The sequence below is a fragment of the Muntiacus reevesi genome, chromosome 2 (assembly GCF_963930625.1).
Source record: "Muntiacus reevesi chromosome 2, mMunRee1.1, whole genome shotgun sequence".
NCBI classification, from domain to species: Eukaryota; Metazoa; Chordata; class Mammalia; order Artiodactyla; family Cervidae; genus Muntiacus; species Muntiacus reevesi.
This window is the reverse complement of record NC_089250.1, coordinates 239425430-239569608: the sequence shown is the minus strand read 5'-3', so window position 1 is coordinate 239569608 and position 144179 is coordinate 239425430. Positions and strand designations below refer to the sequence as shown.

Here is a 144179-nt window from a genome sequence, read left to right as displayed (position 1 = left end):
TGAGGACAGCTCTGGAAGAACCCCGTGGGGGGCATTAGGGGGCTGCAGTGACCCAGAATGACATGAGGACTGGGAATTGCAGCATTCGAGGAGGCAGGAAACATTCTGCCTGCATTGCCCCATCACCTTCACTGGTGCGTCACCATGAAGCATCCCATCGGCCACGAGTTCCTCCCATGGGGTAAAGAACAGCGGGATATCTCAGCAGCCTTGGCCACTGTTGATCACAGCAGCCCTAGCTACTACCACAGAGCACCCCCTGAGTCATCACACAGACCCAGCTGCCAGACCTGCCTGGAACCAGAGGTTCTGTGTCCCTTGAAACTGGAGCTATCAAGAGCCACCCATTCCCCACTGGAGTCAGAAGTGCTGTTCCCCCGACTTGAGTCCTGGTGAGGCCACAGCCCCCATGCCTGGGAACTGAGACCCACCAAGAAGCATGTGCCAGTGCACTGATCCCAGCGCCCACTAGCACCACCACACATGCAGCCACACGCATGCTGGACCAGGCACCTATCTCAGCTGCAAAGGTACACCCATGAGACTAGCTGCCTGCCACAGCTACATATGCATCCACACACCCACCAGACCCAACCTGCATGCTCCATGGAAACCACACCACTGCGTACTCCCAGAACTGGCATCCTCATACATCTTCCTGCATGGATCCATTGCTCACCTCACCCAGCTAATATCCTTGCAACCACCCATGAGAGGAGGTCTTTGCCTGCCTCAGCCAGTCCTTCATATTTTGAAGGGAACACTACTTCTTCAAATATGAAGACAACAGTCCAGGACTGCAAGGAAACATAACAATCCAAGGAAACATGACACTGCTAAAGAAATGCAATAACTAGCCATAACCAACTCCAAAGAAATAGAGATCTACACTTTGCCAAAGAATTCAAGATAATTTTTTAAAGATCAGTGAGTTAGAAGAGAACACAGGTAAACAGCTCAATGACATCAAGAAAATAACACTTAAACAAAACAAGAAGCTCAACAAAGATGTAGATATCATAAAAAAGTATTAAACAGAAATTGAGGAGCTGAAGAACACAATGGCTGAAATGAAAAACATAGCACAGAACTTCAACAGCTGACTCAACCAAACAAAAAAGAGAGACCTCAAAGGTAGGTCATTGAAAATTAAGGATTTTAAATCCATTCAGACACTCTCAGCCTTTGGATTGGGGACTTAAATTCATTCATTCAAAGAAATCATCAATAGGCAATGACTTGGTATTGCCATCTTAATAGTTTTCTGTCTCTTTTGCTATTGTTTTGCTCCCCTCTTCTTCTCCTGCTATCTTCCTTTGTTATTTGATGGATTTGTAATGATTTCTTTGATTCTTTTCATCTTTTGAGTATATATATGATAGGCTTTTCTTGGTGGTTACTGTGAGGTTTGCACAAAATATAGGTATAATCATCTATTTCAAGCTGGTATCTACTTCACTTTAATTGCATTCAAAAACTGCACTTTAACCACTCCCAATTTATACTTTGTTTTTTTAGTCCAAGTTTACTTCTTTTTATATTATATACCCATCAATAAACTTTTGTGATTCTAATTATTCTTAATATTTTTGTCTTTTAACTTTTACATAAGTTATTTACACACTATCATTACACTATTACATTATCTGCCTTTGACTATATATTTAACTTTAACCATGTATGTGTGTGTGTGTATATATATATATATACACACACACACACACATACATACAACATAACATTATTCAGCCTTTAAAAAGAAGAAAATTCTGCCATTTTCAACAAGATGGATGAACCTGGAAGATATTATGCTAAGTGAAATAAGCCAAAGACAGAAAGAAAACTATTGCATTATTTCACTCATATGTGAAATCTAAAAAAAATTAAATTCATACAAAGCAGAGAGTAGAATGGTGGTTGCTGGGGACTAAGGAACTGGAGTAATGGGGAGATGTTGGTCAAAGAGTACAAAATAGCAGTTATATGCAATGAGTAAGTGTAGAAATGAGTATGGTGACCATAGTTAATAATACTGCATACTATACTCAAAATAGGCTAAGAGAGTAGATTGTTAAGTACTCTCACCTCAAAATAAACAAACATGTGAGGTGGTAGATATCTTAATTAGCCTGACTGTCATAATAATTTCACAATGTATATGTATACTAAAACACCACACTGTACACTTTAAAATATATATAATTTTGTATTAAAAAGTAACTAGTAAAAGTGAAGAGCTATTTCTAAAGCAAATAATTAAAGGAAGATTAAAGCCTTGAAAGTAAAAGTCACTCAGTTGTGTCAGACTCTTTTCGATCCCATGGACTACACGATCCATGGAATCTCCAGGCCAGAAGAGTAGAGGGGGCAGCCATTCTCTTCTCCAGATCTTCCCAACCCAGGTCTCCCCCATTGCAGGCAGATTCTTTACCAGCTGAGCCAGCTGGGAAGCCCAATTAAAGCCTTAAGTGGATACAATAGAAAAGAAAGATTTAAAATGAATAAGTACTTGAATAAAGATGTGAGTTTAAAATAAAAAGCAGAATAAACATAGGAGAAATTAATAGAGGGACACAAGAGCAGAAATTAACAAAATAAAAAATAAAGAAATTATAGAGAATAAGATCCCCACTGTGGGGACTTCCCTGGTGGTCTATTTGTTAAGACTCTGCACTCCCAATGCAGGGGGACCAGGTTCGATCCCCAGTCAGGGAATTAGATCCCACATGCCACTACTAAGAGTTCACATGCTGCAACTAAAAATCCAACATGCCACAACTAAGACCCAGAGCGGCCAAAAAAAAAGAATACCATTGTTACTTAATTAGCATCTTTAAAATGCACTGTATTCAAGAAAATAATCTGCACACAGAATTTTTAATAAATGTATAGTTTCCCTAAGAATAATAATAGTATACAAATACAAAATGGAAATTAATAATTAAGTTTCTCAATTCATGCTAAATATCTAAATGCTACTATCAACTCAATTTATCTGAGACCCAGGTCACTTTGGTCACAAGTTTTACTACCATGTGGAAATTCCTAGCATTTTGATGAATGAGTTATTTGAGAGGTAATTATATACTCATTTTTTATATCTTTTTTAGGAATTAAGCCTTTAAATATCTATATCTAATCAGTAGAACGTTCAAAGCCAATCAGAGTAAAAGGCTGATTTTTAAATATGTTTATCCTGAGGCAGGTGTTCTCATTGACATACTATACCCTGATTCACAATTACAAGGTCAATATAAAATTGCAGGTCTTGAGATAAGGGAGAATTTTAGAGTAGCAATGTACATGATAAATTGAAATACAATAGTCACATATTAAAGCTTAGCATTACCATGCCTTTCTTCACATGATACCCCCAATTCTAGTTTCTGGGGATTCATGAATTTTCCTAAGTGACTATATACATTGGCACATGATATGTACATATTATATAATTTACCCATGGAAATGTCCTAGAAAGTAGTCATTCCAATGGCTAAATTATCTTCTGGGATAAGGTTCTAATGCCTGCCTGCCAATATCCATGGTCTTTGATGGATCAACTAAACTAAACCCATACATCTAGGTGAAGCCACCAACAATGACATGTACTGGTGAATAGAATACATACTAAAGGGATATATGCCACCTCCACCCCTTAAATAAGGATGTGCTAGGAAAGATTTAACAACCAGCTATTGAGGAAGATGAGGGGAGAATCTTGGTTTGCAGCATTTGCTGATTTCCATGGTAAACTTCTCCCACCATGCCTAATTTCAAAGTAACATAATGTTACTGAACATGGAGTTGGGGGGAAAATGTATTACATAATATTTTTATCATACAGGAATAGTAGATGGAAATAACCTCAAGAGCACATAAAAAATGTAGTAATATTAGGAAATGATGTTTATTTTTAATATAATTTAGTTAATTGTAAGTTTATGTAATTTAATTGTTCATAGTGGTCATATTTTTAAAACAACTCACAAAATTCCTACAAATTTAACAGTTGCTTGTCACAACCCAGTTTGAGCCAGCTCCTGCACACCACTGCTAAGATCTACCGTGTGATACTCCATGCTCTCCTTTCTTTGTTTCCTAGCTAAAAGCCTAGGGTTCAGTTGAAGTTTCAGTGTCTATAGAACCACTGGAGGAAGTGTGAGTCCCTGATTGAATGAAGCAGAGACTCCTGTCCCTCCCTGCACACCACTGCTAAGATCTACCATGTGATACTCCATACTCCCCTTCTTTCTTTGTTTCCTAGCTAAAAGCCTAGGGTTCAGTTGAAGTTTCCATGTCTATAGAACCACTGGAGGAAGTTTGAGTCCTGATTGAATGAAGCAGAGACTCCTGATGCTGCTGACCCACAAGGGATTGAAAGTAAGAAATAAACCCTTAGTGTGTTAAACTCCTTGATTGTTCGGTTATGTGCTGCAGCAGCTGATATTGACTATCCTGATTAAAACACCATCTGAAGAGCAAATGAAGTCTCTCATTCACTGATTCCCATGTTTGGTGAATCGCCAAACCCACCTGAAAACATTTAATAAAATACAGATTCCAAAGCCCTAGAGATGAAGAATTTTCAGGTGTATGGTCCAAGACTTAACAGGTTGGAAAGTCTTTCTTATAATTATCCATGTCTGGAAACCACTGATCAAGTTCATCCCATTTCTCCCCAATTGTTTTTACTAAAGCACCCCTACAGTTCTGCAGAAGGAACGCATTACCTGTTAGCAGTAAACGGACTTCCCTGGCAGCCCAGGAGTTAGGACTCTGGACTTTGCACTTCCACTGCAGGAACTGATTCAATCCCTGGTCAGGGAACTAAGGTCTCCCATGCCGTACAGCCCATCAACAACAAAATATAAAATAAAATAAATGCAATTCTTTTAAAAGTAAGAGTAAAATTAGAAGTGACAGAAGGTAGAAGATGAAAGGTGGATACAGATACAAAGACAAGGGGAATAGAAAGGGTGCAGTAACTTACCACACACAAAGCAGAGACGAATGTTGACTAGAGGTGACGGAATGTGAAACAAGGAAGTAACAGTAAAACTAAAATTAATATCAAACTATTAAACATTGGAAGGAAGAAAGGTGGGGTAAAGAGGTGACATTACAAATTTTTCATATTTCATAAAAGGGAGTAAATAGATAATGCCTTAAGTTGATTTTTTAAAAAAGGAAAAGAGTTACAAGTCTAAAGCTTAAAGCTAAAGAGTAATAACCAGGAAATCTAAAATCAAAATGGCCCATCCTACAGACTCTGGGACTGGAGGTAATGGAGATTAAGAAAAAAATTCCAGGCCCCATCCCAGATTTACTGAATCTGAATATGCATTTTAACAAGATGTCATGTGATTAGCACGCACATTATAATCTGAGACGCACAGACATAACAAGCTACAGAGAGACCTGGCATATGCTGTAGCACTCAGGAGAGGAAAGAAAGAAAAAAAATTGTTATTACAGATGCAAACCAAATCCACAAGAAGTGACCATGGGAAAACTCAGAATACTATGAAAAATCATAGTATTGTTTTCACCTTTTATTACATATGAAGTATATACTACAATATTTTCAGTGCTTACAGTCTCTAAAGGTTTTAGCCTAGCTCTTTTGTTATGTCTAAGACTCTGAACTTTATCTTGCAGGGAATGGGGTATCATTGAGCTAGTGATTAGAGCAGTTAAATCTGAATTATAGGACCCTCCCTCAGGTACTTGAACGGAAAGTCTGAGCGGAAAGAATGGCACTTGCCGATGATAATTTCCCATAGTTTTGTTTGTTCTCCAGTTGCTTAAAAATGCAGCATGGTGTATAAATGCTTCTTCACACTTCTGTTATCAAAAACATATTCCTTCTTTAAACAATCTAAACCATCTCTTCTTGTATTATGAATGTGGTCTCCTTTTCTTATGGCATTAAAGTTTTTTTTTTTTTTTTTGTCTCTCTGACTGTATCCAGGGTTACAATGCTGATCCTCATTTCAAATTCAAACAGGTCTTTTTTTCAAGTGCAAAGAAGTCACTGAATCTGTTGGTCTTTGGGCCAGCATGATCCACTCAAATTATGAGAAAGCCCTTTAGTTAGATGAGAACTCTGGGTTGGAAGAGCATGTTTTTTGTTCTCTGATGTCCCAGACCGCAGAGTATTAGCACAAATCTACTTATTTCAGAGTAACAACAGATTCATGCCCACGTCTACCAATTAAGGGGAAAAGATAACAGAGGTAAAGAGGTCAGAGAAGACACAGTGACAGATCCGCTTCTACTCCAGATTGTCCCAGGTGTCTGTGGGGACTATGCCTTTCCATCTTCAGACCCTGTGGTCTAAGAGGAGCGCCCCCAACCCCGTCATTCCAGTAGGGGACAGTTGAGGTTGGCCTGGCCAAGGAAGACACAGCATCAACCCCACCAGTGACAGTTTCAGGGTGGGCGTGGACCAAGCCTAACCTGTGAGAATCACACCTGAGACTTTTGGATTGGGTTGGCTAAAAAGTTCGTTTGGTTTTTTCTCTACCACATCATCTCATGGAAAAACCCAAATGAACTTTTGGCCAACCCAACAGAAATTATCAGGGGGGGGAAATGTCTTCCTACTTTACACTGGAATTTCTAAACTCCAAACATATATTCAGAGAGCTGAGTAGCTACTGACCAACTTTTCTCCAATGTACCCAGAGCCCACCTGACAGTGAATCACCACAGAAGACAGCAGAACTTAAAGGTGGAAAAAAACATTGCTGATGACACTGTGAAGCCCTGCTTACTTCTGTCATGAATGAGAGCCATCCTAGACCTAAATTTCACTGTTTATGAGCCAACAAGTTCCCTTTTAACTTAAGCAAGATAGAATTTGGTGCATGACGTTTGCCTTTAAAAAAATATCTTTAGGAGACTTTAACACCCCACTCACACCAATGGACAGATCATCAAAACAAAAAATTAATAAGGAAACATAAGTCTCAAATGATACATTAGATGAGATGGATCTCATTGATATCTTCAGGACATTCCATCCAAATGCAGAAGAATACACCTTCTTCTCAAGTGCACATAGAACATTCTCCAGGATAGACCACATCTTGGGTCACAAATCAAACCTCAGTAAATTTAAGAAAGCTGAAATTGTATCAAGCATCTTCTCTGACTACATCACTATGAGACTAGATATCAATTTCAAGAAAAAAACTAAGAAACACAAACACATGGAGATTAAACAATACATTTTGAAATAACCAACAGGTTATTGAAGAAATCAAAAGGGAAATAAAAAAATTCCTAGAAACAAATGACAATGAAAACACAACTCAAAACCTATGGGATGCAGCAAAAGCAGTTCTAAGAGGGAAGGTTATAGCAATACAATCCCACCTCAAGAAACAAGAAAAACATTGAATAGACAACCTAACTTTATACCTAAAACAACTGAAAAAGAAGAACAAAAAACCCCAAAGTTAGTAGAAGGAAAGAAATCATAAAGACACAAGCAGAAATAAATGAAAAAGAAATGAAGGAAACAATAGTAAAGATTAATAAAACTAAAAGTTTGTTCTTTGAGAAGATAAATAAAATTGACAAGCTGTTAGCCAGACTCATCAAGAAAAAAGAGGGAAGAATCAAATCAACAAAATTAGAAATGAAAAAGGAGAGGTTACAACAGACAATGCAGAAATACAAAGGATTACAAGACACTATTATGAACAACTATATGGCAATAAAATGGATAACCTGGAAGAAATGGACAGGTTCTTAGAAAAGTTCAATCTTCCAAGACTGAACCAGGAAGAAATGGAAATTATGAACAACCCAATTACAAGCACTGAAATTGAAGCTGTGGTCAAAAATCTCCTAAAAAAAAAAAAGCTCAGGACCAGATGGCATCACAGGAGAAGTCTATCAAATATTTAGAGAAGAGCTAATGCCTATCCTTCTAAAACTCTTTCCAAAAATTGCAGAGGAAGGAATACTTCCAAACTCATTCTATGAGGCATCATCACTCTGATACCAAAACCAGACAAAAACAATACAAAAAATGAAAACTACAGGCCAGTATCACTGATGAACATAGATGCAAAAATCCTCAACAAAATTTTAGCAAACAGAATTCAGCCACACATCAAAAAGTTCATACACCACGATCAACTTGGGTTTATTCCAGGAATGTAAGGATTCTTCAATATACACAAATCAATCAATGTGATATACCATATTAACAAATAGAAAGATAAAAACCATATGATAATCTCAATAGATGCAGAAAAAGCCTTTGACAAAATTCAGCACCCACTTATGATTAAAATTCTTCAAAAAATGGGCATAGAAGGAACTTACCTCAACATAGTAATGGCCATATATGATAAGCCTACAGCAAACATTATCCTCAATGGCGAAAACTGAAAGCATTCCTCCTAAGATCAGGAACAAGACAAGGGTATTTACTTTCCCCACTATTATTCAACATAGTTCTGGAAGTCCCAACTACAGCAATCAGAGAAGAGAAAGAAAGAAAAGGAATCCAGATCGGAAAAGAAGTAAAGCTTTCACTGTTTGAAGATGACATGATACTATACATAGAAAACCCTAAAGATAGTATCAGAAAATTACTAGAGCTCATCAGTGAATTTAGCAAAGTTGCAGGATACAAAATCAATACACAGAAATCACTTGCATTTCTATATACTAACAACAAAAAGTCGGAAAGAGAAATTAAGGAGTCAATCCCATTCACCACTGCAACAAAAAGAATTAAATATCTAGAAATAAATTTACCTCAGGAGACAAAAGAACTGTACACAGAAAATTATAAGACACTAATGAAAGAAATCAAAAATGACATAAACAGATGGAGAGATAGCCCAAATTTCTGGGTAGGAAGAATCAATATTGTGAAAATGATTATACTACCAAATGCAATCTACAGATTCAATGTGATCCCTACCAAATTACCAATGGCATTTTTCACAGAACTAGAACAAAAAAATTTCACAATTCATATGGAAACACAAAAGACCCTGAATAGCCAAAGTAGTCTTGAGAAACAAGAATGGAGCTGGAGGAATCAACCTTCCTGACTTCAGATTATACTACAAAGCTGCAGTCATCAAGACAGTATGGTCCTGGCACAAAAACAGAAATATAGACCAATGAAACAAGACAGAAAGCCCAGAAATAAATCCATGCACCCAGGGGACCTTATTTTTGACAAAGGAGGCAAGAATATACAATGGGGCAAAGACAGCCTCTTCAATAAATGGTGCTGGGAAAACTGGACAGCTACATGTAAAAGAATGAAATTAGAACACTTCCTAACACCATACACAAAGATAAACTCAAAATGGATTAAAGGCCTAAATGTAAGACCAGAAATTATAAAACTCTTAAGAGGAAAATATAGGCAGAACACTTGATGACATAAATCAAAGCAAGATCCTCTATGACCCACCTCCTAGAGTAACAGAAATAAAAACAAAAGTAAACAAGTGGGACGCAATTAAACTTAAAAGCTTTTGCACAACAAAGGAAACTACAAGCAAGTTGAAAAGACAACCCTCAGAATGGAAGAAAAGAATAGCAAATGAAACAATTGACAAAGGATTAATCTCTAAAATATACAAGCACCTCATACAACTCAATGCTAGAAAAACAAACAATCCAATCAAAAATTGGGGGAAAAACCTATACAGACATTTCTCCAAAGAAGACATACAGATGGCTAAAAACACATGGAAGGATGCTCAACATCACTCATTATCAGAGATATGCAAATCAAAACTACAATGAGATATGACCTCATACCCATTAGAATGGCCATCATCAAAAAGTTTACAAACAATAAATGCTGGAGAGGGTGTGGAGAAAAGGGAATGCTCTTGCACTGTTGGTGGGAATGTAAATTGATACAGCCACTATGGGAGATGGTATGGAGATATCTTTAAAAAAAAACTAGGAATTAAACCACCATATGAACCAGGAATCCCACTCCTAGGCATATACCCTGAGGAAACCAAAATTGACAAAGACACATGTACCCTATTGTTCGTTGCAGCACTATTTACAATAGCTAGAACATGGAGGCAACCTAGATGTCCATCAACAGATGAATGGATAAAGAAGTTGTGGTACATATTCACAAGGGAATATTACTCAGCCATAAAAAGAAACACATTTGAGTCAGTTCTGATGAGGTGCATGAACCTATAACCTGTTATACAGAGTGAAGTGAGTCAGAAAGAGAAAGATAAATATCGTATTCTATATATATGGATTATATATTCTAAATATCATATTGCATATATAAGGAATCTAGAAAAATGGCATTGAAAAATTTATTTACAGGGCAGCAGTGGAGAAACAGACATAAAAAATAGACTTATGGACATGGGGAGAGGGGAGGAGAGGGTGAGATGGGGAGAGAAGGGAGAGGGAACCAGTAACATGGAAACTTACACTACATGTAAAATAGATAGCCAACAGGAATTTTATGTATGGCTCAGGAAAGTCAAACAGAAGCTCTGCATCAATCTAGAGGGGTGGGATGGGGAGGGAGATGGGAGGGAGATTCAAAAGGGAGTGGATATATGTATACCTATGGCTGATTCATGTTGAGGTTTGACAGAAAACAACAAAATTCTGTAAAGCAATTGTCCTTCAATAAAAAAATCAATTAAAAAGAAAAAAATATCTTTACTAATATAAGGAGATAAAAAGGGGAAAAGTCTCTATGGACAAAGACATGGATTGAGCTTGACACTGTTCCTTCCCAGTGTCACAGAGGCAACAACACACACACTTTCAGGCAGAGCACAAAGACAAAACGGGCAACACGGGGGCTGATTGAAGACTGGCAACTAGAGCCAGTACTTTGACCATCTGACACAATGAGTCGACTCATTGGAAAAGACCTTGATGCTGGGAAAGATTAAAGACAGAAGGAGAAGAGGGCAGCAAAGGATGAGATGGCTAGATAGCATCACCAACTCAACGGACATGAATTTGAGCAAACTCCAGAAGATAGTGAAGGACAGGGGAGTCTAGCACGGTGCAGTGCAGCAGTCCATGGGGTCTTAGGAAGTCAAACTCATGGGGTCTCATGGGGCCTCAGGGGTCTTAGCAACTGAACAACAACAACAAACTAGAGCCAGGCTGCCTAGGTTTGTAGCCTGGCTCATTAGCAAACTGAGTGATGCTGGGCAAGCCATGTGATCCTTGCTTGTTATTTGTTTCCTCATCTATAACTTGCAGTGAATGGTAGAACCTACTTAAGTAGGGCTGATAGATGAATTATGTGAGGTAATAACATGAACCACTGAGAAAAGTTACTGGCACTGAAAAGAAATATATTTTTGATGGCTATCTTTTTTTAATCTTCCCTCCCTTCCTCCTTCCTCCTTTTCTGAGTCCATTATCTCCTCTTCTAAGTCAGAGATTGCACAGTGCTTAGGGAACAGATATGGACACACTTTAGTCTGGTGGGGAAGACCCTGTGCCCACTGTGAGCTTGCATTTATGTGCCACACGTGCAAAGATCAGGGTAAAGAAACTCTGAACTTACAGAGAAGGGATTCCCCCTCCATCACTGGGGTGGTCAGGGAAGGTCTACAGAAAGGGATCACACCTGCAATCACCGCAGGGCACAGTGGCGATGCCATGAGGAAAGGCCTCCTTGCGGAGATTTATAGGAACATCCCACATTGATTCCTTCCTAAGGCAGGAAGTATTCAGCGTGGGCAGTGTTAGCAGAACAGATGATCAAATTAACAGGGCATATTATTCCTGATAAAATACATTTACACTGGGTTGGGGTTTTTAAAAAAAGATCTCTGATTGCTGCCAACTCTATAGCTCTCCTAAGGAATTATGAAAGTTGGGGTTTATGAGTCAGTACAAAAGCTGAAGTGGGATCCTGGTGGTTCTATTCTCAGGGTGTGAAAAAAAAAATCAATTCGAAAGGCAGAATTAGGGCTGTGATTAACATGGAACAGTAAGATCTCAGGGGTGTTTCAATCCACGGAGGTGAGTCATCTAACATGCCTCCAGATAGTTCTGGGGAATCTCCCCAAAGCCCCACCTCTAGAAATAGACACCCTGAGAGGGAATGTGTTGCCAATTGCAATGCAGCTGAACCACAGAAGCCAAATGCTTCTATTTATGAGAACTATTCTGATCTATAACTCTATAGCTTTTGAGCAATGCAGCTGAAAAATACAAAACTAACATTAAAAGACAGGTGAAGACACACACATACATATTCACACGCACAGTCCCACATGTCTATCACAAATAAATACATATGGCAGACACCCACCCAATGCACAGAGTGTATACCCCATGAATACTGATACTCACAATATTACATTCATGCACACACACCCTCCACACATTCATACAAAACAAAACACATGTGCCTCTTGCATATTCCTCTCCTACACTCACATACCCAAGACATGTCCACAATATAAGCCAGACCAGATAAGTCACACCAATTGTATATATCAGCCCCACACCCCAAACATTCATCCAAAATATGCATCACACACAAACACACACACACTCCAAATTTAATAAGACTATATTTTTTTTCTTTTAAGAGATGTAAACCTTCATTTTTTAATGATGAAAAACAACAGAAAGGGATAAAAAGAGGAAACAGCTTCCATTTAAAAATCAAGAAGTCCCAGGCAATCAAGATTCAACAGTTTTTGCATGACCAGGCTGAAGTTGCCCCAGGAGATGTATAACACATTTTATCCATTCTGTGCTCAGGTATGAAGATGGAAAGTGTCTGATGAAGCAACCTCCACTGAGCCCTTCAAAGGCAGGGGCTCTGATGTGGAACTGGTGTGATGGTAACAGCTATCTTATGTCTTCCCTTGGCTCTATCTTTATGCCTTTTCCAGGAGTCTATAGCCCTGTGGTGGCACCTACACGGCTCAGCTCCCTAAGGTGAAGAAAGGCCTAATAAGAGGTAAAAGCATTTAGTTCATTCCCCAACAGTGAAAGAAGCAATACCCCAGGATAAAGACCACAGCAATTTACCATTTTTTTTTTTTTTTGGCCATACCACACAGCATGTGGGATCTTAGTTCACAACAAGGGATGGAACCATGCTTCCTGCAGTGGAAGCATGGAGTCCTAACAATTGGACTGCCAGGGAAGTCCCTACAACAATTTTAAATAAATCTCCTGCCACGGCTGTCAGAGCAGTTTGTTGTCAAAGAGGAAGAAGAGGAGAGCCTAGGCGGGAGATTGAACCAAATCATTTCAATTGATAGAAGTTTTGACGCATGACATGATGATGGTACATGCAAGGTGCTCTAAATGCAAGGAAGAGGGACCCAAGAATGTTAGGCAAAAGAAGAGATGCTATACTGTATTTTGAAAACTCAACAGAAGTCATTGAAGTGAGGCAATAAAACTGAGGAGAAAAAAAAAAGGAACTAAAAAAAATTTAGATATCAGTAGACATGCAAAGAAGTAGGAGCCAATTTCCACGTTCTGACACTACTTCCTAACCCTATTGCTTGTTTGCAGTCAGGACGGGGCATCAGCTGAGTCTACCCACAAGCCTCTACCTGGCAGTGAGCAGGTGCTCTCTGCTTATAGAGAACTTAAGCCATTTGGGGAAGTCACCTGTTATGGCCACTGGCTCCCTGTGGCCTCCAGCTAGGCCAATTTCCTTGTGACCTGAAAGAATAAACTATAACAGGAGAAAGATTTAAACAAAAGTTAGAGCCAGGAATGTCCCACTTTGCCACTTGAGCAAATGTTCCATGTGTCATTTTTATTAATGCTATCAAGAAAAAAAGGATTTTACTGGCCATGAGTGGGGAGCTTAAGTGTCCTTTCTGGAGGTGCTGTTTGTGCTGTGAGAAATTGCATTAGGACTCTGGGCTTCCTGAGTTGATGGAATGCATTCACTTCCTCCTGAAACAAAAGTAAATAATTCTGGAGGGAAACCAGTAAGTTCAGGCTTCCAGGACCACTCTTGCATATTCTCTAGATGTACAAAGAATCCATCCAGTTGGAAATTGGCCAGCTGTGAGAGGTACACGTGATTTATTAAAATTGTTGTTGTTGCCGTTTAGTCGCTAAGTCCTGTCCAATTCTTTCGCGACCCCATGGACTGCAGCCCACCAGGCTCCTCTGTCCATGGGGTTTCCCAGGCAAGAATACTGAAGTGGGTTGCCATTTCCTTCTTCAGGGGATCTTCCTGACCCAGGGATCAAACCCACATCTCCTGCATTGGCAGCTGGATTTTTCACCACTGAGCCACCAGGGAAGCCCGATTTTTTTTAAATATTGATAGTCTATGCAGTCTTGGCCCACGATGGTTATCACATAATGCATACAGTTGTCAAGACTTCCCTGTGGTGTAACACAAGAGGATGCTGCAACCTGGAGCTATATAATCTCACTCCACTGGAGATAAATGTCTCCTGTCTCCCAAAGTCAACAAATATGTGTGTGTGTGTGTGTGTGTGTGTGTATTCATGTTTAAATGACTTAGTTGATAGTTTTCATTGAATTACTCTGGGCTCACATATCCTGCCTCCCCTGCTTTCTCAAGATGAATCCAATCTTAAAAGATACAACTGTTTTATGCGCTATTTATGTGGAAAATCTGACCTGTAGGCCATTCGTGCCAGTTAATTAATTTTCCTTTGCTCGCCAGGCAGCTGTCACAGGGGTGGAGGATGCTCTCATTTTATGCCTAAAATAGTGCAGGGAAGGTTCTTCCAATTAGAATGCAAGAAGACGCTCAGAGATAGCCCCTAAGGGGAGAGAAAAACATGGAGCTGGAAAGACCCCTCAGCTCGGTCTCCTTTCCTTCCCATTTGCTTATATGCCTGCTTCCTCTCACAGACCTTGGATTATAAATTTCATATCATAAAAGTCTCCTCTACCCACCTATCAAAAAGGGCTTCTTTCCATTTATGCATTCATGCATTCTCTCAGTCAGACAGTCATTCGTTCATCTGCCCATTCTGTCATTTCATTTATTCATTCAGCCATTCAGCCATTAAACTCAATTTTCTAGCTTTCTGTGCAAAGTACCATTCTGAGCTGCTGCTTCTGGCCCACATAGCGCCTGCGTGTACGTTACCCACAATTGCTTCCAGAAACAGACAGTTTAGACGCAGTGCCATGTCTGTCTTCCAAGCTCTGTCCCTGCCCTCCCTGAGCCCGCGCTTGTACCTTGCCTAGAACACCCTTTTCCTGACTCTGGTCTATCTCCTCCTTTCCTTTAGGACTCAGCTTAATTGCCACCTCCTCAGAGGTCTAAATACCTCTCATTATACTCCCCCTCAATACCCTGACTTCTTTTATTTCTTCACAATATTCATCACTACATGCAATTATTTTTTTACATTTCTTCATTTGCTTTATCTTTGTTCCCACTCGCCCACTAGCTCCACAAAAGCAGGCACCAAAGTGGCTTTCACTTTTGAATGCTGAGAATCTATAGTACATTGCACAAAATTGTTACTCAGTAAATACTGCTAGTGATCAAATGGATAAACATTTTTATCTTTGCATCTCCAGCTAATAATTCAGGATTCTGTATGTAACAGGTGCTTGGTAAGTGCTGGCTGCTCAGAAATGAATGGATTCTATCAAATACGGACCGTGAATTGAAAATACCTGGAGATGAGTCCATTTCTATTTTCCATTTTCTTTTTCCTTCAACACTAATAACATCTCTGGCCCCCTCTGTCTCTCTGTATCTCTATGTCTCTCTCTAACTTTGTTACCTAGAATCCTTTAGAGTCATCTGGGGTTCTAAACGCTATTCTGAAGCCATCCTCGGAGAGATGGATAAAGCTGTCTCAGCAAAGCACAAACCATGAAAATACAACCAGTTGAGCTCTTAACACTTCTCATGATAGCTTCACATTTATATTAAAAATGTGGGTGAGAATGGACAGAATGTATAATTTTAAGCTAGGAGTCACTCAGCCACTTACTTTTGATATATTGCTTCAATTGGGCTGAGAAGGAAATTTTGACAGAAAGAAAATTTTACAAACTGTGAGTGGAGAATTTGCCCTGAAAGCTTAATTCTCCAATGTACAACACGGAACATTTAGCAGTTCCCCTTCCTCACTGTCCATTAAAATAATCTGTGGTTCTTGAGTTATGGACCTAAACTAGGCTCCAAAACTGCAGAAAGTGTTGTTCATCTTCTGAGGCAGAATATTAAGCAGAATTGAACAAAGAAAGCTGAGGATGACAGAAGCCTCAGGAGTCATTGGTGGTAATGGGTGATGCCTTTCTGCTTCATTCCAAAATTCCCCATGTTGTTTGGGATCAGGAGAGAAGAACCTACAAGCACCAAATTGTTAACACATTCATCTCATAAAAATAAGATGATATTCTAATACACAGTATATCGAATATAGACAGTAATATTGGGCTATAAGTATATGATGTGACATTGCTCCGACAGAAACCATATTATAATATATAAATATATCAAAGTAGCACACTATATACCTTAAATTTTCAGAATGTTACATGTCAAATTTATCCAATGTGAAAAAAAATAAGATTACATTACAATAGGTAAAAGCTGAAAGCCACCTAAATGTACATCACCTGGTAAATGAATAGACAAAATGAAGTCTCTTTCTGCAGTGAAATATTAGTCAGCAATAAAAAGGAATGAACTATTGACACATGCTTCAGCATGAATGAAGCTCAAAAATGTTGTGCTGTGTGAGAGAAGCCATACAGTAGAGACCAAATATTGTGTAATTCCACTTATATGAAATTTCCAGAAATGGCGAATTTATAGAAACAGAAAGTAAATTAGTGGTTGCCAGGAGCTAGAGGTAAGAATGGGGATTAACTTATAAATAGATATGAAGACTCTTTTTGGAGAAGTAAAACTCTAAAACTGATTTGAGTTAATGGCAACGGTAAGCTAATTTTTAAAGAAATCACTAAACGGTATTCCTGAAATGGTGAATTTTATGATACATACAATATACCTTGATAAAGCTGTTTTTAAAATTTAAGACTATATTTTTCTTAATGATAGCGCTGCATGCTTAGCTTAAATTAGTGCTCCTTTGACAATTATACAATTAATTTTTACCTACATCTCTTTTTTTACTTATTTTTAAAGGTAAACTTGTCTCTGAAAAATAAAGTTGGGCAAGTTGTTTTTCAGAATATTAATTGCCAAATGGAAACAAAGGGGCTGAAAAACACTCTTTCCTTACCAAAGTTTTTTCTGGGAAGATTTTAAATTATAAAATGTAGAGTTTTTTTCCCCTCCAAAGTGAAATATTCATCCTTTAATTTAGTTCATTTCACTTGATTTCAGAGATTCTAATTTCTTCTGGGCTAATGGGAGTGGTCAGGTTTTTGTACACCTTCTCAAAGGGAATCAAATTTGCAATTATTCCTAGCATACCACAGACTCTTGCAAACCCATGTTTCATGCAATCTTCAGATCCCTCTTGCAATTAGCATATTTTCAAGGTGAAGAGAGGATGTCAAATTAATGTGGAAGGCATCAGGATTGCCGAAGGGCCCGAGTCAATTGGTATTGGTCTAATTGGAGGACATGAGTCTTTCCTATGAAAAGAGTCCGGGGACTGACATCAGAAACAGGAAAGGTCCTTCACGTGTGAGCAGGGACGGGGGAAGAAGAAGAAACTGGAAAGACAAAAGAAGACTTGCTTTTCCTGAGAAAGTTAGGATACAGAAAAGAGAGAGAAGTCACAAGGAGAATCTTATGATGACATCTAGTTACCATTAGTTATGTGCCAGGCATTTGATATGCATTATGCCATGGAAGTCTGACCAAAATGCTCTTGGTATTAATAAATTATTGTTCATATTGTCCAGAAGAGAAAAGTGAAGCCCAGAAGGATGAAAATATTTGCAGTAAGTGATTATTGAGCACTTACTATCTGCCATGAACATAAATGTTTTGTTTATTATTACAATAACCTATGAGGTAGATGTTATTACTTGTTAAGTTGTAGATGAGAGAACTGAGGCAAAAGGAATCTAAGAGACATGCCCAGGTGACACAGTTAGTGAACTTCACAGGCACTGATTCCAAAGCTGGTCCAGCCGCAGGTGGAACATCAAACTCCTCAAGAGCTAATGAAAGGCTGTGGGCTCTCAGACCACCGAGCTTGGAAAAGGCTGTGGACTCAGACCTCCAAGCCTGTGAAAGGCTGTGGACTCTCAGACCACCGAGCTTGGAAAAGGCTGTGGACTCAGACCTCCAAGGCTGTGAAAGGCTGTGGACTGTCAGACCACCAAGCCCTTGTTTCAGCTGTTCTCGGTGACTCCAAATCTAGATCTTTCCTTCAGGTCTGTTTAATTTTTTCTCCCAAGTTGGGCTACATGCCACTCTTGAGGGAAGAGGAATGGAGAGAGTCTTACAGGCTTGAGTTTTTAAATAGAGCATTCTGTTTACTGTTGTATATATTAGGGGTTTGAGATTTCATTTGAATGGAAGAAGCTCTGAAGTTTTAAAGAAACCACAATGTTAAAGCTAATATAGCAATTACATCTTTTTGAGGATGGTTTGGATATCACTAGACAGAAATGAAAGGAAATGTACTCAGGGAGTTAGATCTGGGACTGAGTCCTGACTGTGACCCATACAAGTTCTGTATGACTTGATAAACCCATCTCTTCAATCTTCAGTTTCCTCATCAATTAAAAGGGAATGATAGGAACTTTCCTGGTGGTCCAGCAGTTAAAACTCTGAGCTCCCAATGCAGGATCCCAGGTTTGATTCCTGGTTAGGGAACTAGATCCCTCATGTCACAACTAAGAGGCCACATGCTCCAACTTTAAAAAAAAAACACAAAACCTTCTGTATGCTGCAACTAAGACCCAGCACAGACAAATAAATAAATAAATGGGAATTATAGTTGTTTATCTTGCCAATATTACCAGAAGGTTATGAGGATCAAATGAGATAATCTATAACAACAAGCTTTGTATCCTATAAAATAGTCTTGAAATAATAATAATAAATACAAGTGATTCACTGAATCAGTTCCTTGGCATTGTGCCAGGTAAGCTCCTTTATATGGACTACCTTCTGTAAACCCCAAAGTAACTCTGAGCAATAGGTACCACATTACCCCTATTTAATAGATAAGAAAGCTAAGGTTTACAGAGGTTAAACAATTCACCCTGGTGTCAGAACCAGGAACATGGTGGCACTTCTAGAATCTAGAATCAGAAACAGCTTTAGATTCACTTTTTAAATCACACTTTTTTAAAGATGCATATTAATATCACCTCATTTTAATAGTTCAAAGGGAAATTGATCACTCCTACTTCTGTTCTCTGTAACACATTTGCACCTCTTTTAGAGACTCTATAATCAGGGCTTCCCAGGTGGGACGGTGGTAAAAATTCACCTATTTATTTATTGCCAATGCAGGATACATAAGAGATGGGGGTTCAGTTCCTGAGTGGGGAAGATCCTCTGCAGAAGAAGACAGCAACCCACTCCAGTATCCTTGCCTGAGAAATCCCATGGCGAGAGGAGCCCGGAGGGCCACGGTCCATGGAGTCGCAAGGAGTCAGATATGACTAAGCAACTGAGCACAAACAGACTCTAATCACAGTCTTTCTTGCATTCAGGATGATGCAGGTTCTTGCCTGACCAAGCAAGTGCCAAAAGGCAGGACTGCATCTGTGCCCTCCAAAGCTCCCAGCATCTAGAGAAGTGAGTGTCTAGTAAGAGGGCATTCCTTTCTCCATAATTCCCCTGCCAGGCAGAACCTACCTCTTCACACTGAAATCCACAGCTGCTCCTTGTCTTTCCATGGTGAGATCTGCCTGCATTCTCTAGACACGCACCACTGCAAAAAACTTTGTGCTGTGCTTACTCACTCAGTGGTGTCTGACTCTTGGCAACCCCATGGACTAGAGCCCGCCAGCCTCCTGTGTACATGGAATTCTCCAGCCTAGAATACTGGAGTGGGTTACATTTAGTTAAAATTGGAAAATAATCACAGTAGCTGGCATTGTATTTATTTATCGAGCACTTACTGGATCTGATTCTATGCAGAGTCCCTTATGCGTGTCTCCTCATTTAATCTTTGCAACCAGCCTGGCCTCCACCAGCCCCTCCTATATTGCACAGACAAGGATACTGAGACTCACAGGTCAGATAAGAATGTGGCGGAGTCCCCTGAGAACTAAAGGCTGCTGACCCGCAGCCTTACCTCTTCACCCATAAGCTTCACTGCTGTCCTTTTCTGGAACTGCCCTTGCAAAATTCTCTTCATTCCTTTAGACACACACACGCCAGCTCCTTGCTGAAATCACCACTGCCCACCCCCACCCCATTCTCACAGCTGTTCCAATTCATTCTCAACCTCCTCTCTTTCATCTACCCCTACACATACTTCCTTCTCTTCTAGTCATTGTCTTATCTATCTGCTTGACTGTAACATTCCGTTCCATGATTGCACTTATCACAGTACACAGCATCGAGACATACAGTGTCCAGCATAGAGCTGACATTGGTATTAAGCTCTGAATTCTCCCTCTGCCATTCATTCATTCATTTATAATTCAGTAGATTTGCTCTATAAGAGGCCAGCTATACCATCTTTTCCCTAGCTCCCAGAGCAATGTTTCTTGGTTATGTCAAATAGAGCTGTCTTAATTACTTGACTCGACGTTCAACTGTTAGTTATTGAAAATCCTGTGGAGGGAAAGCCTCCACAGGATTTCTGACATATTTTGACAGAGGGAAGGACAGGGCTTGGATCCATGCCAGGGCCCTAGAACAAGGTGACTGTAACCAACTTTGTACAATTGTGTTTTCAACAGATCATGGAAGTAGTTGGAATTTTAAAAGACTGAACAATTTTCCAAATTTGTCTGCTCAACATTTACTTGTTTATCTTAGGGACACATTCCAAAAGCACACTCTGTAAGGAGAAAGAGGCAGCAGGCAGGAGAACTGTAGCTACTGGGGCTCACTGCTGGACACCTTCCATCTAGCAACCCTACTTCTGATGCTCAGCTTATGTTATTACCATATATGCAGCCCACAGAAACCCGAGGAAACACCTGTTCAAATTTCTCAGAGTCTTTTCATGTGTTTGTTAGTCATTTGTATATCTTCTTTGGAGAAATGTCTGTTTAGTTCTTTGCCCCGTTTTTTGATTGGGTCACTTATTTTTCTGGAATTGAGCTGCAGGAGCTGCTTGTATATTTTTGAGATTAATCCTTGGTTAGTTGCTTCGTTTGCTATTACTTTCTCCCATTCTGAAAGCTGTCTTTTCACCTTGCTTATAGTTTCCTTCACTGTGCAAAAGCTTTTAAGTTTAATTAGGTCTCATTTGTTTATTTGTGCTTTTATTTCCATTACTCTGGGAGGTGGGTCATAGAGGATCCTGCTGTGATTTATGTCAGAGAGTGTTTTGCCTATGTTTTCCTGTAGGAGTTTTATGGTTTCTGGTCTTACATTTAGATCTTTAATCCATTTTGAGTTTATTTTTGCGTATGGTGTTAGAAAATGTTCTAGTTTCATTCTGTTACAAGTGGTTGACCAGTTTTCCCAGCACCACTTTTCTCCACTGTATATTCTTGCCTCCTTTGTCAAAGATAAGGTGTCCATAGCTGCGTGGATTTATCTCTGGGCTTTCTATTTTGTTCCATTGATCTATGTTTCTGTCTCATCACTCATTATAGAGAAATGCAAATCAAAACCACAATGAGGTACCATCTCATGCTGGTCAAAATGGCAGCTATCAAAAAGTTTACAAACAATAAACGCTGGAGAGGGTGCAGAGAAAAAGGAACCCTCTTACACTGCTGGTGGGAATGCAAACTAGTACAGCCACTATGGAGAACAGTGTGGAGATTCCTTAAAAAGCTGGAAATAGAACCGCCATACGACCCAGCAACTCCACTGTTGGGCATACACACCAAGAAAACCAGAATTGAAAGAGACACGTGTACCCCAGTGTTCATCGCAGCACTGTTTATAATAGCCAGGACACAGAAGCAACCTAGATGTCCATCGGCAGACGAATGGATAAGAAAGCTGTCGTACATATACACAATGGAATATTACTCAGCTATTAAAACGAAAGCATTTGAATCAGTTCTAATGAGGTAGATGAAACTGGAGCCTATTATACAGAGTGAAGTAAGTCAGAAAGAAAAACACCAATACAGTATATTAATGCATATATATGGAATTTAGAAAGATGACCCTATATGCGAGACAGCAAAAGAGACACAGATGTAAAGAACAGAGTGTTGGACTCTATGGGAGAAGGCGAGGGTGGGATGACTTGAGAGAATAGCATTGAAATATGTCCATTATCATATGTGAAATAGATTGCCAGTCCAGGTTCAATGCATGAGGCAGGATGCTCAGGGCTGATGCACTGGGATGACCCTGAGAGATGGGATGGGGAGGGAGGTGTGAGGGAGGGTCTGGATGGGGAACACATGTACACCCATGGCTGATTCATGTGATGTATGGCAAAAACCACCACAATATTATAAAGTAATTAGCCTCCAATTAAAATTTTAAAAAATAAATAAATAAAGACTCTAAGAGGAGGACGCATGGAGTCATGCTACACTCAGAATTATGACCTACACAACTGTGAAATAATAAGTAGGTGTTACTCTTTTTCTTCCCGTTTTTCTTTAGCATTTACTTATTTATGGACTATCACTATACTAGTCCATAAGCACCCTGAGGTCAGGGACTGTGCCCATAATTGCTCCTAAACATATCCCTGGCACCCAGCACAGTACCTGGTACATAGTGGGTACACAATGAATAATGTGCCTTGGGCAGCAGGGAGATCCAACCAGTCCATCCTAAAGGAAATCAGTCCTGAATTTTCATTGGAAGGACTGATGATGAAGCTGAAACTCCAATACTTCGGCCACCTGATGCGAAGAACTAACTCCTTGGAAAAGACCCTTATGATGGGAAAGATCGAAGGCGGGAGGAGAAGGGTCAATGACAGAGGATGAGATCGTTGGATGGCATCATCGACTCAATGGACATGAGTTTGAGTTAACTCCTGGAGTTGGTGATGGACAGGGAGGCCTGGCACGCTGTAGTCCATGGGGTCGCAAAGAGTCGGACACAACTGAGCAACTTAACTGAACCTTGCAATTGCTTACTTCAATGCTATCATAGAAATACATGCTCTTGTAAGCCAGCAATGTGTGGCAAGGTGTGTTGGCAGTGAGAAAATCAATACAGGGATATAGGGTATGAGTTGAAACTGATACCCACAGACCCAAAGCACCATAGTGGTTCCTATCTGAGAGTGTTTGCATACTTCGGCAATATTGAGAGTTCACTTTCAGAACACTGCAGTAAAATGAGTATCACAATTAAAAAAAAAAGAGCTATCACACCTATTTAGGGATTAAATCAAACCCTCAAAAGAGTATCTAAAAAGTTCATTTAATTACTACTTTTTCTATCTTTTGGGATTGGAGGAAGAACAATATGAACTTTTAAAGACAATTATACAGAGTGAAGTAAGCCAGAAAGGTAAAGAACATTACAGCATACTAACACATATATATGGAATTTAGAAAGATGGTAACGATAACCCTATATGCAAAACAGAAAAAGAGACACAGAAGTACAGAATAGACTTTTGAACTCTGTGGGAGAAGGTGGGATGTTTCGAAAGAACAGCATGTATATAATCTATGGTGAAACAGATCACCAGCCCAGGTGGGATGCATGAGACAGGTGCTCCGGCCTGGTGCACTGGGAAGACCCAGAGGAATCGGGTGGAGAGGAAGGTGGGCGGGGGGATCGGGATGGGGAATACGTGTAACTCCATGGCTGATTCATATCAATGTGTGACAAAACCCACTGAAATGTTGTGAAGTAATTAGCCTCCAACTAATAAAGAAAAAAAAATTTTGTATAGAGAAGGAAAAAAAAAAGTAATAAATTCCAAGAGCACAAAAAAATAAATAAATAAATAAAGACAATGTGTTTTCAATGTCTAAAATCAAGACTGGCTACAGCATACTAATACATATATGTGGAATTTAGAAAGATGGTAACGATAACCCTATATGCAAAACAGAAAAAGAGACCCAGAAGTACAGAACAGACTTTTGAACTCTGTGGGAGAAGGTGAGGGTGGGATGTTTCGAAAGAACAGCATGTATATTACCTATGGTGAAACAGATCACCAGCCCAGGTGGGATGCATGAGACAAGGGCTCGGGCCTGGTGCACTGGGAGGACACAGAGGAATCGGGTGGAGAGGGAGGTGGGAGGGGGGATCGGAATGGGGAATACGTGTAACTCTATGGCTGATTCATGTCAATGTATGACAAAACCCACTGAAATGTTGTGAAGTAATTGGCCTCCAACTAATAAAATAAAATTTAAAAAAATAAAATAAAATAAAAAATAAATAAAATAAAATAAAGACTGGCTCAATCCATACTTATTATATACTATTTGTGAAAAGAAAAAAAATAAATGGTCATAGGCAGACATCCAAAAAAAAAAACCCAAATTTCTTAGAGTCTGTGTTTCTATAACCCATCTCTTCCCATTAGAGCATTGCTTTTCAGTATTTTAAAGTGTATGGATACAGTTGGGGAAAAAAGCAAATGACAATAAATGTACTGTAACTTTTTGTGTTACTCATTTGTTATATTTTTTGAGATCTCATCAGTTACTAATAACTGAACAAGACCCATGACATACGGAGCCTTTGTTATAAAACGAAAATAGGTGTTTATTTGGCGATCAGATTGAGGGTGGAGGCTGAAAATAGACCAAGATATTCGACACCGAGCCAGAGATTTTTCTCTGTAGAATTAATATTTCCACATCAATTATAATATCCTTGAGTATATTATCTACATATAATAAAGACCATTTAAATATAATCTATATACATATATAATTTTCTGTAAGTATGTTTACACAATGTGTACATATATATCATATATATAATGTTTATGCATTAACATATACAGAGAGAAAAAGAACACTTTGATAACTTTTTGTCAATGTTATGGACTGAATATTTGTGCCCCACAACCAAATTCATCTACTGAAGCCCTAACTCCAATGTGACACTGTGGCTTTCACTAGTTATGGTTATTCAGGCTTTTCATTATCATTATACAGAATAATAATTGTCATCACTTATTAAGTGCCCACACTCTAGGAGCTTAGTTAAAAGGAAAAAAAGCTTAATTACAGGGTGAGGATATTTGTGTAAATTGACTCACTTCAGGCATGTATTAAGGTAGTAATGCATTAGAAAACCAGAAAGGTTAGGTTTCTCTTGATTTGCACCTATCTTTTATTTACATTTAATATAGTTAAATTTTTTTGATGGAATAATCCTATTCCCTTTGCTTAGCCTCCTGGCTGGCCACCTCAGACACTGGGAAACTTGTTTAGGGATAACTTTTCCTGACATAATCATGCAGTTTTGGAGGATGGCTGACCTGTGTCTAAACTCTGGTTCTGCAATTCACTTACTTTGTGCTCTAAAATAAGCTTCCCACTTTCTCTTAACTTTGTAAGTGTTATTTAAATGGGAATAATAAAAGTCAAACTGGAAAAAAGAAATGCCAATCTGTAAGGAACCTTTTGAAAGATAATAAAATAAATTTGTAAAGCACTTGGCATATACATACACTGGTTTGCTTCCTTCTCTCTTTTCTATCTTTATGGCCTCAGAGAATTCCACAGAGAGAACACAGAAAAGAAATGTTGCGTGGGGAAAGTTCTCCATTCTTGAAAAGGAGAAGTGACTTCAGAATCCCTCTTTATACCTTGCTTTCACCCACTTTTAAGAAACCCAAAAGCCCCATTTCCCATACTAATACTTCTCCACAAAAATTTGCTTAATTATAAACCCAGCAGAAAATAACATTTTTTTCCAGAGCACAAACTTGCTGAAATGTGTGTGTGTGCATGGAAACATCCATTCCTATTCTCTTCAAAACAAAGGCAACAAGCTATTGCCCAGTGTGTTGGAAAACAGCCCAAAGATGTGTTTCCTTTCTTTTATGACACTTTTTTTCATTTATATTCTTATACTTAACATACTATTACACATGAAATTCTGAATTTCTGCTTTATTCTAAAGCTTCAAAAGATCTGGTAAGTGAATAAGCCCTTACATATATGACCAAATGATTTTCGACAAAGATGCCAAGACCGTTCAATGTGGAAAGGACAGTCTTTTCAGAAATGGTGTTGGAAAAACTAGGTAATACATGTAAAAGAATGAATTTGATCCTTACCTTATACTACATACAAAATTAACTCAAGATGGATTGAAGACCTAAACATAAGAATTAAAAATTTAAAACTGTTAGAAGAAAACATGTGGGGAAAGCTTCTTGACACGGAATTTTGCAATGATTTATTGGACATGACGCTAAAGGCACAGAAAGCAAAGTAAAAAATAGTCAGATTGGACTACCTCAAAATTGCAACTTCTGTGCTGCAAAGGACACAAACAAGAGTGAGTTCTCCCAATGGAATGGGAGAACTCGTTCCTGCTAAGGAGTTAACATCCAGAATACATAAAGAAATCCCACCACTCAACAAAAAATAACCCAGAGTAAAATGGGCAAATAACTTCAGCAGACATTTTTCCAAAGAAGACATACCCAACAAGCACACCAAAAGATGCTCAATGCCATTAATCATTAGTGAAACACAGATTAAAACCACAGTGGAATATCACCTCACACCCATTAGTATTAAAAAAAAAAAAAAAAAGACAGAAAGAAAGTAACAAATACTGGCCAGGATTTGAGGAAATTGAAACCCTTGTGCTATTAGTGGGAATGTAAAATGGTGCAGTCACTATGGAAAACAGTCTGGAGGCTACTCAAAAAAATTAAAAAATTAGAATTACCATATGATCCAGCAATTCCGCTTCTGGGTCTATACCCCCAAATAATTAAAAACAGAGTTTCAAAGAGATAGGTATACATCCATATGCATAGCAGCATTACTCATCATAGCCCAAAGTTGGAAGCAACCTAAGTTTCCGTCAACATATGAATGGATGAACAAATGTGATATATACATACAGTGAACTATCTGGCCTTAAAAAGGACAGAAATTCTGGCACATGCTACAACATATACTTTGAGAATACTATTATTAAAAAGCAGAGACATTACTTTGCTGACAAAGGTCCATATGGTCAAAGCTATGGTTTTTCCAGTAGTCACATACGGATGTGAGAGTTGGACCATAAAGAAGGTTGAACGCTAAAGAACTTATGCCTTTGAACTGTGGTGTTGGAGAAGACTCCTGAGAGTTCCTTGGACGGGAAGGAGATCCAACCAGTCAATCCTAAAGGAAATCACTCCTGAATATTCACTAAAAGGACTGATGCTAAAGCTAAAGTTCCAATACTTCGGCCACCTGATGTGAAGAAACAATTCATTAGAAAAGCCCCTGATGCTGGGAAAGATTGAAGGCAAGAGGAGAAGGGGATGACAGAGGACAAGATGGTTGGATGGCATCATTGACTCAATGAACCTGAGTTTGAGCAAGCTCCAGGAGATGGTGAAGGACATGGAAGCCCAGCATGCTGCAGTCCGTGGGGTCACAAAGAGCTGGACATGACTGAACAACAACAACAACTGCTTGCTGAAATAAGTTAGTATCACAAAGACAAATACTGTATGATTCCACTTACATGAAGTACCAAGAGCAAATTCAAATTCATAGAGACAGGTGATTGCTAGAGACTTGAAGGAAGGAGAAATGTGAGTTGTTTGATGAGTACAGAGTTTCAGTTTTGCAAGATGAAAGCGTTCTGGCTATTAGTTGCACAAAAGGTAAATGTACTTAACTGACTAAACTGTACACTTAAAAATAGTTGATGGTACATTCTATGTATGTGCATTTTATCAAATTTTTTCTTTGATTTTTCTTAAATTAAAAAAAAATTCAACAGTAGTTAGTCTTCACTGGCATTCATTCCATGGTTCACCAAAGTCATAGCTAGTCATTCTTTCTTATATCTAGCCTGCCTCATTCTTTCTCCCTATATGCCTAACTGCATCCCATGCATAAGAACAGAAGCCTCATACTTACTGTATGGCCTGACCACTTGATCTTTCCATAGCCTCTGCTATAATCCTCTCCCTGAGGTAACAAGGACTGCTCCTAAACAATTGTCTTGCCTTGCCTCAAATGTCACCATCTTGAGAGGCCTGCCTTAACCACCCTATTTCAAATTGCAAACTTCTACCCCTTCCTGCCACTACTCCTTTTCCTAATCTTCTACTTCATTTTCCTTCATAGCAGATATCAAACTTTGACCTATGATTATCTTAGTTAATTTAATGCTTGTTTCTCTTTCTCCTCGCACCACTCACCCATTATAACATAATATCCAAAGGGGAAATAGTTGTCTCTTTTGTTCCCTACTGCATTACCAGTAGTAGAGCAGTATCTGAGGCATAGGAGGTGCTGAGTAAAATTTTATTGAGCTAATGTATCAATCAATCAACCAACAGTTGATAGACAATGGCATTCTATAAGTGTGCCTATTTGTGTGCACATATACATAACATAGGACTTCCCAGATGGTGCTAGTGGTAAAGAACCCGTATGCCAACGCAGGAGACATAAGAGATGTGGGTTCCATCCCTGGGTCAGGAAGATCCCCTGGAGGAGGGCATGGCAACCCACTCCAGTATTCTTGCCTGGAGAATCCCATGGACAGAGGCGTCTGGGTGGGCTACAGCCCATAGGGTCACACAGATTAGGACATAGACTGAAAAGATTTAGCACACACACATACATAACATATGCATATGTGTATGCATTCTGGAATCACAGGTCATGAGATACCATCCCAGCGCACACGCTGGCAGGTAAATGTGTCATAATCCAGAGGAAATACTCTTGATGCACTTCTCAAGAGTGTCTCAGGTTCACGTATGCACTCTACAATAAACACTTTTTTGCCATGGCCTTCAGGAAAACTCAGAACCACTTCAAGGCCCTGTCTGTGTTCAGACTAGGCACACTCCTGCTGCATAGGAGAAGGCCCAGGGCTGAGTGACAAAGACAAAGAAGGGACCGTGGCAGTATGAGGACAGGTAGAATGGCCCACTAGACCTCTAGCTGAAATCAAATGCAGGCCAGGGGTGTAACTCAGGGGTAGCTTTGTTGTTTATCCCCTGGAGCAGTAACCAAACACCTTCTACATGATTTATTTGAATCAGACTTCAAACTAGACTTCCTCAACTAACAAAAGGCTGGAAGTGTAAAATGCTTTAAAGATAATGTCATCTGTCCCCCTCCCTGGGAGGAAAAGAAACTAAAGATAGGCAAGTTAAGTGATTATCTAACACACACCCCTATCAGAGCCATCAATCACTCTCTGTCCAACCAAAAATTCACTCTCTGACACTGTTCCTGGACTCTCAATCAGGAAAGGGGTTTTCCTTTTATGCCTTATTGATGATGGTTTGTTTGTGATAGGCTGGTTGTTCAAACTGGACTCCAGCAGGCATCTTTAAAGAAACTACGTTCAAATAGTTTCAAGTTCCCTGAAATTATAGGTCACTACTACTCATTATAGATATTTAAAGAAATTCATCAATCCCTGGAAGAATCCACAGACAACTTAGCTTGGGCAAATCATTTGACTTATACATGTAAAAATGGGCGTTTCGGAAGCAGCCCAGCATAATCAAAGCTGAAAGATGGTGAGCGGTAGCTGTCATGTTCTTTGATGTTTGCAAAAACTTCTGGAGAATTACATGCATTATGCCCTTCATGAATGCTTTTATATACATCTACAAGATAAACGTTCTTTCACAAGAGAGGCATCCAATCCCCAAAGTAATTTATGTGCATAAAACTATGTTTTAAGGCAACAAAAACAGATATAAAATTTCCCTTTTCCTAATTCAATTTTGCAATAAAGAATTATTTAGGGGCTGGAAAATTAGGCAAGTCTTTTCCTTTGGCACTAACAATACAGCAGGAATGGATAAATAAGTAACGGGTAACTGAATCCCCCACACACAAAAGGTACCAAAGAAACCATCTACACTTAACAAGACTCTTTGTCTGATTTTCCTTGGCTTTTTCCCCTTATTAGAATGTCACCATGCTAACCTATCCTCACTCTAGAGGCCACCTGTTCTATTCTTCTCTCCAGCTCAGGAGTTCCATCAAAGCTAATATCAAATCATCACTTTGTACATCTTGCATATATACTATTTATTTTATCAATTCTACTTCAATAAAGCTGCAGAGTGAACAGTCAATAAATCAGAGTATCTCTCAGTAAAACTGTTCCATAGCAGGTTTTTCTTTAATTGTAAATGCTAAAGCTTTCAACTTCATCATTAAGTAAAAGCTGATTATAATCGATACCTTCTAAGGAACACTAAGAAAACATGCACTTGATAAGTGTAGAGAAAACATAATTGGATCCAAAAATTGAGTCAGAACAACCAACTGGAAACAAAGCCTTCGCTATGCAACACATTTTCTGGGAACCTCTCAGAATATTTTTTAAAAATTCACTTCCCTCAACTCAGAGGAAAATGCCCATATACACAAAATGCTGAATATAATTTCAAAGTGATATGGATGCCCTTTCATCATCCATGTAGCTCCTTGAATTCTAGATTAAGAAAGTCTGCTGTTCCACTTTTTTTGCAAATCAAAAAATCTGCAAATAGTCACATATATCATTTTTAAAAGCTCCTTTTAATATGTTAAACTTTATTTTAAAGCATTAAATTGTAAGCAACCAGCACCTCCCCTTCACCAAAAGTGTTCTTTAAAACAAAACTTTTAAAAATTTTTTTATCCTGATATGCACATCTGATTAACATTACCTTCACATGCAATACAGGTTGGGGTGTAAACTCCATCTTAACATGAGTACTTAAGCTAAGTTAATTATTGGATGATAATAAAAGACCATCTTCCAGCCAAATTACCAGATGATTCGATTTTATGTTACCAAATCATGCCAAGTTATAACAATGCTAAGCATACAGTATGAGAGATACTTCGTCTTACCCTTTCTTGAAGCATGAACTGAGCATCGAAAACATACTCTGTATTTGAGCAGTTTGCAGGAATGCAAACATTCCCTCTTTCCCTTCTGCATTCTCCACTAGACTATACATTTTATGAGGGCTCGGTCCTGCCTATCTTGCTGACAGTGCTTGACACAAAGCAAGTGTTTGATTTTAATGATGCATTTGGATGTCACAGTACAGCAGTTACTGTTTAGTCTCCTGCAAAACACCATGTGGGTAATGTCAATAGGTTAGAAACTGGTTTTCTCAGAGCCCTGGGCTTCAGGCAGAGGTGGAAAAGGAAACAGAATTGCTAAGAAGTCGGCCATGTGGGTGAATTTCACCCTCACTCCCCATTCCTTCTTCAATCAGATCATCTCTGCTTTAATCTGGGCTTCTACAGAAAATTTGTCAGAATGAAGAATTCCAGGTTCGAACAAACAAACAGAAGTTGAAAAGGTCCTAGAACACTTCAGACTCCATAGCTGAATTTTGATGAAGTTAAATGTAATATTTCCCAAAACTTTTTTCTCTTCTATGGATGAGCCAATAACTTGACAACTGAAAAGTATAACTACTTTGTATTCAGTTCCTTCAGATTCAAGAAATATGTCCCCCAGCTATAGGTAAATCAATTAAGTTAGAACACACCCTCACACCATACACAAAAATAAACTCAAAATCTCTTAAAGACTGAAACATAAGACATGACACCATAAAACTCCTAGACGAAAACATATACAAAACATTCTCTGACATAAATCCTACCAAGGTTTTCTTAGGTCAGTCTCCCAAGGCAAGAGAAATAAAAAATCCCTGGACAGAGGAGCCTAGCAGGGGGGTCCCAAAGGGTCCAACACTACTAAGCACACATAACTTTTTTGACTTCTTCATTTCTTGTTAGAAACTGACAAATTTCTTGACATGTTGATGGTCTTAGTAATTTTCTTTAAACACATTAAATGAAGACATTTTCAGGGAAAAAAACTTTTGTACAAGTGTAAACATGCACAGTCTTGATACTAATCCACGTTTCCTCATGCTTCCTTGTCAATAACAAGATGTATTTTTTAAATATTTATTAGACAAACAAATGCTCATATTCTATTTTCACAGTCTGTGCCAACCTTCTCTAATCTAAGTCCACAACCACATAATAGAGAATATTTTTGGAAATATTCTCATATCCCTGACCCTAACCCTAACCCTAATTTTGCTTACGGAACACTGAAGCAAAGGATTCCCTCCTTCTTGAGGAATTATCAGAAAGTATTTGTTGTTGCTTGGTTGCTCAGCTGTGTCCGACTCTGCAACCCAGGCACTGCAGCCCACCAAGGCTCTTCTGTCCATGGTGTTCTCCAGGCAAGAACACTGGAGTGGGCAGCCATTTCCTTCTCCAATCAGAAAGTATGTCCCTTCATGATTGTACACATTAAGGACATTAATAATCTCTCCATTATTCTTTCTCTCTTTAGTCTGGGTCCATAGTGTGTATGATGTGAGCAGCCACAAAAATGCTGAGAACTAATTTTAAGCAACTTACAGTGTTTGTTTTGTTTTGTCTCTTTTCTTATGGAGATCTAGAAGCATTTATTAAACACATACACACAGCATTATGATACTGACTAAATTTGTTAACAATAATAAAGTATTTTACAAATTTAGTTTCAATTCAAAATGAGTTAAAGCAATTAGAAAAAATGATGGTATCACCGATACTCCAACTCAAATATTCAACTTCCAAGAGTTTCTTAACCTACCCTACCCTTCACCAGCACCAGTTGTAAATACCAGTTCACGGTGCATTTGGATCTCTTACTTGGAAAACTAAAAAAATTCTCACCATAGTCTTAGTCTTAAAGAAGTAAGAGAGAACAGGAATGAAAACTCACCTCCAAATCAATCGTCCTTTGACTTCAGAAAAATCCCATGGTCTTAAAATCTTTAAGTCAGAATCAGTTCCATTCACACTCTTAAAGAGACTGGTTTGGCCTCTGAGAGAGAGAAATTGAGGGCTATTTGATTACTGAATTCTCTCTAACTCAAATATATACATAAAGTATCTGTTTTTTAATCAGGCCCTGTTTTATATACTGCAGCAGTGAAGGAACAGAGAAAGAAAAAGAATCAAGGCCCTGCCCTCACAAAGTTTACATTCCACATTGATGCCAATATTGAAGTTCAGTTCAGTTCAGTTTAGTCGCTCAGTCGTGTCCGACTTTTTGCGACCCCATGAGTCGCAGCACGCCAGGCCACTTCATTCAAATATCATACTAAATTTTTCAAGAGTTTCTTTTTGATTTTTCACAGTCTCTCGCAAGGAACTGTGAACATCTATTTTTCTGGGGGGAACAAAAAAAGCTATGCTTTCTGCCACCTGGCTAGCACAAATGGCTCAAGATTATAGAAAGAAACATAATGCTTATTTATAACCATAATCACAAACACTTAAATATAGATATAAATATATGTATATAGGGCTTCCCTGGTGGTCTAGTGGTTAAGACCACTTTGCAATGCAAGAGACACAGATTCAATCCCTGGTCCAGGAAGATCCCACATGCCACTGAGCAACTAAGCCCATGCTCGAAAGCCCTCACGCCACACTGTGAGCCCATGGCCACAACTACTGAAGCTGGTGTGCCTAGCGCCTGTGCTTCGGAACGAGAGAAGCCACCACAATAAGAAGCCTGCACACTGCCAGTAGGGAGGAGCTCCTGCTGCCAAAACTAGAGAAAAAGCCCACGCACAGCAACAAAGACCCAATGCGGAAAAAAATAAAAATAAATAAATATATAAGCATGTTTAAAAGTTGCACAACAGAGAATAACATATATATATACACACACATATATATGGTGATACACATACACATACACACACACAGAGTAAGAGTCTAATGGAGCAATTAAAAGTCAGAATTTGAATTTCAAAAACACATGTTCCAATATGTATGGCTAAGTCCCCTTGATGTTCACCTGAAATTACCACAATATTGATAATCTGTGATACTACAAAATAAAATAAAAATGTTAAAAAAAAATAAAACAAAACACATGTTCCAGTCTTAATGCTATCACTTAACTAAATCACTAAATCTTGGGTAAGTTTATTGATCTCTTTAAATCTCAGTTCCTCACCTGTAAAGCTGGACTAATAATATATACATACATAACAGGACTAATGCAATGATTAAATGTGAGGATGTATACCAAAGCACCTATTCCAGTGGCTGGCACCAAGTTCATATCTAAAACTCACTATTGTTATAATATTCCTATTATCCTGTGTATCATAAATGGAAATTAAGAATCCTGTCAGCAAAAGCTCAATCATGTTTTCCAATCATCCAAAAGTATCATTCATAGTCACTGGGGAATTCTCCTGTAAGTTTCTGTAGAAACTCAGTTTCTAAAATTTGGTATCAAAAACTGGCAGAAATTCAGCTGAGTGTCCCACTACAGGCCTCCAAAACACATCTACATCGGAATCTGTCTCACTTGATTTTCCAAAGTAGATCACTGGCATTGATACCCTTAACTGTTGTATAAAGAAAAGGAGCAAAACTGCCAATGCTTTTGCATAAATAGCTTTTCTTCTTCTCTTTTAGCATTTTTCTTCACTTTCTTTAGATCTACACCTTAACAGAATTCATTTAGGAAGGTTTTTTTCCCCAAAAAATGTAATAAGGCAAGTGAAACATTGCTACCAGATGACCCTGAACATAATTTAAACTTTTTAAATTATTTTGGACCATCCTGTACAAGCCAGTTTTTGTCTTTATGATAATATGGAGCTATTTTTTCAGGAATTTAGACAGTGCTATTCATCCTAAATGATGGTAGTTTCAAATGTCTTGAATGTAGAGTTTCTATGGCTTATACTGCTTCACAATAGATCACATCTCTGTTCCCTAGTTTCACCTCCTGCCTTATCTTTCACCAGCCCAGACTGTCCCATATTACATTCCACTTTCAGCTAGAAAAAAAGAAAAGTAAGGGAAAACAAATAAATACTCCTGCGAAATACAAAAGTTTATTAAGTAAAAACAAAAGGGCTCATGGTTGCGTTTTTCTCCCAGTTTAAAATGCATGGACTTCATGACATATTGCCCCTAATGGAATACAGTCATCTTTTACTATTCTTAATTCTTGGAACTCTTCACTAAGTGTGCTTACTGGGAAAATATGCTATCATTTTATTACATAATAAAAATGCTGAGTTTTCACAATATTGACTGAGCCATGAATAGAAATCCTCCATTTCTAATTTGCATGTGAAAGAACTCACTCCCGCTGGATCATTTAACTATGGGTTAAAGTTCAAATTGTGGATTAGACACATGTGCATCAAAAGCTCACGGCCTAGGAAGGTCACCAACCACAGATGTTCTAATCCTCTAGCTCCGGGGTCAAACCTGAAATCTCTTTTTTTTATTTTTTGGCTGCTCTGGGTCTTCACTGCGAGTAGCGGGGGCTACTATTTTGGAGGGTACAGGTTCCTCACAGTGCTGGCTTCTCTTGCTAAGGAGCAAGGGCTCTAGGCACGTGGGCTTCAGTAGTTGTCGCTCCTGGACTCTGGAGCACAGGCTCAATAGTTGGGGCACGCAGACTTAGTTGCTCCGAGGCACGTGGAATCTTCCTGGACTAGGGATCTAACCTGTGTCCCCTGAACCGGCAGGCAGATTCTTAACCGCTGGACCACTGGGGGAATCCCCGAACCTGACATCTTGAAATTGAACATTTCTCGAGGGGTTAAAGGATTTGGTGAAAAGGTCACTTTTCCATATGTTCAAACTCAACTTCCTACATTCCACCTGTACATACACGTTTCTAAATTCACTTTCCTTTTATCTAAAATAAGAATTGGGTTAGATTTTTCAAAGAAAGCCAATTACTCCTCTGCCAAGTGAAGGTAGTATCAGTTTCACTGTAGCAATGTTTTATAAGCTGATAAAGTCTAAGAAAATGTGCATATGATCAATCCTTTGAAGGTGGCTTCATGAGAAAAAGGGACTCACAAGATTTTTCACTTTCAAGATAGAACACAGATGAAATCCTCCAGGACATCATCCTATTAATGTAATTACACAGATATAGGCACTGAAAGGAGTACTAGGCTGATTAGAAATGACAGTGAGAAAGCCGGCAAGCACAAGTAGAGATTTTCAAGCTGACAAAATAGTATCACCCGCTACTCACAGTGAAGACCCAGAACAGCCAGCATACATTTTGGTTAGAATAAATCTTGCTGAAGAATGTCACCCTCCTTAAAGAGACTCCTAAAAAGTAAATGAGACTGTATTTGCCAGTGTAAAAATTGCATCTAGTTAGCAGTCTATGTATCGATATCTCAAAATATGCTACTGTAATACTTACAAAGATTCAGAAAGACATCAGAACTCAAAGGAAGCCTAGAAACTGAGAGAACGAAGCCATTACCAGCATCTGTAGGAAACCGCAGCAATCCAAGAGAGCTGAGATGACACACCCTGCAAATGATCTCTCAAAGCAAACACACCACCCAGAAGGAGTCTGGATCTCCATTTATTTCTCTCTGATTCAGACTCAGAAACCAGGCTCGGGTATAAAATAGGGCAGCTGTCCCTATCCTGGGAGACTCACTTTCTCCTGTTTATGCCTCGGTCCCTTCCAAGTGTCTCCCACTCAAAATATACTGGAGGATTTTAAAGCTAAGAAGAAAAACAAGGCTAAAAAGAGGGAGGACTGATGATGACACAACACATTCAAGATGGTGTAAAAGACAGAAAGAGAAATGCTAATAAGCAAGGGACAAATCAAAAAGAAACTTAAAAGTACTGTGCACGGGAGACGATAGTCTTTCAGAAACTTTCATGAGCCCAAATATTCAGGTATGGTGCAATGAGAGTAAAAGCTCGCCTGAGTTCCACAAAGCTGCAGTACACAGATGAATGGTCAAGGGGCAAAGGAACCAGCCAAGTGCTGTCACATTAGCCCTTCCTCCTGCCCTCAATCTGTGATAAAGACAAATGAGAAGACAGTTGGCATTAGTGGCCAACATTCTGAGTAGACTGTCCTACAGTATAGAGTGGACTGACTCATGTTTAAGAGCAGTATTTTTAAATCAATTTGATTGAGTTATAATTTGCTTTAAATAAAACGTACCCACACTTAGTGTGTTTTGGTACATGTACACGACCATGTAGCTACCGTTTCAATCAAGGTACAAAACATTTCCACGACCAGAAAGTTCCCCCATGCCCCAGGATAGTCAATCCTCTCCTCCATTCCAGAGAATCACTCATTCTGACTTGTGTGGCTACAGATTAGTTTTGCCTGTTCTGAATCTTAAAATATGTACTCTTCTGTGTCTAGTTTCCTTCGCTTAGTTAATTATTCTGACACTCACCTATGCTGTTAAACATATCAGTGGTTCATTCTTTATTGCAGAGTAGTAATCCACTGTAATACCACCTCGATTATTTCTCTATTCATCTGTTGTTATTTACAGTTTGGTTATCATGAATAAAACTTCAGTGATCATTTGTGTGTAAACCTCTTGTGAGCATATATTTCCACTTTTCTTGGGTAAAAATAACCAGGAATAGAATTGCTGGGTCATATGGTAGAAGGTATTTAACTGGTTAAGAAACTGCCCATTTCAGTGGAGCACACACCAGTCAATATACACTCAAGAAACAAACATAAAGGAATGACCGAGATGGCAGAGTAGGAAGACTCCAAACTTACCTCTTCCCATGGGCACACCCAAATTACAACTAATTATGGAGCGACTATCAATGAAAACAACCTGAAGACTAGCATAGAAAACAACAGCCAAGATAGAGAAGCCATCCAAATGTCCATGAATAAATGAATTTATAAAGAAGATATGTGATATATGGGGGGGAGGGGAGGAAGTTAGAATGGAATATTACTCAGCCATAAACAAAAAGTGAAATCTTGCCACATGTGACAATGTGGATGGACCTAGAACATACTGTCCTAAGTAAAATAACTCAGACAAAGACAAATACTATATGATTGTACTTATACGTGGAATCTAAAAACAAAACAAATTAACAACCATGGCAAAACAGAAACAGACTCATAAATACATAGAACAAACAGGTGGTTGCCAGAGGTGAGAGCAGTAAAGGGATGAGTGAAATAGGTGAGGGGGATTAAGAGGTACAAACTTCCAGTTACAAAACAAATGAGTCATGGGGAACAAATGTACAACATGGGGAATACAACGATATTGTAATAACTTTGTATGGGGACAGACAGTAACTAGACTTCTCGTGATGATCATTTTGTAATGTACAGAAGGTTCTAATCACTATGTTGTACACCATGTTGGAACTAACATAGTGTTGTAGGTCAATTACACTTCAATGAAAATAAAAGGAAAGGAAAGAAAACCGCCAAACTCTTTTGTAAAGGATTGCACCATTTTACCACACATCAATATGTAAGAGTTGCAGCTACTTCAAATCATTACCATCACTCAATCTTGTTGGGTTTTTTGTTTTGTTTTGTTTTAGCTATTAAGAGCAGTCTTTTGATGAGCCAAAAACAAAAGACTATATTTGTTTGTTACTTAACTTGGTTTGATTTTTGTCCATGCTGTAAGCCTTACTTTGAAGAATTGCTGCCTACCAAGTTAATGTATTTAGGACCCATCATATGTACCTCATTAAGATTCTTCCCACCTGATCTATGTCCTAGGCTTCTGGTTACTTTCTTCCACCTCGGTTGCTACCAGGGTCTTAATTCCATACCGGGTATATGGCCCCACTGCCTCATGCTCTGGCTCCTCTTGACCTTCCTGAGCTCAGATGAAGCCTAAGTCCCAGGGCCTGGAGGACAAGATGAAGGGACTGAGTGATCTAATCTAGAAGGGTAGAGAAGCTGTCTCCTCTACCTTTTGACCAATGGGAGATGAGAGATGGGATGGAGCTGGCAGGCAAATTCCCTCTGTCTTTACTGCATGAGACTGGAGCCCAGTTGCTCTGTGCAGTGTGTACAGTTAACACAGATGTACCTACTGAGTGACCAACTGTGACTCATTGTGAAACAGTGGCCACACAGTAATGCATCACTGCATTTGTTCCCCATCCTTTCCAGCCTCACTGCCTTTTTCTCTCTCTGTCCTGGGGTTTGAACTTCCAATAAATTACTGTCACTTAAATCTTGCCTCAGGCTCTGTTTTTAGGGAACTTGGTTTCTCCATAAGTTCCTTCTCTGAGCTATCTTTTTTTTTTTTTTTTGTAATTTTTGGCCTCTCCACAAGGCATGTGAGATCTTAGTTTCCCAACCAAGGATTGAACCCAAGTCCTCTGCAGTGGAAGCACAGAATCTAAACCCCTGGACCACCAGGAGAGTTCCACTTAAGCTATCTTGACTCTCATCTTTCTTAATGTCTTTTTCTTCAAACTTTCATTGATGTAATGAATTATCCCGTGTTTCCCTAAGAAATTCCACTGTGGTCAGAGTCAATTTCTATAGCTTAAGTCTACTATTTAATCACTTTATGAGACAAGGATATAATCTGTGGGATATTAGAATATATCTTTATAATATTTTACCCTACAAAAGAGGAAATTGGGGATCATGGAAGTTAGTGAAGTCAATCATCGGTTGCTGCAGAAATGCAGACTCTCACTTGGCATATAGTGTGTACTAAGTAAATATTTGCTGGATCTGCATCAGAGACCTAGTGAGTACTGCGTTTTCCACCAAATTTTTATTCAAAGTCTGTGAGCTCCCTGTTATATCACACTTTATCTCAATTCTGGTTACAGATTTCTACAGAAATGGTTCTCTCTTAGATGCAGTGTAAAGGATTCTCTACGATTATCTGCCTGCTGATATAATTCTTCATCCAAATAGTTGTCTAGTCTGGACTGTTCCGTACTCTGAAAATAGAATTTTTTATTCTCTCTGATTTAAAGAGTAGTGCACTTGAGAAATCTTGAAGAAAAAGAACAAAGCCAGAGGATTTATTCTACCATATATGAAGGCTCAGTGTAAAGCTCTAGTAATTAAGACAGTGTGGTTTTAGCACAAGGATAGATAAAATAACCAGTGAAACAGAATGAGTCCAAAAATAGACTTCTATGATTACATGAGATACAACGGGGAATTTTTTTATCTGGTTCTAGGTTAATTGGACATCCATATGGAAAAAACATATATTTTGTTGGCTACTTCAAATAAACCTGAAAATAAAATCAAGATGAACTGCAGACCTATGAATAAAAGTCTAAAATAATAAAAATTTTAGAGAAAAATATAGAACATCTTTATTTTTTGGCCTTGCCTTGTGGCTTGAGGGATCAAAGTTCCCCAGTACAGGTCAGTTCAGCTGTTCAGTCATGTCTGACTCTTTACGACCCCATGGACTGCAGCACACCAGGCCTCCCTGTCCATCACCAACTCCATCAAGGAACTCCCTAGAATATCTTAATGATATTAAACGTAGGCAAGCATTTTTTAACAAGACACCAACAGTACTAACCATAAATTTATAAATGATAAATTGGACTGTAATAAGATTAAGTATATCTTTCCACCAAAATATACTACTAACAGAGTAAAGGGTAACCCACAGAAGACAGAAGATCCTTGCAATACATATAACCAATAAAGGAGGCTAACAATGAGGAAAGCTGGACAGAAAGACAAATTCTTGAACAGAAATTTCAAAAAGGAAGAGTCAAATGAGCAATAAACACAGTAAAAGATCATAAACTTCACTGATCATAATGAGAAGTCAAATTAGAACCACAAAACAACGTACTACATACATTTAAACAGCTAAAATGAAAATGATAGAAAATACCAAGTCTTAACTAGAATTTGGAACAATCAAGATCCTCTGGTAGACATATAAATTGCTACCATCACTTTGGAAAAATATTTAGAAGTATCTTTTAACACTGAACTTACCCATTTTATATAACTCAGAAATTCCACTCCAGGGTATATACCCAATAGAAGTGTTCATATATATTCACCAAAAGACATGCATTAGAATGCTCACTACTGCTCATATTGAGCAAACTCTGGGAGATAGTGAAGGACAGGGAAGCCTGGTGTGCTGCAGTCCAGAGGGCTGCAAAGAGTCGGACATTACTCAGCGACTGAACAACAGCAACATTCATGTTATCCAAACCCCTATCAATGGTGGTAAAAATGAATGCATGCTGTAAGATGTCAGGGACACTGAGGAGGCTACACTGTTTGGGAAGGCGTTAACAGGGGGCTTCTGGAGCACTTTCATATTCTGTTTATTGGGTATATTTAGTTTGTGAAATTTCATTGGACACTTATGTCATGTGGACTTATGTTTATTTATATTTCAGTTCAACAAAAAGTGTTTAAATGTAATACATCTGTAACAACATTTAATGGAAGATATTAATAATATCTTTGCAGTCAAGTCCCTGAAACAAGGCATGACTTGTGTCCAACTATAAGAATTAACAATGACTATAACTGGCTAAACTTCCGTCATAAAAAAGGTTATATTTTTCACTGTAGCAATTTAGAAGTTTGTATTTTTCATTACATTAAATGCAGTACATGATTCCATGAGTATCACTCTATGTTATGAATTACCTCAATGAAGTAGTAGATGAAATCTATAGTTATTGTATTCTAATGCTTTGTGACTACTCATTTGGGAATAATTGCATTTTTCTGCAGAATTTTGAAGTGTTAAAAAAGAAAAAGTTCCTTCAGTATGTATCTCCTTAGCACAATATTTGGCATAAGATATCCATTCATCCTATGTTTAATGAATTGAATGATTGTAAAATTCAGCTGATATATTCAAAGATACTGCAAATGAATTTTAAAATGGGACTTTTTAATGTGAGGTCCACAGACCATCAGTAGTTATAAACTTGTATGGGAAAAATGACATTGCAATTTGTGTTAGCCTCCAAGTGAATTTTAACATCTCATTCAATTGTCTCTGTCACTAGTAGAAATCACAGATATTGTCATTTAGTATTACAACTGTTATCCTGACATATTTTCTATTTGTCATTACATCATTATACTGAAACTACAACAGTTAACAGACTCACCAACAGTTAACAAACTCACCACAAGAACTTATCAACAGAATTCAGAAAGGGGGCCAAAGAAAGGGAACCGAAGGACTTACCTGGAAATCCAGTGGCTAAGAATCTGCATTGCAGTGCAGCGGACATGGGTTCTATCCCTGATCCAGGAACTAAGATCCTACATGCCACAGTGCAACTGAGCCCACGTAGAAGCCTGCCACAATGAAAGAGCCCGTGGGCTGCAACTGAGACCCAGTGTAGCCAACAATAAATAAAATTTTTTTTCAAAAGAAAGAACTAAAATCTATAATACAATATTCTATAGTACCATGGCATAAAGTGAATGTACACTTCATAATCACTCAGAGAATCTGACCATTTCATTTCGACATTGCATTTCACCCTGAATGGAAAAGAGGGATTATCTTCCTTAATGAAGCTAACACATCCCAGTACACAGTACACTCCCTAAATCTCAACCACATTAAACCCAGAAACAAAAGTTTCTTTTTCATTCTTCTGTTCACACCTGTGTACAATATCCTGACCCAGACTAGCCCACCTATAGCCTATCTCCCCCACTGCAAAGTTTCCCAGGGAGCTTCTTATTTGTCTACAGCCACCTAAAACCATATGACCAGGTATTGTATTTGCCCCATCTTCACCCTTCCCCACCAATTTCCTTTCCTAAAAGGGTCACCTACATGCAGGACACCTATCAGTGGCCAGGCCCTATGACTTCTGCTTACATTCAGAATGGAGAGCCGTGACCGGAGGTCCGAGGGGGTAGGAGCCTGAACACTTCTTCTCCCTTCTCGCACTGAACTTAAAGGTGGTACCATCCACTATGCCTTGCAGCGTCTTTATTTCCTGGCCACACTTTGAAAATGGTCCTTTATTCAACCGACCTCAAATTATCCTGCTCTGAGTGTGCCATACACTTCCTGCTAGTGTCTAGACTAATTGACCCAGAAACTAAACAAATTAAGACTTTCCATCATCCCATCCAATGGGCTTCCCTGGTGGCTCAGATGGTAAAGAATCTTCCTGCAATGAGGGAGACCTGGGTTCAATCCCTGGGTTGGGAAGATCCCCTGGAGGAGGGCATGGCAACCCACTCCAGTATTCCTGCCTGGAGAATCCCCATGGACAGAGGAGCCTGGTGGGCTACAGGGCATGGGGTTGCAAGGAGTTGGACATGACTGAGTGACTAAGAACAGCACAGCATCCCAGTGGTAGGCAGGGGTCTCTGATTCTGTTAATAACATTTTTTCCATACTTTTTTGTACTTTTTTTCATACTTTTATGGCATTTTTTTACATGCCCGTGTTCTCCACTAGCTTCTTAAACGCCAGAGTAATAATTGTGTAGTATCAGAACTCCTCGTATCTGGCAAATTCCTCACATATAAAAGATGTTTAATCAAAGCTTACCGAATAAATGTATAATCAAATGGTAGAAATTATAAAGGTAAATCAGCATAAATGGAAGTTTTTTATCAATTATGCTGGCCTTTATTATCTCATTATTGTTCAGTAGATATTTTAAGCTCTAAACTTGGTTTAGGATTGGGAAAGAATTTTATAGATTTATCACTTTTGTGTAACAATGTATTTTCATAACAGTTTTATAATACAACATATAATACTAAGAAAAGATTCAATTGTATCCTTGTATCAAATGCCATTTAGTTTTCATCTTTGTAATTTCCTCCCTAAGAATTTCAGAATGCAGAGGGCATTGGATAACATAAGGAACTATTTCATTCTTACACAAAAGTAAATATTTTAATAGATTGCCAAAAGCAAATTCCTATTTATGTTTTCTTATTATTTTTTTCTTCAAAATATTTATTATGGGTTTTGAATGACAGATTTCATTCTCAGAAAATAATTATATCAATTTAATTAATTGTCACCTCAGGGTCAATTCTTTTATATCTAAGAAGATTGGAACAGAAAAGATTCAGAAAACAGAAAGCCATTGCAGCTAGGCAACTGGAAGATGAGACTCAACTCAAATAACTTAGAAGCAAACTCTTAAATCTATAATTTCAGAAATTGTTCATATTATTTATTTATTTAATTTTAGAACTTTCACTTAGAAGTCACACATTAAAAAAACAATTGAAACCTCCCTTGTAGCTAGCCCTGCTTTACTCCCTTCTGCTACTCTCCCAAGTTGTATGACTTTCCCAAATATGTTTTTGCATTTTTAATACATACATACCTATCCATAAACAACATGTATGCATACTCAGTCACTCAGTTGTGTCCAACTCTTTGCTACCGCAAGGACTGTAGCCAACCAGGGATTCCCCAGGCAAGAATGCTGGAGTGGGTTACCATTTCCTCCTCCAGTGGATCTTCCTGACCCAGGGATCGAACCCACGTCTCCTGCATCTCCTGCTTGGCAAGTGGATTCTTTTACCATTGAGCCACCTGGGAAACCCATCCATAAACAACAGACAGTATTACTTTGTGTGTAGCCTTTTAAAAATAAATAAATCACATAAACTGTATTATATCATGGGTGTTGTTCTATTCCTTAGATTTTTCACTCAAACTGTGCTCTGAGGTCTATCCAGATTGATAAATTCAAATAGAGTTCTGTTTTTTCCAGCTGCTAAATAGAGTGGTCAGACATCGCCAGTAGTTGAGCTGCGATACATGCCCTTGCCTTTTTTCTTTCTAAGAGAAACATAATATTGTTTTCAATGTAGGCATGTGCCCTGAAAAATTAATCAATGTTTTCCAAGCTTCTTGCAGTTAAATTTCTAGCTAATGCAATTGAGCAAAGTCTGCTTGGGATTGCTCTAGAATGGTCAATTCATCTATGACAAAGGAGGCAAGAATATACAATGGAAAAAAGATAGTCTCTTCAATAAGTGGTGCTCAGAAAACTGGACAGTTAACACATAAAAGAATGAAATTACAACACTTTCTAACTCTATACACAAAAATAAACTCCCAATGGATTAAAGACCTAAATATAAGAGCTGATACTATAAAGCTCTTAGAAGAAAACAGAGGTGGAGCACTCTCTGACATAAATCGCAGCAATATCTTTTTGGATCCATCTCCTAGGGTAATGAAAATAAAAACAAAATAAACAAATTGGACCTAAATAAACTTAAAAGCTTTTACACAACAAAGGAAATCATAAACAAAACAAAAAAACAACCCACAGAATGGGAGAAAATATTTGCAAACAAAGCGACCAACACAGAATTAATCTCCAAAATATACAAACAGCTCACGCAGCTCATTATTAAAAACAAATAAACAATCCAATGAAAAAATGGGCAGAAGATCTAATTAGACAGTTCCCAAAGAAGATGTACAGATGGCCAAATAGCAATGAAAAGATATTCAAAATCACTAATTATTAAAGAAATGCAAATCAAAACTACAACAAGATATCATCTTACACTCAGAATGGCCATCATCAAAAAGTCTCATGCTGGAGAAGGTGTGGAGAAAAGGTGACCCTTCTACACTGTTGGTGGGAATGTAAATTGGTACAACCCCCCTATGAAGGACAGTATGGAGGTTCCTTAAAAAACTAAAAATAGAACTACTATATGATCCAGCAATCCCACTCCTGGGCATATATCCAGAGAAAGCCATAATTCAAAATGATACATGCACACCAATGTTCACTGCAGTACTGTTTACAATAGCCAAGATATGGAAGCAACCTAAATGTCCATCAACAGAGGAATGGATAAAGAAGATGTGGTACATAGATACAATGGAATATTACTCAGCCATAAATAAGAATAAAATAATGCTGTTTGTAGCAAACTGGATGGACCTAGAAATTATCATACTAAGTAGAAGTTTTGATCTTTGATGGCCTTGTGGAGCACCATAGCAGCTACAGGTAGTCCTGCCTCTGGACTTCATAGTGTGTGTCTGCGTGTGTGCGTGTCTGTGTGGGTGTGTGTGTGGGTGGGTGTGTGGGTGTGTGTGTGTGTGTGTGCGTGTCTGTGTGGGTGTGTGTGGGGGTGGGTGTGGGGGGGGTGTGTGGGTGTGTGGGTGTGTGTGCGCGTGTGTGTTTGTGCGCGTGTGTGTGGGTGGGGGTGTGTGTGGGTGTGTGTGGGTGTGTGCATGTGCGCGTGTGTGCACGTGTGTGTGTGTCTCTGCGTGTGTGTGTGTGTGCGTGTGTGTGTCTGTTTAGTCACTCAGTCATGTCCAACTCTTTGCGACCCAATGGCCTGTAGCCCTCCAGGCTCCTCTGTCCATAGGATTCTCCAGGCAAGAATACTGAAGTGGGTTACCATGCCCTTCTCCAGGGGATCTTCCTAACCCAGGGATCGAGCCCAGGTCTCCCGCATTGCAGGTGATTTCTTTACCATCAGAGCCACCAGGGAAGCCCTCATGTTAAGTGGGAAAAGCAAAATCTCTTTTCAGTTAAGGTACAGTAGTTGGTTCTCTACCACACGCAGCCTCATTAACTCCTAACTCATAGAATTCTAATAATGAATGTGCTATCAATACATACATCCATTTATCCATTCTAGTAAGTTATTTATTTTTACTTTTTCACAGTTATAACCAGTACTGCAGTGAACACCTTGTATAATGAATTCTTTATATATATCTGAGATTCCCTAGTACTGAAAGTTTATAAAGTCATACTGATATTCAACTTTGGAAAACAGTTTAAAACACCTAGAAAAGTGATAGATTTTTACATTCTCATAAACAGTGTCTGCATTTTTTTTTACCACTTACATCTTTGCCAATTTGAAAATAAGTCCTGGTCAATGAAATTTTTGTAAGTCTTGTGAGTATGAAATAAAATCTCATTTTTTAAATTTGAAATTCATTAATTCCTAGTGAGGTTGATCTTTTTTCACATTAAACTTTCTTGTTCTTTTCTTATTGGACTTTTGACTACTTTCAAATTAATTTATGGAACACAATTATAGGAGTACATGAGTAGGTCCAGAAATCTCTGTAAATGAAGGAAAAAATTTCAATTCAATAATGGCTACTTTTTGTTGAGTATTACATTTCATCAATTCTCATCCTCATGAAAATTCTGAAAAACAGTAAGATAGGAATTACTATCCCTAAATTTTTGTTATTTTTATGAATTTTATTACATTTACATTATTCTGAGGTTTTCATTGACAAGGAGGAGTTATTATTTGTCCAAAACCACACAACTAAGAAGTAGGGCAGCAGAGATTTAAACTTAAGACTGCTGACTCCAAAACCTGTACATTTTTTATTACATAATGCTTACTTAAAAATTATGCAATTATTATTAAATAAACCTATAAAGTCAAAAGCATATGTATTCATACTTGTTTTGAAACATGGAACTGAAAAATAGACATATTTAAGAAACAGTTCCTGGTCAAGAAAAATATGAGATAAAGAGAAATTCAAAAAAGAAAAGATTTAATATCATCAGAGAAATGGTCCATAATTGCTACTTGGACACAACTTTAATTTTAGTAAGTTAAGGGAATGCAAGTGATCCATCTTAGTTTTAGAGAAGCAGGTGCTACTTTAGCTCATGAAATTTCTCCTTGCAGAATTAATTGAAATTGGCTTGGCTATGAGTACTCTCAGTTGATTTGGGAACTGGCTCAAGAGTCACGAACAAGAAATAATCATAAAACTGAGTACCTAGTTTGCTACTGGGGTGGCACAGGGACTGATGGATTGAGTTTCATTTGGCATCTTCATTAATGACCTGAAGGTGGGAGCAAATAACTTGCTAATGAAATTCACAAATGGTAATGTATGAGGAGGCACTGCAAATAGTGATAAAGACTATTAAATTATCAAAAGAAATTCAGAGAAGTTAGACATGTAGACACAAGCAAACAACCAAAAATGCACCATGGAAATTTTAAGAGTTGAGAGCAGGAATGGGGGAGGTTGAGAGTTGACAGAGGAAATAATAACTAATGTTTATGATATCATCAACTAAAAACCTTCTAAGGCATTATTTCTAAAGCAAATCCAGTGCGCTGGGAAGATCCAGAGGTTTGGGATGGGAAGGGAGGTGGGAGAGAGGTTCAGGATGGGGAACACATGTACACCCATGGAGGATTCAAGTCAATGTATGGCAAAACCAATACAATGTTGTAAAGTAAAATAAATTAATTAATTATTTAAAAAAAATAAAGCAAATCCAGGAATTACAGTGAAAAGTCATCCACTGATGGACACAGAGCTGTTTCCATATCTTGGCTATTATAAATAACACTGCAATGAACATAGGAGTGTAGATATCTCTTTCAGATCCTGTTTTCATTTTCTTTGGATATATACCCAGAAGTGGGATTGCCAGATCATATGGTAGTTCTTAATTTTTTTTTAGGAACTTCCATACTTATTTCCATCCTAGCTATACAAATGTACATTCCCACCAACTGTGCACAAGGACGCCTTTTTCTCCACATCCACACCGACACCTCTTATCTCTTGTCTTCTTGATCTCAATGAGGTGATAGCTCATTGTGGTTTTGATTTGCATTTCCTTGACAATGAGTGATATTGAATACCTTTTTTGTACATATTGGCCATTTATATGACTTTTTTGGGAAAATATCTATTCAGTTTTTCCATGTACTTTTTAATCAGATTAAATTTTAAAAGCTACAAGTTCTGGGGATCTAATGTATAGCTAAGTAAAGTAAATAATACTGCATTACATACTTGAAAGTTGCTAAGTTGCTGAATCTTAAATGTTCTCACCACAAAAAAAGAAATGGTAATTATGTGATGTGATGGAGGTTTTAGCGAGCACAAATGAGGTAATCGTTTTGAAAACTATATGAGTATCAAATTAACACACTGTACACCTTAAACATACACAATAGTATACATCAATTATATCTCAATAAAGCTAAATGGAAAATGAAGTGAAAAGTCAATCAGATCTTACCTTATAATGTGAAAAGTTTACCGAAAAGAACTCTGGCTTACTGCTGTATGGTAGAGAGGAAAGAACCTTAGATTTAGATTCAGTAAGAGATCTGATTTGAACCCCAGTCTTTCATCTGATTCAATTTTTCATCTCATTTTATATGGGAATGATGATAACACCTCACAGAACTGCTGCCTGATTAATATGACAGAATATGCAAAAAGCAACAGGCTGAATGCCTGGCAGGACCAGACAGCCAGCAAACACCATATAAAGTAATCTGATTACATTCCTGGGGCTTCCCTGGTGGCTTAGAGGGTAAAGTGTCTGCCTGCAATGCGGGAGACCCGGGTTTGATCCCTGGGTCGGGAAGATCTCCTGGAGAAGGAAACGGCAACCCACTCCAGTACTCTTGCCTGGAAAATCCCATGGACAGAGAAGCCTGGTCAGCTACAGTCCATGAGGTCACAAAGAGTCAGACACGACTGAGCGATGACACGATACATTCCTTGACATGAGTTGCTAGACTCAGCCCTGAGCACTTTAACGCTGAAAATATGGAATTAAGCTGGAGAAAGCATCACAAAAGAATAAGGAGAAAGGATGGAACAAAGCCAAGAGAGAGGCAGAATAATTTAATCTAATTCACTAGATCCAGAAACACAGCTGAGGTGTGCAAGGCTGAAAATGTTCATTGTAATATGAACAAGGAGATAGAAGTAAGAGTAATGGCATGAGACTAAGAAAAGGAAAAATTAAGCTTTAGATCAGGAAAAAATGTTTTTCCTTGATAGTTCTATCAAATAGAATCAAAATATTCATATGAAGAGTAAGTGAGTCAGTTCTTAAAGAACTTTAAGTTAACTGTATAATGGTTCAAAAAGTTTATCAAAGGACTAGGAGTTTGGAGTTGGTAGATGCAAACTAATACATTTAGAATGGATAAACAACAAAGTCCTATTGTATAACACAGGGAACTGCATCCTGGATACACCACAGTGGAAAAAGAATATTTGTAAAAAATATTTTTAAAAATTATCAAGGGAAAAACCCCTTCTGACTTCTTTTGAACTCTAATGCCTTTGATAATAATTCTCATACCACCATGATTCAAAGTTGTCCAAGAGATTCTAAGACAGTCGTAGAATAACTGATCCTTTTCTGCAAATTCTCGGCAAAAATTCCTAATAAGTCATTGAATAGAATGTTTACAGATTTAAGGTTCCCTTTCTTCTAGAAATTATCCTTAAACACTCTGGTATACTGCTGCATATATGATGATGTCTGATTCTTCACACAGTTATATATGCCATTATTTCACAACTAATTTATCCAGATTTCATAATATTCTGAAAAATAAATTATTCTATTCAGACACTCCAATTCCTAAACAAGTGTGAAGTTCTCCTCCACACTGGAAAAAATCTTATTACTTGAGTAGAGGGCAGGTTTTGGTTTGGTGCAGGTTAGATAATCAGCATATATTCAAGCAAGAATCAGGAGAAGAAACATGTAAGGTGGAAGACAGACAGCTGATTAATATATCAAGTTACCATAAAAAAAACACACTAATTCTAAAAGATAAATGCTCCTCTGTTCGGTGTAGTATTATTTACAACAGCCAAGATATATAAGCAACCGAAGCATCCACTGAGCGTTGAATTGGTACAGAAGATATGATACACACACACACACACACACACACACACACACACACATGCTGGAATATTACTCAGCCATTAAAAATAATGAAATCTTGCCATTTGAAACAACATGCTTGGACCTAGAGGGTATGATGCTAAATGAAATAAGTCAGACAGAGGAAGGCAAATACTGTATGATGTCACTTACATATGGACTCCAGAAAACAAAACAAATGAATAAATAAAACAAGACAAAAACAAAGCCATAGGTAGAGAGAACAATCTGGTGGTCACCAGAGGGGAGGGAGGTGTGACACTGGGTGAAACAAGTGAAGGGGGTTAAGAGGTACAACCTTTCAGTTACAAAATAAGTAAATGATGGGAACATAATATACAGCATAGGGAATATAGTCAATAACATTGCAATAACTGGGTATGATGACAGATGGTTACTACACATCATGGTAATCGATTCATACCATACACAAACATTGAATCAATATGTTATATGCCTGAAACTAATAAAATATTACATGTCAATTATAGTTCAATTTTTAAAAAAGAAAAAATATCATCAAATAATATCTACTGTCAACCATGTGCCAGGGACCATATGAGGTCTTGGTGATTTAACAAGAATCAATAAAGACTAATGTTCCCACCCTCAAAGACTTACATTTAAACAGATACATGCTGGCAAATAAAATACAACTTCTAGGGTACAAAAGTATATGAAGAAACATGAAAGGATTAAGGGGTGCCTTGGGAATGGGAACAGGGAACAAGACCATTAGTTAAGCAGTCAAAGAAAGCCTCTTGGTAGAACAGTTGAGAAAGGACCGGAAAAAAAGTGAGGGATGAAGCTCAATTTAGGAAAATCACATTCCAGACAGAGGAAAAAAGTTACCACAAAGGCCCACTCCTGTATATTTCAGGAGCAACAAGAAAGGAAATGTAGTCAGGATGGAGCAACCAAGGACTTGTAGGTAGTCTTGGGTGGAGGTAGCAAAAGTGAAAGGAATTAAAGTTAAAAACCAGGCAGGGGCCAAAGTGTATAGAGCCTTGAAATCTGGGGCCAGGTATGGGAAAGCAATAAAGGCTTTGAGAAGGAAAGTAACAGAATCTGATTTGCATGTTTAAAAGCTCGCTCTGAAAAATAAATAAATAAATAAAAATAAAAATTAAAGAAAATAAAAAAATAAAAGCTCGCTCTGGGGGGAGGGGCGGGGTCCCTGGTGGCTCTTGGTAAAGAATCTGCCTGCCAATGCAAGACACATGGGTTCAATCCCTGGGCTGTAAGATTCCACATGCCTCGGGGCAACTGAGGCCAGGAGCCACAACTACTGGGGCTATGCACTAGAGCCCAGGAATCATAACATCTGAGCCCACATGCCGCAACTACTGAAGTCCACGCGCCCTACGGCCCGTGCTCCACAAGAGAAGCCACCGCAATGAGAAGTCCACGCACCACAACTAGAGTGTAGCTGCCACTTGCCACAACTAGGAAAAAGCTGTCACAAAGACCCAGTATAGCCAAAAATAAATAAATAAAATTTAAAAGACAATTGCTCCTTGAAAGGAAAGCTATGACAACCTAGTCAGTGTATTTAAAAGCAGAGACATCACTTTCCCCACAAAGATTCATATGGTTTTTCCAGTTGTCATGTACAGATGTGAGAGCTGGACCATAAAGAAGGCTGAACATTGAAGAATTGAGGCTTTCAAACTGGTGTGTTGGAGAAGACTTTTGAAAGTCCCTTGGAATGCAAGATCAAACCAGTCAATCCTAGAGGAAATCAGTCCTGAATATTCACTGGAAAGACTGATGCTGAAGCTGAAGCTCCAATACTTTGGCCACCTGAAGCGAAGAGCTGACTCATTGGAAAAGACCTTGATGCCAGGAAAGATTGATGGCAGGAGGAGAAGGAGGTGACAGAGAATGAGATGGTTAGATAGCATCACCAACTCAATGGACATGAACCTGAACAAGCTCCAGAAGATAGTGAAGGATAGAGGAGCCTGGCATGCTGCAGTCCATGGGGTCACAAAGAGTCAGACATAACTTAGCAACTGAACAACAATAACAACAAAAGCTCATTTCAAAAGCTCTTTGAAAAATGGATTCTGTTGGGAGCAGGATGGAGGGGAAAACACAAGAGTAGAACAGGAAAGTCATGTTACTGAACCTGGAAAAGAGGATAATGGTAACAGAAGGGATATAAACAAGTCTATAGACTCAGAAGACATTTGGAAGGCAGAGCCAATAGATTGTACTGACATATTAGATGAGAGGAAGGCCCACTGGTCGAGGGCATTGGCTGCTGAGACGATTGGAAGGAATGGTTTATAAGTCAGCTGCCTGTGTTGTCAAGGACAAGCAACATGTGTATGTTTGATGTGTTCAGAAGAGTGAAAGATACAGACATGAGATGTTTTATCCATTTGCTAAGTCCCTTTAAGTATCCATTAACTCCTGAATCATTTTTAAATGATGAATTAATATATGGGCTTTGGTAAATTTCAGAATCTGTATTTCAGTTTGGGGAACTCATATCTTGTTCATACATTCTTAATTGACCTCTTTCATGTTTCAAACTTTGCCTGTCATTCCCCACAATCATCTCACACCCAACCCAACTCTATAATATTTTGGAGGGTCCCCTATACCCTTTCCAAACTATTTAGACTTTAGAGCTCTCCAGCTTGAGTCTTATTTGAAGGAGCTCATGTTCAAATAATGGAAAAATGGACTGTGTTCTATTCTAGACACTCATTCATCATCTCTTTCTCTTTCTGGGAGCTTTTTCTTTCTTTCTTGAGGATCGCCCTCTATATTGTCAGCATGACAGCCCCCTGCTCTATAAACAAGGGAAATACAGATCTCTCATGCTTGTTTCCTAGTATTGCCCAGAATTTCCTAGTCAATCTAAGCTGAATAGAACACCCCAGACAATCTTGGTACTCCCACTTCTTTTACACTCTATATTTAAGACATCGCAATGTCACACTGACTCTACCTCTGACCTGGCTATGCATCTGTCCCTCTTCTTCACTTTCACCATCACAACTTTACTACGAGCCCTCATCACCTTCCCCTTCCATCATAGCAATAGACTGGTCTTCCTCTCTCCATAGTTGGTGGTACTCTTTCTGAAACATGGATCCAATGATTTCCCATTTACCTAGAGCAGGTTTTCAGACTGTGCTTTTTGAAATCCTAGGGAGTCTGTAGATGTGTAGTTGCCTTTGAACAAGAAGCGACTGGTAACCCCCGCCGCGGGCCCCAGCAGCTCCGGCGGCGGGAGGAGCGGCAGCGGTCGGGCTCCCAGCTTCGCGAAGGCTCTCGGCGCGCCGCGGCCCTCAGGCACCCGGCTCTCGCCCGCCCCGCCGCCACGATGCCCAAGAGGAAGAAACCGGCTCCTGCAAGAGTGGAAACGAAGCCAAAAAAGGCGGCGGGAAAGGATAAATCTTCAGACAAAAAAGTGCAAACAAAAGGGAAAAGAGGAGCAAAGGGAAAGCAGGCGGAAGTGGCCAACCAAGAGACTAAAGAAGGCTTGCCTGCGGAAAATGGAGAGACTAGAAACGAGGAGAGCCCAGCCTCTGATGAAGCGGAAGAGAAAGAAGCCAAGTCTGATTAATAACCACACGCTCAGTCCTGCCAGTGGTCCCTGTCTCCCTTCTTGTACAATCCAGAGGAATAGTTTTATCAACTATTTTGTAAATGCAAATTTTTTAGTAGCTCTAGAAACATTTTTAAAAAGGAGGGAATCCCACTTCATCCCATTTTTTAAGTGTAAATGCTTTTTTTAAGAGGTGAAATCATTTGCTGGTTGTTTATTTTTCGGTACAACCAGAAAATAGTGGGATATTGGATATGGGAGGCTTTGATTGTCTTGGGTGTCAGCTTAACATTCCATAGATGGGGGGTAGCTTTTATATCCTATAACACAAAAGCATACTAAATGGCAGTTTGGAGTCAGTTGTGCATTTAATGTCTTGAACACTTTACATTACTTCTCTCCCCATATTGTTTTGGTAGAATTATTTCCTACAGCAAACCACTTTTTGATCTTGGCTCTCCTGGTCAGAATTTTGTGCACTATACTATAACATCTTTGGTCGTGGTAGTCCAGTTTTCCTAGTAACTTGGTTAATGTGCTGTGAACGATTGACAGTTTGGGTATGTAGTGTATATGATATGATATTGTGAATCATTGGGACTTATGTAACAACATATCAATATTTGAAGATATTGGTACTTGATATCCTGTTAAGAAAAGTTTGCTCCAAATTTTAAGCTGGAAAGTCACTGGAATAACTGTTAAGAATCACAACTACATGATATTTTAGATTTCTGGTATGTATGTGAAGAATTGTGTACAAATTGAAATGTCTGTGTAGTGATCCTCAAAACAACCAATAAAATCTCAGTTATAAAAGAAAAAAAAAAAGAAGAAGCAACTGGTAGAGTGGAAAAAGTAGGCAGGGCTCCTGGCTTCCACTGAGAGTGAACCTCCTTTTCTTTGTTACTTATTTGTCTTCTGAATACAAATTTTTCAATAAAAGAGTTTCAATGAAAGAAAAAAAAGAGACTGAAAAATACTGACCTAGTCTAGTCCTAATTTCTTAATATACATTCAAGCTTCTGCAAAGCTAATCTAGTCCAACCTGTGTTCCGGTATTACCCCACTAATATCCACTATAATTCAGCCATACTGTACTGCCCATTCTTCCTAAAACATGTCATACCCTAAAATATGGGCATGCAGACAAGAACTCACCACATACAGCTAAACCTAGTAGAGAGAAATATACCCTCACTCTCCTCTTACTGTCCTAGGTCCTCATCAGCTGAATACAACAGGAAGCTAGAAAATAAGCAAACTGATTAATGAAGTCCAAAGAATTACTCCACAGAATAGAGTTGGGAAATCGTAAAAAAGTCTGGAGATTCAAATGAAAAATATCAAAGATCCACAAGCTGATAGGTATCCCTAGAGGACATTTGAATGTCTGCAATATGGCTTTTAGGTTTCCCGGGTGGCTCAGTGGTAAAGAATCTGCCTGCCAATCCAGGGGATGTGGGTTTAAGCCCTGGGTCAGGAAGATCCCCTGGAGAAGGAAATGGCAACCACTCCAGTATTCTTGCCTGGGAAATTTCATGGACGGAGGAGCCTGGTGGGCTACAGTCCATGAGGTCGCAAAAGAGTAAGACACAACTTCGCCACTAAACAGCAACATTGCTTTCATTTTATCTGCATGAATCCCGCTGGGACACATTTTATTTGTTTATTGTTGGAAATAGAGAGGATAAAAGAGGATGATGATGACAGTGATGATAATGATAGAAGAGAAGAGAAGACGGTGGAGAAAGAAAGAATACAACACAACAAATACCACCAAAGATTTTTTTTTTAATATGCATTTAACAGCTGTTTGTTGAACACCTGCTAAGTTTTAGACCATTGAGCAAACTACTGACGATAGGGAGAGAAGACATAGTTTCTGTCCTTAGGAGCTTCCTACTTACTGGAGAAATCAGATCTGTGAATCAGTGTTCCCAAAGCAACATTAGCTACTACATGGATAAATGGTGGTTCAGTCACTAAGTTGTGTCCAACTCTTGCGACCCCATGGACTGTACCCCGCCAGGTTCCTCTGTCCATGGGATTCTCCAGTCAAGAACACTGGAGTGAGTTGCCCTTTCCTTCTCCAAGGGGTCTTTCCCACCCAGGAATCAAACTCGGGTCTCCTGCATTGCAGACAGATTCTTTACTGACTGAGCTATGAGGGATAAATACATGGCTAAATACATTGAGTTCAACCAGCTTCTATGGTTATTTTATTAATAGTAATCATAATTCTTATTACTATTAAGCTTTACTACATATAAGGAGATTTGTTAAACTACTTAAATCAGACCTACCTCACATGATTATAAAAGGATTAAAACTAACCATGTACTATTATCTTTACTTCCTGTCTAAACAAGAATTTGGAGAAGGAAATGGCAACCCACTCCAGTATTCTTGCCTGGAGAACCCCGTGGACAGAGGAGCCTGGTGGGCTGCTGTCCATGGGGTCGCACAGAGTTGGACACGGCTGAAGCAGCAGCAGCAGCTAAACAAGAAAGTTCAAGTCACTCACTCAGAGTCTCCTGGCTAGTAAGAGGCAGAGCTATGATTAAAATTCAAGCACTTGGGGACTCCCCTGGTGGTGCAGTGAATAAGACTCCACCTACGAACGCAGGGGCCGTGGGTCCAATCTCTGGTCCGGGAAGATTCCACTTGCTATGGAGCAAGTAAAGCCCATGGGCCACAAGCACATCCCCAGGGCCTGTGCTTCGTAACAAGAGAAGCCACCGCAATGAGAGGCCCATGAACAGCAACGAAGGGTAGCCCCTGTTGGCTGAAACTAGAGAAAGTCCAAGCAAAACAACAAAGACCTGGTACAACCAAGAATAAATAAATTTTTTAAAAATTAAAAAAAAACAACTCAAGCACTTGGGACTTCCCTGGTGGTCCAGTGGTTAAGACTGGAGCAAGGAGCCTGGGATCAATCCCTAGTCAAGGAACTATATCCTGCCTGATGCAATGAAAATCCGGCATGTCATACCAATGATTCAAAGTGGCCAAATAAATAAATATTTTTTAAAAAGCACTCTGATCCCAGAGACACACACCCCTAACAATTTCAGAGATTGAGAGCACAGTGGTCTTCCTTTGAAAACTGCTCTTTGTATCCTTTCAAAATCCAAGGGCGTTTTCTTTATCAATTTACCATGTCCCCTGTTATCCTTCTCAGTAGCTATGACTCAATTCTCTAATTGCATCAAATATTGCTTTAGCTCAGTATTACACTAATTAGCACCATTTGTTTACTAGATGATGACAGGGTGGGATGGAGGTTCCTTGCCTTGATGCCCATTATTAAGATGATTATTCCCCAGGGGGGTGATGTGGAAAATAGGAATGAGGTACACTGCCGCATGTGTGGATACCTGTGGCCTTTAGCAAGGAGGATGGCCCTACCCCAAATTATTCCATCTGGCAGAGCTGTTACCTGCTGTAGTTCACCCATGAATGGCAGCGATTTGCATGCAAATGGGGGCCTACATGCTTTCTTGGAGCTAAGAGCTATATTTCAACATTTCACAGTGGAATTAGTCAGTGGACAGGACGCTGTGACTTTGTGGATGTGCCAGCTAAAACCCTTCTAAATTCCAAGCTTTGTGTTTCACAGCAAGATTGTTTATTGAACCAGTTCGTGGAAGTTCCAAAGACTCCTCTGCTGAAATACTGCCAGCTCCAAGCTCTGATTTTGACATTGATGTTGTCAGTTGAGATTAAGCATTGGTCTTAATGAATGCTGGCAGATACCTTCTGAGGTACGATCACCCGTATTCCTGTGGCTAAGTAGCAAAGCTCTGGACAGGAGGAAAACGAAGCTCTCGGGAGTTTTTTTTTCCTAGCTCCCCTTCATTCGTTCCCCACTTCTGAAAAGATAAAGGTCAGGTTCCTTGACCAGTCTTCATGAATTTACATGATCTGAGCTACGCTGGTCTTTTTGCCCCTATGCTGTCCCACTCTTACACTTCAGCAATCCTAATGGACTTCTCTTGCCCTTACAACACACGATGCAAACTTTTAAAAGGCTTTCCTTCCTTTGCACATGCTGTTCCCACTATGGAAGGACCACCTTCACTATTGCTGGATGATAAACTTTAAAGCCATGGATGATGAGCCCATAAAACAAAAACCGCATCCAGGTTATTTTGCATGTTCCAAATAAAGGTGATTTCTCCATCTCCAAAACCTCATCTATATTTCACTGCTATTGCATGAAATAAGACTTACATGCAAAGATAATAGTCTTACCACTTGACACTAAGAATCTATAACTTGTTCATCCTTAAATACCCAGATCTCAGCTCAGTGTTTGGCATATAGTAAGTGCTCCATCCTTGTCTAATTTAACTGAACCCTTTACCCGGGTATTTGGTTATAGGAGGCACCTGGGAGTTTAAAAGAAACCACAATATAAATTAGGAGGTTGGGATTAATGTAGACAAACTACTGTATACGAAATAGATGATCAACAAGGACCTACTGTATAGCACAGAGAACTTATGCAATACTCTGTGATAACCTGTATGGGAAAAGAATCTGAAAAAGAATGGATATATGTATATGTATAACTGAATCCCTTTGCTGTACAACCGGAAACTAACACAACACCGTAAATCAACTATAATATAAAATAAAAAATAAATTTAAAACAATTAAAAATTGTAAACAAAAGAAACAGAAGCATTATGAAGGATGCAAAAAAATTCCTTAATCTCCCTAACCAGAAAAACACTTACAAAATTGTGGGTCAAAGCATACCTATAACTGTGTCTATATATGTGTGGATGCTAAGTCTTTTCTATCGTGTCCAAGTCTGTGTGACCCTATGGACTGTCTCTTACACTGGCAGGCAGGTTCTTTACCACTTGCACCACCTGGGAAGCCCATTTGTTGTTCACTTGCCAAGATGTGTCAAACTCTTTTCGACCCCATGGACTGCAGCACACCAGGCTTCCCTGTCCTTCACTATCTCCTGGAGTTTGCTCAGATTCATGTCCATTGAGTTGGTGATGCCATCAACCATCTCATCCTCTGTCGCCCCCTTCTCCTCTGGGCAGGAGCAGAAGCAGAAGTTTTAGATATTCATATATAAAACAGAAATAGAGCTTTGATTATTAGGTTTTTTCCTTCTTTTTTTTTTTAAAGAAAGTTACATTGAATAATAGAAATGAGTTCTCCTTTGTAGACAAAGATGACACAGAGAAGAAATCAGTATTCCCTCCTGATGGAACAAGACAGTGAGGCTTGCTGGAATCCATTTAGCACAATCAGTTGGTCTATTATCTCCCGATTATGGAAGTGGAGAAATGAGATATTTAATCAGGACATATTTTAGAAAGTTGTAACATATTTGCGTATTTCCCTAAGGCCTGTAATGAAGAGCTCTTAATATTTCATTTTCATTATTACCAGAAGAGAAGAGTTACAATAAAAACTCTCTTTGTGGTCTGAGTCCCAGAATAAAGAATTTCAGCGTCTCTAGGTCATTCAAGCAGTGACCCCACAGTCAAACCAAGCAGAGAACTACTCAAGATCAGGGCTCTGGGTTCACTTCCCAATCCATTTCCACTCCTTGTCTCTGCACGCATGCTCCGTCCCTAACGCACAGAAGGACATCTATTTAGAATCTGTTTTGAAGGTCATGAAAAATAATCATTCCTATATGCAGGATAAAGTGGACACCTCCCACTGAATACCAAATTCCTCCACAGGTTCTCTCTGCCATGTGAAATTTGGCACCTCCTGGGGGCAGGGGTTAGTGCACAAATGAGTAAACTGAGGTATATTCATGGGAAGATCAACAAGATATTGGAGTAGGCCATCTGTAGGATCTCTTCAAGCTAAATAATTATCTGATTAAGTTAGTGTCAAGCAATAATATCCACTCAACCAGAGACATAATCATGAAGCCAGAGAATATGTTTATCAAACACCAAAACATTAAATCTGACTCAATTACTACTCTGGCTGCCAAATCCACATAGTTTTTGAAAAGCTGGATTTAAAGCTAGATATAGACTATAACCAAGCATGCTCTGTTCCTAAACAGGTCGAGACCACAGAGCTGAGAACTGTAATAATTGCAGAATGCATAGACAAATGATTCTTCTCTGGACAAAGACACACATTTGGCCCTCTTCTCCATATCTCTCAATGTGCTGCTCTCATATTCCAGGTCTAGGGCTCATCATGCCAAGAAAAGAAGCTTCAATTTACACCAAAGAATAGGCGAGTACAACTCCCAGGGATGTTTGAGTCTAACCAGACAGTGCTGCCTGTTTCCCATATCCAGCTTGGCCTGCGGTGGTGTGTCTGATAACAGCAAGAGACAAAAGGCAGACGGCATGTTCACTGCGATGGGAAACGGGAACCAAAGAACAACCAGGTCCCAGTAGCCCCTGGCATGATGTCCCTGGACAGTAAATTCAGCCATTCCTAGACATTGGTGGGAAGAAACAGATTCAATTCATTAGGTGTTTTCAATCTGCTTTATGTATACACATACCGTGCTTCCCAGGTGGGACTAGTGGTAAAGAACCCACTGCCAATGCAGGAGACTCAGGTTCAATCCCTGGGCCAGGAAGATTCCCTGGAGGAGGACATAGCAACCCGCTCCAGTATTCCTGCCTACAGAATTTCATGGATAGAGCAGCCTGGAGAGCTACAGTCCACAGGGCCACAAAGAGTCGGACACGAATGAAGCGACTTAGCGCGCGTGCACACACACACACACACACACACATAGTTTATGTCAGTTTATGTTTGGAAGGACTGGTATATTTACTCATATTTGGAAGGACCAGTATACTTACTTGTATTTGGAAGGGCTCATATATTTATTCATACTTGGAGGGACTGGAATATTTATTCATATTTAGCTGTCATCTATTGAGGGCATGAGGAGTAAAATAGAAAAAGGTGTGGAAGCAAGGATTATTTGGAAAGGCAAGCTGGTATAACAGAAGAAAGTAAAGGCTTGCTTAGCTTCTAAAAGAGAATAGTCTTTTAAAGGTCAGCTAGACAGATGTGTGTGTGTGTATGTGCAAACCATATTCGACAGAAAGACACTGTGGCTTATTCACAAAAAAAAAAAAAGCACAATCAGGACGGGTCCGCCTGCCAATGCAGGGCATGCAGGTTCAATCCCTGGTTGGGGAATGAAGACCCCACATGCTGAGGTGCAACTAAGCCCGTCTGTGACAAGGAGAGAGAAGCCAGCTTACTGCAGTGAAGATCCTGCATGCCACAACTAAGACCTGACCCAGACAAAAATAAATAATTTTTTTTAAAAGCACAATCTAGCATGTGGCATATCTTTCTCATGGTCCAGGGAACAGGGGCTTTAGAAGCTGGACACAGAGCGAATACAGGTAGGTGCCTCTTCTCACATGCTGCTGCTAAGTCGCGTCAGTCGTGCCCGACTGTGCAATCCCAGAGACTGCAGCCCATCAGGTTCCCCTGTCCCTGGGACTCTCCAGGCAAGTACACTCGAGTGGGTTGCCATTTCCTTCTCCAATGCATGGAAGTGAAAAGTGAAAGTGAAGTCGCTCAGTCGTGTCTGACTCCTAGCGACCCCATGGACTGCAGCCCACCAGGCTCCTCCGTCCATGGGATTTTCCAGGCAAGAGTACTGGAGTGGGGTGCCATTGCCTTCTCCGGTCCTCACATGCACGGACATCTAAAGTCTATTCTCAGTTCTCATTTTTCTTTCCCTTCCCCTCTCCCCCTCTATCTCTGTCTCTCTTTCAATATCCATCTACTTATTTCTACCTATTTTCTGAAAGCACTCAAACTTCATCATATCTCAGTCCTTTGTATACTAACAGGAAAATTCTATCCCTCCTTGCACTGAGTCCAGCCTGGCAACTGCCGAGCACGCACGCCACAACTACTGAAGCCCGCACACCTGAGAGCCCTTGCTCTGCAAAAAAGAGAAGCCACTGCAATGAGAAGTCCGCGCATCACAACTAGAGAGTAGGCCCTGCTTACTGCAACTAGAGAAAGCCAGCGCACAGCAGTGAAGACCCAGCACAGCCAAAAATAAATAATAAATAAATAAAAATAATAGTACTGTATTGCATATTTGAAAACTGCTAAGAGAGTAGATCTTAAAAGTTCGCATCACAAGAAAAAACATTTGTAACTCTGCATGGTGAGGGATTTTGACTTATTAAAATGATCATCTTGTAATATAACATTGAATCATTATGTTGTATACCTAAAACTAAAGTTATATATCAATTATACCTCAAGTTTTAAAAGTCAGTAAAATGCGACCAACAGACTGAAGCCAAAACTATATTGCTTAAAGCCGTAAAACTGAATCTAAATCAGATTATCAAAATAGCCTGCTCAATGAAAACTGTTACTTAACTGGGCTTCACAAAGAAATCCAGAAATATTTTCCATGGCCATTCCCACCTATATGTTACAAAAGAAAGAAATGACTTCCTGTCAACCTTTGCCTGTGATTGAACTCTTAGCTGTACTTCAAGACCCAAATCAAAAAGTACTTATTTGGAAACATTTTTCTGAATGCTCTCAGAAAAGGTGAGTCAATCACTCCTATGTTCTAACTGTACTTTGTGCTTGCCTCTTAACCAGATGGGTTCAAACTCAGCATTTTCACTGACTTGGAGGTAACGTTGATCATAGAGCTTTCTACCTAAAAACAGAGAGGAAAACAGAAATTACCTCCCAGAGTTGTTATATGAAATCATTACTAATGAATGTTTGCTTGGGTTCCCCACAATATGAAAATACAATATGAACACACAGCTACCAGCTATGGAGGGTTTACTCTGGCTTTATTTATTGCTTTTCCCCGTTAAATTAGGAGCTCCTCTAGAAAAAGAGACTGTCCTAATCACCTGTGAATCCCCACTGTCTAGCAGGCAGTTTGGCACATAGAGGGAGCCCCCTCCACAGTTGTGGAATGCGTGAGTGAATGACTGGGATATCTGACGATCAGCATCCACTGCCACAGATAAATTACAGCCTGGTTCTTGGCAGTTCAGGCTGGTTCACAGAGCCACAGGTTCAGCCCCAGCTCGGCGAGCCTGCTGAGTCATTTCTGCACATTGACTGTATTTCGGGCGGCTCTTCATCCTGATCACTGGCTTAATCACCTCTGCTGGCTCCTTTCCTGCTTCTTGGGGAGTGAAAAGTTTCTGCTGCTGAAAGAACGACTGCCTGTGATCCCATCCTTTCCATTTGGGCAGTCTCCTATTATTGTCGCTTTTCCCCCTCGCTCTAACAAGTGGCTCCCGCTTCATCACAAAGCATTCTGCACTTCCAACCCTTTATCCCTGTGTGGAGTGGAACAGAGCAGAGAGAGTTCCTCCCTGCCCACATTGTGCTGACATTGAAAGAGACACAATCATCAGGCAGGAAGGAAAGATGACTTTTGAATCAGAACAAATGCATCCCGGCCCAATTCTATGTTCATTTAATTAGGAATCAATTGGCTGTGGCCACCATGACGGAGTTCCTCTTTTCATAAGAAACCAGAGCTAACTAACTAACTCTCTCTCTTCTCTCTTTCCCTTCGTATGAGAAGTGGAGAGAGACGGAGAACTGAGTTTGAAATTTAAAAAAACAACATCCTGCCAAAGGAAAATCAGAGTGAGCAAAAATAAATAAAAACAAAGATGATATGATAAGGAAACTGATTCAAACTCCCAAAGTGTACTGAGTATCTAATATGGACTAGGAACTATGCTAAGATCTGGGAAGTCACCTGTGGAAAAAATACAAGTTTCCTGCATTCGAGGATTGTGGGGGAATAACTTCTTATGATGATTACTTGGAAATAATTTGTATTATTTAGCTAGGGAAGGGAAAGAAGTAGAGGTGTCAGAGTCTTGTCGGAAAATATATGATAGAATGTAGAATGGCTTCCTCCAAGCTCCTTGCAATTGTCTACAAAATTCTGCACTATCTAGCACCTGTCTGGCTACCTAAAACACGACTGTAAATGTAAGTTTTGTAGGGCAATGCATGAAACCACCTAAGATCACAGCATTCCAGGGAGGCAATAGTGATAAAATACTTAGGTTCTTTTAGCACTCATCCTTGTTCCTTCTCCTCCAAACCAAAGATGAATCCATGTGCTTGTTTTTCCCAGCTACAAAAAAAATGTTAAAAATGTACCTCTGCAAATGACTACGACCTTTATGAGTAACATATGAGGATGCAGGAAAAGAAGAAGAGGATACCCAACTTGATGGAATCAGAATCTGAAGTTGATAATCTTTCACACACCCTCAGGAAGTGTGACTTCAGTTGTCATATCAGGGTTTTGCACCCACACAGTGTCCTTGTCAAGATGTGCAACCTTTTACTTCACCCCTTTTAAATTCACACATGCCATTTGTCACACCTGATGCCTCAGAACCAATTCCAAGTTAGCACAGTCCATCTACTCTGGTGTTCGGGTGTCTCTCTATATTCCGAGGCCACTTCCTTTTCTTTGTCTTCCTCTTTCTGAATTAGCAAACCAATTTCAAAGTTTTGCTTTGCCTGGGACCCAGACGGCTGTGAACATATATTTATTAGCCATCACTCTTAGAGTTGCAAATTAATGAAGAGTCTATTCAAACTGGTGAAAGTAAACAGGAGACGCTACTAAATAGTATCACTAAAATAGCTAGTTACTGTTGTTGTTGTTTAGTTGCTCAGTTATGTCCCACTCTTTGCCACCCCATGGACTGCAAGGCTCCTCTGTCCATAGGATTTCCCAGGCAGGAATACTGAAGTGGGTTGCCATTCCCTTCTCCAGGGACTGAACCTATGTCTCTTGTGTCTCCTTGCATTGGCATGCGGATTCTTTACCACTGAGTCACCTAGGATGCCCTCCTGCTTGTTCAGTTCAGTTCAGTCACTCAGTCGTGTCAGACTCCTTGCGACCCCATGGACTGCAGCACGCCAGACTTCCCTATCCATCACCAACACCCGGGGCCTGCTCAAACTCATGTCCATCGAGTCGGTGATGCCATCCAACCATCTCATCCTCTGTCTTCAATTGCCTTCAATTGAAGGCAACCTTCTCCTCTTGCCTTCAATCTTTCCCAGCATCAGGGTCTTTTTCAGTGAGTCAGGTTTTCACATCAGGTGGCCGAAGTATTGCAGTTTCAGCTTCACATCAGTACTTCCAAAGAATATTCAGGGCTGATTTCCTTTAGGATGGACTGGTTTGATCTCCTTGCTGTCCAAGGAACTCTTAAGAATCTTCTCCAACACCACAGTTCAAAAGCATCAATTCTTCAGCGCTCAGCTTTCTTTATGGTCCAACTCTCACATCCATACATGACTACTAGAAAAACCATAGCTTTGACTAGATGGACCTCTGCTGGTAAAGTAATGTCTCTGCTTTTTAATATGCTATCTACATTGGTCATAGCTTTTCTTCCAAGGAGTAAGCGTGTTTTAATTTCATGGTTGCAGTCACCATCTGCAGTGATTTTGGAGCCCAAGAAAATAAAGTCTGTCACTGTTTCCATTGTTTCCCCATCTATTTGCCAAGAAGTGATGGGACCGAATGGCATGATCTTAGTTTTCTGAATGTTGAGCTTTAACCCAACTTTTTCACTCTCTTCTTTCATCAAGAGGCTCCTCACTTACTCTTCACTTTCTGCCATAAGGGTGGTGTCATCTGCATATCTGAGGTTATTGATATGTCTTCCTGCAACCTTGATTCCAGCTTGTGCTTCATCCAGCCCAGCATTTCGCGTGATGTAATCTGCATATAAGTTAAATAAACAGGGTGACAATATACAGCCATGACATAATTCCTTTCCCAATTTGGAACCAGTCCATTGTGCCATGTCCGGTTTTAACTGTTGCTTCCTGACCTGCATACAGATTTCTCAGAAGGCAGGTAAGGTGGTCTGGTATTCCCATCTCTTGAAGAATTTTCCAGTTTGTTGTGATGCACACAGTCCTGCTTGTAGTAGAGTTCATTTTAGAGATATCTCTCTCCCACGCCCTTCCCTTCCCTCTGGCCTCTCCCCCTCCACTCTACCTGATGTATCTCTATCTCTCCATCTCCCTCTCCTTTCCCCATGCCTTGGCTCTGCTTTCCTCTGTGTGTGTTTCATGCTCAAATGGGATCTCTTTCCAAGGTCTTTGGAAGCTCTTGTCTTTGTTAAGATCAGCAGAAAGAACCATTTCTTTCAGTCTCCCCAGTAAACACCCAAGTGTTAGCTCTGATTGTTTGACTGGGGTGTGTCCCCAACCCTGAAGGAAGCCCTGAGGCTCCAGGATGAAACAATTGGGTGGGCTGGTCTCTTGCTCACCCCTGCAGCTGAGGGTGGATCAGCTAATGATCTGAGAAGGTGTATTTCCAAAAGAAGTCTCCAGAAACTGTTATTAGTAAAAACAACTAATGAACACTGAGAAGGGAGAAAGAAAAATGCAGAAATACCCCCTCAGTTCCCACATTTGAACAACGAGCCCCTAGCTTTTAACAGTTTCAGACATGGAGCTAAAAAGGAATGCCTCTGAACCAAATTTTAGGTTTCTAAGGCTTGGCTTGTTTCCTTTTAGTTCATCGCCCTCTTATGTCTCCTGGAGGGAAGAAATGACAGAGAGGGTGAGAGAACAGATAAAAGGACATTCATTCTCCATCTTTAGTGAAGTGAAGTGAAAGTCGCTCAGTCGTGTCCGACTCTTTGAGACTCCATGGAATTCTCCAGGCCAGAATACTGGAGTGGGTAGCCTTTCCCTTCTCCAGGGAATCTTCCCAACTCAGGGATCGAACCCAGGTCTCCGGCATTGCAGGCGAGTTCTTTACCAGTTGAGCCACAAGAGAAGCACACCTTTTGTGAGGGCAATGTAATCAAATGTTAACAAAGGCAAAGTGTGACAGATCTAGACTATAATTATTGACAAGATGGTGGAGCTGTTCTACTGGGACATCCTCAGGTTCTTTTCCTTTAGGGTATCACCCTGATGCCAAGCTGGACTATCTGCACACACACACACACTGCTGCTGCTAAGTCGCTTTAGTTGTGTCTGACTCTCTGCGACCCCAGAGACGGCAGCCCACCAGGCTCCTCTGTCCATGGGAATTTCCAAGCAGGAGTACTGGAGTGGGTTGCCAATGCCCTCTCCAACACACACACACACACACACACACACACACACACACACACACACACACGTTAGGTTGGCCAAAAAGTTAATCCAGGTTTTTTCACACACACACACACACACACACACACACACACACACACACACACGTTAGGTTGGCCAAAAAGTTAATCCAGGTTTTCTGTACAATGCTGTGGAAAACTCCAAATGAACATTTTGGCCAACTCACTACTATGTATCTGGGAGTTATAAATACTTTTTAAAAACAGATTATAATTAGGATTTGAAGTTCAGAGTCTAGCTCTACTTTGGATATGAAAAAGAAACTATCAACCACCCATTTGAGCTTAAATTCTACCTCTAATTCCTAACTCATCAATTACAAAGGTCAGGGGTAAGAGAAATAGCTTCACCATATTTTAATAGCAGGAAGAAATTGTCAAAGCATTTTAGAGGGATTTTTTTTTTTCAGTTGTTCTGTTTATTTTGCTTTTTATTCAGTTCAGTTCAGTTGCGCAGTCACGTCTGATTCTTTGCGACCCCGTGGACTGCAGCACACCAGGCTGCCTGGTCCATCACTAACTCCCGAGCTTGCTCAAACTCATGTCCATCGAGTCGATGATGCCATCCATTCAGCTCATCCTCTGTCGTCCCCTTCTCCTCCTGCTTTCAATCTTTCCCAGCATCAGGGTCTTTTCTAATGAGTCAGTTCTTTGCATCAGGTGGCCAAAGTATTGGCACTTCAGCATCAGTCCTTCAAATGAATACTCAGGACTGATTTCCTTTAGGATTGACGGGTTTGATCTCCTCGCAATCCAATGGACTCTCAAGAGTCTTCTCCAACACCACAGTTCAAAAGCATCAATTCTTCAGCTTTTTATTAGTACCTTCCCAATGCCCCACCATCTCAGGGTCACTTCACTGCACACTGTCTCATTCATGGGTCTGTTATTTAGATCATCATAAGATGTACTTATGGAAACAACATTTTCTCTTCCCACAGTAACAACTGAACTTTCTAATAACAATAATATAAGAACTATTAACCTCACCATTATTATGAGCACCAAAAATGATAGAAGAAAAATGTGATATGACATAACAGCCATATTGATGAGCAATGCAATGTGTGCTGTTCTCTCTAAGCACTTTACCTATATTATCACAATTAAGTCTTGAAGCAAAACTATGAGGTCAGCACTTTTTCCATCCACACTTTTAAAATGAAGAAAAGTGGCACTCTGAAACCAACATTTCAGGATTTTCCTGGTGATCCAGTGGCTAAGACTCCTCACTCCAAATGCAAGGGGCCTGGGTTTGATCCCTCAAGGAACTAAATCCCACATGCTATAACTAAGAGTGAGCATGCCACAACGAAGATCAAATGTCCAGCATGCTGCAGTAAGACCCAGCAAAACCAAATAAATAAATATTTTAAAAAGAAAGAAACCAACATTTCAACTAACAGACAAAGCTGGTGAGTGTCCTCCCCAACATGCCCTCGGTCCTCCACACCCAACACAGGTCCTTCATTCATTTCTTCTGCCTGCCCTGCTTTCTCCAGCCTTTGCAACTAGGTTGCTCTTGATTTCTAATGCTCTCTCAGGGAAGGTATGTTTTCAAGGCATAATTGTCACAACCATAAGTGACGACCTATTCCTTGCTGGCTAACTACTCGTGCTCCTAAGAACAAAAGGCACCTCCTCAGACCTGACCCCCCAGACATCCCCACTTCAAGGCTTCCTCCTGTATATAATGCATGACTGTACAGTCACTGATCACAAACACTGTCCTTCAAGACTCAAAAGGTCTGTTTGGTTTTCACCCAGAGCTGTGTCCTTAGTCTTCAGCTCAGTTTTAGCCATCTACTCCAAGTGGCTGGATAGATGCATGACTGTAATGACTACCCAGGGGGGCGACAGGTGGTTTGGGGCCAGTGGACTCTACACATTTTCTCATGATTTCCTCCATGTCCTACTCCCATTTCCTACTGCCTCCTTTTGCTAAACCTTATCTCCCTGATTTGGAAACTATGAATCTACTTAACTACTTACAGCAGTAAGAAAAAGAACAGACATTTTTTATGTCACTAATTACAGGGAATAGGAACATGTGCAGACTCCAATAAGCAGCGGCCTGCATATTTTATCTAATAGTGACATTTGTTGCCATAAGGATTGAGAGCCCAATATTGCCTAGAAGTTTCAAATATTCAGAAATAGTGATTTCTAGCCTTATATGTTTAAGTCTGAATTTGTCAATAAGAAGTTCATAATCTGAGCCACAGTCAGCTCCAGGTCTTGTTTTTGCTGACTGTATAGAGCTTCTTCATCTTTGACTGCAAAGAATATAATCAATCTGATTTCGGTGTTGGCCATCTGGTGATGCCCATGTGTAGAGTCTTCTCTTGTATTGTTGGAAGAGGGTGTTTGCTATGACCAGTGCATTCTGGCAAAACTCTATTAGCCTTTGCCCTGCTTCATTCCATACTCCAAGGCCAAATTTGCCTGTTACTCCAGGTGTTTCTTGACTTCCTACTTTTACATTCCAGTCCCCTATAATGAAAAGGACATCCTTTTTGGGTGTTAGTTCTAAAAGGTCTTGTAGGTCTTCACAGAACCGTTTAACTTCGGCTTCTTCAGCATTACTGGTTGGGGCATAGGCTTGGATTACCGTGATATTGAATGGTTTGCCTTGGAAACAAACAGAGATCATGAAATTAAAAGACGCTTACTCCTTGGAAGGAAAGTTATGACTAACCTAGACAGCATATTAAAACAGAGACATTACCTTGCCAACAAAGGTCTGTCTGGTCAAGGCTATGATTTTCCAGTGGTCATGTATGGATGTGAGAGTTGGACTGTGAAGAAAGTTGAGCGCCAAAAAATTGATGCTTTTGAACTGTGGTGTTGGAGAAGACTCTTGAGAGTCCCCTGGACTGCAAAGAGATCCAACCAGTCCATCCTGAAGGAGATCAGTCCTGAGTGCTCATTGGAAGGACTGATGCTGAAGCTGAAACTCCAATACTTTGACCACCTCATGCGAAGAGTTGACTCATTGGAAAAGACCTTGATACTGGGAGGGATTGGGGGCAGGAGGAGAAGGGGACCACAGAGGATGAGATGGCTGGATGGCATCACCAACTCGATGGGTATGAGTTTGAGTAAACTCTGGGAGTTGGTGATGGACAGGGAGGCCTGGTGTGCTGTGATTCATGGGGTCGCAAAGAGTCGGACATGACTCAGCGACTGAACTGAGCCTTATACGTAAAAATCTCTCGCTATTTCAATATCAAGTGTAAGATATATGACCTTGCACAAGTTATCTAGCGTCTCCATGCCTCAGTTTCCACATCTGTGAAATAAGGACAATACTGGAACCTAATCAATAGGGCTGTTATTAAAAGTAAATTTCATGGTATTTGTTAACAGCTTGGAGCAGTTCTTGGCACACAGTGCTTTCATATATATGTGAATGTGCGATTAATATGCAATATTCAAGTTCATGTTAAATGTATAATTGGATATTGAATATACAACTAAACACTAAATATGTAATTGAATAACCTCAATAATAATACATTTTTAAAGAAAAACACTGGGAGCCAAGCAAAACACGTCTACGAACACTTATGGTCTACAGGTCATCAGACTGGGACCCCTGCTTTTATCTTTACTGAAAACCTTTTGGGACTGCCTCTGGACATAGCATACCTCCTGACTCTTTTTCTCTGCTCACACAGTCCCTAATTTTCTAAAATCATGACTGCTCCACCTACTCCTGAGTCCCAGGACTGCTCCAAAAGGGACAGTTTTTAATAAATACCTCTCCCCACCACAGGCCTGCTTGGAAATGTGATTTTAAAACTTCCCCCTAAAAAGCAAGCCCTTTAGGAAGCTTCTGCTTCCAAAGCCTCAGAGGGGTCTCTATAAGCTGCAGCCCACTTTTCAATCAATCTTATCTGTAATGTTTGCAGATTGCGCCAGCCACCCCTGAAGCCGGCAGCGTTATCAGCAATCAGCAGCATGGTGAGGACAGAGCATAGGCACAGTTGAGAACAAGGCTAAAAATAACCATTTTCAAATTAAAATCCTGAATGTAGAAGGAAGGCGGGGAGGAGAAGCAAGACTCGGTAGGGCAGGTTTTATTTACTGACATTCCTGAATCAAAGATAAAAGGAGGAAAAAGGCATTTCGAAGGAGTTGGGGGTATGGCAGACTTGTTTTCATTGCCAGGAATGTTGTCAAAACACGAATGATGATGCAAAGCAAATGCCTGTCACACAAACCCAAAGGAAGCTTATTTACACATTTGGGATGAGTAGGGCTGTAAATGATGGTTTAATTGGGAAAATCTGCCTAGTCATTTGAGCAAGCAGACCTAAAAACAGACATAACATAGTCTTGGGAGTAACACAGTACTGGGAGGAAAATAAATTTAAGGAAATTTCTTTTCTATTGCTCTACTCTAATACATTTCCCTGGTTCCTCTGCCTCTCTCTATTCCATTTTTGTTTCCATTGGAAAAAACACTTCTCAGCATTTCCCAGGCTGCCCTTAACCTTTCTCACTTGCTCACTTGGGGCCTGTGGAAGACAAAGCATTCTCTCAATGATTTGAGACAGGCTCTGGGCAGTACCCAACACACGTAGGCTAACCTCTGAGGCTGGGATAGTGGCTTCCTAAAAACAAACAGCACAAGGGCTAATGGATTAGGGAAGGTGTGTAGAATGTTCAACTCGATATCCAGCAAATAACAGGCATTTAACAAATATCAGTCTCCTTACCTGTCACACAGTAGGGAATTGGCATTTATTAACAAAAAGAAAAAAAATCATTACTCACATCTATAATAAGAATTGTTTACTGGAAAGGATTACATCAATGCAGTAATAATGATCATTTCTTGATGGGAGGTTATGGTTGATATGGTTCCCATCTTTATATTTTTATTTAGGTTTTTTGGTAATTTTCTGAAATTATAAATAAGATGATTTTTAAATTCAAAATTCTGGACACCATTATATTAAATGTGTGTTATTTGAGTCTTGTACCCACCTTTTCCCATCCCATGATCTGACCTTCTAGTACAAGTAATTCATTAATAAGCTTTACAGCTTTTTTGGCTCTTTCAAAATGTTCTAGAAATTGGCATTTTGCCAATTATTCCTGCCATTGCCTTCTCCAAAATGAAGAGAGGTTGACACAAATACCAACCTTAAACTGAATATCACTTGACATGATTGTAATCTCTCAAAACATAAAAAAAAGCATATATGAACATATAAATAATTAGTAGAGCATATACAACTTATTTCATCATTTTGGCCATTATTCTTAGGTAAGATCTTTTGTCATCTGTAGAAAATACCCGTAATGAACCACTTCCCACCCTCAGTCCACCTAATTTCAGCACTTCCAAGCATCTTTCCTAATATTCCACCACAGTTTTCTGAACTGCTTTCTCTAAAGCTGGAGAAGATGACTTAGCCACATGCAGATGCAATCCATAAATGTGCAGGGGTCTATCCCCAGTGCAATCCTCATGCTATGGAACATAAGAGCCTATGGATAAATGTCCCAACTTCTTTGTCTTTCAGTAAGACAGTTCTAGGCAGTAAACAGCTAATTAACACATACTTCATTGTTTTTCTTCCTTTCTTCTCTCTCTCTCTACTTTCCACACTTCTGTGATCACCTCCAGTATAAACTCCCCATATCAACTCCTTGTCTTAGGGTCAGCTTTTAGTGGCAGGAGGAGGTTTGGCTAAACCCACAGTAAGACATAATTGTAATTTATAGGTTAAAAAGAGTCTTCAAGTCACTAATGATAATAATGTCATTAATGACAGTTACTGTTGACATTTTCTTTATTAGAATGTGGTGCCAAAATTAAACTGTCTATGTAACAAACCTCCACATAAAATGGGACTGGAACAAGATTCCCTTCTGTCTAGATGTGCTATTGGCACACAGAATTATGCCAAGCATCGAGACATGAGAAGCAAGTGCCTTTACCAGCTCATGGGCAAAACTTTTTCTAACTCTTGGCCTAAACAACCAGGGTTCTAGGAACATGAGAAGCAAGGAAGACTTGCCTCTTTCAACAGTAACCCCTCCTTACAGCCTGAATTTTTGACAGCCTGACAAAAGAACAGGAATTATGCCAGTTTTTCTGCTTAGCATGAGCTCTGCCACAGGACCAATGACATATAATCTGTATACTTGCTTTTCCTGCCACAAGCTGTGACACATTATCAAAGCTTCAAAAGTCATTCCATCTTAGTGCAACTCTGGACAACTTATTTCCACCTTGTTTCTGGTACAAGGACCGTCACTATATCCTACTTTCATTGACTTTTCTGATTTTTATATTAAATGTTGACACGTGTTTGACAACTCAAGCTCATCAAATGTTTTTTGTTCTGTAAAATACAGGTAGCAATAAAACATTGTAGACTGTTGTGAATATTGCAAAAATCCCTGAAATGTGTTTTGTGAAGTCCCTATCACAAAACCATGTCTAAATGTTAAATACAACTATTAAAATCAGATCCAATTATAATAAATGCACAATGAAAAAATACCAAGTCAGTTTTGCACTTAGAATCTGGAGACACTTTAACTAAAAGTAATATAAGTTCTCTCATTATTTTCATCTTTTTATGCAGTTCAGTTCAGTTCAGTCACTCAGTCGTGTCCAACTCTTTGTGACCCCATGAATGGCAGAACACCAGGCCTCCCTGTCCATCACCAACTCTCGGAGTTTACTCAAACTCATGCCCATTGAGTTGGTGATGACATCCAGCCATCTCATCCTATGTCGTCCCCTTCTCCTCCTGCCCCCAATCCCTCCCATCATTAGGGTCTTTTCCAATGAGTCAACTCTTCGCAAGAGGTGGCCAAAGTACTGGAGTTTGAGCTTCAGCATCAGTCCTTCCAATGAACACCCAGTTAACCTTCATTAAAACTGGACTACAATGTGTAAAGAGAAAAGTGAAAGTGAAGTGAAGTTGCTCAGTCGTGTCCTACTCTTTGCGACCCCATGGACTGTAGCCTACCAGGCTCCTCCGTCCATGGGATTTTCCAGGCAAGAGTACTGGAGTGGGTTGCCATTTCCTTCTCCAGATCTTCCCAAACCAGGGATCGAACCCAGGTATCCTGCATTGATGGCAGATGCTTTACCCTTTGAACTACCAGGGAAGAGAGGAATGTATCAAAAAAGCAAAACTGATTAAGATATCCATCTAGAGAATCTCACAATATTGAAGGAAAAACAGATATATACATAGATTTAATCATGCACTAAAAATTTATGAAATGCAAGCTTTGTACTAGAACTGCATTAGGAAATAGAGACACAAAGATGAATAAGATTCTATCCTCTGAGAGAAGCAGCTGTCCAATGAACCAACAGGAACCCTATCTTAATATGACATGTATTATGTTCAACGTTAACATGAGAAGACCTTAAAAGCAATAACCAACTTTATCAAAGGGAGTTAGAGATGGGTGCAAATGATACTCACAAGCTTCACAGTTATGACTGTTAAACTGGTATATGAAGGATGTATTGTTGTTGTTGTTTAGTCATGAAGTCATGTCTGACTTTTGCAAACCCATGGTCTGTAGCCCGCCAGGTTCCTCTGTCCATGGAATTCTCCAGGCAAGAATACTGGAGTGGGTTTCCATTTCCTTCTCCAGGGGATCTTCCCAACCCAGGGATCAAACCCAGGTCTCTTGAATTGCAGACGGATTCTTTACCGACTGAGACACCAGGGAAGTCTGCATTGGGAGGCAGACCCTTAACCCCCGGACCACCAGGAAAGGTCCTAGAATCACTGCTTTTGACTATCCTGTTGTCTTCTCATTCCCAAAGAGTGGTTCATGAGAGAAACTAAATAAAACACAGATTGCTTCTTTATCACAAAATGGCCTTATGCTCATAAAAAACCTTTATCAATCAAGTACTTTGCAAAAACTGGATGAAAATGTTCTGCTTTGGCAAGTCCTTTGATGGTCAATATTTCAGAGGACATAACAGGTTCAGGAAGCCATTTAGTCCCAGATGGCATTTATGTACCAGTTACATGGAGATCCAGGAGCAGGTGCCCACCAGTATAACTTCTGGAAGAAGTTAGGAGGGAAAATAAAATTATTAAGGAATGGAAGGAAATGAATCACCCTTCCTTAGAGTTTACTGAATTTATTCTTAAAGAATTTAAGAAAACCTATTCCCAGCATCATAAAATTTTAGAGTTTAGGGGGACGTGAATAAAGTCTATTGATCCATTTCCAGTTTAATTAGTCTTCATGCTCTCTGTGCCTGACTTAGTTTCTTGCATTATAGTATGTGTTTAATAAAAGATTGTTAACTGAATGACTAATCTGATTAATTCAGAACAGTAAACTAACGTTTTTATGCCTACAGAACAGAAAACTAATGTCATGTTTTTATGCGTGCAGATAATTAAAAAAATTTTAAGTTGACCGAAAACAAAAATTAGAGCCTATTTTCTATGACTGAAAATATAATACTTGAAAAAAATGTAGTTTGAACACTATGGTTATAGCATTGATTTTTCTGAAATTAGAACCATTCTGCATCTAATCAACCTGGCTCTCTATAGCTGACATCAACCATTGAGGAGATGAAGAAAAATCTCATTTATGCCAGTATCTGGCAAACTAATACAAGTTAATTTGTCAATTAAACTATCGCTGTAATAGGGACTGCTGCAAACTAACATTAGCAGGTTAAGAGAGGCAAGCTGTATAATTCATAAAGAAAAACAGCAAGTCCACAACAGGAATGCAGATGCAACTTAAATGAAGATGAACAATGGCAAAACTAAACTACAGACAGGGTCTGAGTGACCTCTAGTGTTGTTAAGAGGAATATGAGCAAAGGATGAGAAACAGAAACCAACACATAGTGCAGAATCCTAAATATATATAACTACATATATAAGCGTAACTATACACATATATATATAAAACTACACATATACACAGATGTATATATACTTATTGCAACCTAGTGTAAAGAAACCTGCCTGCCAATGCAGGAGACATAAAAGATGCAGGTTCGATCCCTGGGTCGGGAAGATCCCCTGGAGGGGGGCATGGCAACCCACTCCAGTATTCTTGCCTGGAGAATCCCATGGACAGGGAAGCCTGGTGGGCTACAGTCCATGGGGTCACAAAGAGTCGAACATGACTGAAGGGACTTACATGCACACATGCACAATCATTTCCACTGGTTCAAAAAGTCACCCAAGAAACATGTAGTACTCCACATACCAGTTTATCACTAAAATACTGACTGCTCGGACTTACTGACTTAGCATTAAAATGTCTTCATTTGTATATATGCAAAATGAAATAGCCTCACCATTCAAATGCCTTTGGAGAAAAGAAATAATACCTTGTATTAAATGTAAAATAACAGGAGGTTTCCTAACTGATACTGGGAAAAGGTCAAGGGAATGCAGAGAGGCAATAAAGTCATTCCAATTTTAGTACTGTTCAGAGTGCTTACATTCAGTAGCTTCACCTTCTAATGTATGCATTGATTTTTCTAAAAGCACAGCTCTGATCACCTTCAATCAAGGTTCTTCAAAAGCCCCTGATTGTCTACCAAATTAAGTTCAAACCCGTAGGTGGGTCATTCAAGGTCTCCCATATGACCAGACCAACCTTCATCTCTTGTGAAGAAGGCATTGCCAAATGTCAGAACACTTGCATTATTTCTGCACAGACAGACTTTCCACCTACCAATGCTTTTAACCGCAAAAATTTTATAAACTTTTGTGTAAAGATCGCTCCAAACCCGGAAAGGCTTCCAGTTTATTTCTTACATCTCCTGATTTCAACTCCTATTTCTATTACTTGTTAGACATGCAATTTGAGGAAAATTACTTAGCCCAACTTAACTCAGTTTGATCATCCCTAACACAAGGATAATGTACATCATGCATATTACTACAGCTCCTCCTGCATGACACAAGATAGAGAAGGGTAAGAAGAAACCAGGTCAAATACCATCTCTACCACTAGCCTTGGAAACCTGGAGAAACCACTCGACTCTCTTAACTCCAGTTTCCTCACTTGCAAAGCAGGTACAAAAAACCAATTTAATAATACTGAGATGAGGATTAAAGGCAGATGAAGTCAAAGTGTTACTCGGTCGTGTCCAACTCTTTGGGACCCCACGGACTGTAGCCCGCCAGGCTCCACTGTCAATGGGATTTTTCAGGCAAGAATACTGGAATGGGAAGCCATTCCCTTCTCCAGGGGATCTTCCCAACTCAGGCATTGAATCCAGGTCTCCTGCAATGCAGGCAGATTCTTTACCATCTGAGACACTAGGGAAGCTTCCCCAGTGACTCAACAGGTAAAGAATCTGCCTGCAATGCAGAAGACACAGGAGACTCGGGATTGATCCCTGGCTCAGGAAGATTCCCTGGAGGAGGAAATGACAACCCGCTCCAGTATTCTTGCCTGAAAAACCCTAAGGACAGGGGAGCCTGTCCCTGCTCTCCCTGGGGAGACAGACACGGACAGGGGAGCTCTCCCTGCCAGGGGAGCCTGGCAGGCTACAGTCCCAAGGGTCATGAAGAGTTGGACACACTGAGCAACTAAACACACACACAAAGTCAGATGACTTGCATGCAAAAGCAGTTACTGTATCACAGGAGCTCAATAAATGCTTAACTCTGCACACTCGAAGACTACTGCCTCTACCAGCTTCTTCCATTTGGGGCAGGATCATGGATGTTGGTGATGCCGTCAAGCCCTCTAATTGGGCTGGGACCTCTGACTGTCTTGTTCCTCCTTTTCCTATTGAAAATGTAGTCAGCAAAGGATTCTAGAACATGTAAATAGTCCATTCTAAGATGTTATTATGGACCATCTGATAATAATAATTTACAGGGTGATCCTGTAAACCAACATTAGGCAATCAGTAAAATTATTTTAGACCATAGACTTGTCTAAACCAGGCTCGGAATGAAAAATTAAAATAGAGCTTTAATGTATGATTTCAATACTTAAAATAGAAAAATTCATAATAAAAGAAAATGGAATGATGGTTGCCAGAGGCTGGGGAGGAGAGGTGTTTGACAGGTACAGAGTGGCGATTCTACTAAAAAAGTTCTGGAGATTGGCTGCGTAACAGGGTGAATATACTTAATACCACTGAGCTGTATACATAAGCATGGTCATATTTTGGTAATATTATGGGTATTTTTAGCACAATTTTTAAAATTTTTTTTAATTTTAAAAAACTTTTATGAGATGAAATTCACTACCCCTTAAATGCAACTTCTTCCTGCATCTCCATAGGCCACATACACACAGACACACACAGTGAGCTCGTGTGTAAAGAGTGATCTTTCTCTAATAACCTACGATTTTACTAAGTGGCTTCACAAAGTCCATGTTATTTTGATTCCATGTTGAGGAAGGATGAAAAGTACATTTTTTAATCCCTCTGAATGCCACCTAACACCTAAGAAGAGGAACTGATGCTAACTTATTTGACTAGAAACAAAAAGAGTAAAAGGATCGGTGCTTCTCTGGTGGTACCATGGATAAGAATCCACCAGCCAATGCAAGAGACCAGGTTCGATCCCTGGTCCAGGAAGATGCCACGTGCCTCAGAGAAACCAAGCAGACGCGCCACACTGCTGACGCCCGTGCACCTCCAGCCTGTGCTCTGTAAGATAAGCCACCATGGTGAGGAGCCCACGCTCCCCAAAGAACAGCAGTCCCCGCTCGCCGCAACTAGAGGAAGCCAGGGTCCAGCAACAAAGACCCAGCACAACCAAAAAACAAAAAAGTACCTAATTTTTTTTAAAAGACAGGATAAAGGGCCCGTCCTAAATTAAAAAAAAAGAGTAAACTCCCTCCAATTATTATCAGACTTTTGTGTGATTATTAAAACAATTTCTCAACAAAGAGCTACCAACAATTCCTGCCTATACTTGAAAACTTAGACCAGCCCTGAAAGCAGTTCGCAAAGCCAGCTCCACCCTGGTTCCCTTCCTGCTGAATCCACTGCAAAAAATCAGTAAAAAGTATACGTCTGCACTGCTGCTTTCTCGGGTTAGAAATTCCAAATTACTTTTAAAGCCTCCTCATTAATGTACCTCTCTAACAGCCTAACCCTGATTACTGGCCTGATATCCAGAACGCTTAGAGCTTGATGAAAAAGGATAAAACTCAGTGGTCTTGAGTGTAAGTGAGCTGAAATAACCCCATCCATTTATCCCCAGATCCCCGTGCTTCTCCAAACCAGTGTACCCTCTGATGCTGTGTTTGTACTCCTCGATGGATTCTAGCAGTCCTAGGTGCTTTCTAATTCATGACCACAATTCACATTAGGCAGCTCTTTCAAGTTTTTAGTGATGTAATACATATATTGATTGCATATATATATATATGCACAAATCATGATTCTATAAATTGATGCATTTTCACTAAGTGAACATTTCTGCATAAAACTCGCTTTTGTTACATTCAAGTTATCCTGCCAAGGATTAACTACTATACCCAGTATGCTGACTTTTAACATCATACATTAATTTTGTCTCTTTCGGAGGGGACAGGACTTTATATACATGTAATCATATGGAGGGATCTGTGGCTCATTAGGTTCATCTATACTGTTTTATGTAGATGTACCAGCTCCCTCCCATCACTGTGTAAAGCAAATGTATGTAACTTGACTTCTTGGCCCACTTTACTGTTGGCACAGCTTCCCACTTATGTGCAATTCACTACTCATATGTGGGTCTATGAATGCACACCTCAGATCACTGTATCTTACATTTCTAGCCATGCTCTAATGATCCTCTGGACATAACCACAGAGCTACCTTGTCACTCTCTGTCCAAGTCAGTCATTCCCAAATTTCATCTCTAAGGCTTAATCAGCCACTGCTCTATGTGAAAAATCAAGAAACTCATTTTCTTCCTTGAGACCAATGCAACCTTGCTGTATTTGTGAATACTCTGCTATTGCCTTAGAAATTATTTTTTAAACACTGTGTTCTATCTGCCTGAGTTCCACTCAATGACTTTTATTAGAGTCTCATCTATGTGCCAAGCACAGTGACCCTTACAGAATTACAAAATAAAGTGCCATAGGGAATGCCCTGGCGGTCCAGTAGTTAGGACTCCGTGCCTCCACTGAAGGTGGGGCACGGTTTCAATCCCTGCCCAGAGCACTAATATCCCAGAAACTGCATGATGGGGCCAAAAAAAAAGAAAAAACATAACAAATAGTCCCTACCTAGGGGGAGCTTAGAGCCTACGGAAAAGAGTGCTAAGTCACTTCAGTCATGTTCAACTCTGTGACCCCCTGGACTGTAGCCCGCCAGGCTCCTCCGTCCATGGGATTCTCCAGGCAAGAATACTGGAGTGGGTTGCTATCTCCTTCTCCAGGGGATCTTCCTAATTCAAGGATCAAGCCCGCATCTCTTATGCTTCCTGCATTGGCAGGCGGCTTCTCTACCACCGAGCCATCAGGGAAGCCCTGGAAAGAGAGATGATATTATATATGTGACTGTCCACTGCCACCAGAAGTGTATGCACTACTCAAATTCCTCACCAATGCAATTCTAACTTCAGGCAAGAATAAAATGACCCTAGGGCTGCAGGCTCTCAGGAAAGTCTCATGTTGTGCATCAGTGAAGTTAAGCTTAATAAAATGATCATGCCTTTTTTATTTTTTTATGCCTTTTTTAATATCAAAACTTTTCCCTTCACAACTGTCAGTTAAAACAGACACTGCAGGACAGTGAGCCCTGTTTAACACTTGAACTTTAGCACTCCTGTAAACCACTAATATAGTAAGCCACTGTAGACATCGTCACTGAAGTTTAAAAAGGACAAATCTAAACAACCTGTAAAAATTTACCACATAATAAAAGGACATGAGACACCTCTATCAGTCTTGCAGATGATCCACAAAAACCTGGCCATATTGTGTTTTGATATATACTAATTGATTTGCTCTACTTTTCCCAGGAGATAAATAATTCTTCAGATAGTTTATCCATTTTAAACAACCATGCATTTCATAGTAAGTATCTGAGGCTTTAAATCACAAACTCCAGTAAAACACAGTCTGAAATTCTAGTGTCACTCATATAGTTAATAACCAAAAAAGTAATACTCATGATTTTCCTAACTGTTTGAAAGTAGAAATTGACTCCTGGGAAGGCAGAGAAGCCAATTTGCAGTGAGCAGCTTTCATTTTCTACTCTTAATTCAAATCTTCATAAAATTGTTTGAAGTCTTGGCACAAGCAGTGGTATTCCCATGTAACCTATAAGGGGCTCTTTGGAGAGGGACATTTATATGTAAAATATATTCTGCACACCAACCAAACAGTCAGCGGACTTTGAGTGCTAAAACAGGACATCTTCTAACCAGAAAGAAGAAAAGTGATGACAGTGGTGAAAGATGATTAGAATAAGAGTGAGGCTCCTTTGGGCACTCTCATTTGGGCTTGCTGTTTCTTTTCTGGGAAAGGGAGTCACGATACCTTTCATTCATTCATACACACATCCTGGAACTTAGAAAATCCAAGGTTATGTACAACTAGGAGGCCTCCGAATACAGACGGGGATTAAAAAGCCTTGGAACTGAATTAATATCATCTAGGCTAAAGAAGGGGCTTCCTTGGTGGCTCAGCGGTAGAGTCTGCCTGTAATGCAGGAGCCGCAGGAGACACAGGTTCAATCCCTGTGTCTGTAAAGAAAAGTGCTCAAAGTTTATAGTATCTGGAGCAGGACTCTCTGAAGATGAGACAGATTAAGCCACATGTTTATGCTGATGAGAAAATCTAACAGAAAGAGGGTAACTGATGATTTGGAAGAGAAAGGACTGAATTCGAGATGGAAGATTTTGAGCAGTTTACAGGTACAGGATCTCATTTACAAGGTGTGTAGGGAGGGGAAATTAGATAAGAGCTTGAAACGTCCTCCTCTGTGAAAGGGAGATGAGCAGAAGGTGCTGGCATTAGGCAGATTTGTCATGGGGAGGCTGTAACAATTTTCTTCTGATTGCTTCCATTTGCTTCAGTGAAATTAAAAAAAAAACAAAAAAGAGGTCACAAGCTAAGAAAGGAGAAAGGACAGGTGTTGAAAAATTGAGGAGAAAAAGGTATAGATGCAATCATTTGGATAACCTGGTTTTCTATCCAAAACCTGCCACTCCAGGCTATGTGCCTTAAATAATTAAATTAACCTTTCTGATCCCTAGCTTCTTCATCTCCAAGACAAGGATGACAGTTTCATCATGGGGCTAATCCAGCACCTCAGAGAGAGTGTTATTTGGCTGTTTCTTCCTTACAAAAGCAATCATCACGGATCTTCCAAAATGATATTCTGAAACCAATTATCACATGAGTTTATTATATTTAATACGAACACACACATGCACTGAATAGATGGCATAACAAGGGCTCCAGGGCACACCTACAACAACTAGTCTTAGATTTGGATTGACTCAAAATATCCCACAACCAGAAATGCAACAAGTAAATTGTGGTAGGAAAAATCAGAGTGCAAAGAAGCTGAATCTGCTCCCGAGTGAAGCCCTCACTTGCTGCGTGCCACACATGTGACCTAACTTTTCTGTGCAGATATTCCCAATCTGTAAAATGAAGCCCTTGAGCTTAACAATCTAATTCTTTTCAGCTCTAAAATTCTGTGAACATATGAATCACTCCATTTAGACATAACTGCCCGCTGCCTACCCTAAGCAAGGCTTGGAAGTATTTATATTTATAGCCAAACCACCCCCTGCTCTGCGACAGCCTAGGATGCGATGAGGTAGGAAACGAGGCGGGGGGGAGGTTCAGGAGGGAGAGGATACATGATTACCTGTGGTTGGTTCATGTTGATGTATGGTAGAGGCCAACACAATATTGTAAAGCAATTATCCTCCAATAAGCAAAAATTTAAAAAAAAAAGAGGATCGCTGGTCTGCCAATGCAGGGGGCACGGGTTCGATTGCTGGTCTGGGAAGACTCCAGATGCCTCAGAGCAACTAAGCCTGAGTGCCACAATTACTGAAGCCCGAGGACCTAGAGCCGTTGCTCTGCAATAAGTCACCACAACGAGAAGCCCACGCACCGCAACAAAGAACTAGCACAACCAAAAATCAATTAATCAATTAATTTTTAAAAGGTGACATTATACTACCTTCCTGACTATACTTAATACTTAATCTTTGAGATAAATGCTAAATATTCTAATAAACTAACTTTTGAGTGATTGTATCTTGTGTACTGCCATAGAGAATTATATCAAGACATTATATTTTCATTGAAGTAGAGTTGATTTACAATGTTGTGCTAATTTCTACGGTACAGCAAAGTGACTCAGTTATATATGTACCTACATTTTTTTATATTCTTTTCCACTATGGTTTATCCCAGGACACTGAATATAGTCCCCTGTGCTAATCAGTAGGACCTTGTTGTCCATCTATTCTACATGTAATAGTTTGCATCTACTAACCCCAAACTCCCAGTCCATCCCTCCCCAACTCCACTCCCATGACACTAAATAAACACTAAACCAAGACTCTAAATAAACACTCTAGAGTCTTAGCAGATACACAAATATATTTTTTGGCAAAACTCTTAAAATAAACTATAATCTTTAAAAAATCAGTGCTAAATGTTATTTTTATCATTTAATTAGTTTTTATGGAAAATTATTAATTTATCCTTCAATGACAAGTTCACAGGTTTAAAAAAAAAGAACATGAATATTAAAGTTTTTTAAATGGCACAATCATATGTAAAAGTCGCTCAATCATGTCTGACTCTTTGTGACTCCATGGACTGTAGCCACCAGGATCCTCTGTCCATGGAATTCTCCAGACAGGAATACTGGAGTGGGTAGCCATTCCCTTCTCCAAGGGATCTTCCTGACCCAGGCACTGAACCTAGGTCTCCTGCACCAAAGGCAGATTCTTTACCATCTGAGCCACCAGGAAAGCCCAATCATATGTTGAGTTATGCATTTTTAGTTATTTGAAATGAATCTTGGTTCCAGTAAGCCCAATGATAAGATAAGCATTACCATGGCTGAGTCGGTCACTTAAATGGACTTCAACTATGAGAACTGTGTAATAATGAAGATGATAAACATCTCTTGACTAACCAAATTTCCAAGTCCCTTCATCTGCCCCTGTAACAATCAACAAAGCATTGACATTTTATCTAAGCAACTGTCCTAACATCTCATACAGTAGCAATGAATTTAAAACCTACTCAATATTCCCATCATGGTGGTGATCATTCGGTAACACACAGAAATATCCAATCACTGTGCTGTGTAGCAGTAACTATCATAGTGTTGTGGGTCAGTTATACTTCAAAAAACAAACAGATTCATAGAGAGATCAGATTTGTGGTAACCAGAGGCACAGGGGAGGGGATCAAGAGCAGAGGAATGAGTGAAGGCGGTCAAGAGGTATAACTTCTGGTTATAAGAAAAATAAGTACTAGGGATATAATGTACAACATGATTAATTAACCCTGCCATTTATTTGGCTTCCCAATGTAGGAGATGAGGGTTCAATGCCTAGATTGAGAAGATCCCCTAGAGTAGGAAATGGCAACCCACTCCAATATTCTTGCCCGAAAAATTCCATGGACAGAGAAGACTGGCGGGCTACACCATGGGGCTGCAGAGGGTCAGACACAACTGATCATAAAAGACTAATAGATGGGGAAACAATGGAAACACCGACAGACTTTATTTGTTTATTTATTTAATTTATTGGGCTCCAAAATCACTGCAGATGGTGACTGCAACTGTGAGATTAAAAGACGCTTGCTCCTTGGAAGAAAAGCTATGACCAACCTAAACAGCATATCAAAAAGCAGAGACATTACTTTGCCAACAAAGGTCCGTCTAGTCAGAGCTATGGTTTTTCCAGTAGTCGTGTATGGATGTGAGAGTTGGACCATAAAGCAAGCTGAGCACCGAAGAATTGATGCTTTTGAACTATGGTGTTGGAGAAGACTCTTGAGAGTCCCTTGGACCGCAAGGAGATCAAATCAGTCAATCCTAAAGAAAATCAGTCCTGAACCTTCATTGGAAGGATTGATGTGAATCTGAAACTCCAATACTTTGGCCACCTGATGCAAAGAACTGACTCACTAGAAAAGACCCTGATGCTGGGAAAGACAGAAGGCAGGAGGAGAAGGGGACGACAGAGGATGAGATGGTTGGATGGCATCACTGACTCGATGGACATGAGTTTGAGCAAGCTCCAGGAGATGGTGATGGACAGGGAAGCCTGGTGTGCTGCAGTCAATGGGGTCGCAGAGTCGGACACAACTGAGCGACTGAACTGAACTGAACTAAAGAGAGTAAATCCTAAGAGTTATCATCACAGGGGAAAAAATTCTTTTTCTTTTATTTTGTATCTGTAGGAGATTATTGCTGTAATCATTTCCTGATGTATGTAAGTCAAATCAATATGCTGCACACTTTAAACTTGTACAGTGCTGTCTGTCAATTATATCTCTAAAACTGGAAGAGAAAACACTTTCATCACAAAGACTTCCAAGGTTCATTTTCTGTGCCTCTCCTTGTGATATGTCTATAAACTTCAGTGAAACTAACTTTCTAAAAAATTCAAATGACCTTTTCCTTGTGGTAGGCCTGTCAGATTTAGCAAATAAAAGTGCAAGATACTGGCTTAAAATTTAATTTCAGGCAAGTAACAAATAATTTTTTCGTACATCCTAAATACAGCACTAAAACAATTACTTGTGGTTTATCCAAAATTCAAATTTTACTGAGCATCCTGTCTTTTAGCTGACCACCCTCTTTGCTGACTTGATTACCCAATAGGATCCAGGAAGTACACTGAGCTCATGGTGACGATGATGATGACGGTGAGAGCATCTGATTTTTACAAAGGGTTAATGAAGGCCAAAAATAGAGAGCTTTTCTGATTGTATAAATGGATATGATTTGCTTGAATTAGTCATGATGAAACATTAATCTATTTTGTGCTTAATTGTCTGAAAATTCATGCATTCATGACTAACTGAGGTCTTACATTTTGCCAAACTGTTACCAGGTACTGGATATATGGCATGAACAAAGCAGAGTGGTGTCTTCCTCCGGGAGCCTGAATGAGTAGGAAAAAGGTGTCCAGTGATAGTTTCACGAATGGACAGCCACAGGGGAAAGGTGCAGTAAAGAAAACTAACAGGCGCCATGAAAGAGCAAAGAAGGGGAATCTGCTTTACCTAGGAGTGTAGTCAGGTGAGAGGAGGCCTCTCCAGTACTGAGACCTAGAGTCTGAGTGGGCAAGGAACAGCACTGACAGACGAGTAGGTGGATTTGCCGAGCTAAACAGACTGGAGAAGGCCAGCATGGATAGAATGTGGTGAGCAAGGTAACAGAAAATGAATCCATTTGCAAGGGCAGAAAATGAGTCTCTAGAAATAGATGGGGATCATCATGTGGGATCCTCTGAGTCACGTTAAGGATATGGGATCTTTTTTTAATGACATGAAGAAGCCTTCACAGGCTTTTCAGCAATATGGGGACATGATTGAAACTGACTATTAATAACACTGTCTAGGACTTCCTTGGTGGTCCAGTGGCTAAGACTCTGCACTCCCAGTGCAGGGGCCCAGATTCAATCCCTGATCAGGAAACTAGATCCCACATCCAGTAAGTAAGAGTTCGAATGCCACAATGAAGATCCAAGATCCCACGCACCACAACTAAGATCCGGTGCAGCCAAATATTAATATAAATATAAAAAAACAACAGCAACACTCTATCCAGCTGTGAGGTGTGAGTTTGATACAAAAGGGAGAACTAGTACCACAGGCCACTGAAGGAGAGGAGGCATAAGGGTGCCTCTGACTCGTGTGTTGATCATGAAGACAGAGCAATACTTCGGAACAAGAAATGACAGGACTTGTCATTGGGTGTAAGTAAGGAGTGAACAAATGTGAGATGTCAGATGACTTGTTTACTGCATGAAATGGCGATGGGGAAGAAGGATGGATATGCTATTTCCCAAAAACAATAATTTGGGGGGGAGTAAGTCAGATCAGATGGAGTGAGGGAGGGAAAGGGGCAATGTAAAGTTGACCCTGTTAAATCTGAAATGAACATTTACCCTCATACCTGGCCTCAGCCCTTGTATCACAATAATCTGAATCTGGAAATAAAAAGACTGGTGTTATTAGCATGGCTTGTGGGACTGTATGTTCAGAAATGTCTTACTTCATGATCCAAATACAAATGAAGAGGACATGTTGCTTATCCAGGACACAACCTAAAAAGCTTGGGTCAAGGGATAACATGTAGGACTGAAACTAATTAAACACTGAGATTTGAAAGAAGGTATAGTAGTATTGCTCATAAAATGCAAACAGACTCTATCATGGACAAGATTTGTCTCCACCAAATAGAGAAAAAGATTCAGATAAAGGAAGTCTTCGTATACTATTCATTTACTTTCTTCTTGACAGTTTGACAGACAAGATACAAATAGTTCGCTTTTGGAGCTGACTCTGTCTTTAAAACCTCAACCAACAATCTGGCTGAGTGACCAAAACCATTAGTTATAGAAAGTAAATGAGTTTTCCACCTCATCCTCAGCACTTCTCATCAAGTTAACTGTATGAACTTGTATATGTATTGTTCAATACTTGTGACCTCATTTTATTCTACAAAGAAAAGTTTGAGAAAGAAAGACAGTTAAATTCCCTTTTATTTTTCCCTTCCTGAGATGGGATGATAATCCCACCCAGAGTTTATCATGGAAAAATTTCAACAGGGACAGAATTACATGAAAATGAGCATTAGAGAGAAATGGTTGGAAATAATACAAGGATACACTTACATGACTTCTGCATGTGTTCTTCGTCCAGTGTAGTGTGGTATGAATAGACCTTATTGATAAATTAGATACTTATGTATGTGGTTACATCAATGTGTGTAGAAATTAGGGCAGAACTCTGCAAAAATACACCCATTATGAAATGAATAAAACTTATCTCACTTCTTAAAAATCTCAGGCAGTAAATGCACACGGTGCTTTTTTTCTCTTTTTTAATTGTCTTTTTTTTTTTTTTTCAGACCATTCTGTGCATCATGCAGGATCTTAGTTCCCCAACCAGGGATTGAACCCATGCCCGCTGTATCGGGAGTGGAGAATCTTAACCACTGGACCACCAGGGAAGTTCCACACTATTTTTTTTAATATAACTGTCCCACGTGGAAACATTTTAAAACTCTGAAAGTATATTTGTTAATGTCTTAATGGAAAGAAGTATGTTCAGAGTGTTTTCTTCGAATTGAAAAGTGTCAACCATTTCTGCAGCTTCTTAGAATTGAGATGTTAAAACTCTCTGGGGTCAAGAATGGGCTCACTGTGGACTGCTGATAGTATAGACTCCTACAAATGTTCCACTGTACTTCCGAGCTATGCTAATGATCTGTGCCTAATGAATTAGGAAGAGCGTTCTGAAGTCACCTTTTCCCTGATCATCATCAACTCTCAACACCTTGTCAAAAAACACCAATGACTGTCATGATGACATCCCCTGACTGTCCCTTCTTCAGCGCAACCATCAAATGCATTTGAAGGCTTTGGGAAACAGGCAGCAAAATGCAAGGGGAGTTCAAGAGTGCATACCAGAGCTTTTAAAAAATTAAATCTGAAATATTAGACATGGGTGTTTCAGTGGAAAAAGTGAGCTATTGCTATGTGGGAATTCCACTTTTATCCAATTAAGAGAAAATCATGGCTTATAGTTACAGCATACTTTTTAAGTTACCTGTTTTACATTTGCTATCTCATTTACTAATACAAAGTTCCTTTAAGCACCTTTATTATTCCCATTTTATAGGTGAGGCCTTCAGAGATGTCAAGAAGCGTGTTTAAGAAATATTCCTTATTTGTAAGTGGTAAAATGGCAATTCAAACACAGTTCTCTATGATTCCAGAGAGTGAGCTTGTAAGCACCCTCCTAGGTCCCCAATTATTGTGCCATGATATGGAAATCTATTAACTCAGCAAATTTTCCAAAAGTCCAGTAGGAATCAAACACTTACTTATCAAGAAGGTCCTGGGGACTTCTCTGGTGGTCCAATGGCTAAGAATCTGGACTTCCAGTGCAGGGGCCCAGGTTCAATCCCTGGTCAGGGAACTGGATCCTAGGACCCTACATGCCACAGCTAAGAGTTTGCATGCTGCAACGAAGACTGAAGATCCCACATTTAGTGGGACTTAGCGCCACAACTAAGACTCAGCACAGCCAAATAAATTAAATAAATAAATATTTTTAAAACAAATTAAATAGTAGGGACTTCCCTGGTGGTCCATGGGTTAAGTTCCACCTTCCAATGCAAGGGGTGCAGGTTCAGTCACCAGTGGGGGAGCTAAGATTCCACATGCCTTGGGTCAAAAGACCAAAACATACAACAGAAGCAATATTGTAACAAATTAAATTAAGACTTTAAAAGCAGTCCACACACCAAAAAAAATTTTCTTAATAATATAAATGTAAAAGTCATTCTTAGCTCACAATCCATACAAAAACAGGCAGCACACCAGATCTGAACCAAGAGTTGGAATTTACCCCATGCTCCAGGAAATTAAAGAGGAGGGGCTTCCTCCCAGAAGTAAAAGAGAAGAAATGTGCCCTTGTCTGAGAACTCGAGGCTGGAAACTAATGCCACAGTCACCACCCAAGACAGTCATATTCTATGTTGAACTTCCACGCACTTTACTAAGCTCATGGTTGCTAATTTTAGGATGTCTATATAAGGGCAGCACTGTCCTCTAAATGACTAGATACTGATTATAGATACGAATTACCATAGATGTGCCTGGTACCCAGAACACGCTTTGACAATACTTGACTCCCTCGCTCCTTCCTTCCCTTTGCTGATTTCAGCTTCATAAACTTGGTGTGAATATACGCTTACTTCATATCTAAACTGTTTGTTTTTCTAATTCTGACTCATAAAAATATAGGAAAGCCAAATCTTTATTACTTAAAACAAACAGCTATCGTTACGTTTGTTGCTTTTGTTGTTTTATCGCTAAGTCGGGCCTGACTCTTTTGTGACCCCATGGACTTTAGCCCACCAGGCTCCTCTGTCCGTGGAATTTTCCAGACAAGAATACTACAGTGGGTTGCCAGTTCCTTCTCCAAGGGATCTTCCCAACCCGGAAACTGAACCTGCCTTTCCGGCATTGCAGGCAGATTCTTTACTGCTGAGCCACCAGGGAAGCCCTTATTATTAAGTTCAGTATTGTTATTTTTTTGAGAGGTTAAATTGTTTAAGACCTGTGGATAAAGGACAAATAAAGATCATATACAAAAGATACTTTGGTGGTGGTCTCCACTACTTCCCCTATAAAAAAGTTGCATCGTGTGTGTCTTTTTCTCCATGTTCTGCACACACACATGCACACACACAAATACACATGCCTTTCTCTAGTCTTTACATTTATGCACACTTCGAAATAAAAATTCTCATTAACTTCATTCATCTTTTGGATTAGCCAAAGGAGAGCCTTGTAGACATTAATGCAGCATAGAAAATCAATACATCACAATTAGTAGAAGGCAACTGGAAAGCCTCCTGGCTTTTATTTTATTTTATTTTTACTCACACACATTCAGTTTGTTCAAACGGAGGACAGTTTTGCTATTCATTCCATCAGCCGGAATTCTTGAACCAAAGAAGCCAATGGACACTAATGAAAAGGCATTTTTCATGTCCGCTGCATTTGACTCAACACCAAGTTGCTTAATGAATTACATTTGGGTTTCACCTAGAGTTGATTAAATATTTAACATTTGGAGCAAAAATACAGCTGCATTCGCTAGGTTAAGGGTGAGCCATAAAATGGCTTCTAATAACCAATTCTAGAAGAAGTGCATTATAGGAAACACTATTAAAAACTAACCCAATAAACCAATATTTTAGATTAGAAATAACAGAGGCCCAGGAGATCAGATGGCATGGTTGAAGTCTTCCAGCTAGATTTTAATCTGGCATTCCTTTTAGCTGGATATTAGGCTCATTCTGAGAAGCAGAAAATAGGACTCCTTTCTTTTAAGATGGGCAAATCCTAGTTTTCAGAGATTGGCCCTCTTTTTGAGCAGATGTAGACTGCATCTGACCTCAGAGCGTCCGCGTTTCTGACAATTCCAAGTGAAGTGTCTGCTCTAAGGGGAAGATGCGGATTTTAGCTGCTGCCCTAGGATGGGGCGGGGTTAAGTGCCGACATGTCTGAGTACAGGATTTATTCTTGAAAGTGCCAGCTTCAGCTAGTTGCAGGTGTAAAAATAATACACCAGTTTCAAAAAGAAGAGCACACTGCAATGAGACCATACAATACTCTCACTGGGCTCCTTCCCTACCTAAGGACAACTGACCACACTAGAAAAAGCAGATTGATAGAATTTAATGTTACTTCTAATTTACTTCTAATTTAAACATGACTTAAGAAAAAATTAATACCTGGTTCTGATTTAGAAGTTTTTTGTGGCAGCTAAATTACAAGGCTCCTCAGAGGAAGAAAATTTTTATTTTTATGGTATTACTAAGGTATGGATGATACAATAAAATGCGCATGTTCAAAGAGGACAACTTGACCAGTGTTGACATTTACATACACTCATGTAACCAGCATCACAGTCAACATTACAAACAATTCCATGATGCCCAATAGTCTCTAGGCCTGTCTGCAACCTACCCTCCAACCACTAATCTGTTTCTTTTTTATTTGTCCTTTTTTTTTGTGGGGGTGGGTTTTTTTTTTGTGGTTTGGGGAGTATTTTTTACTGGTTTCCAAGTGATCTTTTATTGAAACAGTTTCCTTAGTATTAATAGTTCCTAACTAGCTGGGCTTTCAATTGCACCAGTTGATGTCATCTCCGTCATGTCACGACAGTGGTGACCATCAACACTGCAACTATACACTGGGCAGTCCTCAGGATGTCTTGAATGGTTCCAGAGAGCTCATTGGCTAAAAATCTGTGCCACATTTGTCATGCAAAGTGGACAATCTCTTCAGCAGTAATATTTCCTATGTGCTTCATGTTGTTCTGCTTCTTTCTGTCTCAAGGTGGTTCTTTGCGGGCTTTGATGGCCAAGGCAGAGGTAGAAGGTACCACCTTAATCGGGCCTGTGCTAAATGTGCAGGTCCACTATATCAGGCCCTTCGTATCACTGGTTGCCTTGGTGATGTCACCACCAAGCTTTTTTGGAGACAGACTCAGGGGACAGATCTTCGTGACCAGGGCAGATGTGGCATCAATTTCCCCACTAAGACACCTCAGATAAACACAACTTCACTATTGCTGGGGTTGAATAAGCAATATGTTAGGCAGCTGGTATTGAACAAACTTGGATGCAAGAAGACTGAAGAAAGTTGTAGCCTGGCCTCCTTTGAAATAAACAAGGAAAGCTGCTTTTTGTTATTTTAAATTTGTTTGTATTTTTTAGAATGTTCTAGAAATGAGGTCATATAGTATGTACTCTTTTTTGGTCTGACTTATATAATTCAACATAAATGCTTTTGAGATCCATCCATGCTGTTGCATATATCAATACTCTGTCCCTTTTATTGAGTTTATGGTAATAATGTAGAAAAACTAAGTTGAAATGCGCCATAGATGTAAATGTCAGCCTCCAAATATTCTAAAAGAAAACAAGAAAAAATCCAACGGTCTTGAGTTGGGATAAAATATCTAATATAGGACAACAAAAGCATGAACTATTAAAAAATCAGTAAATTGAACTTCATCAAAATTAAAACTTTCAGTCTTCCAAACACAGTGTTAAGAAAACAAAAAGGCAAACCACATAGACTGTGATAAAATATTCACAAGACATATATTAGGCAAAGAATTTTGAACCAGGATATACAAAGAACTCCGTAAGAAGAAAACAAACACACTGGGGTAAAAAGAAAAAACAATGGTCAAGATATTTTATCAAAGGCTTCACCAGAGAAAATAAACAGGTGACAAATACACACATGAAAAGATGTTCAGCATTATTGGTTTCTTAAGGAGCTACCAATAAAACCACAGGGAGATATACTACACACCAACTGACCAAGTCAAGTGGCAATGAAGTATGGAACAACTGGAACTCTCATACACTGCTGCTGGGCGTGTAAAATGGCACAACTGCTTTAGAAAACACTTTGACAGTATTTTAAAATGTTAAACATTCACTGATCACATGACCCAAACATTCCGCTTCTAAAGCAATTACCCTGGAGAAATGAGAACATATAACCACATAAAGATTTGTACATGAATGTTTACAGCAGCTCTCTTTTTAATAGTCAAAAATTTAGAAACAATCTAATACCCATCAAATATGGGCTTCCCAGGTGGTGCCAATGGTAAAGAATCCACCTGTCAATGCAGGAGACACAGGTTCAATCCCTGGGTTGAAAAGATCCTCTGGAGTAGGAAATGGCAACCCACTCCAGTATTCTTACCTGTAAAATCCTGTGGACAGAAGAGACTGGCAGGCTACAGTCCATGGGGTGGCAAAGAATCAGACATGACCGAGCACACATGCACGCATGCGCACACACACACATCCATCAACTAAATAATTATTGAGTTACTACTTCCTGCAGGCCTCGTGGTAGATCCTGGGAGCAACCGTTGAAACCTGTGGATGACTATCCTTTCAGATGAAAAATCCTGAGAGGCATTTTGTAGTTTTTTTCAGGGGTTCCTGGAAGAACCAAATCTCCATCTTCCAGAACAGTAATCTTGATAAACATTGGTACTGGATTTTCCTTGTTCCCTACCTCTTTCCTCCTACCCCCTGGTTTCTGCTTCCTGATGTCACTTCCCAAATAAACTGCACACCAAGTTCATGTCTGAACCTCTGTTGGGAGAATTTGAACTAAGATGTGGCCCCGGCAGATGCCAGGCTCGGTTCCAAGAAGCAACCCATGTTTCCAAGAGAAAATGCTGTATGTGTCACCTCTATTAGTTCAGTCAAAATGCCAACTGGGACAAAAAAAAATAAGGTTCATAGGTCTCCATGGTATTTCTGGAGAGGAATTTGAAAGAGAAAGCATGAACAGGGAGGTCTGCACTTCCTATTCTGTTTTTAATAAACTTTAATAGGCATCATTTCAGTACTTGAAATTGGCCCTTACCTCTTGATTGAGCACTTATAAAAAGTTTTGGTTCCTGTCTTGGAAGACAGAGCTGCCACGCTCCAACTGTAATAAGGGTGTGGCTTTATGACCCTCCTGCATTTAAACCTGAAAACTCCCTGGGAAAACAGTCCACCTCCTTGTAAACATTGTGGAGCCTCATACACCATTCTGCTTATTTATTCAGTACCCAGAACGAGGATGAGATACTCGTGGATTTTCTGGATTCTGTTTTTATTTTATTTCATTTCTAACACATGTATGGCTTTGCTCCTTTCAGGATTCATAGAAAATGCAATGCCCTTCTTTCTTCACCCTTCAGTAGGAGTTCAGAAGAAAACAGAACACCACGAAAGTCTTAACACCCTGGATTCCTGAGGATGTGTTACGCTCTTTTCATTCACATTCTAACAAGAGGGGGTAAAGGGCTTTGATGGAAGTAGGAAACACGGATCTAGAAACAGAAATCTGGTTCATTTTCCAAGGCTTCACGCAGTTACTGCTCTCACTATAAAACCTTCTTAGATCTCCCCTTGGCAATCTCAGCACTCTTTTTCTCACTTTTATAACCAACTCATTTGCTCTTAACCCACCAAAAAAAAGAGCAAGGCCATGCCTGGTAGAAGAAGGTTTTGATTTCACTGGGTCCTACAATCCCAGTGTATAATACCTGTTGCCTTGAGTTCAGGAAATATTTTTAACGAAAACCTCAGACCCCTGAGTTTCAGATCGGCCTCCAATATTGACTTAAGGTATGACTTTTCTTCCTCTACCCAGAGACATGAAAACCCCTGTCTAGATATTCTAGTCCATGTCCAAGGTTCTAAGGGTTAAACAGGCTTTCACCATATTAGTAGATTACAGGGGGCATATATTCAAATACACAAGTATATTGTGAGATTCATCATTAAACATCCTTAAAGTGTTCGCTAAGTAATACCCAGCACAAGACACCAATATTCTCTCTGCCTCGGTGTTTCTTCTCTAGAAAACAGGAATAATAAGAACATGATGAGGATGAAATGTGAATAGCATTTCCCCAAATGAACCAACTACTCAGTGACGTCAAATTATCGTCATCAACGGTTTGTAAAAAATTTCTCAGAAGTCACTTAGGGCAATGTTCAGAAACAGAAATTCTAAATGTAGTGACATTTTGCTAGAGAGGATATTTTCAGCAAAAAAAAAAAAAAAAAAAAAAAAATGGGGAATGTTTGTGGCAACTGTGAGTGCTGGTGAGTATTTTAAACTGTTGAGTATTTAGTAATCGTTTTTTAGGGTTATTATCGTTGTAGATTAGTAGAAGGATTGTAAGTGTTTCAGTAAGGGGCACAGATATCAGCGCCACATTTTATAATTACTAAAAGTACTAGTATTTTGCAGAATCTTTAAAAGAGGCTCTGAAGAGTTACTTACGACTTCTGCCATTTGTTTTATTTTCCTATCAATACTTCCAAACAGAAGATACCCTCTTGCTCACTGTAATCTAAGGAGTCATAGTGAGTACAGCTATAAAGCCAAAATTCATGTCTCGGACTTGGATAACTAAGTAAATTTCTTATCACTCAGGTATTTTTTCTTTTTTGGCTATGCCTTATGGCATGTGTGATCTTAGTTCCCCAACCAAGGTTCGAACCTGGGCCCTCTGCAGTGGAAGTACAGAGTCTTAACCACTGGACCACTAGGGAAGTCCCCTCATTGATCAGTTCTATAAGTTAAATATTGTAGCCCTCATTATGTTCTGCAGGGTCACATCTCACTAGGTTTTTTGAGTGGCAGCAGAAACATATTTGAAAAGGAAAGAAATCTTCATATGTGTGTGTGTGTTTGTGTGTGTGTGAATCTGAATTTTATTCTTCTGTGTACTCTAAATGATGACTGTAGCCATGAAATTAAAGGATGCCTCTCCTTGGGAAGGAAAGCTATGACAAACCTAGACAACATATTAAAAAGCAGAGACATCATTTTGCCAACAAAGGTCTGTATGGTCAAAGCTACAGTTTTTCCAGTAGTCACATACAGATGTGAGAGTTGGACATAAGGAAGGCTGAGCACCAAAGAATTGATACTTTTGGACTACGGTGTTGGAGTAGACTTTTGAGAGTCCTTTGGACTGCAAGGAGATCAAACCAGTCAATCCTACAGGAGATCAACCCTTTTGGCAATCAAGTCCCAATTTACAGTAGGGGCAAAAATACTACCTATTTCACACGGCTGTTATGAGTATGAAGTGACACAGCACACATTAGGAGGTTGGGAGTGTGCTTAGCACACAATGAGAACTCAAATATTAGTTATTACCATTAACTGGTTACCTATCCTTATGTGATATACTACTTTCCCTATGCCTCAGTTTCCCCTTGTCTAAAACAGGTATAATAAGACTATTATCAGATTAAAGGGAATTCCAGGGAGTGCAGTGAATCTGCCTGCAATGCAGGAGACCCTGGTTCAATCTCTGGGTCGGGAAGATCCCCTGGCGTAGGAAATGGCAACCCACTCCAGTATTCTTGCCCAGGAAATCCCATGTTCAGAGGAGCCTGGCGGGCTATAGTCTATGGCGTCCAAAAGAGTCAAACAAGACTGAGCACGCTGCCCACAATACAACCAAAATGAAACAGGAAGGTGGATGAGGAGCCGTTCAGATCAGCGCCTGGGTAAGGAGGCCTCCCTCGCTTACTCATAAGACAGAATGTCGGCCAAATGTCCCAAGTTTAATGGTCACTGGTCAAGAAACACCACACACTTTGAAGCAGCCAGAGGTGGTAAGGCCTGGAGTGGAAGCCAGCTTTATTTATTGTCAAGGCCAGCACATTCATCAACTCTCCTCATTAAAATTTGCCAATTAATGAGCAGTAGCATACCCCTTAGCAAAGGTCAGCGGCAACCTAAGCAAACTTATCAAAAATTCAAAGAGGTGCAGAGTTTGGGAAAAGTTCATTCTTTCCTTAATTAACGGATCTAATTACAATCCTGACATAACAAAATGCAAAATGCGCTCTTCAAAAGACACCAAGTCAAAGGTTTAACAGCCCAGATAACCTTCTCCTTTGGTACCGGCTGACCCAAATGTAGGCAAGGGAGGGAGGAGGGAATCTCAGCACACAGTCAACAGGGTTGATGAAACGCCTTTTCAAGAAATTAAAGCTTAGTAGCATATCAGAATCCCAGAGCAACAAAGGAATTGAAAGGGAATAAAGATGCTCCCACACCCCATGATCTAGGTGAACACAGAGTCAAGGCTTTCACTAATCTCCCTTCTTAGCAGATGTCAAAGTATTTATCTGGTGACCTTTCCTGGCTAGCTGTGAATAGCACTTTAGCATCCTAAAAAGTCTGGGTCTGTAATTGTTGCCTCACTTGGATAAAATCTAAGATACACTAAGACAGAATGGACACACTGCTCCTATATTGTTTCTAAAATAGCAGGTCCAGAATTTCAAATCAAGTATCACTAAGCAAAAGCCTTCGAGAAAAGGCAGTCTGACCTCCAGCTCACTGACTCAGAGAACCACTGTCTTGAGAAGGTAAGCTTGGCTTCTGTCTCATGACACGGAACCAGCATCATAGGAGACTTCAAAAACCCTGGCAACTTCAAGTGTTGATTCTTTATGTAAAAATGAACAGACAGGAATCATGAAGTCTTGGTGCTTCCCACTAGTTTCAAGGGGTTCAAAACTTTTAGACAGCAAGTGGGTTTTCCATTCAGGAGTTCTTAGATGAGAAGCACACTTGTGGATTAGAATAAGCATATCACAGGCTCTGCTGGCTCAGACGGTAAAGAATCCGCCTGCAACGCAGACCTGGGTTCAATCTGGGTCGGGAAGATCCCCTGGAAAACGGAATCCCAATCCACTCCAGTATTCTTGCCTGGAGAATCCCATGGACAGAGGAGTCTGGGGGTCTACAGTCCATGTGGTCACAAAGAGCCAGATACAACTGAGTGACCAACACTTTCACTTTCAAAACAGTATTTATCTGGAAGAGGGAACTGATGCTCAGAGAGAAGAAATGTCTCACCTCAGACCAAACACACAGGTAATAAATAGGAAAGAACCCTGCAATCCACCCTTAGCAGGCTCAGGTGTGGAAGTTCTACCCATTGAATCATTTCTTTATTCAACAAACATCTGTTGAGCATCTTTCACGTGTCAGGCCCTATTTAGTCACCGGGATGAGGTTGAATGTCCAAAGCAGATATATTCGACCCCTCGTGGAGCTAGCATTCTAGTGAAGGAAGATAGACAATAAAGTGACAAATAAATAAGCAAGAAAATGCATCTAGGGAATTCCCTGGAAGTTAGGATTCGGCTGGGTTCAACCCACTGCCAAGGCCTAGCTTCAACCCCTAGTAGGGAAACTAAGATCCCGTAAACCGCGCAGAAAGGAAGGAAAGAAATGTATCTAGTATCAGTGCTTACAGAAAATGAAAACAGAGGGACAGGAGAATGACTGGGTGACCATTATATGTGGAAGGACCAGAGACGCTCTCCCTGAGAAGTCACATTCCAGCTGAGACTTGAAGGACACAAAGAGTCACCTATGTAGAGACCAGAGAGGAATGCATACAAGCAGGGACAAAAAGCTCATCCAAGGCCCAAGGCTGCTTAACAACACCAAGAAGACCAGGGCATCCAGAACCAAGAGAAGGAGAGGAGTATACAGTGAGGCAGGGGTGGGTGGCAGGCCGTGAGCAGATAACATAGGACTTTGCACATCCATGACAGGGTATATCAATTTTATTACAAGTGCAACAGAATCCACCGGAGTATTTTAAGCAGAGACTCTGTGGATGTGCTCAGTAGTGTCTGACTCTTTGCGACCTCTTGGACAGTAGCCCACCAGGCTCCTCTGTCCATAGGATTCTCCAGGCATGAATACTGGAGTGGGTTGCCTTTTCCTTCTCCAGAGGATCTTCCTGACCCAGGGATCAAACCCGTGCCTCCTGCATCTCCTGCACTGGCAGGCGGATTCTTTGCCACTGAGCCACCTAGGAGTCCTGGGAAATATAAGCAGAAGAGTGATCTCAATGCTCCTTAAAAGATCATCCTGGCATATATGTAGAGAGTCCAGAGTCTAGCAAGAAAGCCTAGTAAGAAAGTTGTAACAGGCAACCAGGTGAGAGAGGAGAGTGAAGGTGTCCGTGGAGATGGAGAGTCAACAGAACTCATACATCAACTGATTAGATGTGGGAGGAGGTGAGAAAAGAGAGGAGAGAAGCATCACTGGTGGGTTTGAGGTTTGAGCAATCAGATAAGTTGTGATGGCTGACATTGAAGGGAGGAAAAAAGGCCACGGGAAAGAATCAAGCGTGAGGGTTAGCAGTAGCTGTTCTTGGTCAAAGTTGAGATGCCTACTAGATACCATTATGTGATACCAGCTAGATAATTCAGAATAGAAATATAGAAATCTAGGATTCTGGGAGGATGTTGAGAACTGAGCCATCCAACCGACAGTTACCTTCCTTGGTGGTGGTTTCGGCGCTAAGTCCAGTGGGACTCTTTGAGACCCCATGACTGTAGCCTGCCAGGCTCCTCTGTCCATCGGGATTTCCCAGGCAAGAGTCCTGGAACAGGTTGCCATCTCCTTCTACAGGGGATCTTCACAACCCAGGGATCAAACCTGAGTCTCCAGCACTGCAGGCGGATTCTTTATCAACTGAGCCACTACGGAAAAGATACCACTTAAAGTCTTGGGCCTGGATGAGGTCACCCAAGCAAAGGGAGACTTTTCCCCAAAGGAGCAATCCACTCCACTCCTTTCCAGGAGAGCTCTGGGCTTTTTTTTTTCTCGCGCACAGCAGTTCTGTGACGACACTTGAAGACAACAGAGGGAGGGCGGCGACTCTCAGCACCCTTGGACGCATTGTGTTTGGAGTGGGTGCCTCTTTCCCGCAATCAAGAGGGCGGCGACTCAGCGTCCTTGGACGCATTGTGTTTGGAGCGGGTGCCTCTTCCCGGCAATCAAAAGACCCTCGGGAAGTGAGATGCGAGACGGTGCACTTCCTGTGATGTGCCGCCGAGCGAACCCTGGTCCCTAACTTAAGTCCTTCGTAAAGAAACAGAAAAAAAAATCAATCCGCTTCCACACCAAACTATGGAGTTTTCCTTTCTGTGCACAGAAAGCGGGGGAAAGCGAACAGCAGCCGCGATCACAGGCAGCCTTCCCTGAGAACCCGGTGTGAGGCTGCCCCCGTGTGTTCCCTGCTGGGTATGACCCGCGAAGCGATCCAATATCAGTTTAAAACCAGGTTGCAGCACACGAAGCCGCCCTTATTTCCTCTTAAATTTTTTGTTTTCTTTTTTTAAGCTTTTATTTAGTTAGCTAGTTAGTTGAATTATAGTTGCTATACAATGTGATATGGCATAGGTGTACAATATAATAATTAGCAACTTTTAAATATAATCCATTTATATACTCCAATTTACTCCATTTATAGTTATTACAAAATATTGGGTATATTCCCCATGTTGTACAATATATCCTTGCAACTTATTTTATACCTAATAGTTTGCACCTCTCCATCCCCTACCCCTTATCAGCCTTCCCCTCTCCCCTCTCCCCACTGGTAACCTACTTGTTTCTTCTCCGTATCTGTGAGTCTGCTTCCTTTGTGTTACATTCACTAGTCCGCTGTATTTTTTAGATTCCACATATAAGGGATATCACATACTGCAGTGGTCATCATAAAGGAAACAAACCCAAATACCGAATGCCCGACTACCCTCGGAACGAAGCCCCGTAGCAAGTCAAGCTCCCTGCGGCCAGGACACGAGCTTATCTTCCGCTCGACACGCCGCCCACCCCTGCTCACATCTCAGCGTACCCTCCTGCCCTGGAGCTCCATGAGCTGGCCCGGCCTCCCCAGACCCTCCTCAAACCCTTCCCGGCTTTCAGACCTCGCCTGGAAATATCCAGTCTCATTCTGGGAAACCTGCTCTGGGCCTCGAGGGTGGGAGCTCCCCTGACATATTGCTCTCATCTGCCTTTGCCATGCCTTCTTATAACTGTTGCGCAGCCTGTCTCCCCTTGAAATAAGTACCACTTCCTTGAGATCAATATCATGCGTCCCAATCACAGGGACATAGACAGGAAATGAGAAAGCTCCATGTGACATTAACTACCCAAACATCGAAAGGTGGGCTTTTTAAAAACACATCTTTCTGGGACTTCCCTGGTGTTTTGGCAAAATCTTCCCTGGTTAAGATTCCGTGCTTCCACTGCAGGGGGCCTGGGTTTCATTCCTGGTCAGGGAACTAGGATCCTGCATGCTGTGGCCAAAAAGAAAAAAGAAAAATTTAATAAAAACACATCTTTCTCTGTCTGTCATACAAGGTATGATTCTCAAGCAAAGATACTGGTGGCTTTACTGATTCAGATACCTGGTGGTCCTTTAGGGCACCCTAAGGAGTAGGACCTTGATGTGACATACGGGCCTGATTATCTAGACTGGATTTGCCTGAAACAAGTGCAGATGATGTTTTGAGTACAGATGATGGCAGAAGCAGGAATGTGGAAGAATGGAAATAAAACAGGGAAGGAGGAACATGAAAAATGGGTTACTAAGCTATTTGCTGGTGGGTCAAATAGAGCTCCGTGATACCACACTCCAAGAACCCATGTGTAAAGCACTTCAGAGTTGTCCTTCATAAGGACAGGAGTAGGGTGTCAACCAACTCTCATTTCCCACTGGCGAAGGACTGCTCCCTTGCATCTTGGGGCTGAGCAGATAAGAAGCTGACTGTCCTTCCATGGTTTTAGAAAACCTCCTGGGACAGAAAGCCAGAAAGAGATAAGGGCACACATGCCTGAGGAAGGATGGGGATGGGGCAAGGAACTTCCCACCTCAGCAGAGCTGAAAAAGATGAGTTGAGGGGGCGTGGCCTGGGGATGTCGGGTGTCTAGGGCACCTAGGCAGAGCCTCACCCTGAAGGGTTTAGAGAACACCCTGAATGCTCTGTAGGGCTCAGGGTACCACAGTTCCTAGCTGTGTGTGATTCGGCATCCACAAAGTAACTTCATCCACAAAGTAATTATTAACAGTAACTATAATTAAGGGCTCTTCTAAATAACAAATGTGTTAACATATGAGAGGTGCCGGGGTGCAAGGAGAAAAAGAAATTAAGTTGCAACAGTATTGTTAATAAAATAATAATTATAAGAGTACTATCTCATTTGCCTCATGGTTTCACATCTGTTGACTCCATTTGGGTCTTGTTCTTACGTAGTAGCTAGCTTCTGTTTGTTCAGAAGTATGCTGGTTGGCTTGGGTTGCTTTCTGTCTTCCTTCTTCCTCCCTAATAAATATTTATTGAGCCTTAACTGTGCTTCAGACACAGTACTCAGCTTAACTCTGCTTTGTCCTGAGACCATATTCAAGCATTCTTATCTGAAGTACTAGAAATTCACTGTATATGTAAATACTGCCCACAACCACATAACACAGTGTGCAAATATTTAAAGTCTTGCCAGGTCACCCTGGAAATGCAACAAACAGACCAGAACTTACATCTAAATGAGCACTGTTATCCTGATTGATTCCACTTATACAAGGTACCTAGAATAGTCTAATTCATAGCATCAGTGGGTGGGGGGGAATGGGGACTTAGTGTTTAATGAGGACAGAATTTCAGTTTAGGAAGGTAAATTCAGGAGATGGATAACGGTATGAGTTGAATGATAATGTGAAGGTACTGAGTGCCCATCAACTGTACAGTTCATTATAGCTAAAAGAGTATGTTTCATATGAAAACATATAAAAAAAGTTTTCATCGAAAAAATAAAACGATCAAAACAATGAAAAAGTTTTCATCAAAAAAATAAAAGTCAATATTAAATTAAATAAATAAATAAGCATTGTTCCTCTTAGTCACCTTGCAAAATTTCACAATCTACCTATCTCCCTCCTTCACCCCGTGTGTGCACTTAGGGAACGATACAGGGTTGACATATTATTTTTAATGTATTTCAAAACAAAAATTATTTTTGCTTGACTTGTAGGAATATGCAACAACACAGAGGAGTACATAACACTAGAGACCACATCTCACTCCTCTTTGGCCACCCCGACTCCATACCTCCCTAGTAACCTTCACTTTGTAAGTTAACTGTAAGTGTTAGCCACTATTTTCATCCATTGATCAAATATTCTAAGCACCTACTATAAGCTAATTGATGTGTTAAGAACTGGAAAAGGACACGAAGGTAATTAAAATATGATTTATGATCTCGAGATTGCTATGGTCTAACAGGGAAGTTAATATTAAATGCCTCTTCAAAAGGATCTTGGGAGAATTTTATGGATGAAGTTGAACTGAAAGGTGGGTACAATTTCAATAGACAAAAACGTGAAAGAAAGAATGCCTGACTAGGAGCAGAAACAGCACCAGCAAAAGCACCTTGTCAGGCAGGATACATACATCCTAAAATGAGAGTACGCAGTAGGATGAGAATTCACAGTATTTTTTAATATTTATGTGCCTGCTTTGGGTCTTAGTTGCCCCGCAGCACGTGGGATCTGAGTTTCCTGACCAGGGATCAGATTTGCATCCCCTGCATTGGAAGGTGGATTCTTAACCATTGGACCACCAGGGGAGTCCCTAAATTAGGAATATTGATCGGAAGAATATGCTAGAAAGAAAGCTTTAGACCAATTAAGTAATTAACTCATATGGATGGGGATCTGCTTAACACTAGTGTAATTACCAGGGTACTGTAGAAGGAGGATTTAGTTACACTTCAGAACTTACCAGTGGAAGGCTGTATTTAACTTGATCATAGAGGGGACAGTGATTTCTATCATTTAGACCACAAGCTCATGGAGACAGCTATCTTGACATTACACATAGTATGTGAATTTCTATTCATGAAATGAAGTCTACAGATTGAATGAATAATATCTTGCACACAACTTTAAACTCTATATGAAATTTTAATTACCAAAACAATTCATTTAACAGTGTTAAATAATTTTTCTTACTCAGTAGAGAATATAGATACTACTACCATCCTAGCACTGAAAAGATCTAGAGGAGGCCAAGTGGAAAACACAGTCATCTGGGACACAAAGATCAGGGTAACTTGAGGCAATCGAACCAATACATCGAAGTTCCTTTTCTTTTTTTCAATTTTTAACAATAACCACTGTTTTTCAGGGGACTTCCCTGGTGTTCTGATGGTAAAGAATTTGCCTGCAATGCAGGAGACCCAGGCTCCATCCCTGGGTCAGGATGATCCCTTGGAGAAGGGAAAGGCTACCCACTCCAGTATCCTTGCCTGGAGAATTCCACAGATAAAGGAACCTGGTGGGCAACAGTCCAGGGGGTTGAAAAGAGTCAGACACAACTAAGCAAGTAGCACTTTTTTTTTCACTGTTTGTCAGACGCTGCTCTTTGAAAATGGGTGAACGGAGTATGGATTGGAAATTGAGGGTCAGTTAGGTGACCATGGCAGGGATTTAGGTGAGAGACTGAATGTCTGAAGATGATACCAGAAGGGGTAAAGAAGAGGAAGGAGAGGGTTTCACTGGGGATCCAGTGGTTAAGACTTCACACTCCCACTGCAGAGGGAGCTGTTCAATCCCTGGTTGGGGAACTTAAGATCCCTGCGTGCCCAGCGCAAGCCAAACATTGTTTGAAAAAGAGGAAGCCGATGTAAGAGATGATATATTAGTAAAATTATTAAAAGGACTAACTGAATAAGATCAACTGAATGTGGAAATAAGGCATAAATTGAGAATATCTCCTGTTTCTACCTTGGACAAGTGGGTGAACTGTGATGCCGTCTTCTGCACGTGTGTGCATGCCAGTGTGCATTGGAAGGTGTGAGTTCGGTAGCTGAGGAGTTCGGTTTTCTTGAATTGAGGAGTACTTGGAATATTCAAGAGAGGCTATTTAGTACAACTGATCAACAACCTACCCAACCAACAGCTATGCTATTTGGAGATTCAAGCAGGACCTTTATATCTCCTGAAAGAAAAGAGTTTGAATTTTTTTAAGGGGGGAGGGGCATGGAGAGAGTTGTTTTCCTCCATAAGTCTAGGTAAAAAGCTCTCAGTTAATTCACTGAAGGTTTTACTACTACTATTTAGGTCCTCAAGGGTAGGCGCTCTGTCTCATTCACCTATGTGTCATTAGAACCTAGAACTGCACATGGCCCAAAGAAGACATGCAGGAAAGACTTGTTGAATGAACTAACTAATTAACGTTACAGGAATAAATCTCTGGCCTGTTCTCAACAGTCTCTAAGGAGTCTCTGGGACTACTGGATGGACAGGAATCCAAGCCTATACACGGAGCTCTTTGGGGAAAAGGAAGGATGAGCTAGAAAAATGACTGTTTCAACTTCTGGGAAGTAGGGACACCTTCAGAATACAGCCAGTGGCTTCCTCCCACACACATCATTTGATTTTCCACTGAGTCCCGGACCAGAGATGAACACATGTTCTGAAAAGAGAAGGGAGGGAAGGAAAGGGAGGAAAAACTGTCGTCGCTCCCACTGGCTTTGAACTTTATTGGTTCCAGACATTCATGAGACCTGATTTTGTATTCTTCTGATGCTCTTCCACCCTTCTCTGCTTTAGTTTAACCAAGCTTGAAGAGTGTTTACGTGACAACCTACATGATAGCACGGGGAGCCCTGCACGTGGCAGCCTGGACGGGAGCGGAGCTTGAGGGAGAATGGATACCAGTGTGGGTATGACTGGGCCACTCTGCCATGCACCTTTTTTTAATTTAAAAAAAAATTTAAGAGTATTTACTCCTTGAAACTAAATGGTTATTGAACTTAGCTCATAGTGGACACTCAAATCTAATGAAAACAAAGGAAGAATGGAAGAAAGCAAGAACAGAAAGAAAGGTTCTTTACAAAGACAGGCTTTCGGGGACCTCCCTGGTGGTCTAGTGGTTAGGACTCCAAGCTTCCAACGCAGGCAGTGTGGGTTCAAACCCTGGTCAGGGAACTTAGCTTCTGCAGATCCTACATGCCACGTGGTGCGGCATAAAAACAACAACAACAAAAATCAAAGGCTGGCTTTCATTCATGGAACTTATTTACAAGCCCAATGAATGTGTTTTTTTCCCCAAAGCACTCAAGTATTCCACAGGGAAACTTGCTTGGTCCCTAACCCAAATCACCAGCAACATTTCAAAAAAAAAAGGACAGAAGGCCCGAATTTGGGGTCAATGACATCTGTTCCCAAAGGGTGATCTAATCATGGGGAACTGAATCTGATATAAGAAAAGGTGAAAAGAAGCTGGCTGGCTACTAAATCCTGGTCACATACTGTTGATATATGAGGAAAATATAAGACAGACTTAGGAGAGAGGGAAAGTTAAGTTCAGTTCAGTCACTCAGTTGTGTCCAACTCTTTGCGACCCCATGGACAGCAGCATGCCCTGTCCATCACCAACTCCCAGAGTTTACTCAAACTCATGTCAATTGAGTCAGTGATGACATCCAACCATCTCATCCTCTGTCGTCCCCTTCTCCTCCCGACTTCAATCTTTCCCAGCATCAGGGTCTTTTCAAATGAATCAGTTTTCGCATCAGGTGGCCAAAGTATTGGAGTTTCAGCTTCAGCATCAGTCCTTCTAATGAATATTCAGGACTGATTTCCTTTAGGATGCACTGGTTGGATCTTCTTGCACTCCAAGGGACTCTCAACAGTCTTCTCCAACACCACAGCTCAAAAGCATCAGTTCTTCAGGATTCAGTTTTCTTTATAGTCCAACTCTCAAATCCATACATAACTATTGGAAAAACCATAGCTTTGACTAGACAGACCTTTGTTGGCAAAGTAATGTCTCTGCTTTTTAATATGCTGTCTAGGTTGGTCATAACTTTCCTTCCAAGGAGTAAGCGTCTTTTAATTTCATGGCTGCAGTCACCATCTGCGGTAATTTTAGAGCCCAAAAAAATAGTCTGTCACTGTTTCCATTGAAAACTGAATACTAAAATAGGTTGCTAAGGATTTGAAATGAGCCTGAAAGATGAGCAGATTCATATAGTCATGGAATAGATGGCTTGGGACACTCTACTAAGACACTGGTATAACATCAGAGGTATCTAAACAGGGGCATTGAAACTCAGTTCCCATAAACTTTTTTCTAGTAAAAACGCAGCTTGAAAATTTGAAAAACTTTCATCACCAAAGATGAATTTTTCAAATGCTCTGGAAGAGTGGAAAACCACCTGCCTCCAGCTGGTTCTTTGCTCTGCTGATGATTTGTATACATGAGAACAAAAGGTTCAATGCTCCTATTAATTACTAAAAAACGATTAATCTCCTCTCCCACTATGGATTTAGGGATTCAAGAGGTAGATCGTTTAAATCTCTGTATCACAGATATCAGAAATGAGTATCCTTCCTTATACACTCACCATACTTTTGCCCAACTTTCTTTCTGCTACCATTCTACACACTCATATAGCACATTGAGAAGAGATGAAATTCACCTTCATCTTGTTTTTGCTCAAATTCCAGAGGTAGACATGGTGAGACACAAACTTTCTAAACTACCGCACATGTGTGGGTAATCACACCCTTCACTTTACCACTAGACTGTCCCTTTCTCCCAAAATGCTCCCATGTTCCTCCCTGAACATAACATTTCACCTAAATTTGCCATAAATCCTCAAGATGTTCACAATCTTTTTTTTTTTTTTCATTTAAAGGATTTTATTTTATTTCTCCAGACAGGAAGGCTACAGTTAAACTTAATAACCGAAATTTAATATAATACTTCATTCTTCAAAAGAGCCACAAGCTTTTCACCTCTGGACACTCAGGTTACACAACAACCCAAACCTTTCTTTATGCTCTCAGAAGTAAACATACATCTTTCTCAAGAGGCCTTGCATGACTCCACAGCTGAAATTCCTGTTACAAAACTGAAACAAACTGAAATCAGGCCGCCATCAACCTATGTAGGGTCCTGATGTACACAGGGCTCTGGCCAAATTCTCTCCCAATCCTGGATCCATCATGGTCCATTCAATGCCTGTTTGCTGCCAACAGTGAGCTCCAGAGGTCAGGAAGCTGAAGGTTTTGCCTGTCGACACGTGGTTCTCTTGGAGCCCCAGCAGGGACCCCTCCACCAAGATTCATTCTGTAGCGTCTGATCATGCAAATCACATACAGTAGTAAATTCTGATTCCAGGGTTGAGACGACATCAGATGAAGAGCAGAGAGCAGAAGACGAAGAACAGAGAGCGCCGCAGACGCGAAAAGCCACAATCTTTTTTTAACATTTATTAATTTATTCATTTGGCTGCATCAGGATCTTCATTGCACCATTCAGGATCTTTCACTGCGGAGCACAGGTTCTCTAGTTGCAGAACGCAGGCTCAGTAGTTACGGCATGAGGGCTTAGTTGCTCCACGGCATGAGGGATCTTAGTTCCCCGACCAGGGATCAAACCTGTACCCTCGCATTGGAAGCACAGAGTCTTAACCACTGGATCATTATGGAAGTCTCAATACAAATTTTTTAAAAAATAACACTAAGCATAACCTGTCTATTGTGCCTATGGTTGGGATCTTAACTTTAATAGCCTCCAGTTTTGCAATTCACCTTCCCATTTATGACCTCTAAACTTTAATCTGAATCTGGATTTTCCCTATTTTCATTGCCCTGTGCAAATATCCCACAAGATAAAACATCTCTCTTGGGGCATTCAATTGTATTACAATTGCCAACATGAAGGGCTCTCTGGAAAGTTCATCTCAGATTATGTCATGCTGAAAAATATTTAAACCAAAAAGGATACTCAATAAGATTATTATTATTTCTCTGAAAATTGTTAATGAGTAACTTTGGGTTCAGGACTTATAACAATCAGCACTTGTGATGACTTAGATGAAGATGTAAAAGGTAGGAACTCAACTTTGTAAATAACATGAGGGTGTGGAGAAAAAACCTATTGAGTGAACCACAATAAGCAACTATCTGTTAACTACTACTGGTGGCTCAGACAGTAAAGAACCTGTCTGCAATGCAGAAGACCCAGGTTCGATCCTTAGTTTGGGAAGATTCCCTGGAAAAGGGAATGGCTACCCTCGCCAGTATTCTTGCCTGGAGAATTCCACGAACAGAGGAGCCTGGCAGGCTGTAGTCTATGGGGTCGATAAGAGTCGGACACAACTAAGAGACAAACATATTTAAATCACACGTTTTATCATAAAATATCCCTATAGACTTGCTATTGTTATTATCATACTTCTAATTCACAGAGGAAGAGTTAGGTCTTATCATGTTTAGGGCACAAGTGCAAATCCATCGCAGCTGAGGAAAGGAACAAAAAACAATGTCTATCCCTGGGGGAAAGAGCAGACATGGGCCATTAGACACCTCCTCCAGCTGAGTGGGAAGGGAGCAGAATCCATAGAAGACTTCATCCTCAACACCCAGATAGGACACAGTGCCTATCTGATTCTAAGGCTTAATCAAAACAGAAAATATGATCCCTCCTCTGCTCTGACAGACTAAAGTCAGAAAGAGAAAAACACAATACTGTGTTTTAATTAATACTGTGTATTAATGCATATATGTGGAATCTAGAAAAATGATACAGATGAATCTATTTCCAGGGCAGGAATAGAGGTGCAGACGTACAGAACAGACATGTGGACACAGAGGGGGAAAGGAAGGGTGAGGCTAACTGGAAGAGAAGCATTAAGATAGGTACACTACCATGTGTAAAACAGAGAGCTGGTGGGAAGCTGCTGTCTAGGGCTGGGAGCTCGGCTGCATACTCTGATGACCTAGAGGGGTGGGAGGGAGGCTTAAGAGGGAGGAGATACGTATACCTATGGCTGATTCAGTGTTACTATTTGGCAGAAAACAACAAAATTCTGTAAAGCAATCATCCTTCAATTAAAAAATAAATGAATGTTTTAAAAAGAGGGAGGGGATATATGTATACATAGAGCTGACTCACTGCACTGTAACGAAACTAACACAACATTATAAAACACTCATACTCCAACTTAAAAATAATAATAATAGCAGTCTATTGCCAGAGAGGGGCAACAGTGAAGACCTAATGCCTACGGTGGAGCACATATGAAGAAAAACCCTCTGGCAAGTTAGTCCCTTTTACCTTAAACACAAAGAAAAGCTAGAAGAATCTGAAGTCTGCGGTACAAAGACGATGCTATAGGTTGAACTGCTTCCTGACAAAAAATCTATGTTAGAATCCTGAGCCCTAGTACCTCAGAATGTTACCCTATTTGGAGATAAGTTCTTCACACAGTCAAGTTAAAATGAGGTTCTTTAGGTGAGCCCTAATTCAATAGGGTTGATTTCCTTATAAATGGGAAGCATGGATATAGAGACAGACACACATAGATGATGATGTGAAGAGAAATATAGAGAACACAGCCATCTCTGAAGAAACCAACTCTGAAGACACTTTGATTTAGGGTTTCTAACCTCCACAACTATGAGATAAAAATGTCTGTTTTTCAAGCCATTCAGTTTGTGGTACTTTTTTTATGGCAGCCCTAACAAACTAAGACAGAGAGTAACCACAGAAAAAATAAATCCCAAACCTCACTTAACTCCTGACTCGACTGAATCAACCACTACACTAAAGGTCTAGCAAAAAGAAAGGCATGCCAATTTCCAAAGATAAAAACTATTGACTTAAATTTCTACAGTCCTAAAAAAGAAAGGTCTAGCTTTCAATCAAAAACTACCAGACATGCAAAAAATGACAAACCAAAAAAAATTTAAAAACTGTCAAGACAAGCAACAGAATCAGACTTATATATGGCACAGGTGTGGAAACTAACAGGGAATTCTAAATAATTATGATTATTATGTTAAAGGCTATCACAGAGGGAATTCCCTGGTAGTCCAGTAGTTAGGACTCTGTACTTCCACGGCTGGGAGCCCAGGTTCAATCCCAGGTCAGGGAACTAGACCTCACAAACTGCAGAGCATAACCAATGAAAGGGGCGGAGTGCATCATGAAAAGGCGAATAGCATGCAAGATCAGATGAATGATTTCAGCAAAAAAAAAAAAAAAAAATGGAAATGCTAGAAATGAATATCACTGTAACAGAGATAAAGAGTGCCTTCAACCAACTAATCACTAAACTTGACATAACTGAAGGAAAAAGCCAGTGAATTTGAATGTATCAATAGGTCAACAGAAATTACTCAAACTGGTCCTTGGCTAAGAGGAGACTCTGCCTTGGACCCGCCGGTGTAATAAACTGCACTCCACTATCTGCATTGTCCTTCTGAGTGAGTTTGTTTCCCGGAACGCGTGGCTATAACATTTGGTGCATGGACCAGGAAACTCCTCACTTTGAGGAGACAGGTCTCATTTGAGGCCACCCCGAGGTTTTGTAGCTTGAATCTCCTAGAGGGGGGAGAAGGCGCCTCGCCCCTCTGTAAGGATTCTGCTTTTCAACGCCAGGACCGTTCATCACGTCAGCAGGTAGTGGATGGCAGCAGGGGAACTGAGCGCTCAGGTGAGGAGGAACCCACCCAGCAGGGTGGAAGAGGAGGCCTGATCACACCCCTGAAGGGACTAGAAGGAGCGGGGATGCACAGGAGCCTGGAATAGGCAGGCAGCGATTGCTTGGTACACAGGTCGACGAGCGTGCTAGGGTTTAGGAAGGAATTTTGTGAAGGTCATTTAGGAGGTGTGTCCACGCCATCTCGGGGAAAATTATTACCAAGCAATCGCCAGGGGATTTTTAGGATAGAAAACTGGTCCTTGTATGCTTGTATTCTGCCCTCCCCCAGGAGGTGTCCAGTCTGCTGTGAAATTCTTGACCCCCTCGGAATTGTTAGGCTAGAAGGAGGGGGATACAGAAGTGAGTATGAATTGGCTTTTCCAGAGATGGCCTGGGACATGGGATATTTAACCCATCTGTGTTTTCATCCGCACCTGATCAAGCCCACCAAGGCAGAATGGACTTCAAGGGAGAAACAGTCTTGGACCATGTGATGTTCTGGTTCAGCTGTGCTGACCAGCAGGTGAAGGCACGCCAGTCCCCCTTCTCCCTCTGGGGTCTGGCAGGTAAGGCTCTTCTCACCCCAATTAGGAAGGAGGCAGAATGGCAATTTAAGGGTCACTGAGTGGAAATATCAGAAGTACATAGGGTACTGAGAACTTTGTAGACAGAACGAAAAGGAAAAGTAGAAGAAAGTCCGAGAAGGTAAGCAAGATGGGGGGAAGTGAATCTAAGGCAACTCTATTGGAGTGCATGATTAAAATTTTAAAGAAGGGATTAGGAGAAGACTATGGGGTGAAGATGAAGCCTAACTGCCTCCACATACTCTTGTGAGGTCGAATGGACCCCTATGGGAGCAGGATGGCCACCAGAGAACACCGTGAACTTAAAAATAGTGGAAGCAGTCTACACAGTAGTCACAGGAGAGCCAGGACACCCGGATCAATATCCATCTATTGACTCATGGCTAGGGTTAGCTCAAGACCCTCCTACTTGGACAAGGTTCTGTATCCAGAAGGGAAAGGGGAAAATATTAATGGCACAAAAATTGACTGATGATAAAAAAGGAAATTCTACAGGATTTGGACAGGGATGACCTGACCCCTCCCCCATGCTGGATAATGACACGCCTGCCTCCCAGTGCTTCACCAGGACTGGAGGCCGCCTTAATGCCCAATCCAGGGCCAGGTGAAGTTTCTGCAACAGCCACTGCTCCTCCGCCAGCTTTCCCAGAGTTCGTAGAGCCGCCGTTTGGGCAGGCTCCGATCCCGGTGACAGAAGCCTCTGGCCAACACTTCCAGGATCCAGCTTCAACCAAGCTATACCCACCTCTCCCAGTGAGCAATGACAAGAAGGGGAGGGAGATGTTGGAATTAAGTAGAGACCGTGCTCTGCCAGAGAGCCCGAGGGAATGAAAGAGAACAGACAAGAGACTTACAGTGCAAGCTGCTGCTCTGGAAAAGTCTATCTCGGGCCCTCCAGAAAAGCTCCTCTGCCCCAGGGACAGGACAGTCCTTCAACCGGTCCCAACGGAGGCCCAGGTCCCCGTTACAGCCAAACCAGTGTGCCTGGTGTGCCGAGCTTTTGGCCACTGGAAGAATGAATGCCCTAAGGCAAGGAAGGAAGAGGAAGCTCCTGCAGTTGTGGGGCTTACTGACTTGGAAATTAACTAGGGCTGCCAAGGCTCAGAGATATCAGGTCCCCGAGAGCCTATGGTAACCTTAAAAGTGGGGGACCAAAACATTGACTTCATGGTGGATACAGGAGCAGAACTGTCTATAGTAACAAAACCTGTGGCCCCACTGTCCAAAAAGACTACCGCTGTAACTGAGGTATCAGGAGAAGAGATGATTAAATCATTTTGCCAGCCCGGAAAATGTCAGATGGCAGGGCACCAAGTGATTCATGAATTCCTCTACATTCCTGAGTGCCCAGTACTCCTGTTGGGAAGAGACTTGATCTCCAAACTAGGAGCACAGGTGACTTTCTCCCCTGAGGAGAGGCCCACCTTCTGGACGGACTCTGACTTATTTCCCCTCTCTCTCAATACCAACCCAAGATGAGTGGAGGTTGCATGAGCCTCTGAAGGCAGAACCGGGTGGGCCGGAAGAGCATGAGAGAGTTAACTCAATTATTCCCTGAGGTCTGGGTGGAAGACAACTCCCCCTCCCCCCAGGCTGGCTGAACATCAAACCCCAGTGATAAAGGAACTCAAACCAGGCACCATCCCGGTTAGAGGGCGCCAGTACCCGCTACGGATAGAGGCCTGAGCCAGCACACTGCCCCACATCAATAGATTGAAACAATCAGGCATTCTAGTAGAGTGCCAGTTGGCTTGGAATACGCCAATCTTGCCAGTCAAAAGGGAAGGAGGACAGGACTATAGGCCTGTACAAGATCTCAGGCTAGTCAACCACCCCACTGTTCCAAACCCCTATACCTTGCGTAGCCTCCTCCCGCCAAGGACTAAAGTTTACACTTGCCTAGATCTCAAGGATGCCTTCTGCATACACCTCGCCCCAGCGTCACAGCCCATCATTGCCTTTGAATGGGAAGATTCAGTCGGGAGCGCCAGATAACAAAGGCTAACTCCACAGCCATCTTTGGGGAAGCCTTGGCTTCTGATCTGGACTCACTCCATCCGAAAGAGTATGGATGTCAGCTCCTACAATACGGGGATGACCTGCTGCTGGCTGCCGAGACCAAGGAAAAATGCTGGAAAGGGACAAATGCACTGCTCCAGCTGTTGATGGAAGCAGGTTACCAGGTGTCGAAGAAGAAGGCACAGATCTACAAAGAGGAGATAAGGTATCTGGAGTTTGTTTTAAAGAAGGGCTCAAGGTTCCAGACCCTAGCTGGGTCCTATATACTGATGGCACTAGCCTGATAAAACAAGGACAATGGCTGTCAGGTTAGCCAAAGCGGAAGGGGCCACCAAGACTGAAAAGAGATGGTGGGAATTTCCAAATGGCAAATTATTGGTACTGGAGGAACTGGCACACACTCTGGTAAGCCAAACACACCAAGCGACCCACCTAGGCCATGCTGCCTGATCACAGGTTAATGCTGCCTCTCGGGTATTCAGACAAAATCCTCTGGGTGTTCAGCTGAATGGCACACTGCCCCTTGAACACCTGGGAGTGGACTTCACTGAAATGAAACCTCACCAACACTACCGTTACCTGCTGGTCATGGTATATGCGTTCTTGAGATGGGTAAAAGCTTTTCCTACCTGGACTGAAAGAGCATCAGAAGTAGCCCAGTGCCTGCTTGGGGAAATGGTTCCCAGATCTGGATTTCCTACCAGCATTGGATAAGGCAATGGCCCAGCTTTTGTAGCTGATTTAGTCAAAACTTTAAACTGCATACTGCATATAGGCCCAGAGTTCTGAGATGGTGGAATGAACCAACCAGACACTTAAAGAGACCCTCCAAGTGGATCAGAGAGACTGACTGCTCCTGAGTGGACTTGCTTCCAATGGCTCTGCTCACACTCAGGATGACCCCACAGTCCCAAGGCTATTCTCCACACAAAATTGTGTATGGGAGGCCTCTTCCCATCATAAAACAGGTGTCAACGAATTTGCCTCAGGTAAGGGGGGATAGGATTTCACAGCAGATGGAACTGGGTAAGGTAATAAATCGGGTAACTAAGTTTGTACAAGAAAGGGTGCCGTTCCCCCTTGGGGAACAGATTCATGAGTTTACACTTGGTGACCAAGTATGGGTCAAAGATTGGAAACATGATTTGCTAGCCCTTTGGTGAAAGGGCCCTTATGTTATTCTAACTACCCCTACTGCAGTTAAAGTTGCAGGTATTGTCCCTTGATCCATCACACCAGAGCGAAGAAGGCATACCACGCTGACCCGGAGGACGCCAAGTGGACCACCCAGAAGGACCCCACCGACCCACGGGAAACCAAGATCATTCCGAGGAGGAAGAAGAAAACGAGGTCCCGGACGAGCCCTCTACAGGATGGAGCTGGGTAAACGACTCCTGCTGCTCGGCCTCGCCAATGCAGTTCTGAACTTGGGTATGTGGGGCTATGCCCCTGTCAGTAATGGACAGACTCCCCTGGTGGGTATCGCCACTCCGCTATGGGGACTTTAACAACAGAAAGGAACTTTCCTCTCTCTCACCAACCATAACCTTTCTTTGCTCTCCTGGTGTAAAAAGAAACCATCAATGGGCCAGGGACATAGGGTTACATTTAACATGAAAATACTACTGGTGGAGAGTAATCTTGCTCATACTGCTCTGTGGACCCTGCTTCCTACAATGCCTTGTGAATTTTGTAACCCAGAGGTTGATAGCATTCTCTCATGTGGGTGGCAGGAGGGCTAAGGTACAATATATCTCAATAAATGATGCTCGTTATGGAAACTAAGAGCATCAAGAGGGGGGAATGAAGAAGGAATTCATAGGGCCTGGACTCCATCTCAGGCCTGTCCGTGCTGGTCGTGCGCGGCCACCTCTTCAGTGAACTCTGAACTCTCTGCTTAGCGCCTGTGGGAATGACAATGGAAGGATAAGACCCCCGCTCTGGGCAGGGGATCTTGAAGACACTAATCACCCCTGCCTCCAGACAGTATCTATCGAAATGTAACCACAGGCTTATCGGTTATTAACTGGTTGGAATGTAACCGCGGGCTTAACACATAACACGTGAATGATGGGGTTATTGTGATTGTATTTACCCTTCCTTTGTAAGCCTCAAGGGATTTGCGGTGGTGGGTTTAGACACATACACATGGGGTATAAAAGATTTTCACAAATGCTGGTCCGGGTCCTTGGCTAAGAGGAGACTCTGCCTTGGGCCCGCCGGTGTAATAAACTGCACTCCACTAAAAAAAAAAAAAAAAAGAAAGAAAGAAATTACTCAAACTGAAACACAAAGAAAAAAATAAGACCAGAGAATCCAAGAGCTATGGGACTATGTCAAATGGTCTCATACACATGAATCCCAGAAAAAGATTCCATTTCTTTTCCAGAAGAGACAGAAATGGGGAAGAAAAATGTTCAAAGAAATAATAGTGATAAATATTCCAAAACTAATGACAAACACCTATGGTTTAGCAAGATAAGTACTAAATAAAGCATACCTATGTATACCATGTCCAAACTTCCTGAAATGAAAGATACAAAGAAAATATTAAAAGGCAGCTAATATACAATGAAATATTAATCAGACATTTAAAAACCTGGAATATTGCCATTTGCAGCAATGTGGATAGACCTAGAGAATATTATGTTTAGTGAAATATATCAGAGAAAAAAATACTGTATGATATTACTTACATGTAGAATCTGAAAAGTGAATGAATCTATATACAGAACAGCAACAGACTCAGAGAAAACAAATTTATAGTTACCAAAGGTGGGGGCAGTGGGATAGACAAATGAGGTGCATGGGATTGACAGATTCAAACTACTATACATAAAATAGATAAGCAACAAGGATTTACTGTACAGCAAAGGAAATTATACTCAATATCCTATAATAACCTATAGTGGAATATCAGTTCAATTCAGTTTAGTCACTCAGTCATGTCTGGCTCTTTGTGACCTCATGGACTGCAGCACACCAGGCTTCCCTGTCCATCCCAGAGCTTGCTCAAACTCATGTCCATCGAGTCAGTGATACCATCCAACCATGTCATCCTCTGCTGTACCCTTCTCCTCCTGCCTTCAATCTTTCCCAGCATCAGGGTCTTTTCCAATGAGTCAGTTCTTTAGTCAGGTAGCTAAAGTATTAGAGTTTCAACTTCAGCATCAGTCCTTCCAATGAATATTCAGGACAGATTTCCTTGAGGACTGAACAGTTTGATCTCCTTGCATAGAGATTTCTCAGGAGGCATATAGATTTCTCAGGAGGCAGGTAAGGTGGTCTGGTATTCCCATCTCTTTAAGAATTTTCCACAGTTTGTTGTGATCCACACAGTCAAAGGCCTTGGCATAGTCAATAAAGCAGAAGTAGATGTTTTTCTGGAGCTCTCTTAATGAAATATAATCAGCAAAAAAAGAAAAACTGAATCACTATGCTATATACCTGAAATTAAGACAATATTATAAATCAATTATATTTCAATTTTAATTTTATCATAGTAGCCAAATTTAAAAATAAATAAATAAAGGGAGCTAGAAAGAAATCACACATTACATAGAGAAAATGAGAATTATAGCAAAATTCCTGTCCGAAACTAAGCAAGCCTGGGAGATACCGTGGACAGCACTATTCCTGTTAAAGAAATCAACTGGCAGCTTAAAACTTTCCCCCAAAGAAAATTAGACAGCTTCCAAGGTGAATTCTAGCAAACATTTAAAGAAAAAGTAATATCATTCTACATAAAGCTTTCCAAAAATGAAGAGGAAGGAACATTTCTCAAATCACTCTATGAGTACAACACTACACCCTGACAAAGACATTGGGAGAAAAGAAAGCTACAGAGCAATATCCCTCTTGAGCACTGACCAAAAAAATCCTCATTCCTAAGTAAATCCTCATTAACTAAGATCTTAGTAAATAAAATCAACAATAAATCAAAAGGAAAATACATCATGACCAATTGGAATTTATCTCTTGATGCAAAGCTGATTAAACACATGAAAATCAATATAATTCACCACATCAACAGGCTCAAGAAAAACTATACTACTGATTCAACAGAAGCAGAAAAAGCCTTTAATAAAATTCAAAAACCTCTCATGATACAAACTCTCAGCAAACTGGAAATATAAAGGAACTTTTTTAACCTGACCGTTAATGTTCTTACTGGAGAAAGGCAGAGTGCTTTAGATAGGGAACAAGGCAAGAATTCCACTCTTACCAATCCTATTTAACACTTTACAGAAGACCCTAGGAGATATAATAAGAAAAATAAATAACAGGAATACAGGTTGAAAAGGAAGAAATAAAATTCTTTTTTCACAGATGACAAAGTTGTTGTATACATAAATAACCCCAAGAATTTGTCACATACACAATGAAAAAAACCTAATAGAACTAATAAGTGAATTTAGCAAGGCTGCATGATACAAAGTTAATGTAAAAATATCTATTATATTTTTATATATTCACAGTGAACTATTAAAATTTTAATTGTGTAAAAAGTCACTCACAATAGCAGAAAAAACATGCAATACTCAGAGATAAATCTTATTAAGGATATGCTGTATGCTGAAAATATTAAATATATAATACAGATAAAAGAAATTTTAAAGTACCTGAATAAATAGATACATATATTTTTTTAACATACCAGGTAAATAGATTGGAAGATTCAGTATTGTTAAGATGTCAAGTCTTTCCCAAACTGATATATAGATTCAACACAATCCAATAAAAAATACCATCAGAAAGTTTTGTACAAGCAGATAAGCTGATTTTTAAAATCACATGCAATTACAACAGCATTAGAATAGCCAAAATAATAGTGAAAAATAAGAAAAAGTAGCACTCCAGTATTCATGCCTGGGAAATCCCATGGAGAGAAGGGGCTGGCGGGCTACAGCCCATGGGATCACAGTCAGAGACGGCTGAATGACTAAACAACAGCAAAAACAAACGCTCAGAGATGCGCAGTCACTCAGCTCCTAGGAGGATGGCCCAGGTGGGTCTGACTCTGAAAAGTGGTTCAGAAAAGTAAAGTCAATCTTGAAGGAGTCTTTGGGCCTAGAAAAGAAAACAACAGTCTCAAAGGCCCTTGCTGAATCATCTAACTTCGGAGAAAACAAAACAGAACTTTAGGTCCTGCCCTGATGCTCCAGGCCAGTTGCATCTATCTGGGACTTATCACCCCCTGTCCAGAAGCCTTCCACCCCCCACACCTGCCCAGAAGACTTATCACCCCCTGCCCAACTACAAATGCCATCTCAACTAAAGAATACCCAAAACATCCCACCTGATTAACCTTTCCCTTATCGCTTCCACAAACCTCCCTGTAAGTATGGAGCCTCCCTGACCCCTCTTGGCGCTCAGCCTGGTCCTTAGGCCGACTGTCGCCCCTCCTTGCCTGAATAAAGGTAACCTACTTCTGTTGAGGTCGTCTTTCCTTTTCTGCCTTTTCTGCCTCGGCTCGAACTATACCTTACAAAAAAAAGCGACAAAGTAGGACTGATAGCTATCTGAATTCAAGATCTACTATTTTAAAGATAAAAGTCAAGGCGAATGATATTGAAGAGAAAAAATAGATATTTAACTCAGGAAAAGAATAGAAAATCCAGAAACAGACTTGCTTACGTAAGTCAGCTGATTTTAGACAAAAGTCCAAGAGTAGTGAGTCAGTTTAGTTGCTCAGTCGTGTCTGACTCTTTGCAACCCCATGGATTGCAGCACGCCAGGCCTCCCTGTCCATCACCAACTCCCGGAGTCCAACCAAACCCATGTCCATTGAGTCAGTGATGCCATCCAACCATCTCATCCTCTTTCATCCCCTTCTCCTCCTGCCCTCAATCTTTCCCAGCATCAGGGTCTTTTCCAATGAGCCAATTCTTGACACCAGGTGGCCAAAGTACTGGAGTTTCAGCTTCAACATCAGTCCTTCCAATGAACACCAGGACTGATCTCCTTTAGGATGGACTGGTTGGATCTCCTTGCAGTCCAAGAGACTCTCAAGATCTTCTCCAACACCACAGTCCAAAAGCACAGTCCTAAAGACAAAGGTGTAAGGGGAAGTCAATGAAGAAATCATAGCCTGTCAACCAACTGGTGCTGGAAAAAGTGATTCAATACAAAATACAATACAAAATCTATACAAAAATCAATATTAAAAAACCCAAATGGAAACAAAAACAAATGAGACCTATTAAATTCAAAAGCTTTTGCACAGCAAAGGAAACAACAAACAAATTGAAAAGACTACCCAAAGACTGGGAGAAAATATTTGCAAATGATGTGATTGATAAGGGAGTAGTCTCCAAAATTTATAAATAACTTATGACTCTTAACAGCATCAAAACAAACAGCCCACTCAAAAAAAAATAGGCAAAAGACCTGAATAGACATTTCTCCAAAGAATACAGATGGCCAACAGGCACATGAAAAGATGTTTAACATTGTTAGTTATTACATAAACACAAATCAAAACTACAATGAGAGATCACCTTACACTCCTAAAACTTTTGGCATTACCTCCGATGGAGCACTTAAGGTGTCTTTTTTTTTTTAAGGTGTCTTTTGTTATATTAATGAGGCGACTTCTGGAATGCCCTTAGGTAACTTCCCTGGTGGCTCAGAATAGCAAAGAATCCACCTGCAATGCAGGAGACCTGGGTTGGGAAGATTCCCCGGAGGAGGGCATGGCTCCCCACTCCAGTATTCTTGCCTGAGAATCCCATGGACAGAGGAGCCTGGCGGGCTAGGGTCCATGGGGTCACAAAGTGTCAGATGGGAACGAGCAACTAACACTTTCAATTTTCAGTAGGTAAGTTAATGATGGTGGGGGCGGTGGGGTGTGCTGGTCACCAGGAAGACCAACAAAGCAATGAAAGGGTAGGAATTTTCAGTGCCCTCCACTCAACTTCAGGAAGAGGAGAGGAGATGGAGATTGAATTCAACTGCCAATGGCCATGATTTAATCAGCAGTGCCTATGGAATGAAGCCTCCATAAAAACTCAAAGGACAAGATGTGGAGAGCTTCCAGGCTGGCAAACAGGAAGGCTTGGAAAGACTGGGTGCGCTGACAGAAAGCATGGGGGCTCTGTGTCTTATCCATACATTGCCCTCCGCATCTCTTCCATCTAGCGGTTCCTGATAAATCTTTTTATAATAAACCAGCAATCTAGTGAGTAGGGCTTCCCTGGTGGCTCAGTAGTAAAGAATCTGCCTGCCAATGTGAGAGATATGGGTTTGATCCCTGGTCCAAGAAGATCACCCGGAAAAGGAAATGGCAACCCACTCTAATATTTTAGCCTGGAGAATCCCATGGGCAGAGGAGGCTGATGGGCTATGGTCCATGGGGTCACAAAAGAGTCGGACATGACTTAGTGACTGAACAACAGCAACAAATCTAGTGAGGAAACCGGTTTCCTAGGATCTATGCATCACTCTAGCAAACTAATTAACCAAAGAGGGCAGTCGTAGGAACCTGTAATTTATAGCCATTTGGTCAGAAGTACAGATAACAACCTGGGCTTTTGCAAATGGCATCTGAAGTGGTGGGGAAAGGGAGGGAGCGGTCCTGCAGGACTGAACCCTTACCCAGCGGGATCTGAAGCTATCTCCAAGTAGACAGTGTCAGAATGAAGTTGACTTGCTGGACAACCAGTTGGTGTCACAGAGAATTGCTTGGTGTAGGGGAAAATCTCCATGCATTTGGTAACCAGAAGAGTCAGAAGTGAAGTGTTCTCTGTGAAGGTAAGAGAGACACATAGGGAAGAAAGACCTAGTAGGGAAGAACTGGGTTTTTTTTCCCTACACTGAAGGAAAAAGCTGAGTTTGCTTCCTAAACAAGGATGATTTGCTCTGCAGCTAACTTCTAACTTTATTTCCTAATGTATGTGTGTTTTTGTTTTCTTATTCAAGGCAATCTATATTTGTCGCAGCAAAATTGAAGCATACAGGTAAGCTAAAAGAACATTTGAAAACATCCACAATCTTACTGCCTAAAAGTAATTGTTATTGACTCTTGCATTTACCTTCTTCTACAGTTTAGATTATTTTCTCTGCATACATGAATTTCTTTATTAAAAAGGTTTCATATTATTTTGCAAACTATATTTTTCACTTCAAAATGTTTCTGAGTCAATACATATATTCATTTGACAGGCAGGTGGATTTTTTACCACTAGAGCCACTTGGGAAGCAGGAGACATAAGAGACGCGGGTTTGATCCCTGGGTCGGGAAGATCCCCTGGAGGAGGGCATGGGAACCCACTCCAGTATTCTTGTCAGGAGAATCCTATGGACGATAAGCCTGGCCAGGTTACAGTCTATAGCGCTGAAGAGTCAGACAGGACTAAAGTGACTTAGCAAGCACATACGCATATATTCATTTATAACATCATTTCTCAAATTACAGACGTATACAGTAAGAGTTTCTTTGTCTCCCAAGTAATCCACCCCTCCAGATATGACTGTAGTTACTGTTTAAGTGTATATCTGTCCGAGTACTTTTATATCATATATATTAATGCATATATATGCAATCTAAAAGCAGGGCCAGCAGAAGTTGGTGAGGAAGAAGACACTAGGAACCTAGGGAGGAAAGACAGTCAAGAAAGCCAGAGTTTTGGGACTTCCCTGGTGGTCCAGTGACTGAGATTTCATGCTTCCACTCAAGGGGGAGCAGATTCAAGTCAGCTCTCACAAGCCGTGCAAAATGGCAAAAAAAAAAAAAAAAAAAGAAGGCAGAGCCTTAGCAGGCACTGTGCTACTATAAGTACTGAAACCAAGTAGGACCCTTCTGGGCTCTCCTGGGCACAAAAGTCTTTTCTTGTCCCTCATTTATCATCTGTAGAAAAATATCTTCTAAATATCATCTGTAGAAAAAAAAAAACCTCCCCGAGTTTCAAAGTAACTCAAGCAGTTACTAACAGGGAAGTGAGGGAATACGTAAATAAAGGAAAAGCAGTCAAGAAACAATAGTTGAGCAATAAAACAGAGTTCTAGTTCCTCCTCCAGGAGCTATACAGAACAACCTGACTTTGAGCTATTCTGCAGGAATGAAGATCCCCACCAGGCAGACCATGGTGACTATATGCTAAGCACACACATGGAGACCCCGGACTTGCTGAAACCAGAAGGCTGATGATGAACATTCCTGAAACATCACCTGCTACCTCACCACCAACCAATCAGAAGAAAGTCATGTACCCACCCCCCATAACCCTCACCCCAAATGTTGCCTTTAAAAGCCTTCTGCCAGTAAGATGGATCTGAAACAAACTTACACCTCCCATCTTCTCGGTCAGTCCCCTCTCCATCAATAAATGTTTTTTGGCTCCAAACTCTGTTCTTTCAGTTTGCTTGGCCTCGCTGTGCGTCGGACACATGAACTTAGAGTCAATGATGGTACTGTTTCTCTCAACCCTTAGAATGAACGTATAAAGTAGGTAATCCTATCCCTGTTTTACAGTTGGAGCTACTGAGCCCTAAAAGATCCATTAACTATCCCAAAGCCACACAGCTGACAAATGACAGTCACATGTTATCAGGCCTGCCTTATTCCCAAGCCTAGGCCTTTAACTAGTATGCAAACAGTTCTCAGTTGAGGGTGATTCTGCCTCAACCCTGGACCCAGGGGACATTCAGCAGTGTCTGAAGATACTTTGAGTTGTCACAGCTGGGGGCAGAGGAGAGGCTACAGGTATCCAGGGGGTGGAGGCTGCAGATGCAGCCAAACATCCCACAGCAGGCAGGACAGTCTCCCATAGCAGAGAATTATCCAGCACAAATGTCAGTAGTGCCAAACTTAAGTGACTCTGCATTATGCCACAGGAGATATGGAAAAGTTTCAGGGTGAGACAGGATTTTGCTTCATGGTCCATAATCTTGGTCCCGGTGGCATGCCTTTCCCAATATTATACACATAAGCCTGGGGTCAGAGAGTGTCTGATTTCTGCCCTTTGGGAAAAGAGAAGGTTGGGGTGGGTGTTACAGAGGCAACTTTTAAAATATACCACAAGGGACTTCCTGGTGGTCCAGCTAAGACTTTGAGCTCCCAATGTAGGGGGCCTGGGTTCGATCCCTGGTCAGGGAACTAGACCCCACATGTCACAACTAAGAGTTCGCATGCTACAATAAAGATTGAAATTCCCAGGAATCCACAAGGGAGAGAGTATAGGCGAGGTAACACTCAGGGAGGCAGAAGCCACGCCCTGACATGATGACAAATAGGACTGAGCAGGCGAAGGTGGAAGGAGAGAAGCCCAGGAAGGAGCAGCTCCAGTAGGAGGGGAGCAGAGTCAGCAGAAAATGAGCACTAACCCTAGAGATCCCGGGAAGGAGGGCTCATCTGGGTGGAATTCCTTCCCAAGTGATGAGCTAAGGGGAGCAGTATCTTACTTTAGACCAACAATATGTTCTTGCAAACTTGTACAGAATTAAATGACTCATTCCCACAGAAAAGTGTGAAACCTCAAAGAACACTGAAACAAAGAATTTTACAAAGTTAAAAAAAAAGGGGGGGGGGGGACTTCCCTGGTGGTCCACGGCTAAGACTCTGTGCTGTCCCCCTAAGGCAGGGGGTCTAGGTTTGATCCCTGATCAGGGAACTAGATCCCACATGCCACAACTAAGAGTTTGAATGTTGCAACAAAGATCCTGCATCCAGCAACTAAGACCCAGTGCAGCCAAATAAATAAATATAAAACAAACAAACAAAAAGACTGAAGAACTCAAGCGCCACAGCTAAGACATGGTGCAGCCAAATAAATAAACACTTTTTAATAAAATAAAAATACACCACAGGATGACTGTGTTGAATTAAAAGAGAGATTCTGGAAAGTCTGACCCCCATTCAAAAAGACAATACCCAGAGCCCCTGTCTACAGCATCAGGAAGCACTGAGTCCCCAGCGCAGGGTGGGCAGGGGATGGGAATTTTGTCCCCATTACCCACAAAGTGAACATTTTCTTAACAATAACACAGTGATTTCAGAAGCAATTTAAAAAACAAGGATCTTTCCCCCAAACTCCAGAGCTTTTCTGATTTTTGTCAGCAACAAAAGAATTCGGCTCCCAGAAGCAGGCTGTATCTCTGAATATTAAAACTCTCACCTTGGGAAATTTTTTGTCTTCAGACAACCCCTTTTAAAGTTATAAATGAAAGTCACTCAGCAGACTGAAGTGCTCACGGGCCCCTTTTATCTACTAAAGAAAGACAACAGAACGAAGACCCAGGAGCCAGAGACCAAATTACTGACCTTGAGTCACCTTCCACACCATGTCTGGCCCAACCAAGATACAGAGTTAAAAGCTTTAACCAGAGCAACAGCAAATGATGTAATTTGATGATATAAAGAAATCCATCAAGGGAGAATAAATGACTAGATCGTATTATTCATAGAGCTCTCAGAGTTTAAAAAAGAGCCTCGATTTGCCTTCAGCTAAGCCCTTTCATGCTAAAAATCAACCATTCCACGTTCCCCTCCTATCCAGAGAACAAGCAATTCCACAGCCAAATAACTGGTCCACTGGAGCTTAGACTGTGCTAATGGGTTTATTATTTATCTGCCTAGAGCTGCACGGGTGAACCCCTACATCACTCCCCCCAGCCTTAATGCTCTCATTTCCCTGTTCTATGATGGCTACTATCATGTCACACTAATAACTATTCATCCACATCTTCAATATGAGTTCCTGTGTTCCTCCACCTCATCTGCACTTCCCAGGCAATCCAACTATGACGCTTTCAGAACAGCCACTAAATCTAAGCATTGAGGATCTAATCCAAAATTGCCATAGCAAGGATACACCACAGCATTTGTGGCTTTTCCCCAAGACTTACAAATTGCTATCTTCACACTCAAGTCTGCTTCTTTCTGCCTTATCATCTCCCTGATTCCTGACTATCAACATTAACTACCCATTCTCATTATATACTCAGCACTGTATAAAAACTACAGCTTTTAAAAATACAGTTTTATTTAGTCCTTGCGCCAACCCATGAGATAAGTATTATTGCCTCTATCCTACAGATAAGAAAGCTAAGATTAGAGTTTCAGTAACCTATAAAAAATAACTGGCATATTTAGTCCTAAGTATATCTGACCCCCATAAGCATTTTTACTACACGGCATACAAGATTTATGGATAAAACTTCTCCAGTCTGTTACTACTAAGTATTGCTAAAATATAAGATGATGACTAATTTCATGTCTATCTTAATTATCGCCTGTATTTCTCAATATTTAAAATTGGGTATACACGATTGAGTAACAGCGAAGGAATTCACCCTTACATCAAAGACAACAAAAAACAGGTGAAATAAGTGTGGTGACCCAAGGACAAAAGAGCGAATAACCAAGGATGGTCTTGGAATGCAGGAACAGAAAAACCAGACCCTTATCGTCCTTCCCTCCACCATGTTGTAACTTTTTTTTAATTAATTTATTTATTTTAATTGGAGGCTAATTACTTTACAATATTGTAGTGGTTTTTTGCCATACATTGACATGAATCCGCCATGGGTGTACATGTGTTCCCCATCCTGAAGCCCCCTCCCACCTCCCTCCCCATCCCATCCCTCAGGGTCATCCCAGCGCACCAGCCCTAAGCACCCTGTCTCATGGATCGAACCTGGACTGGAGATCTGTTTCACATATGATAATATACATGTTTCAATGCTATTCTCTCAGATCATCCCCCCCTCGCCTTCTCCCAGAGTCCAAAAGACTATTCTATACAGTTGTGTCTCTTTTGCTGTCTTACAGATAGGGTCATCATTACTATCTTTCTAAATTCCATATATATGTGTTAATATACTGTATTGGTGTTTTCTTTCTGACTTACTTTACTCTGCATAATAGGCTCCAATTTCATCCACCTCGTTAGAACTGATTCAAATGCATTCTTTTTAATAGCTGAGTAATATTCCATTGTCGGAGAAGGCAATGGCACCCCACTCCAGTACTCTTGCCTGGAAAATCCCATGGATGGAGGAGCCTGGTAGGCTGCAATCCATGGGGTTGCTAAGAGTCAGACACGACTGATCGACTTCACTTTCACTTTTCACTTTCACATACTGGAGAAGGAAATGGCAACCCACTCCAGTGTTTTTGCCTGGAGAATCCCAGGGACGGGGGAGCCTGGTGGGCTGCCATCTATGGGATCACACGGAGTTGGACATGACTGAAGCGATTTAGCAGCAGCAGCAGCATTCCATTGTGTATATGAACCACAGCTTCCTTATCCATTCATCTGCTGATGGGCATCTAGGTTGCTTCCATGTCCCGGCTATTATAAACAGTGCTGCGATGAACATTGGGGTGCACGTGTCTCTTTCAGATCTGGTTTCCTCAGTGTGTATGCCCAGCAGTGGGATTGCTGGGTTGTATGACCTAATCAAAAAATGGGCCAAAGAACTAAACAGACATTCTCCAAAGAAGACATACAGATGGCTACAAACATATGAAAAGATGCTCAACATCACTCATTATCAGAGAAATGCAAATCAAAATCACAATGAAGTACCATCTCATGCCAGTCAGGATGGCTGCTATCAAAAAGTCTACAAGCAATAAATGCTGGAGAGGGTGTGGAGAAAAGGGAACCCTCTTACACTGTTGGTGGGAATGGAAACTAGTACAACCACTATGGAAAACAGTGTGAAGATTCCTTAAAAAACTGGAAATAGAACCCCCACGTTGTAACTATTAATGGGACAACAGGGAGAAGGTATCTGCCGTACTCTTCCCGCACACAGTACACGTGCCTCATCCAATCAGCAAATGACCTGTAAGACCCCATCCCACTCCGTGTACCCGGCTATAGAAGTGAACTGAGGGCCCCTGTTCAACGTCAGTTTTCCCTTGAGCTGGTCCAATGTTCTAACAGCGTCTCACGCTCTAATAAACTTTATTTCCCTCTCATTCTGTCTCATGTCTGGAAATTCTTTTCCAACCCGCGCCCAGACCACAACAATAAGGACTTTCCTGGTGGCTCAATGGTCAAGACTCCCTGCTCCCAACGCAGAGGGCCCAGGTTCGATTCCTGGTCAGGGAACTAGATCCCACAAGCCACAACGTTCACATGCTGCAACTAAAAATCCTGAGTGCCACAAGGAAGACCTGGCATGGCCAAATAGATAAAATAAGTAATTTTTTTTTTAAAGATGAAACTTATGAAACAGAAGTTTTCAAGACTCTGGACATCAAGCAACAAAGGCAGTGATCCCTGAGAGATGGGAAACAAATGAGGTGAGCCCTATGATTGCCTCAGGGTACTTTATTTAGAAAGTGCACCTCTGCACAGGAGGGGAAACCAGGCAAAACTGAGCAGACTCCCTGAGCTGAAGAGGCAAATCTGAGACCAAAGTGGCTACAATCCACAGCACAGAGAACCAGTAAGGAGGGAGGGGCACAGAGAACTCCAGACACTGCAGAGGGTACCCTTTAAGTATTTAACGAGGACTGATCAGTGCGGTGCATATGTGTGAAAAAGCTACCCATCCAGACTAGAAAACCACGTGATTCACAAGTCGCTGAATACACAGTAGACTCTTGCCTCAGTCATGGGAAGTAATCATCGCTAGACAGCTCTGCTCAAATTCTACCTAATATTTCTTAAAAGCTATACACAAAAGGATCAGATTTCTCCCAAGTAACTTAAATAAGTCCCAGAATAAACCTCAAAAAGATTTAGAGAGATACAAAACTGCCCAGCACTCAGTAAGGTAAAATTCACAATGTCTGGCATCTATTAAAAAATTAACAGATATGAAAAAGTAAAAAGATACAGTCAGAATGAGGAGGATAATTAAAACTATTGGTATTCATGCATTCCATATGTTCACACTTTGAAGTACAGACATGAAAGATAAGATCCAAATCAAGCTTCTAGAGATGAAAAATACAATTATAAGATAAAAAACTGACTTGATGAGAGTAACAGCAGATTAGACGTTACAAAGCAAAAAATATGTGAACTTAAAAGCACAGCAGCAAAAAATACTCAAAATGTACCACTGGGGGAAAAACGTATCCCTGAGAGAAAAGAGAACCCAGTAAAATTAGAATCAGTGAGATGTGGGACAAATTCAAAGAAATCTAATATATGGGTACTTATAGCCCTAGAAAAGAGAGGGAGAAGGAGAAAAAAATACTTGAACAAATTACAGTCAAAAACTGTCAAACACGATGAAAACTATAAACCACACATTTAAACTCAAATGTACCCCAAGCACAAGAAAAAATTTTTAAAAACTATACCAAGATGTATCATAATTACAGAGTGGTAAAAAAAAAAAATCTTAATTTCAGCTGGAGAAAAAAGACATGTAGAGAGGAACAACGATAAGGACGATAGCATGTTTCTCATCAGAAACAAAACAAGGAAGAAAACAGAAGAGTAACACATCTAAAGTACTGAAAGACAAAACTGTCATAAAAGAATTCTAAGCCTGGCAAAAATGTCTTTCTAAATAAAAGCAATTCAAGAGGGCTGAACCTTGAAAACATTATGCAAAGTGAAAGAAGTCAGTGACAAAAGTCTATAGATACTATTTTATTTATATGAAATGTCTAAAACAGGAAAAGCTATACAGAGGGAAAGTAAGTTAGTGGTTGCTTAGAGCTGGGAGGTGGGGGCAAAAGGTGATTACTGAACTACAATAACAAAACAAAGAGTCACAGATATTAAAGCTAACAAGGGTGATAAAAATAGAACCATAAAAAATAATCTCAAAAAAAAGGCAGAAAAAGAAAAATAAAACAAAGAACAGATGAGACAAATACAAAACAACCTGAAAGATGATAGGCTCAAACCTAATCAAAGCAGAATTACAATCAATGAAAATGATCCAAATATTCCAATTAAAGGCAGAAATTGCCAGGTTTACAAAATATAAGACCCAACTAAAGATAGACAAATAAATCCGTAGAATAGAACAGAAATAGACCCATAGATGTATGAAAAATTCAGTTGATCTTTTTCAGTGACACTAAAACAATTCACTGAAAAAACAGTCTCTCAACAAATGGAGATGGAACTATTGTATTAGTATAATCTATATATAAACATAGCAAAAATAATTTTGATCCATATCTCATACTATATACAAAAATTAACTCATTTGAACTCAAATATAAACCTTAAGCTTCTAGAATAATACAAAGGAGAGAATACATTGAATTAGACAAAGGTTTCCTAGCTACAACACAAAAAGCACAATCCATAAAAGACCAAATTAATAAACTGAACTTCATGATAATTGAAAATCTTTGTCCTTCAAAAGACTATAGAGTTAAAAGACAAGTCACAAAGCAGGGGGAAATTTTTGCAAATCTTATAATCTGATAAAAGACTTCTTTCCAGAATATTTTACCTCTCAAATCTCAAAAATAAGAAAACAACCTGATTTTTTTTAATGGGCAAAAGAGTTAAACCAATTCTTCAGAAAATAAAGACATACGGATGGCAAAGAAGTATAAAAAGATGCTCAATATCATTATTCATTAAGAAAATGCAAATTAAAATCACAATGATACAGCACCACACACTTCAATTTGATGGCCTAAATTTAACAGACTGATCATTCCAAGTGCTAGTGAAGATGCAGAGGAGCTGGACCCCTCAGATACTGCTGGTAGGAATGTAAAATGATACAACTGCTTCAGAAAACAGTTTGGCACCTTCTTAAAAAATTAATAATACATCTACCATGTGCATGCTAAGTTGCTTCAGTCAGGTCCATCTTTGCAACCCAGTGGACGGTAGCCCACCAGACTCCTCTATCCATGGGATGCTCTAGGCAAGAATATTGGAGTGGGTTGCCATGCCCTCCTCCAGGGATCTTCCTGACCCAGGGACGGAACCTGTGTCTCCTCCGACTCCTGCATTGCAGGCGGATTTTCTACCACTGAGCCATGGAGGAAGCCTTACATCTACTATATGATCCAGATATTCCACCCCTAAATATTTATCCAAGAGAAAAGAAGAGCTATGTCCCTACAAAGACTTGTTTAAGAATGTTACAGCAATTTTATTTGTGATAGCCAAAACTGGGAATAAGCCAGATGTCCATCAACAGGTAAAAGGATACTACAATTGTGGTATATCCATACAATAGGATATATTCAGCAACAAAAACGAATGAACTACTGATATACACAATAATCATGCTGAGTTAAGAAAGCCAGACTAAAAATATTTTAATAAAAAACATATTTTGTTATTCTTATATAAATTCTAGAAAATGCAAACTGATATAGTGGTTGGATAGCATCACTGACTCAACAGACAAGAACTTAGGCAAACTTCAGGAGATGGTAAGGGACAGGGAGGCCTGGTATGCTGCAGTCCATGGGGTCACAAAGACTCGGATAGGACTTAGTGACTGAACAGTGACAGAAAGCAGATCACTGGTTGGAGGGAAGGGGGAGCAGCTAGGATGATGAGGGACAAGAAGGAAGAATTTTAAAGGAAAGCAAGAAAAATATGGGTCATGAATGATATGTTTACTACCTTGATTGTGACAGGTGTATACATAAGTCAAAATGTATCAAATTATGAACTATAATATGTGCCATTTATTGAATATCAATCATGCCTCAACAAAAATGGGCACTCACTATTTTAGAATCATAAAGCATTAAAGCATATCTTAATAAATCCAAAGAGATTTCGAAACTAGTGGGAATTTCATTTGCTATAATAAGGGAAGACATTTTAAGGGAAATGGAATCTTCAGTTTCTATGAGATATCAATCTGAAAGTCCAGCATGGCTAAAATATGTTATGGGACAGACCATAGCTGGTGATAACTCCCTATTTGTCTTGTACGTACTAACAGAAGTAAAATCTAAAATAAAAATCTACAGAATTTCAAGAGATTTATTTCAACCATTCATACAAGGACTCTTTTCCTCGTGAGACCATTAAATGGGGCTACTTCAACACTGACTCATAAATCTAGGATGGAAAAAAAAAAACTTATTTCAGTAGATAATGCTCCATGCTAATGTTTCTTTTCAATCACCAAGTGAAGGTCCATCACAGTCATAAGGACTCCCACAAATCATTTCATGAGGTGTTGCTGTCTACTTAAAAGCCGCCATCCAGTGAAACCTCTAGCTATCAATTTCACTCCTCTTTGAGGACTTCAAGATTGTCTTTTTAAAAGAAAAAAAAAAATTGTCTTTTTAGCACTCAGGTTTGTAAGCCAAGCCACAATAATTACCAAAGATTCCACTACCGAAGCACCTCTGTTTAACTACTGATCTTCCTCGACTAACAAAGGTTACCTCCCGATAAACATAAGTTGAAAATATAACAAACAGAAAATGAATGTAATATACCTATCTTACCAAACATCACAGTTTAACCTAACCTACTTTAAACTTGCTCAGAACACTTACACTGGTGGCAGGGGCATCCCTGAAGGCTCAGTGGTAAAGAATCTGTGTGCCAGTGAGGAGACACAGGTTCGATCCCTGGGTCAGTAAGATCCCCTGGAGAAGGAAATGGCAACCGACTCCAGCATTCTTGCCTGGGAAATCCGATGGATAGAGAAGCCTGGCAGGCCACAGCCAATAGGGTCACAAAAGAGTCGGACACGACTTAACGACTAAACAACCACCTTAAACTTGCTCAGAACACTTACGTTAGCCTACCATTGGACAGAGTCATCCAACGCAAAGCCTATCTTACCATAAAGTGTTGAATGTCTCTGAAGATACTGAACACTGTACTGAAGGTGAAGAACAGGAGGATTAATAGTGTATCAGTCTTCACCCTGGTGATCACGTGGCTGACTGGGAGGCTCAACTCACTGCTGACGCCCAGCATCACAGGGGAATACTATGCGTGTGTGCTGCTGGCCCAGGAGGAGAGCAGAATTTAAAACTCCACGTACATACACATACACCATGGAATACTACTCAACCACTAAAAAGAATTCATCTGAATCAGTTCTAACGAGATGGATGAAACTGGAGCCCATTATACAGAGTGAAGTAAGCCAGAAAGATAAAGACCAATACAGTATACTAATGCATATATATGGAATTTAGAAAGATGGTAACGATAACCCTATATGCAAAACAGAAAAAGAGACACAGATGTACAGAACAGACTTTTGGACTCTGTGGGAGAAGGCGAGGGTGGGATGTTCTGAGAGAATAGCATTGAAACAAGTATATTATCAAGGGTGAAACAGATCACCAGACAATGAGACGGGTGCTCAGGGCTGGTGCACTGGGAAGACCCAGAGGGATGGGATGGAGAGGGAGGCGGGAGGGGGGATCAGGATGGGGAACACATGTAAATCCATGGCTGATTCATGTCAATGTATGGCAAAAACCACTACAATATTGTAAAGTAATTAGCCTCCAACTAATAAAATTAATTAATTAAATAAATAAATTCCAAGTACGATTTTTTTGGACACATATCACTTTCACATCACTGTTAAGTCTAAAAGTCATCAGTCAGGACCTCCCTGATGGTATGGTGGATGGGAATTCACATGCCAGTGCAGGGGACATGGGCTCGATCCCTGGTCCAGGAAGATCCCACATGCCTGGGAGCAACTAAGCCCCCTATTGAAGCCCAAGTGCCTAAGGCCTGTGCCGTGCAACGAGAGAAGTCACCGCAATAAGAAGCCCATGCACCGCAACGAAGAGCAGTCCCTGCTCACCGCAACTAGAGAAAGCCCGCATGTAGCAACAAAGACACAGCACTACCAAAAATAATCAATTAATAAAAAAGGAGGTTGTGCATTTTTTAAAAATAAAATAAAAATCATCAGTCAAACCATTACAAGTTGAGGACAGTCTGAATTTAATCGCACTTGCCACAAGAGAAACTGCACAAGAAAGTGTAGACTCCCCTCACCCAAGACTACAGAGAAGAAACAGACGTTTTGAAACTCTATATTCTTGTTTTAAAAGTTGATACTCTTATTTTGGGAAGAGAGGGAAGAAAAACAAATAATTAGTTATACTGAAATCCTCTGGGAAAAGGAACCAGAATCAGAGACCAGAAGAGGGACTTTTAGTTTTTACTTCACATCTTATGATATTTTTTTGTATTTTCTACTGGACACATATAACTCTTTAAAGTTGCCAGAGGATATCCTGGTATCAGATTTAAGATCCTTTTGTATTCATTTCTACAATCCTCTGTGTTAAATCTTTTTAAAAGGTGATTTTTAATAAAGTTCATCCTCCGTTGGCACTGGGTCCATTCAGAACCAGGAGGAATACAGATCTCTTAATCTGAGCCCTTCATTTTACAGATGGAAAATCTGATGCTCAGACTAGAGAACTAGAGATTAAAGAACTAGTCTGCCCAAGTCCCACACAGTAACTGGTATGGCCAATTCAGGGACTAAGGCTTCTTAACTTTCAATACATCCTACCTAATATCTATATAAAGACTCCACAGTAAGCTTTTTAAACACTAAATGCAGCAATATTTTGAATGCCACACCCTGAAAGAAAAGGGACCAAAGTGGGAACTGTCAGATGCGAAGGAGTGGAGGAGATTCAAGGAGGAAGCTAATGAAGCATGGGGAAGTTTTCTCGTAATGCCTGAATTTCTTTAAAGTGACATCACAGGAACAAGGTAAGGAACACACTCTGTGCAGCTCTAGAAAGAAGAACTAGGTCCCCTGGGAGGAAGTCCAAAAGGGCAAATGCCGGGGGTCCGACTGTCCAGGATGGACTGTTGCCTTTTCCGTGTGTGTTTGCTCCTGCGTACAGCAAGCTGGGCAACAGTGAGCCAGCTATGTTGGAGAAAGAGGCAGATGTAAGAAGAAAAATAAGCTGGATGCAATCCAAGGTCTCTTCCCCTCTGGGCCGGGGCAGACTTGTACACACTCGCTGCTCCTTAAGTGCAGGAAAATCATTCTTCCTCTTGCCTCCTTTCACTTGGACACTGCCTCATCCTCTACTACTCTGCCCATGAAATAAATGAGCTACACATGGCTTCACAGGATTAAAGCTTTAAATCAGGAGCAACCATTACTGGACACAGTGGCAAAGTAGGACCACAGGGTCCCACAAACAGCCAAGAAGTAGAGCTCCCAAACAGAGCCAGATAAAGTTCAGAACTTGAGGTGGCCTATTTCTTACATCCCAATCTTTCCATTTCATGACCTGTCAGTCTCACTAGAGTTTTAGTGTTATTTTTGTCTGTTTTCTTGTTTGTTTTGCACTCATTTCAAAGCATCCTGTCTATTCAAATAGCAGCAAAGCAGGCTAAACAATCTTAAACAGCCTAAGGGTACTGGATCTTTGAAGTAATATTAAATAAATGCAGCTTCTAAACTTCCTTAGGGCAAGCCTACCCTTGTATCTTCTTTGATGAAGAAAGTGAGAGGTGAGAATCAGCAGAATGAAAAGTAGACTGAACACTGAACATTATCAAAAAAAAAAAGACTATTTTATAAGTTTCTTCATCAATTTATTTACCCATGTAATGGGTAATGTGTGTAAAAAATAATAATAATAATGTGTGAAGAACACATGAGCTGTGACCAGGCCAGACTTTGAACTTTGGGAAAGTGACTTAACCTCTGAGTTTCAAACTCATCAAGTGCATGGAAAGAAAAATAAATTTCTGTTGACCTTCAGATTCATATACTGAGCTAGTTGAAAGCATCCTTACTCAAATGATACCTAAATCCCTCAAACTCAACATGAACCTATATAATCTTCCAGAGTTCTCTGTTCCTCATTGCATCAACACACACATAGCCATAAATCTGAGTCATACTAAGTATATTACTTCTTCCTTATCCACCCACATTGATCTAGTCACCAAAGTCCTCCACTCTAAAAAGGAGTATTGGGCAGTCATTAAAAATAAGATTGAGGGACTTCCCTGGAAGTCTAGTAGTTAAGACTCCACATTTCCAAGGCAGGGAACCAAGATCCCGAATGCTGCATGGCACAGTCAAAATAAAAAAGAGGGAGAGATGGAGAAACATCTAGTATCTTAGAAAGATGTCCCAAAACCAGGTGTGCACACACACAGAGGATCAGATAAGAGACAGAAAGGTAAAAAAAATAAAAAATAAAAAAAGAGAGAGAGACAGAAAGGGAGGGAAGAAGATACAAAAAGAAATTACAAATTACTTTCACTAGTTACCTAAAGGATATTGGAAATGAAGTGGTTGCTTATTTTTCTCTTTTTGCTTATCAGTACTATATAAATTTTCTATCATAACTATTAACCAAAGGATAAAGTTACAGTCTTAATTATGAGAATTAACTGAGGAATAGATTCCTTTGCTAAAATATCAGAAAAACAAACCCTATTGTTGCTTCGAGACTGAAAGCAGCAGCAAGGAGCAGTGATTAGGACACAGACTCAGCCAGAGAGCCTGGCCTGAACGCGAGCTCGGCCACTTTGCCTCATGATACACTAGGTGAACTACTTAACCTCTTAGCTTCCTCATCTATAAGATGGGGGAAATATTAGGGTCGATAGGACAATTAAATTAATTCCTATTAAGCCCTTTAAACGGAACCTGTAAGATATCAGGACGTACTGCTGACCCTTGAACAAGGTGGGTTTGAACTGCCCAGGTCCACTTCCATGCAGATGTTTCCCGATAGTATATACTATGGTACCACCTGGTCCAAGGTTGGTTGAATCCGCAGATGTGGAACCGTGGGTAGGAGGGCCAGCTATCAGTTAGATGGGGATTTTCAACTGCATGGAGTGGGGGCAGTTGGGGAGGCCCTGAGTTGTTCCAGGATCAACTGTATTTAAATGTTGCTACCGGGAGTAACAGTAGCACAAGCAACTTCATCATCATCATCCTGTCCTTCTCAGACCTAAGCTAGGCCCTTAATTTCTCTCATTGGACTATCTCAACAACCTTCTAATTCCTCCCCCTATTTCTAGCACATCATAAATTCATCATCCCATCAGTAACCAGACTGATCAATCTAAAGACAACTGTAACTATGTCACCTTATTTACAGACATCTTTATCTTAGTGGGCTATAGTGACTAGTTCTGGTCTGGCCCCTCTATCCATTCTCTTTTCCTCACTTCCAAAATAAGTTACTTTGTACTTTGGAGTGTGATAACTCCAAACTGCTTTCCACAAACTCTGGTGAAACACCATATCATTTCCCACATATACCTTCTGACTTTGCTTATGCTGTTTTCTTTGCTTGGATTGTATCACCCTTCTTTTCTCCCTTGGATGGCTTTTATCCATTCAATCATATTCAACATAGATGCATGTCCAGAAAGCTTTCCCTGAAACCCCAGATAATATGACTCCCCTTCTTTTTTTACATAATACCCAGTGTTTTCCTACGAAGTGTTCTTGTGTGGCTATTTTGCACACCAAACTATGGGAATCTCAAGGGCAAGGACTATGTTGATTTCTTTGTATGCTCAGATTCTAGCTCTGCACACACACTCAAGTATGTGTATAACTGAGTATATCTACGTAATTACCTCATAAGGATTTGCTTTCCAGGTGGCTCAGTGGTATAGGATCTACTTGCCAATGCAGGAGACCCAGGAGATGCAGCTTCTATCCCTGAGTTGGGAAGATTCCCTGCAGTAGGAAATGGCAACCCACTCCCGTATTCTTGCCTGGAGAATTCCATGGACAGAGGAGCCAGGTAGGCTACAACCCATGGGGTCGCAGAGAGACAATCACAACTTAGCAACGAAACAGAAACAACAACAAAGGGATTAACTGAAATGGCAATTCTCTCTTTTTAGTTTACTTTTTAAATCAAAAGAAACAACAGAAAAACATCACACATACACACCTACCTAACCACCTACTATGTGCCAACTCTGAGCTAGGTACAGAGGAAATGATGATGACATCATAATATAAAAACAGTGATAAAGTGAAAGTCGCTCAGTCATGTCTGACTCTTTGTGACCCCATGGACTGTACAATCTATGGAACTCTCCAGGCCAGAATACTAGAGTGGGTAGCCTTTCCCTTCTCCAGGGGATCTTGCCAACCCAGGGATCAAACCCACGTCTCACGCATTGCAGGCAGATTCTTTACCAGCTGAGCCACAAGGGAAGCCCAACAACACTGGGGTGGGTAGCCCATCCCTTCTCTGCTGGATCTTCCTGACCCAGGAATCAAACCAGGGTCTCCTGCATTGCAGGTGGATTCTTTCAGGGAAACCCCAAAAACACTGATAAGAAAATAGTAACAGTATGAGGTAACATTTGATTAAGTACAAAAATAAGATACAGATAAAGGAATTTAAGGGATTAGCAAAGGAATAAGTTCTTTGTTAAATCCAGTACATCAAGACCTGTGAAATTGGACCCTTGATGGTTCAGGGCATAACGGGGATTCTCCCAGACAGAAGGTTGGCTGTATGAAGAGGGCTCTGTGTTTTGTCTTCTACTTGAATTCTTTCCTTTCATCTACCATCCAGGAGTATCCTGCTGTTTTTTTGTTTTTTTCTTTCTTTTGGGCCTCTCCATGTGGCATGTGAGCCCTTAGTTCCCCGACCAAGGATCAAACCTGTGACTCCCACACTGGGAGCATGGAGTCTTAACCACTGGACCGCCAGGGAAATCCTTCCTGTTCATTTCTTGGAATCCACAGTGGCCACTAAAAATGTCCTCTTTGTCTTAAGTAGAGCAAGGATAGGCTGGTATGTTCAAAAACAATGTCAATAACCACCAAAAGGTGAAAATATAAGTAAAGGAAAATATAATAACAGAAATTAACAGTCAAACATTTGTGAGCATCCAAACAACAATAAAAGCATAAACACATACATAGTGTACTTAAAGCAGTAATCATAGTGCCTTAGGAGTAATAAGCCTTGGCAACAAGTAGCTATAACTTCCTCAGAACAAACCAGTAGGTAGGAGGATTCTGCAGACAAGGAAACTGAGGCTCAGAATGATTAAGAGAGTGGCTCAAAGTCACAAGGTTTGTTGTGGAGACAATATCCAAGCCAGAGTCCACTAAATTGGAAAGTCTATGTCCTTTTCATTATTGTGGGCTCCCCGCCTAGCCTGCTGTACCGCCCCCCACACATAAAATAGATTTCTCTCCTGATCAATACTACCTATTACCTTAAGCTATACCTGCTAAGTATTGATTTAAGTGTAGCTTCAAAATGCTCACATCCTATTGGTAGAGGCCAGACTAGCTGCAGGGGAAAAGATGATCCAAGAAATCCATATACTGCATGAATCTGGTCTGTTTTGTTCCTTGATGCCCAAGACAAATTTACTGTCATGAGCATTCTATTCTGGCTGCCCCAGGCAGTAAGGAAGAAATACAATATTGGGAACTGTGTATACATGCTGCCCATATTTGCTGAAATAACCAAAAGAGGGTATGGAAACAATGGAAGATCATAGTCAAAGGCCTCTCCTAACAACCCTATTCTCCACCACCTAAGAGGAACAACAGAGTTCCCATCACAGAAGACAAAAGGCATAACCTCTGACATCGGAACCAGGATTTAAAGTTGTGGAACTGAGACATATCAATTTTCTTATGTGTAAAAGGGGTTGTTACGAAGATTCAAAATAATAAGTATAACCTGCCCAGCCCACTGTAAGATAAGTTGAACACTGCTGCTATTGTAAATATTAGTAGTAGTTACTGTTTTAGCACATGACCACAAGTAACAAAACACTGGCCTGGGACGTCCTCAAGGAACTGTATGGGCTCTTGGAAACCAGTTCCTACATGAACCCTTTCCCTTCAACACGGGACCATGCACAGTCCAACTCAGACAAATAATCAGGGCTTTGACAAAGCACATGTGAGGAGACAGTGCAATCTTCCCATTCCTTGAGGGGCTACCGATCTGATGAATGATGAGCCTGAGAGTCAGTAATGAGGCATAATGGTAGGAAGCAGTCTCCATTAAATATTTAAATCCCAGTTGCCATTCCCAAGGCCCCAGAACTCACATACTCAGATCTGAAACAAATGAAAAACAAGAGAGCAAGTAAAAAGTTAACCACCCACTTCAGAAATGACTGCATTCGTTCTGATGAGCAGCTACGTAAGTTCTGGTGATTCCCACCCATTTGCCAGTATGTGACTCTATCCAGAAGGAAAATCTTTAACCACAGGACTATTACAGGATCTTATATCCTGAACCTATGAGGACTCTTGTCAAAAGCAAATATCTTGCAAAGGAAACTGAGTCACTGGCTCACAGTTCTATCCATCCCAGGCTTATTCCTGATGCTGAGAGGCCACAGGGCAGTATCTATCTTTCCCCTGTGTGCTTAAGTTTATCTATGACCTGGCCTTCCACCTCCCCATGCCCTGGGTATAAAGGTCGTAAATGTCCTTCTATCTGCCTAGGCTCAAGTCAGCACACAGATTCTGACTCTTATGTTATACTGGTCATTTAACCTTCCCTCTCTCATTTTCTTACGTGTAAAGCAGTAGGTCAAGGCATAGTATCCCACTGAGCTCTTAATGCCGGGACACAGGGCAGTACCCCTTCTGAGGTTAATGTGAGGATGTCAGGGGGAGGGATACAGTTAGGAGATATATACAGCTAATGCATCAGGCCATAAAAGTAACTGGGTTCCATTTGCATTTGAAAGTAACAAAGAGAAAAGGAGAAAATCATGTTAATAGCCTACAATATCTTGCCAAATAAATTTAAAGGAAAAGTGTCACACTGACTCCTACCTTTGGATCAACTCCTGCAAACCCACCTTGCCCCCCACACCCTACCCTCAGGGCGACAGCATTGTTTGAAGTCAACTCTGTAGCTTAAAATTTAAACATCTGTATATTTCCCGAGTCTATCCCATCCCTATTATTTTAGTTACTGCAGCTGGTTATTTGACACTCATCTTTGATTCCATCTTCAGCTATCAGCCCTTCAATATCTATATTCTTCTTTACCTCTAATCCATCCCAAGAGTCAATTAAAAGCTTCGGACATAAATCTCCTCTCCATTAGCCTACATAGAATTCATTCTCTGTTCATCCTGTCTTAAGTATCTGAATTTTCGTGTATCAAATCTACCTCTGTGGTTTTAACCTTTTTAAAATAAAGTTCTTATTCCCAAACACTAAATGTCTCCCCATGAAGTAAAGGTCCAAATATCTCAGCCTGGTTTTTGAGTATTTTCACAACCTGACCCCAAATGTCCTGCATCACACTCTCTGTTTCCCTCCTTGAATTGTGGAGTCCACTCAAGATAAGCTGGCTGCTGGTCCCAGAGTGCACTCCTGCATCCTCTCCTCAACATGTGTGCATGATGTTTCCCACCTGCAAGGAGACCTTCATCCACCATCTGTTCATGTCTAAACCATCCTTCAGCATCAAATGTCACCTTTCCTGAAGACCTCCCTGAACTCCCACACAGAAGGGATCCTTCCCTTCCTGAACCTCACTGCCCTCTCTCTAGCATTAATTACAAAGGGATGACTCCACAGACGGAGTTTTTCACCATTTCACTCAAACTTTTCTTAGTGCAACAAATTAATCTCTGAGGAGTTTGGATCCTGGCCATTTATTAGACCTGGGGTTGTTTATTGAACCTCTTGCTTCATTCACTTACTTGCAAAATGGGGGTAAGACTTCCCTTGTGGTCCAGTGGCTATGATTCTGTGCTTCCAATGCAGGGGGCCTGGGTTCAATCACTGGTCAGGGAACTAGATCCCACATGCAGCAGCTAAAAATCCCATGTGTTGCAACTAAGACCCAATGCAGCCAAATAAAATAAATAAATACGTAAATAAAATGGGGGTAAAAATGATTCCTACTTCATTTAAGTTAGTATGAGGATATCGTGAAATAACATATGACCAGTACTTAGCTGGCTGTCTGACACAGAAGAGCTCACTAAATTTTAGCTATGGTTCTTGTTTATTTGTTTCTGTGGAAGTTACTCTCCAAAGAGAGTTCCCTCTCTCTAAGTGTGTGCTACTTCACCCATTACCAATACTACTACCCCTCCTCTTGAGTCAAGCCTTTCCTTGGTCAATAAAATGCAACAGGCCTTGCAGATGCCACCACCCCAGAGCCTTCTATATTGCCCAGCTATGGTCAGTCCCACTGTGTTCTTCAACACTGCTGACAACAGCAAGTCTTTGGACCACGTCTCCTTCTAGCTGTTTGCAGACAAAGTTCCAAGACAGTGGAAAACTTTCATGATCTGAGCACTGGGGGGAAAGGATAAATTCTGCTTTAACAGAATAATTCTAGGATTTATGTGCCAGGGTGGTGACTGCACATGCCATAATGACGCAGGTGGCAAGTCCATCTCTGGGAAGAAATTTGATTATAAGAATTTCATCCTGAAATATATAGGTCCTGGCCTCTTGTCCATGGCAAACACAGGCCCCAACACAGTTTGCAATTTTTCATCTGTATGGCTAAGACTAACTTGGTTGGATGGCAAGCATGTGGTCTTTGGCAAGGTGAAGGAGGTCATGAATATTGTGGAAGCCATAGAGAGCTTTGGGTCCAGAAATGGCAATACCAGCAAGAAGATCACCACCGTTGACTGTGGACAAATCTAATAAATTTGACCTTTTTTATCCTTAAAAGTAAATAAATAAAATGCAACAGAAGTGATATCACTTCTGGTCTTCTCCTTTAAAAAGTCAGGCAGCTTCTGCCCTCTCCCTGGTAAAACCAGGCACCTCGCTGTAAAGAAACTTGAACTAGACTATTGCATGATGAGACCACAAAGAAAGAGAAAGGCCATATGGAAGAGCACTGAGATGCCAGACATATGAGTGATGCCATATTGGATCTTCCAGCCAAGCTCAATAGCCAGCTGAATGCATGTGCATAAGAGACTCCCCAAGCAAGACAAGCAGAAAAACTGCCCATTTGATCCTCAGAAACCTTAAAGTCAGCCCTAGATTTATGGAAAATCATCAATTACTATATAGATAACTAAAACAACATCTATATCCACTTTCCCCTCTACTAGACCATGAGCTCCTTATGGGTAAGGATCATATCAAATTTACATTTGTATCATCAGCTCCTAAACAGACAGAAGCTTGAATTAAAACATATATTAATACACTAGTGGAGTATGTGAGTGGCTAAGGCAGAGTTGTTTGAACGGAAAGCTACTGAATGAATTATTTCCTATCTCTTTAGGAGGATACTGGACATACAGAATCAAAGCCCAGGGTAAAAAAAACATTAACACAATCTGACAACCTAAGCAAGAGGACCATTTTTGAAAGCTCCAGGCTCAGCATCTTGGTTAAACATTTCCCTTTCAAAACAACCTAGATCCGTGTCAACTTCTAAGACACTGGCAACCTGGGCAGCCTGAGGAAAGGAAATGGGAAACTTGGATTTATTGCACCAAATTGAAACTGCAGAGGGAAACAGACGGGAGATAAAACGTTCCGTGATGTTGACATTTTTCCACCCATTCAAGCAGTGATTGCTGCTCACCATCTGTCTTGGCTCCAGAGAGTTGGGTCTTTGAGCATTGAAAGAGCTTCCTTCTGTCACTTCTGCAGAATGATAACA

At 40.5% G+C, this 144179-nt stretch overlaps 1 non-coding gene and 2 pseudogenes across 1 annotated transcript; 1 reads left to right on the top strand and 2 right to left on the bottom strand.

Moving 5' to 3' along the window:
- Nucleotides 1-92305: 92305 nt before the first annotated feature.
- On the bottom strand, nt 92306-125958 carry LOC136157451 (large ribosomal subunit protein uL11 pseudogene; annotated as a pseudogene).
- Nucleotides 96220-96292, bottom strand: TRNAG-UCC (transfer RNA glycine (anticodon UCC)). Its single transcript has one exon. It is a non-coding gene; the product is annotated as a tRNA-Gly (tRNA).
- A 16762-nt stretch (nt 125959-142720) lies between the features above and the next one.
- On the top strand, nt 142721-143200 carry LOC136158700 (peptidyl-prolyl cis-trans isomerase A pseudogene; annotated as a pseudogene).
- The last annotated feature ends 979 nt before the right edge of the window (nt 143201-144179 follow it).